Raw genomic sequence first — 144,179 nt, 5'->3', positions numbered from 1 at the left:
AGCCCACAGGCAACAAGATTGGTAAGATAGAAAAACAACTGAAAATTTTTGACAAGGAAAGTAAGTATCCTCATAACGCATATGTAGAAAATAAGTAATTTGATCAAGGTTGGAAACCAGAACTGCCTGAAGCTCAAACCTATCCCTTTTGTCCTATGCCAAGACCAGGGCCAAACTCTCTGCTTGGCTGTCTATGGGAAAGAGAATCATCAACAAATCTATTAGGTGAATTTCTTTGGAACTCCATACTCATAAGAAAGATCATCATAAAATTACTGCCAGTAATATTTAGCTAAATCAGATTTATACTTTATTAATTTGCTCTCACTATTGCTATTAAAATTGAAATTTCAGCCCTTGTATCTTATTCAGAATGACAGATGTAGAGTAATTTAATGCTGCGTAAAAAAAGGAAAATTGAAGCTCATCCGTCCTCAATGTGAGCTGTCAGAAACCACAAAGACGCACTTTGAGTAACAGGATGGGGCAGGCTGAGTGGGTCAGCCAGCGCTTCTGTGTCTGTGCTTGTTATTGTCCAGCGAGCATGTCAATACGGGGCTATTAATTTGTACGTGTCAACTTGATTTGACAACATTGGTGCTAATCTGCTAAGACAGCGTGTACCTTCCCGTCCCTCCAAAGACCCCTGACCATAAAGATTCCTCATATTTTCAGAGTTTTATGTGATTTTCCCTCCTTTGCTCATTCAGTTCCACAAACAACTTTAAGAGGTAGGCAGGGTAAAGATTTTTATCCCCGTTTTATACATGAGGAGACAGCTTCAAAGACACAAAATGACTCACTTGAGTTCACATGGCAAGGAAACCACACCACCCTCCACGATCCCTGGGAAAGAAAGAGAGGAAAACCAGCATCTTAGAGCATTTAGAAAAATCTTTTGAAAATTGAATAAAACTTGGACTGGAATGTCTTGCTTATGACAAGAGACCGAGGAACGTGGAAGAACGTGGCCCTCTGCTTCGTTTTTAACTAGAGGACTAAGATTTACAAAATCTGCCCAGACCAATGCACTCCCTATTACTTAAAATACTAATTTCTTATGAGGTCATTGAGAACCAGTTTTGGGGAGGCTGGGCATGTCTGCCTGCTTGTTATCCTTTAAATGCCATTAAGTTCATGTCTGAATTGTTCTAAGGCCACGTGTATTTTCAGACCCTCTTACTTCTCGGGCCAAGTTGGAGGTGTGGCAAGTACAAACTTAGTCACTAATGAGGTCCCCTGTGGTTGGCCATGAACGGTGGGAAGAAGAAGAAAAATTTACCCTTTTCCATAGGCTGAAATGAAATTAAACCTAACCCGAAGACAGCCAGCCCAAAGATATGCAAAAGTCTATCTTATTTCATCTTATTCCCGTATCAATATCCTTTTATTTCCCTCTGGTTATGTCCTGATGATTATTAGCATTTGCACGGCACTTTACAACTTAGACTGCTTTCAGAGCCACAATTTCAGTCAACACACTTCTCACGTGACAGAGGACCTGACCTCTGAGTGGAATCAGGAAAGACCTCTCTGAAGCAGCAACTTTTGAGTTTGGCTCTGAAAACTAAAACCAAGATATTAGCAAAATTCTCTGCTTGGCTGCCTATGAGAGAAGAATCATCAAGGGCACTCCCAAGTGAATGTGTTTAGAACACGTATTCATAAGATTGATCATTATAAAATCTGCCAGTAATGCTCACTTAAATTAGGTTTGTTTACTATTCGTTTGCTCTCCTCTCTCGATTGGAACTGAAGTCACAGCCTTTATATCTTCTTCAGAATGACAGGCGTAGGCTAATCTACGGCAATAGGAAAAACAAGATAAAGAAAGTAAGAGCTAAAATAAATAAGCAAAAATATAAAAAAGTGCGTGTTTGGGGGAAGTAAGAATGGAGTACTAGGGGGCTCAGGATGAGGAAGGGAGATGCCAGAGGGAGATAAGCCCCATTTTGAGGGCATAATAGGTATAGTAAATGATTTGGGAATATATATATATTTTTGCATATGCAGACATCAATTCATTTTGGATTCAATTGAATATATATTCATATATATTAAATCATATTCATGTAATTATATATTAATTCAATATATATTGAATTGAATTGAGTTACAGCTCTATTATCTATTTTATTTTATCTACTTCTTTCATGCCCCTTTGTTCCCAATGCTTGGTGCCATTGTACTTCACAAATATTTGTTGAAATAAATTAAAATACTTCTCCCTCATTTTCTGCTCCACATAATCAGCCACCTCCATACTGAACACAGATGTCAGCATATAGTATTTCGATAAGAACTTGATCAACTGAACTGAATTGACCCCTTCAAACTTTGTTTCCTGAGTTCAAAGGGCTTCATTGTCAACACGACTTAGACAATCCAGGAGCTCACCCTCCCATTGCCAAAAGGGAGAAGGTAACATGATGCAGAAAAGTCCCCACTCTGACAAATCTATGGGAGGGTTTGGTTTCATGGTCGGAGACCTAGCAATCAATTAGGGAAAGGGAAACGGTCGCCATTGGAAACCTCGAGGCCCCGTAGCTGTCACAGGGAGTGAAAGGCTGGAAGCTAATCAGGCATAATGAGCTTACAGTACCATAGATCATGTCAGCTAGCATTCTTATTAATTTCCTGCCCAACGGCCATGCACAGAAGACTGATTCATCCCTCGGTCCTTCCCCAGCCTGGACGCCAAATCCCCTGTCAAATCAGGAATGCAGTCATGAAAATTAAGGAGTGACATAGTGGCCGGAATATTGTCCATCATCCCCTTTACCCCACCTTTGGAGAGCATCTTATCTACACTTCCTTTTGAATGGGAGGAACTAGACTCTGAGAATGTGAAACTGTCAAGGACCAGAAAGAACATCTAGCCCAAAGAATGGCAATCAGATTCATTGGTAGAAAGCGTTGGACTAGATCAGAGTTCACACAAATATTGCACCTGTGCTGGCACTCTGCCTTTTCTGTATCCTTGACAGACACTGAAAATCAATCACTCCATTCCAACCTGGAAACAATTGCAAAATCCTTCTCACTATAGCATACTGTGAACCTACTACCAATGAATCTGAAAGATGGGGTATCAGGGGATGATATTTCCTTATTGGTGAAGGGCAACCAAAGGAAATTTTATTTTTTTGCTGAGGAAGATTTACCCTGAGCTAACATCTGTTGCCAATTTTCCTGTATTTTGTATGTCAGCTGCCGCCACAGCATGGCTGCTGACAAGTGGTGTAAGTTCACTCCCAGCAATCAAACCCGGGCTGCTGAAGTGGAGCACACCAAACTTAACCACTAGGCCACTAGGGCTGGCCCAAGGAAAATTTTAATGTGCCCCATTTGGCTCCTTTTTAAAATTTCTGATTAAAGTATTTGCTACCATTTTATTTTAATACACATTTTCTGGCCTCTGGGGTCTGTCTTGTCATCTACAGCAGTTTTCTTCTTCCAAAATCTAGGGAAAACCCACTAGGTTAGGGTGAGCCAGAAATGAGTGCCTCACAGAGGGACCAAGCCCAAGTATGAGGATTTGAGGTAGAGTTTAGCCTGAGAGGGGGAACCTGAGGGAGCCAAAGACACTTTCACGGTCAGAGAGATGCAAGTTTAACTGAGGGATAATTATCATGCACAGAAATAAATGCCGGGATGGTAAAGAGAAACAGGATGAGCACCCAGGTGTGTGCAGGGGAAACCACTCAGTGTGTAGCTTATGAAGGGGAAGTATGTATCTCAGTGCACCTTTTTTGTTGTATCCAGACAAAAGGGAGATCTGAGGGGTACAGTATGTCACCTAAGGAGGCCACAGGCAAGCGGGTGATACATAAGCAGAGTTCTGAGAGATTAGTAGGGGTTTGCCAATAAAGAGGAAGCAGAGACCAGGAGGGGCATCGCAGACAAGCAGAACACCTACTGCAAAGGTTCAGAAGCTCCAGAGTTCCTGAGCGATCTCGTGTAGGTTACCCCATTTGGAGCCCAAGATGCCTTTGGTTCACAGTTGTGATGATCCTTCCTTCAGAGTGAGGGAAATGGGGCCCACTAAGGTTAAGCAGCTCACCCAGAGTCACACATCTAGCTGCACACATAGGTAACTGACCCAGGTGCCTTGATCAAGAGCCCAGGTCCTTTCCACTAGATCCACCACCTCCAACAGAAGGGCTGACAGCACACCTTTTGTTTCCATCTTTGGGCAGAAAAGTTCTTAATAAGTGAAGAATCACTGGAGAAAACAACACTATAGCAAGCTAATGGTAAGGAAATAGTAAGGATAGGAGACCAGAGTTGGCAGGCAGCCTCTGAAGTGGGGGGAAGCGTTTATGTTAAGTTCAAACACGTCAACAATTTAATCCGAGTTGATCCGACCTTGCTATTGCATGACCTGCGTAGCCTGCTATGAACGTCAAGAGATAATTTCCTTTTTGCTGGTTGAAGCTGGTGCCCAAAAGAAGGACTGAGGCAAATTGGTAGAAACTTAAGCATGGTTTGTCTTTCTTCCATTCATTCATGCCTTTAACAAAGATGAACCGAGTTTCCCCCTTGCACCAGTCACTGCTCTCAGCATTGAGGAGATGGAGACAAATCAGACTCTTTCCTTACTCTCAAGAGCTCACAATCTAATGTGAAGATAGAAACCAACAGGTACAACCCGACGAGACACATGTGTGAGGAGAAGAAAATACTTAATCCAGAGGCACTCAAGGAAGCAAGCTACTGACTCGGCCTGGGTGGACTGGACCAGGCTTCTGAAAGAAGCAGTTTCTGAAATGGACTTGGAAAGGCACTAGAGGTGGCAGATGGTACAATTTGAGCATCAAAACAAATAAATATAATAAAGATTACAATCTATTAAATAAAAAAAGAGCACAAACATGAGTCCATATGGATCTAAGTAAGCAAATGGTAGGGAAGGAGAAGTTCTTCCTTACAGTAGAAAGCCAACTAATGAAAGTAAAAAGGAATATTGGATTCAGAAAATCACTATTTGGCAACCATACAATAATAATTGATTCAGGCAAGAATCATCAATGGATGCTAAAACAAGTAGGTAAAAGTTTGAGGAGTAATAGGATATTTGCATAGTTTCAAAGTATCTCCCCAAAAGTCACTTATTAATTGAAAAGAGGAAAATAGAATCTTTTTGGTACAGAAATCTGGCAGACATCACCTTAAATCAAGAGATCAAAGTTAACATCATCAGTATGGGACTGTTTGACACCATGTGCCCCTGACATGAAGCACTGAGAAGAGCACAACATCACTCTGTGATATTTTTGCCAAAAATGCATAATCTGAGGAAATATCAGATAAAGCCAAATTGAGGCATATTCTACAAAATAACTGACCGGTACACTTAAAAAATGTTGATGCCGTGAAAGACATAGAGAGACTGAGTCAAACTGCTCCAGATTAAGACTGAAGAGATACGACAACTGAATGTTACGCCATGATTTTTTGTGATAAAGGGCATTATTGGGACAGTTGGTGAATTTTGAATAAGATCTATAGACTAGATAATAGCATTGTATCAATGCTAATTTCCTGATTTTGAACATCGTACTGTGGTTATGTAAAAGAATGTCCTTGTTTTTAGGAAAAACACACTGAAGCATTTAGGCGTAAAGACATATCATTACTGCAACTTATTCAAGTGTTTCAGAAAGTAGTGGAGAGAAGAAGAGAAAAGAATAAAGTAAATGTAGTAAGACGTTAACATTTGGGGAATCTGGGAAAAAGGTATAAAAGATGTTATGGACTGAATGTGCACTCCCAACAATCCGTGTGTTGAAAACCCACCCCCAGAGTGATAGTATTAGCAGGTGGGGCCTTTGGAAGGCAATTAGGATTAGATGAGGTCAGGAGGGTGGAGCCCTCATAATTGGGATTAGTGCCCTTATCAGAGTCCTAAATACTCTTTCTTTCAACAATGGGAGCAAACAAGGAGAAGTCTGCAATCTGGAAGAGGGCCCTCCTGAAACCCAGTCATGTTGGCACTATGATCTTGGACTTCTCAGTCTCCAGAAATGTAAGAAATAATTAATTGTAATTAAATGTAAGAAATAATCTACTGCTTATAAGTCCCCCCCAATCTATGGTATTTTGTTATAGTAGCCTAAACTAAGACATGAGAATTCTTTACAATATTCTTGCAACTTTCCTGTAAATCTGAAATTATGTTAAAATAAAAAGTTAAAAGAAAAAATAAATAACTTAATGCAGTATGATTATAATCAGGTAAAGTTTGTGAGAACTTGGGGAAAAGAGAGCATTATGTAGCATTTACTATGTGCTATACACCTGTTCTCAGTACTTTGCTCATATTGGCACATCCAACATCACAAGAACCGTATGTCATAAGTACTATTATGACCATCCCCATTCCATAGATGAGAAAACTGGGGCACAGAGAAATGAAAAAACTTACTTAAATCACATGGTTAATAAATGGCAGAGTGAGGATTTGAACCCAGGCAGTTTGGACGTAGAAGTCTGTGCCTGTAATCATTATCTTATTATTAACTTTTAGGTTTGCAAAGCGCATTATGGGAGGAAATGGCCAGATTCTCTACAGTCATTTCCTGCCCCGCTTTTTACAACAAAAAGGAACCGATTATAAAAAATTTGCAAAGAGATCCAGAGGGCTGGACAATATACTTCTTGAGGACAAAGACTATTCAAGCATTTATGTACCCTAGTGTTGAGGAGGAAGATATTTCCTCTACCCACTCTAGGTCCTTCTGGCCAGACTACGAATTAAATTGACATGAGATGGAATAAGAGGAGAAAATTAAGCAAAGCTTTATAACATGAATAAGTGGGAGAGACCCAGAAAAACTGAGAAACTCACCAAAATGGTGGAGGCTCTCATCTTAAATACCATCTTCAACTACAGACAAAGGAGGATGTTGGGAGCCGGGGGAGTCAGTTATGGGAGGTTACCAGAAAAGTACAGTAAACAAGAGTAAGGTTATTATGCAGATTCAAGTCCTTGCCTTCCATATTGATAGTTTTTAGAGATAAGGTCATCCCCCCTTCTTCCTGGCACAGAGAGGGAGACACATTTACAGATGGAGATTTCCCTTAAAAATGTAAATGTCTCTTACAAAGGGTAACTTCTGCTTTTCAGAGTTTCTCTCCTGTCTGCAGTTTTTAAAAGTAATCAGCCCAAAATAATCCTCATGTCAAAAAGACACATCTTGGGGTGGCCAATTCCAGTCCCCCGCACTAGTACCTAACAAAATATCAATGCCCATTGTTGGAACCATAAGGTGGATTGATCAAGACAGCAGAAGGGAGGCAGTATTGTCTGAGTACTCACTGTGTCCCACACATGTTATGAACACTCTATGTTTTAACTTACTGAACTTTCTCAACAACTGCAGGAGGTAAATACTGTTACCCACACATTACACATGAGATGTAGCATGTAGCAGAGCTGGACCCTGAACCCTGCAACCTCATCCTAGGGCTCAGACACTCAACTGCCAGGCTAGCCTATAAGGAAGGCGATGTGGGGAGACGTGAGAGCTGGGCTTCTGCTAATTACTGTGTGACCTGACACAAACCACTTCCCTCCTATGACCTATTTCCTTGTGGAAAATTGAGATGGTAGACTGTGTGATCTTTGGGTCCTCTCCAGCCCTTTGTTCCTGTGCCCCTGACAGAGGTGGAGGTCCACTATCACATTAATGTGAAAACTTCAGGATAAAGCAAGTCTATCTTGAACACCTTGCAAGAGAGAATAGATACTGAATAACCAAAGCACCCTCCTCAGAAGATGGCAGCGGCACAGAGCCTGATGCCTGATATAATCAAGACCATAGAACTATAGAGGCTCAGAGCTACAGTGATCATGCAACCAAGTGATCTGAAGACAGGAATATTTGAGAGTGAAAGAGAACACTGTTAATAATTAAGTGTAGGGGAGGAAGACATTTCCTCTACCCACTCTGGGTCCTTCTGGCCAGACAACAAATTAAATTCACATGAGACAGAATAACAGGAGAAAATTAAGCAAAGCTTTATAACATGTGTACATGGGAGAGGCTCAGAAAAACTGAGCAACTCGCCAAAATGGCAGAAGCTCTTATCTTAAATACCACCCTCAGCTAAAGACAAAGGAGGATGTTGGGGGTGGGGAGAGTCAGTTATGAGAGATTACTGGAAAAGCATAGTAAACAAGAGTAAGGTTATTATGCAGATTTAAGTCCTTGCCTTCTGCATTGCTAAGAGTTTCTAGAGATAAGGTCATCCCCCCTTCTTCCTGGTACAGAGCAGGAGACATTTATAGATGGAGATTTCCTTTACAAATGTAAATGTCTCTTTACAAAGCATTAAACTCTACTTTTCAGAGTTCCTCTCATGTCTGCAGTTTTTAAAAGTAACCAGCCCAAAATAATCCTCATGCCAAAGAGAGGTATCTTGGGGTGGCCAATTCGAGTCCCCCACAGATGTAAGAACCAGGAGAAACTGGGACCATTCAGGGCAAACTGAACACATGGTCATGATACTTAGTGTTGAGAGGCGCCTAACGCTCAGGGCACCAAGCACCCATGTGCCACACACTGCTTGAAGCGCAGCAGACACAATGTGTCATTTGATCTTCACAGCAACTCTGTGAGGTAGTATTTTTCATTTCTGTCTTAGAAGTAAGGAAACTAAGGTTCAGAGAGGTCAAAGGGCTTACTGTCTGCTTCTGATGAGCATGTTCTTTCTAATACGCCCCCCTGGAAGGGCCTCTAGGAGGCATTAGGCCAGTGATATCCAAACATGGCACACTGAATACAAACAGGAGCTGAAGCAGTAACAAGTATCTAAGTTTTATACAAGAGTTTAAAAATCCTAACAGAAATTATATCCTTAAGTGGAATGAAACTATCCTCTTGTGACTACTGCTACTGAAATGATCACCTTACTTTGGCTCTGGCAGGAATGCGATCAAGTTTAATGTAGTCACACAACTTTCTTCATTCTTGTTACAGGCTCTGAGTGACAGATGTACATTTGTGTGGTTATTAAAAATGATAAAATTGATTGATTATGACTTAATTTATTGACTTCGTCAGGACAGGCTGCATGCCCACTGAGTCAGCCGAGGGCTCTGCTCTGCATTGTTGTCCTCACTCCAGGACCCAGGCTGACCAAGAAGCCCATCTGTAGAACATGACCCTCTTCCTGTGGAGGGAAATGAGAACTCTTGAGGATCTTTCACAGAGAAGAAATGCTTAGACTTCCTCTCACAGGTCATTGGCCAGAACTAGTCCAGTGGCCCAGCACAACCATGAGGCTACTTGGCCATGCCGTCCAACATGTGCCTGGAAGGGGAGAGCATTTGAAATATTTGGTGAAGAACACTGTGACCACCAAGCTTGCGAAGTTTTGTAAACTCAAATCCCTTCAGCAAATGCCTAGTAAACACCAGTTTTGTTCCAGGCATTGTGTTAGGCACTGAAGGGAAGACATGGTCCTTTCCTTCACAAAGCCCAAGGGTGCTTGAGATCAGTGATTATACAAAAGTGTCTTTGGTGATAGAAAGTTTTAACAACCCAGCTCTAGACCAGCCTTTTCTTTTGCAGAGGGAGAAACTAAAGCCCAGAGATGTGCCCAAGATGACTCAGCTAAAAGAAGGCTGATTTCCAAACTCCAGCACTCCGTAAAGCAAACGGGAGAAAGGAGGTTCACAGACATCTCTACGTTTAGAGAGCTCTCTCAAAAGTTGCATAAGTGGGCTAGAGTGTCCTGTTTATACAGAAAGATCAAGGGATATAGACAAGGCAGCTTCTCTGAGGTGTATGACCAAGGCCAGGAAAGCCATGAACCCTAAAAAGGGCTGGGACAGCTGTGCTCAGCTGCTCCCATCTGGCACCAGGCCACCTGCTAGGCTCTTTACAGAGTCACCCATGTTAATACTTAGCCATGTGAATTGGGTGATTCTTCAGTCTGTAGGACTGGAGACTTCTCATGAAACAGTCTCAAGTCTATGTGGGTTAAAGGAAAAAAAAAAAAAGTTGTCATTCAAAGTATCTGAAGACAGGACGGATATATATCAACTTATATGATGCTTTCTTTGCCCCCATTAAGCTTCTATGGAATAGAGCAGTTGACTGGACACCTCCCCATGAGCAGCAGAGGCAGGCAAAAGAGCTTTGGACCACATCAGGTCTGCCTTTGAAACTCAGTTCTCTCACTCACTTGCTGTGCAATTCAAATCACCTGTCTCTGTTTCAGGTCCCTCGTCTGTCTAACAGGGATCATAATACCTAGTACTGTGGGCTTCCAAGACAAATTATATGGGAGGAATTACACAATGCACCTGCCACTTGCCAAGTATTACTTCTGGCACTTAGTGAGCACAAAAAGAATGTTAGTTTCCATTATCTGTCACTTTAGTAGCTCAGCTAAACTAGTGATCATATTTTTCTGGACAAAAGATTTAATTTGTTTATGTGTCCAGTGCTGTATTAGGCTAGGCTGTGGTCACAAATAGACAAAAGTTCTGTGGCTTAACACAATAGAAATGTATTTCTTGCTCACCTAACAGTGCCGGGTGCACGTCGGCAAGGTCACTCTCCTCTGTACTTGAAATACTTACTTCGTGGCTTCCAAGTTTGCTCTACGTGTTGACCTCTCAGTGGCCTAGAGGAGAGAAGGAGCATGGAAAATCATGTGGGCGGCTGTGGGCGGCTGATGCGGGCCAGGCCTGGAGGTGGAGCCATCATTGTGCTCACACTTCCTTGGAGGAACTTAGTTACACAGTCACAGCCACACCTAATGTAAGGGAGACTGGAAAGTTGCATCTCGCTGCATGCTAAAAGAGAAAGTAGATTTTCATGGACAGTCATCAGTCTTGATTATTAATCAAGAGCAAACTGTGCTTGCCTTATAGCTTTTTTCCTCGTCCAGGCACAGAGAGAAAGGTGAGATATTTTTCCCTGGAAGAACCTAGGAAGGCTGTAGCAAGGCAAAGGCAGATTGGATCTGTGCCTTGAATTTTAAGAGAAAGGAGTAAACTCTGATTCTAATTATCCTTTTAACCAACACTTATTTAGCTTGTATTAGGTATCACATGCTGGGGATACAAAGATGGAAAAGAAGATAAGCCATGTGAGCTGGAAGGATCAGAAAATAAATATAGCTTAGCTAAAAGAGCATGATGAAATGTGAGTATTTTATTAAATCGTGGTTAGTAACAAATCAAACCAGACTTGTCTAACAAATTTTCCATCAACAAATATTGTTATGTGCAGAAGTATTGCCTGAGTTGATTTTTCACATTTCTGCATTTGCTAGAACTGCCTGAAGGAGTGTACATGTGATTTTAAATCCAACATGATTTTTTTCTTTCACTTAAAAGGAGTACTTCTTAATGAAACCAGTTCTTAGAATTTTGTTTTCCACCAGCTAAAAATGTTTTATATATTACTCTAAGTTGTTGTCCTCCACATTCTATTGTCCTAGTTGGACCATTTTCTGATTCGTATTTATGTCTTGAAGTAGTAACTTTTTGAAAAAAAAAATTAGAAACCCTACAGTTGAAAGAAAGAAAGAAAAAAGGAAAGGAAGAAAGAAGGTAAGCAGGGCTGAGAGCATGACTAAAGAAAAGAAAGTACTTTACCTTAAATCCTCTATGAAGTAGGATTATCGTCACTCATTTTACAGGTCAAGAATTTAATGATGATGATTATAGTGATAGCAGACTCTTACTTAACGTTATCTATCCACTGGGCATTTTTGTAAGTGCTATATGTGTTTATATATTTATATAATATAAATGTATATATAATAAAGTCATAAATATAAGTGTATATATGTATATATATTTATACTTATCTATTTAATTTATATGTATAAATGTGCATGTGTATGTTTGTGTATATATGTACATGCATACATTTATCACTTCTTATAACTAGCAATGGGAGAGGTGTTGTTATTATCCCCATCCTAAGCATGAGGAAACTGAGAGAGAGCAAGGTCAGTAACATGTTCAAGGTCAGAGTTAAGCAGTAGAGTGGGGATTTGAAGGCAGAAGCTCTGGTTCCTTCTCCCACGCTCTAACCATCATGCACACTGCCTCAAAGATCAAAATATTTAAATATATGCCCAAAGTCACATTGAGAGACTAGCAGAAGCAGGATTGAGTGCAGCTGCATTTGACCTTGAAGCACTGCTTTCTCTTCTGCTCCATACTGTCTCACAGCAGGTTTGAGGTACAGAGTGAAGAGAGGAGAGGGCATTTTCAGTGAGGGATCGCCACAAGCAAGCACCAAGAGAAGACTGAAAAAGCCCCAAAAACACACACTTTTGCCTTTTCTGACCTCCAGTGCCCAAATGCCAGTGGCTAACTTTGTGACTCAGTGGAAATTCTTGCTTGGTTACACAGGCCACAACTCCTGGTCCAAGAAACATACATATAGTCAATGTGCTTATTAATGTGGAGAAGGGCTTCCCTCCACTTGCTGCCTGAGTTGTCACAGCAACAAGAAAAGACAAAGAAAGGCTTGAGAAACACCCAGAGGCCAAGAGAAGGGCAGCTGTCTGTGAAAGCAGGCAACCTGGAGCAACAATCCTGATACCACTGTGGATCCCCGGAGTGTTGAGCCAGAAGGGGTCCTATAGCTCACACGTAGACGTGGGAACTAAGATACAGGAAAGTGCCAGACACTGGGCTAAATGCAGTAATTAGCTTACGTCATTAATTTCTAACAAGAGCCCAATAAGAAATGATTCGTATTTATAGATGAGGAAACTGAAGCTCACAGACAGGACGTGACTTGCCCCAAATGGAGCTACAATTCAAGCCCAGAACTAATTCCAAGGCCTATGTTCTTAGCTGCAAAGCCATATTCCCTCAGGAGTGTGACTGCCCAACAGCCACACAGCTATCCAAATGACAGAGCCAGAGCCAGGGTCCTGTCCCCTCTGCCCTCCAGGGACCTTGGATTCCCCTGGCTCTCCAATAGCGAGACCATCACCCACATAGAGATCAGCCATGTATTTCATCAGCACCTCTTAACATTCTGCCCTTCATTGCCCTGGAATGAGTCTTATTTAAACTTCCTTTCCACAGCTCAACAAATAAGCAAACAAAAATAAAAAGCTTACCTTTCCGCAAAAAGACAGTGTAAACATCTGGTAGGCTTCCTGGTCTCAGCTTCCGCCGGCTGGGTCAAAGTGCACAACGTGAGTGTATTTGGGTTTCAACAGAGAGGGCCTTGCTAGACATCACTCACCCTCCTGTAAAAGCACACCAGCCCCAAAACTGAACGATGGAAATACAAGTGCTCTTGTTTGTTGACCAAAAACTAAATAAATCATTTGAGGTTTGGGGTTCAAAAATCTTTCAAAAATGCAGTTCCCACATATTCAGTTGGGATATATGTGAGAATATGTGTGTGTTTGCTTAAATCTTGTCTGCAATAAGATGGAGTATAAATATAAATACGTGCAAATAACTTAAAATAAACACATTCCAAGAGAAAAACAGTCTTTTTTTTAGTTTTATGAAATGAAATTGGCCAGACTGGGTGTCAAATACAGATCAGCCTTTGACAAAATCATGGAGTTGTTCAAGTTTTCTGCAGCATCCGGGTCATTTTGAGAGTTACTCAAGCTCTGTGGGCTCTCATTCCTCGTCTGTAAAATGGAGCTAGTATTAGGATAGTGGAAAATTACCTGAGATGAGGATGGATTTAGAAAATGATGTGAAAGCTTTATAAACTGTAGAGTACTACACACAGGTGAGAAGTTGTGTTTACGGCTATTTTTTTATGGCAGACACAGCTCCTCAAAAGAGAGAAAAATGTATACTACATCTAAAATTAATAGGAGCTTGCAGATACAGGAAAGAGAGAAGACTAGTGAGACGGGGGAATATGGAGACCAGTTAGTGAAATGGCTTGAGATTAGGCCACAGTACAGAATGGAGAGAACAGTGGGAACTCCTCGGGCCATGGTTGCCAAAACACACTTAAGAACAATGAAGCTCTGTATCAGTCATGTATTGCTGCATAAAAAAATGACCCCAAAACTCAAAATAACAATAAGCAATTACTTCTTGCTCACACATCTGCGAGTTAGCTGAAAGTCTAGGCCAAGTGTGGCTCTAGGCCATTTGTTCCAGGTGCGGATGACACTCGCTCTCATTCTTCTGGGACCCGGCGATACCTGTGCACATTTTTCTCTCGGCAATAGCAGAAGTACAAGGTCAGATCCCTCCTCTCAAGTGCATTTCGAGCCTCTGTTTGTGTTACCTCGGATGACATTCCGTTGGCTGAAGCACGATACATGACCCAGTCTGGTATCAATGGGGTATTGGAGGTAAACTCCTCTGAGGGAGAAGGGGGTGGCAATAGGAAGTAGATATTTCTAATCTACAAAAGCCTCCTGCTAAATTTGAAATTGCTAGCACTCCTGCAATGTAAATTCCTTCTCGGACCCCTCTGGAAATCTTCAGTGAATGAATGTACCACAAGTACATATCGTTTGAGCTGATTTTGCAGAGAAATCAAGACAAAGGAGCAACATGACGCAAAGCAGAGAAGGTAGATGGAAACAGTGAGGAGATTCAGAGAGAGGAGGCAGAGGCGAAGGGAGAGACAGCTGGGAGGAAGGCATCAACGAGGCCAAGACAGGAAAGGAGAGGGGCCCAAAGGTTCTCTTTGAGTGCAAGGAGAAGATGTTTCCTTAAGAATAAGATAAAAAGACCACATCTTTAGGAAAGTGGTATACAGATATTGCAGAATTATCAGGTAGGTTAACATGAAGCCTAGTCACCACACAATCTTAGCTAAGGTGCTTCAGATCACCCCTGAAGTGGACAGCATTGAGGATGGAACCTCAGGGTAAGTGTGATGGAGAAGGCAGGAATTGGGGCCGGCTCCGTGGCCGAGTGGTTAAGTTCGTGCGCTCCGCTGCCGCGGCTCAGGGTTCGGATCCTGGGCGCGGACATGGCACTGCTCGTCAGGCCACGTTGAGGTAGCGTCCCCCATCCCACAACTAGAAGGACCTGCAACTAAGATGGGGGGTTTGGGGAGATAAAACAGAAAAAGAAAAAAAAAAAGATTGGCAACAGTTGTTAGCTCAGGTGCCAATCTTAAAAAAAAAAAAAAAAAGAAGGCAGGAATTACAGTGTTGAAAACTTGCTCAATATCAGAAACTAGAGCCACTGCTTTATTATCTGATTTCATCTTCACAAGCCCTCTTCTCCTCAAAAGTAGGAATGGTTATTCCCACTTTATGGACAAGAAAATAGGATCAGAGTGGATGGCCTCTGTCCAATGTGAAAGGCAAGATTAAACGTGTAAGGTGGTAGTGAAGTCACTCAGCGATAGTGAGAGAGGGACATTGGAGGAAAGGAGTCAGCAGATTGCTACATACAATTCTTCTGTTAGTGAATTTGTAAGGATTCTTGTCATGCTATTAGATCTTGAAAGGAAAGAAAAATCCTGGATGCGCTTTCGTGGCTATGAGTCATGTGATAGTCTATGACTTCAAAGGCTTTACAGTTGCAAAGCAGATAAAGTTTGGTCTCTTTGGCCTGAATGAAGAAAACATACCTAAAGTTATGCCTTAATCTCATCAGCCTCCATCTGGTTCTACTCTATCTGCACAGCCAGAAAAGGAAAAAAGAGCTGGGGTGGGGGAGAGTACTAACCTGTAATGAATGCTATTTGGTGCCATGTATGAATAGTCAATAGATTTTAAAATGCTGAATGATAAAGGTTGTGTAAGAATCTCTGTGGCATGACACTACCACAGGCCAGTAAATTTAGGAAGAAAGTTAAAGTCACAGAAAATTATTTTGTTGGCTTTAATACACTTACCTGTGCTTGGGGCCCCTAAATACGCGTCTTCCGTAAGTTAAATGAATATTTGTTGACACCAAAACGCAAAACAAATGAACAAACAAAAACCCCCAAATGGTCTTAATGTGACTGCCTGCTTTTATAGTCTTTGTTCACCTTCAATATGGCCTATAATTAATACAATCAATGATGGCATATAGAAATATCAAAAAAAACCCAACTTTCTCAATATTATGAAAGAGCATCTTTCTGTGCATAGGGCTGGATCTCAAGCTTCATGGTCTTTCTCATAAGTTTATTTCAAAGTTGCCTGGAGAAAGACAGTTACTGAACATTTTTAAAGAAGATGGGATGTGCAATTTGCTTTACATTCACTACACAGAAATTGCTACACGCTAACCATGAGCTTTTTGGAAGCCTTCAAATATGCATCCAAATTTCTGTGGCAAACCTTTCTGGTCTCAGTTTTTAGAGCTTGAAATAAGTTCTGTACTCAGTAACACTGGGACTTCGTAGATGCCAAAAACAATGTGCAGTTAAAACAAACAAACAAAAACAACTAATGGAATCCTGCAGAGTGGAGAGAATGTCCCTCGAAAGGTAGAGCCGACGCTCTCCTTTGCTGTGACTCTCTCCTTCACCTGCTCTTTTCCCAGCTCCCCTACGTCTAGAGAACTCACTGGCGTTAAGTTTATCGAGATAACAGGGAAGGCTGGGCAGGGAGATCATGCTCAAACTTGCTGGAGATGAAATGCATTTATTTCCAAAACAAGGCTTCCATTTTTTTCTCCTGGAAATTCTGACACTCAAGTGCCAATGGAACTGATAGCTGGCTGCTTGCGTGTGACACAGTCTAACAGAAACTATCAGTGTTTTGTTTGTTTGTTTGTTTAACAGCAGTATTTTGGTCTTATCCTGCTCTGTTACTTGCCAAGAGTTATTCACCCAGACTTATCAAGCTTAACTTCAAGAAAAATGCCTGCCTAATAAAAGAATTGGGGATATTATCAAGGCAAAGTTGTAAGAGTTCCTCATTCCACTCTAACAAGCCCTCACTAATGCTCCTATTAATTCAGAAAAAAAAATTATAGATATTCAATGGTTTTCCTCCCTTGGGCAAATACTCTGAGTCTTTATAAGTCTTAAATATCTCGATGGATAAATAACATGTCCACTTTCAAATGTGTGTTTTCAGCTCCCATTTTTAGAAGCTTCTTACAGTTTACTAACGCGGGGATATAAGACCTTTCTTCTCCTCCTCTAGTAAGGGTCTGAATTCTCCTATTCCCTTGCCGCACACTGGAGCCGCACTCCCACGAGCACAAGGAGGAGATCTTAGGTTGTACTTGTATATCCTGAAAGCCTGCGGTTTTGATATGTGAAGGAACTGGGTGAGAATGGCTGGGCCATTAACTGTGAACGGCCCCTTCCTCTTTTCTGCACTGTAGTTTTTGAAATAAGGAAGTCATGTTGACTTGTGAGTCTGTGTGGGACTTTCTAGTGCCCCAGCACTCTGACAGGCAGAAGGCAGAAGCTCCCAGTTCCCATCCTTCATGCCTCCCCTTAGCTCTGCCTTCGTTACTGGTTTGACAAACCTAAGACAGAATCACCCAATGAGATAAAACATATGAAAGCAAAGAGCACACAGGAAAATCTCAACCAAACCATGTTTAATTGAATCACTCCCAAAGCTGACCACAGTAGGAGAAGTTTGATTTATGTTTATGTTTATTTGTCTGTGTCTTTGTTTTCCTATCAAGGAGCATATATGATTGATCAGATTTTCCTAGGAAAGTCTATCTTTTTAGAGTCTGAATTCCCTGGTGCCCTAAATTATCCTTGCTTTATCTCTCAATTTCACTTTTAAAAAGAAACACTTGAGGGCGGAGGGACCCATGGGCTGAGACCATGTTTTTGAAGCAGGATGGAGGATGGTGATGGGATTGGGTAATGGAAGCTATTTATTTACCACCAGCTGCCTCCAGCTGTGACACCCTGCTAGGTTATGGAATAAAGCACAGTAAATAAACACCCCAAGGAGACACGCTGAAGCGCAGCACACATGGAAATCCATCTCCTCACAAATCCTGGAAAAATATGTACCCAGTGATGAGCACGTCCAAAATAAACCATCCTAAGCCAACGATTTGGAATGATTTCCATGTTACTGCCCTAAGAGTGATTTGGAGGAATGAACCCGGATTGCAAGGGTCATTCCTCTGAGTGGGTACACTGTCCTTCACCTTCCCTCACAAGACTGACTCCTATTCATCCTTTAAGACTCATCAGAGGCATCACCTCCTTGGGGACATCTTCTCTGACATCTGCTACCAGGTTGCTTCCTCAGAGTTTCCATGGCCCCTGGGCTTCCCCTGTCCCAGCACATCATATTGAAGCTATGTACATGGTCTCCGTCTCTCCCACTAGACTGTAGGATCACCAGTCATGGGCAACGTTCTAGTCATCTTCAATCCCCAGCGTTTAGTACAACAGCTGCTTGTAGCTGCTCAGTAAATGTTTGCTTAGCTACGTCCGTTTTCTTTGGAAGCTTCATTATTCGTTGGTCCTTAATTTTAAAAAAAAGGAAGGATAAGCGCTGAAAGAGACTTTAACCGTTAGCTGCAGTCCAAGAACCAAAGACACAAAATATCACTACATTGGGACCAACCCCCTGTCATAGCAGTTAAATTCTCATGTTCCACTTTGGGCAGCCTGGGGTTCTCTGGTTCAGATCCCAGGCACTGACATATGCACCGCCTGTCAAGTCATGCTGTGGCAGGCGTCCTACACATAAAATAGAGGAAGATGGGCACAGATGCTAGCTCAGGGCCAATCTTCCTCAGCAAGAAGAGGAGGATTGGTGATGGATGTTAGCTCAGGGCTAATCTTCCTCAAAAAAAAACAAAAACAAAAACCACTACATACATCCTGCCCATTCCTGCTCCTTAGCACAGTGATTATATTCAGTTCCTTCCTTCTCTAGCTTTCCTTTCATCCACCCTTTCCTTAGATCCCATGAAGAAAATGTAAACAATTTGGTAGTCCACAGTTAGGAAACACTAATCTCATCCCACCTGTTTATTTTACAAATGAAGAAACCGAGACTCAGGACACCCTTAACCCCATTTCTGCCTTAATTTCTCATTTTCTCTGCCCTTTTGATACTTATGTCTATGAGAGCTCACTCTTAATCTTCACTCCATGGATGGCTCACCCCACCCTTCACTCTATCTCATTCCCAGTGAGGGATGTGGATGTAGATGTTGACATTGTAAGATATTGGGTTGGCCCGTCCTCATAAGGCATAAAGCTTTCAGAGAGGTTAACATGTAAAATGAACAGGATTCTGATACTTTATGGATTATCTCTCTTCTCCCTTGTGGCTTGAAAGTCAGGTCTAAAGGGAGCTGCCCCTCCCACCCCACTCTGAGGTGAAGGTCAACGTAGAGGAAAGACATACTTTCCAATAATGATAAAAGATTTGCAATAGAGTCACCTTTGTTAAATACCTACTAAGAACTCTGCATTCTGCTAGATGTTTTGCATCCATGATCTCATTTAATTACCACAAAAACTCTGCAAGGCAGATATTATCCCCATTTTATAGATGAGAAAGCTGAGCTCAAAGAGGTTAAATAGTGTGCCTCAAGTCATACAGCCAATGGGTGGATGAGCCAAGACTGAAAACCAGCTCTACGGTTCCAAAGCACATGTTTTTCTACCACTCAACAATAAAGACATTGAAGTGAAGGGAAAGTTCTGTTTAGATGCAACATCTCATTTTGGTACCCCTTTCTGGAAGCTATCTCCTTCTCTCCTCTACCCCTCTTAGATGTCTCTGGGAAAAGCTGACTACTGAATGGGTAAGGTGCCCCAAACCACAGGAAGCATAGAGCCAAAGCCAGGGATCAGAAATTGGACATTTGCTCAAAGAATAAAACCCAGTACTATGGGAAGGAGTTGCAAAGACAGTCGGTCCTGCTCATTCTGTGAACCCGGAAAGCGTGATTCCCTCCTAGTCAGAAAAGCTTTTAATGGGCTTCCACCCAACACTTCAGCTCTTTAAAAGCACCACTAAACACCTGCTATAGTGTCTCATCTAGCCTTGCGGAATTGTCCTGTGGGCTACGCAATTGTTATTGAAACCATGGGAACTCAGTAACTTCCTGGAAATTGTAGGTTCAGCTATAATGAAGTGGCCATTTTAGCTAAACCAAATTAACTTTCCAAACAGTATTCCCACTAACCCCAAACAGTACTCCCACTAACCCAAAACTCTCCAGACTTTAAAGCAGAGAATAAAAACCCTGAAAAGCCACTTTATCCTTTCTCAAACATTTTCTTTTTCTGACGTCCAAATTCATGGTCAACTTTTATTCTTTGATTTTACTTTTTCAAAGCAATAACTTAGAGTCAAATTGGTGGTTGATTCTGAGACCAGAAGCCAAAGTTCAGCAATGATTCAGCAAACAGGATTATTCCAAGAACTTAGCGCAAGGAGGATTGTGCCAGGTGACTTTCATCCATTCCTTCTTTCATCCTCACAACAGCTCTGTTGGGGACAATTTTACCCCCACATTGTAGACGTGAGATTAAGTACACTGCCCAATGTCACACAACTGAGAAGATGCTGAGCAGAACTCAAACCCAGGATTGGTTGGTTGGTTTTACTCATTTCACTATTTCACAGCCATCTCCCAACCTAAGAAGCAGAGCTACACAACAATGAGTCATTTCAGGAAATAGCAAGATGCCCATCATGAGCATTGAAACATGCAACAGCAGACGACGTGTGATTCAGTGCACTTTAAATAAGAAATTCGTGGCGAGTAACAGGAGGGAGGTCTGCACAGGACGTCAGGGCCAGATCATCGAAAGCCATGTGAAGGCACTTGGGCACTGGGCAATGTGGAATGTTTGAATAGCTTTAAGTAATTAATTCATCATTCTTTCAACAAATATTTTATATAGTACCAACTATGCGTTAAGCCCTGGGGACAAAACTGTAAACAGAACAGATGTTTCCTGTCCTCATTGGACCCACAGGCCAGCAGGGATGATGGGTCATTTCCATACAGAGGGGATGAATAGGGAGCTAGAAAGATTTTAGGAGGATCAATGAAGGGAAGCCTTCCCGGGGGAATTGATGCCTAAGTCAAGACTTGATGGAGGTGAGGTGTGGGGAAGGAGGTGGTCAAGGAGATTGTTAGTCAGTGGAAAGAGCGTGAGCAAGGCTAGAGATGAGAGAAAGGATGGCACATCGGAATAACTGGAAGACAGTAGAGTGGCTAATGAGATGGCCAGAGACGAGGCTAGAAGGGTTGTAGATGAGGCTGGAGGGGGCAAGATCAAGAAGCCAGGGAGTCTTATGGGTGATTTTTGTTTTAGAAAACCACTCTGAGTGTGGTAACAGCTGGACAATAAAGCCATTCAACATAGATTTGAGATTCTGTCTTTAAGAACACTATGAGAATGTGGTTCAACAAACTGATGGGACCTCGGGAAGCAAATTTTGTCACCTTTCCCAATCAGGATGCTTTCAGCTGCAAGCAACAGAAACTCAAATTGGCTTAAATAATAAGGAAGTGCAATATTTACACAAAAGGAAATCCGAGGATAGAGAAAGCATAGCACAATAAGAGGCTCAATGATATAATCAAGTGCCTTGGTTTTTTCCATCTCTCCATTCAGCCATCCTCAACATTGGCCTCATCCTAAACCTGGTCCCCCTTGAGATTGTTAAATGGATGCCAACAGCAGTTGCGGCTAGATGCCTCTTTGATATCATCCATCAAGAGAAAGAGGGAAAGCCCTTTTCCTCAAGCATGAAACCTAAATCCTTTCCTTCCTCTGATTATATTCACAAGTCACTCCTGGATCACTGGTCTTGTGGGGGGAGTGCCATGTGTTTATTGGCTTAGATTAATTTAGATCTACCCTTGAAACTGGGAATGGTGTCAACTTTCCCTATGTCTCAGGGTAGTGGAGAATATTGATACCTGAAAAAAACCATGGTTGTGTCAGGAAGGAAGAAGTTGAGGAGTGGGGGCTGAGTCTACGACGCTCCACTGTTACAAATGGAGCGCTTTTGCTTTTGAACAAAGGATCACAGCTCTGATAGCTCGTATGATCTGCTGGAGCCCATAAGCCTCAGGTCAATCCCTCACCAATTATCCATTCAACAACAACAACAAAAATGGTAACTCTTATCCCCTAACCTGTTAAGTTTAATTATATGGAAGTAATTGTGTGACTAAAGAAGCCACACATTAGACATAAGCAATTCTGGATAAAATACAAGTTTACTAAATAGTCTTCATAGTCACATAAATTTTTGAAAAAATGATACTATCTAGGCCAAGACCTTTTTTCTTTTTTCCTTCACAGAATAATATTGAGGATCAATTTCTCCAGCTTAACATCACCAGCCTTGGCAGCAGCTCCTATTTGGAATATAAATGATGTCATCTGGTTGGCCTTTTCCCATCACAAACAGTAAATCTCTGAATCTGGAGAGATCTTTTATTTGGTTACACATATTGTAAAGCATCAAGGGGTTAGAACACATGTGCTGGAGATTATTAAAATCATCTGGAGGAGAATGGCTTATTATTGGAAAGCCCAGAACTTACAACCCTTTTATGCCTGGTATCTCCATCAACTCTTCTGTTGCTCCTGCCTTTTCAAAGCAACAATTGTGGCCTATTGGCTCCTGATCCTTTGCAGACTAAAGTTGTGTTGGTGTAGCATGTTTATTCTCCAGAAAAAGATATCCCTAACAGTGTGGAGCAAGGAGGACAGGATTTGGGGTCAGAAAGCCAACCTCAGCTCAGTAACATGCCAAATATATGGCTTTGGGCAAGCCATTTAAACTCTCAAAGCTTAAGTTCCTCATCTGTAAAACAGAGATGATGATAAGCAGCCTCACAGGATTGTTTGAGAGGAATAGTAAACAATTACTGTATATTTGCTTACCACTTTATAATTTGCTAAAATCTTTCAATTACTTTAGCATTAGACTTATCTTGTACAGGGAAGACACTCAACAGATGTTTGTTGAGTCACATGTAACTAGGTGGTAATTTGGTTTGATGGATTCTGAACCATCAAGTTAACTCACATGTTGAACTTAGTTTTCTACAATTATAATACGCATTCAATTTTATCTTCCTTTTAGAGTTGTTATGAGGAACAAGCAAAACAAAACACGCGAAGGATTAGCACTGTGTCTGGCACATCGGTGTGCTCAAGAAATAGAGGTTTCCTTTCCTTAACTCACACCCTCTTTAAGTGTCTCATGTTTCTCATCCACAGAGTTGGTAATAATAACTGACATTCCAGCTGTTGAAGGACCTGGCTGTGGAGCAGGGAGACCGGCAAGCCCAGGCTTCAGTCCTCGCTTTCTAGCTTGTGTCAACTTTGGCCATTTTCTCAGGGTCTCTGTCCCCCGATCTGAAAACGAAGGAGCTGTTCCAGATCTGAAGTTCTCAACTTTTCAAATTCATAGATGAAACAAACAAGCAAAACAACCACAAACCAGAAGCCTAACACAGAATGGTCAACTTTTTGATTTGATAAATAGCTATTTTTCAGATAACTGCCACTTACTATTACAATCATTTCAAATAAAATGATAAAGAACACCAGAAAAGAAGGAAGAGCAAAATTTCAGAATACAAGCTATCTCTTTAAATGGAATACATTAATTTTATGAAAAAAAAAAGGCTGAATTGTCATATTGTCCCCCTTTTTTTGTTCTCATTTTTCCACAGACTGGTGAAAATTTGTCAGGACCAGCGTGTGTCTTCAAAGTAGCATTTGGAAACCACTGGGCTGTATCACCTGGAAGGTTCCTTCTAGCATCAGTGTCTTGTGATTCTATCATGATTCTACCATGGTGAGAAGCTTTGGTGCTAAGACAACAGTATAGTGGGTAAAATTAGTAAAACAGAGAGCCAATTCAGAGAAAAATCAATAACTAGTTTTGCTGAATGGAGTGATTCTGGGTTTAAATAGGAAGTTTAGTTCAGTCAAAGGACTCTCAGATATTCTCTATGGATCAACACATGGGAATGCCCTAACAGGTCCTCAAGACACTTGTTCGTCCCTAGTGTTAATCCTTGTGACTCAGATGTCGTTCACTGCCGACTGTGAAATGATGATGCTCACACGTGCACGTACCTACACCAAAATGTGAGAGCGATGTGAGCAGAACAAATATATCCAGCATATTCCTAACTCAGACACCACATGTTCACCCTGAGGTCAGTTTTTCTAACACCTTCCACTCTCTAATCTCAAGCCAAAAAGAGATCTTTGAGTTCTACCATGGTGCTCTCAAAGCCCCTGCATGAACGCCATACGTTTTACTACCAAGATTCTAAAGAGAGACTTGCGGGTTCATAGTTAGCACTCACTTCTAACAAGCTTGGTTATCTGGTTTTGACCAAATTAGAAATACACAAGCAGAAAAGAGGTAGGAGAAGCTATTAAAACAAGTCAGTGGTTGAGGCTATAGTTGACCTCCCAGAAGGAGAGAAAATCAAAAACAAACACGCCAACAGAACTGATCCTACTGCTACTCAGAGCAATAGCAGGTGTTCATACCTTTGATTCTAAGTCAAGTTTAAGAAAGTCTTAAGTCTAAGAGAAGTCTAAACGGTATTTTTTAAAGGAAGTGAATGGTTATAGATTTTAGCCAAATCAGTTGAAATGGATGTGCAGAGGGGCACACTTCTGCTCTCAGGAAATTCACCTGAAGTGGGTGGGCGTGAGTTCTCCTATGATCCTAGATAAATGAAGTAGTGACAGCAATAGAAACAACAAATATAATGACTGCCTGTTGTATTGTACTTTGCCTTTTATGAAGCACACTTTACATCCATTTTCTTGTTTAAAATTCACATCAACCCTGTGAGGAAGAAGTAAAAATTATTATCCGTTCATTTCTCCAAATGAGGAAACTGGTAGACTTGGCGTGGTTAAGCAGCTTGCCCAGGATAGCAGAGTTAGTAAGTGACAGGGTATGCAAACCCAAGGCTTCTGACTTTAAGCCCAGTGCTTTTCCCACCCTCTGCTCTTCTCTCATCCTTATAAATAGCTATAAGACTAAGAGGTTCAAAGAACTTCCCTCTGGTTCTCAGGCCCATTATAAATGCCACTTGCCCTGGGGAGGAAAATACAGTCCACGCTCTTTGCTGGCCTATGTGCTAAGTCATTGGCGCCCAGAAATAACCTCCTGGAGACTACAGGCCTTGTGTTTACCACAAAGCAGTGGGTAAATAACTAGTTGGTGTTTTAGTGTTTTGTGGTCACTTAATCTGTTGTGTTTCTTCCCAAGACTCTGAAGGTTTCCTTTTTCAGTTAATTTTTATTTACGTTTCTGAGGTCTGTGTTGTTTGGGGTTTGGTTCATTGGATGTTTTTCTTGGAATGCGTTGCCATTGGCTTCAGGATGTTCCTGCTCTGCTATTTCATGGAATTTTCCCCGAGTGTGGATTGCTATGTATTTCTTCGGGGCAGTGAGCCAACACAGTGCTGGTATGTAATCTGTTCCTCTGGCCAGAGGACTTCTTGTCACCCATCCACATGGTGCTTGATTGTATTTCTCCACTGATAATTCCCCTCCCGTCTGTTAATGTGCAGTGACCTTGGAGTTCAGCCATGTTGTGTGTTGTGCGTTATTGGCTCGGGATAAGACGAGCCGAGTTGCTTCTGATAGAGATTGTGTCAACTGATTCTAGTAGTTTGTTCTATCAGCCCAGGACTGGGGAAGGAGATGCATGCCAAATGTTTTGGAAGGAGTGGAGAAGGCTCATAGGGTTAATGCCACAGACAAAGAGAGCGTGTGATTGAAAACGTCCAGCCCACCCCACAGCTCTGTGCCCCAGTAGGAGACAGACCCAGGAATGCCAGGGGCATTGCGAGCACCACACGCTCCCATGACTCTCAGCAAGCCTTTCTTTCTTTGTCTTTGACAAGCCCATAAATGATGTGCCAGAGAAAAATAAGAATTTGTTCCATATCAGAAAGTTTTGTCCTTTAGATATTTTCTTTGTGGGTAGAAAAAGAAATGAGAAAGGTCAAGTAGTATTTGGTCATAAAAATGGTATGTTTCTCTCAAGGCTTTCAGCCCAATTGAAATGCAAAGCACACATTGAGGCAGAAAGTTGCCCTAGATAAATCCTTTCTTTGGCTGTTTTATTTTTTGTACTTCATTTCGTTGTTTTGTTTATGTATTCTATACCCCTACTCTTTCCACAGAGAGTTTGGGATAGCTCACAAAACTACGTCAATACAAAATAAAATAGCCTTAAATTATTGGAAGAAGCAGGGTGAATAGATAACATTCAAGACATGCATAAGATTAGTGTTTAGAATTTCATGACAAATATCCTTGTAAAATTGTTAAAAGTGATTCACAAAATTGACTCCAAAAGCCTACTGTTTCTCATTTAAAGAGTGCCGTGACTCTATGATCTGTAGTCTGAATGGGGTGCATTTAAGACTCTGCACCCCTCCCCTCCCAAAGAAAAACAAACAAAAAAAGAATCTGCTCCCAATTTCATTTTAATTTGGAGGTGGATGAGGCCAACTTCAGGTGCTCTGGCACACCTCTGAAGGCCAATAGTTTTCTTATTTGAAAAGAGATAAAAGAACTATTATTCAGTAGGTGCCTAATATATACTAGGCATTGCTTTAATAACTTGACATTGAATGATTCTCTGAGTTCTCTCAGCCATTCTATGAGATAGGAATTACCTCCATGGGACAGATGACATAACCAGAGCTGAGTTACTTGCCTAAGTTCACCCAACTAGCAGGGACAAAATCAAGAATGTTTGACCTCAAAGCCAATGTTCTTCTCATTTCAATAAACTGTCTACCTGAGAGGCAAGGTAAGAAATTGTGGAATATGCTTCCCCCAGTTGGTGAGTATTAAAACATCAAAGGTGGTTCGTTTAAAGGTTGCTCTCAAGCCGGAGGTTGACCGGGAAATAACCATAAGTTCAAAGAAGATTATAGTATCTGGTGGTTAAGGTCAGAAAAAGGGCTATCTGTGGTTATCTGTGGACACTGGGACTGCCATGCAAATGCCCTCCAACCAGTCCAGAGAGAACATATCCCTAATTCCCTCAAATTAGAGACCATAACAAAACAGAAAGATTAAGAAGCTACAGTCCTGATACAGAGGCAGCAATTCCACTAATCAGGGAGAGAATAGCCATTGGTGTTTGTTGAGTTGGTAAAGTTCTTTCAAGAGCCGCAAAAGAGACTGGAAAAATAACACTGTCGTTTGTAATAATAGCAGCCACTTATTGGGGGTCTACTAGGGGCCAGGTACACTCCATGTTTTATTGCGAATCTTCATAATCTGTACCCTGTTGATTCTTAGCCCCTTTTTTCAAAAGAAGAAACAGAGGATCAGAGAGGCTTTATAGACGGCTATGCCAAGACCACTGAGAAGGTGCAGAGCTGAGGTCTCAAACGGAAGGCTGTCTAATTCAGGAACCCATGCAGTCTCTACTGTGTTTTGCTACTGCTCTTGTACCTGCCAGGCAAACCCAAAGCGCTAAGGCAAATTGAATAACACTGACGCCTAAGATCAACTTCTAAAGGAACATCAGCTTGTATTGCTGGAGTCTTCTAGGCAGCAGAGAGGTGTCTCCAACAGCAGTAAACAGTGCCGGCCTCTGGGGAGGACGTGACCTCCAGCCCACTGCCAGGGAAAAGGAAGAGCTTTGAAGGGAGAGAGCTGGGACCTTCGAGATTCTCATGAAGGGAGGCGCAGGTGTTTTCCTCTCCTTTAATTTGCTGAGAACTTCTTAGGCTGGTGAGGCTTGGGAAGCAAATGATTTTACCAAGCTATCTATAATATAAAGAAAAAAATATATAATTAAAAGTTGTGTCCCTTTCTATCAGGTCTGTTTGTGCTACCGTAACAAAACACTACAAATTGGGTGGCTTAAACAGCACATATTTATTTTCTCAGAGTTCTGGGGTCTGGGAAGTCCAAAATCAAGGTGCTGACAAATTCTGTTACTGGTGAAAGCTCTCTTCTGGCTTGTAGACGGCTGCCTGCTCCCTATGTTGTCCCATGGCCTTTTGTTGGTGCCTGGCCAGAGAGAGTGAGCCGTCTGACATGTCAGAGGACACTAATCCTATTGGAGCAGGACCCTACCCTTATGACCTCATTTAACCTTAATTTCCTCCTTAGAGGTCCACCTCCAAATATATCCACCTTGGGGTTAGGACCAACATGTGAACTTTGTGGGGACACAGCATTCATTCCATAACACCCTTCTAGACCAGGCCGCTAAGTCATCCTGTCGCCTTCTCCAAAGGCAGTCACTGTCACCAGTTTCTGTGGATCCTGCCAAAAACGTTCTATGCATAAACTGTACTTACACAAATGAAGGAACACTACATGCTGTATCCTCCAACTTCCTTTTATTCTCCTGTAAGTAGAAGGTGGAGACTGTCCCTTTCTGATCATTCTTGCTCTTGATTGCACAGTATTCTGTTAAATTCTCGTAATTCAATTTAATCATTTCCATACTTATGCATATGATGCTTATGCTTTGTATTTGGCTGTTACAAACAATGCTTTAGTGAACATCTTTGATCAAATACGTTTATAAATATGTTAATATAGCTGCATATCTAGAAAAGAATGTAAAGATCAAAGTGTGTGTGTGCTTTTCAGAATGTACAGATATTGCCAAGTTGCCTTCAAAAAAGGTTGCTGCCGTTTACATTTTAACATTAAAGTATAATTAACAGTGTGAGTAAGAGCTCCAAAATCACTTTATGAATATTAATTCAAGAAGTCGTTATTATTAATCACCTCAGGAGACAGAAGAGAAGGTTTGGAAATGTCTTTCTTAGACTCCTGACTCCTCACCTTGAAATCATTTCCTCAAAGATGCCGGAATGTGAATCCGGCCTTGTCCCTCCCTGCTGCTTAGTGTCCACAGGTTGAAATCCCTGCTGGCACACGGAGTCGAGCAGAGCTGGTTGGTTCTGCCCACTTCTCTGTGGCATCTCTGACCACCCACTCCTTCCCGCAGATTTTAGACTTCAGTCAGAGTGAGTCAGGAACGTTAGAAACCCTCATGGTCCCGGGCGTCTCACACCTCCGGGTCCTCTCCAGTGCCATCCTCTCCATCTTTCCATATTCGTCTTCCCGTACAAGCTCTGATTCATTCTACAGTCCCTCAAATGTCTCTTCTTCTGCAAAGACTTCTCTCTTTCTCCCACACGGCCTTAGGAACTCTGTCTTCTATGAAACTACTAAAGTTATGTATATCTACAGCATAAAACCTCATTACTGTAATTTATGTATGCTTCTCTGACTTCCCATTGGAGAGTGGCAAATATACGGAAAAACGTTTTTCATCTTCTTATTTCTAATGAACTCATTTATTCTTCAGAACAACCTTTTGAAGTAGATACTTTTACTATTCTTATTTTACAGAAAATGAGGCATAAAGGTGGAAAGTAACTTGCTCAGTCATAGAGCAAGTAAGCAGCAGAGCTGGGGTTTATACCAAGCATGGTGGTTCCAGAATCCTTACTATATAAAAATCTTCATTATACATGTCTGAACCCCAAAGTCTCCTCTTCTGACTCTTCTTCCAGAAAGGGTTCTTCTTGTCCTCTTCTCCCCAAGCCTCCCTGTCTCTTCTCTCATTACAACTTGATTTCTTCCTCCCCACAAACTATATTGATGCCCCCTTAATTATGGAGATTAGTTCAGCCCTCTCCTGGCTCCCTCTCAAAACCCTCCTCTTACAACCATCAGGGTATTCAGTATTCCAAGGACGCTCCAGCTACTAGGGCCTACCCATAATTGGAAGGAGTAGAGGGTTATAAATAATAATTATAATATTAATAAAGCCTCTGCTTCAGATTCAGTTCACCAGAAACCAGACTCTTAAGTGAAGCTTAGCATCCAGGACCTTATTCAGGAGGGCTTTGGGGATGATATTTGTGGAAGGGGAGAGGTAAGACAAAGGTTGGGGAGCTGAGCTGTGTTATACTCCCAACAAGGCCTCAGCTTACTCCACGAAGACTTCTGGAGTTGAGACAGCCTTTCAGAGCTGGACTAGGTTGCGATAAGGTATCCAGACCATTAGTCAGTCATTGGAAGCAGGCTGCCCCTTGAGAGGAGGTGTGACATTGGACAAAGCAGTTTTCTTCTTTCTCCGAGGAGGACTGACAGTGAGGGCCATCTTCAGCAGCACTCCCTGTGGATGAAGAAGTCAGTCCATCCCTGAAGCGGGGTTTCCATGGTCCATCGAAGCATTCACCCAACATCTCATCCTTTACATGCTTAGCATCATAATATTCTGAGCGCTGTGCCTTCATTTTCCGGATGATACAATTAAAGCTTAGCAAGGTAAGGCAACTTGGAAGACACCACATAGATAGTAGCGACTGAGCTGGTATTGGGACCCAGCCTGGCTGGGTATAAAGCCCATGTTTTTTCTCTACAATAAGCTGAACCCCTCAGGCACGTTATAAGTTGTATGACAGCACACATGTGGCAATTTTTGAAGGCTGGCAATACACACTCATAGAAGTGAACTCCTTCCAGAACTGCACTCTCCCATCATCCTCCAAACAAGCAATTCCCTCCGAGCCCGCACGCCCGCTTGCTCTCATTTTCCACATGTTTACTTGGATGTAGTCACCAATTACATACTAGGCAGATGTCATCTGGAAAAGAAGCCATGGTCATTGTCAAAGAAAAATGAGAACTGCTTCCAAATCATGCTTGATGACTAGTCCACAGTGGAGGCAAGCTCACCTTTCAAAACAAAAAATATTAACAGTGTTTCTTAAAACGTGGTCCATGGACCCTGGGAATACCCAAGAGTCTTTCAGGGAGTCTGTGAAGTAAAAACTATTTTCACGGTAATAGAAAGAAGTAATTGCTCTTTTCACTGTGTTGACATTTGTGCTGATACTGTGTTGACTGGTGGCACAAAAGCCATGGTGAGTGAAACTGCTGATGCTGTAGCCCGAGTCAAGGTGTGACATCAAACTGTATCAGTAGTTGTTGTATTGTTTAACACTATGACTCACAGTTAAAAAACAAAAATAAAACTAAAAGCCAATTTCACTTAAAAATGTTCTTGATGAAGCAGTAAAAATTACTTTTATTACTTGTAAGAGTGACAAACTATGGTTATTCAGACTTGAGAGTATGTCATACATTTTCTCAAAAGTGAATGAAGAGAGCCTACCACTTCAAAGAAAACAACTCATGACATTTGTTGCCAAAGATTGAATTCAAGCTTTCAAGCAAAAACTTAAATTTTGAAAAACTTGTATCTGCCATCATGAGCTTGACAACATCCTAACACTCAGATTTTCTGAGGATACTGGTGGTGATAATAAGAAATGTGATTTTTTGACATTGTATAATGAAATGGGTCAACATTTCAAAGATCTGCATAACTCTATGAACTGATATTTTCCCCATGACCAGTGCATGATGTTACCAAATTATGCATGGGCAAAAAAATATATTCAAAGGGAAAGATAGACCAGTGGATTTCAATGTAGTAAAATGTAGAAAGCTCATTGATATGGTTTCAGATTTCACATTGCAGCTAAACTTTAAGAAATTACTGCTTGTCAAGTTTTGGTGTAATATCAAAGAAGAATATCCATGATTATCTTAAAAGGTTATCAAAATTAATTTTATAGCCATATCTGGATTTTCTGGACCATATATATCTGGATTCTCTTCACAGACTTCAACGAAATATTGCACAGATTCTGACTTCAGAGCAGATATGAGAATCCAGCTATCTTCTATTAAATAGACATTAAAGAGATTTATAAAAATATAAAACAATGCCACACTTTTCAATAATTATTTTTATTTTAGAAAATAGAGTTATTTTTCATAAAATGTCATTTCCAAAAACATGTAGTGGATTTATTATTGTTATTTTAAAATAAATTAATAAATATTCTTATAATTTCTCAGATTTAATTTCTAATATTAATAGATATATCCCACATAAACAAAAGGGCTTTGAGTTCCTCACTGATTTTCAAGAGTGTAATGGGTTCTTGAGACCAAAAATTTTGAGGACCGCTAGTCTAGCATCACTTAGCCAACACTGAAAGAGCAGAGGTAGGATTTTTCCAAATGAATTCTTTAGCTTAAAATACCGAATGAATAAATAGAATAAATATTTTTTACATGAATGAATGAGGAAAGGGAAAAGGGATGAAGTATTTGAATAACTGTACGAGGAGAGTTAAAGAGAGTGTTGACTGAGACCGACTGTGTGGAGGTATAAATCTAGAATACGAAATAGAGAACTGGAAGATCCCTTTCGCTAGAGAGGCAGAGTGTGATTTGTTTGGTATCTACCAAATGACAGGCATTTTTTTTTAGTTGCCCACATATTCTCACAATGGCTTGAAGAGCCAGGTATCATCATTCCCTTTTTACACAGGAGGCAATGAGAATCAGGAAGCCACATGACAAAGAGGACATGTGACAAGGCTGGAATGTCATTCCAGGTATGTCTGATTCCACATTGTTCCTGTCTGTTTCCCCACTCTATGCTACCTCTCATCTAGTCCCCAACCCCTTCTCACCTTCTTTTTTACAGAGGAGGTGAGACTCAGAGAGGGTCAATAACTTATGGAGGCCACAAAATGAGTCAGCGGCAGACTCTTTACTGTATAAAAATGCTCATTGGACGTATCTGAACTCTCTCCTGGGACTCCTGGCTGGCTGTCCTTCCTTTGCCCCATGCAGTATCAGGCCAAGTGTGCCTGGAGTGGAAGATATTTTGCAGAATGAGTTATGTGGTCCCCCACCTCTGAGAACGAGGGTCCCAAGAGAAAATTCAAGAAGAAATCTGTTCTGGGAAAGGAAGTTTGAGCATCCATTGAGGGAAGTGGCTGATTCTTCCGCAGTAGCTGAAAGAAAAAGAAGACATAAAAAAGGCAGAAATAAATTTTTTAGTCACAATGAAGCACTCTTGCTTTTTCTCTGGCCATAACTTCATTAAACAAATGTTTATAAAGCAACTCTTGTGAGCTGGACATTTTGTTAGGTGGGACATCATGCTGGATGCTGGAGCTTCAAGGATGAATCCCAGATCGTCCCAGTGCTGGAGGGTCCCACAGTCTTGTAGTGGACACCAATGGAAACAGAGTTTCAACGCAGTGTGAGTGATCAAGGTTTGGACAGGGAAAGCACAAACTAGAGTGGGAATCCAGAAGAGAAACAACCTAGACTGGGCCTGACAACATGGCACCTGCGCCAAGTCTTAAAGGACTTCTTAGAGTTAGCTAATAGAGGAAGGAGGGAAGGCAGAAGAAATATAACATGTCACACACCCAGAGTGTGACTGCTCAGAGAAACGAAAGTATTTCAGTATGGCCAGAGGGGGCGTGGCCCCCTGGAAGTTCGGCAATAGCCGTCCTCACCCTTCACTTCCTACTAGGTCACCCTGAAATACCTTCACTTCAGCTTTAAATATTTTAAAAATCCCATGGATTCATCGTTACTACATTCTGGGACCTCTAAAGGTCTAGGGATCCCAGGCTGGGAATCAGTGGGCCAGACACTGTGTGATTTTCTGTCTGCACGATGGCCATTTCCCCACTTACGTGGCTGCAAGTCTTTTCACCCAGTGCTCAGCCCCTAACAGGTACCTTATAAATGGTGAATGAAGGAGGGGACATTGCTCCTCACTTTTTCTTCTTTCTTTTTTCTGTTCTTTTTATTTCAGCTGCTGTAGAAGAATCAGCTACCTCAACCTATTCATCCTTAGACTTCCTTCCCTGAAACAGAGTTGGCTTTTTACTTGCCTTGGGCCCCTCAGTTCTCAGGCCTGGGGGTCACATAACCCATCTGCCAATCTGCTTCCACTCCCGGGTCTTGGTCCATATTTTTCACATCTCTAGCTCACTATCCCAAGAGCTCCTTGAGTACAGGGAACTCGATTGTTTCATCTCTGAGTTTCCACCTTAGAGCAAAGAAAGTTTATTTAATGAGGAACGAAAAAAGGAAGAAAAGAAACAAAGATTTTAGCTCTAATGAAGCTCCCTTGCTCTGTCTCTGCTGTGACTGCTACCCAGATGCTGCATCTGGACATCTTTTCTGCAGCGACATCTTTTCTTTCCCACACAGACAAGTTTGTCATGATTCTTGTGTTTATATTTCCCAACCCACTCTGATTCAGAGGAAAGTAAAGACGATTCCATAGGAAAGTGCAAAACCCAAACACAAGAAGTCGGGTGTGGGGAAGATGTTGAGTGTGTGAGTCAGCTCCCAGACGCAAGCAGATGCCGCATGGCTCTCACCACACTCTGCCTCAATGTCCTTTCTTCCCCACTCCAGCCAGGACACTTCCTGAGCCAGGGAGCTGATGGAAACCTGGCACAGAAATCCATGGGAAGCCTGAAAAGGCAGCGAATCCTGAGCCGGGTCTTTCCAAAGTCCACAAGGCAAGTGCTGTGAGAGCCCCTCAGCTGCCACTCAAAGGATCAAGCTACAACCGTTCCCCCCAGTGTCCAGTTGAGTCTTCTCTGCAGTCTTGCTCCATCAATCATGAAATCATGTCCTCTTTGAGATGCAACGTGCCCTTTCTCCTGCAGCATATAACCCTGATCAAATCTCTTTCATCCAAAGTAGATATTTTTTTTAAGTACTAGGACCAACAATAAGACAATGAAAAATTAAAATCTGCTTCTGGATCTTTTTTCTTTTATCTAATTCCTTTTCTTTCTTTCTCATCCAATTTTTTTAAGAGGGTTGTCTACACTCTCTAGTTCCATTTCCTCCTACCCAATCAGTTTGAAATCCACTGCAGTCTGACTCTTCCTCTCTCCTCATGGCCAGTTCCACTGTGCATATTCCTGCCTTTAACTTATTTGACATCTTGGCAACATTTACCCTCTTGGCTCTTTCTTTCTTTCCACTGTCCTACTGTGACTTTTACAGCATTAGCCTCTGTTTATCTTTTTCTGTCTCTCTTTCTCAGAGCTTCTCACTGCTTCCTTTGCTCTCCTCTTGAATATTGGTGTTTCCTATATTTCATTCATTTTCTTCTTGGTCAATTTATTCCTTTCCCACCTGTCATTTAAAAAACATTTTTGAGCACTTTCTATGTACCAAGCATTGTTTCAGGTAACTAGGGATTAGCAGATAAGTTTTCTGTCCTGTGGCATTTAGAGTACGGAGAGGGACACGAGAAATTCACACTCTGCTCACTGCTGTGAAAAGATTTCATTCTCATCCATCCTTTCTCTGCCCCCAACATGCTCCTAACTTTATAATCTATGGCTTCAATCCTGAACTTTAGCCTATGTTCCAGACTCATACCTCTACCTCAAACTCCTTTTAAAAATACTAACCCAGGGGCTGGCCCCGTGGCCGAGTGGTTAAGTTAGCGCGCTCCGCTGCAGGCGGCCCAGTGTTTCGTTGGTTCGAATCCTGGGCGCGGACATGGCACTGCTCATCAGACCACGCTGAGGCAGCATCCCACATGCCACAACTAGAAGAACCCACAACGAAGAATATACAACTATGTACTGGGGGGCTTTGGGGAGAAAAAGGGGAAAAAAATAAAAAAAAATCTAAAAAAAAAAAAAAAAAAAAAAATACTAACCCAAACTGTATAAGACATTATTTTCATCATACGTAAGAATTGAATCAATTGTGTTTATTTGAATTAAGTTAAAAGTATTTCCCCCACAAAACCTATTTCTTCTCTTTTATTCCCTGTCTATAAATGGCATCATCACCCAACCAGCCATTTGAGTCCTAACCTTAAGAGATACTTAAGTCTGCCCCTTTTCATTCACCTTTTATCCAATCAGTTTCCAAGTCATAAGGATATCATCTCCTAAACATCTCTTGCTTCTGTGTCTCCCTTTTTCAAGAACCTTGAAAATATCCTAAATAGGTCGCCATCAATTTTTCCTTCCATTTGGGTTAAGCTCCTATTTGCCCTGTATCAATCAATTCCTCTACAGAATGTGCTAACACACAATATTGATAATGTCACCACCCTGCTTAAAACCCTTCTGTGATTTCCTGCTGCTGAGTAAAGGCAAAGCCACTTACCAGCCTGCAAGGTCTTCTATGATCTAGACCTTCTTTATCAAGGTGTTCCTAAGTCAGGCACACGTCTCCAGCTCCTTCCTGTATAGTCCTATAATGCAATGGCGTAACTTAACTGACATTTTCTAAGTCATTAGAGTGAGAAGTAGCTCATGGTTATGCCTCGGTGACATTTCTTCCTAAAATACCATACTTTCCCTTATCTTCTTCTAGACTGCCTTGTCATTTTGAATATCAAATCCTTGGCTAAAATCTTCCCTTACTCCACGAGGAAAAATCAATTTTGTTCCTGTAACACTTTGCGCGTATCTCATTTGCTACAATTATCACAGTTTTAGAAACTGTTTGCTTTGATATTTTAGTTTCTAGAAGGTAGAAATTGTAAAGTTTTCCTTTTTGTATCCTTTGCCCTGCAAACAGCCCCTGGCATATAGTTGATGTTAAGAAAATGTGTTGAAATAATAAGCCCTACAAACCAAACCGTTTTTTACCTCGGCTCATTTAAATTTGCTATGATTTTAATTCCACAGTGTCATTGTTATTTTTCCACCTACACAGTAATATTTTTAGATTGGACATCCTCTCTGTGATATAAAATGCTTTGACTAAAATCTAATCTGTCACTGGTGCATGCTCAACCTGACAACAGCAGAGGCCATTGCTGCACTCCTGATATGGCACTAATTCTGGGAGATTAGCAGTCACCCAGTAGCAGGTAGGTTACCTTAAACCCAGCTCATCATGAAGGGAGAAGTATTTCTTCAACCAAGGATAAACACAAATTCTAGGTAAAGATTTTCCTTCCACGCCTACACACTTAAGATAGCTGTACCTTTTGTGGCCTTACAGAAGGCCTTACCCATTGCTATAACGTCCTACATAGATTTGCTTCCAATTAGTGAAAACATTTTATAATAAAGGAAGTGTGACAGTGGATTCCCACCCACAGAATTCACTAGTCTTACCAGGTGCCCCATTACTCATGTACAGTTGGCTTGATAGAATGGTGGAACGGCCTAATAAGGGCTCATTTTGGGCACCAGGTGGGAGACAACATCCTATGGAGAAATTTTTACCTGCCACACCATCACCTTGGCTCAACGGGTTTGGGGTTGTTATTGCCCCAAAGGAGAAATGTTTTCACCAGAGAATAAGTTCTATTACTGTTGAATGAGATGCTGAGACTGCTGCTCTTTCATATTTCCCGGGCTTCCCATGCTGCTGAACCAACAGGTAGAGAAGGATGTCATTGTCCCAGCAAGGTTATTTGATTCCAATTACCAGAGGGAAATTGAGACGCTACTACACAATGGTGATAAATAGAACTGTGTCTATAACCTGGAGGATTCACTGGGACACATCTTGTTCTCCAACAGTCCTGTTCACTGGAAAATGAGGGGGACCCAAACAGGATCTTCAAGGACTTAGATCTCATAAGAATACAGATATGGGTCACTTCAACGGATAAAGAACGCCATCAGGTTGAGGGGCTGGCAGAGGCAATGGAAATACAAATGAGTAGTAGAAGGCAGCTATAGTTATCTACATAGGCCTCATGATATGTTATATGGAAGCTGAGGGTATATCTGCATATTTTATTTAATTAATTTTTTCTTATACACCCTCATTTCTACCCATAGCCTTTCGTTAAGAACCTGATGATGGCTAGGGTTCTTTCAAGTTTCAGATGGGAATATAGTCAAATTGAGATCCACTTGTGATGTTGTAGTTTCTGATGGGATTTTTGCATCATCTGTGTTGAGGACATCAATCATTTTTCTTTCTTTTCTTTCTTTTTTTTTTTTTTTTTTTTGCTGAGGAAGATTCACCCTGAGCTAACATCCACTGCCAATCTTTCTCTTTTCGTATGTGACCCGCCACCACAGTATGGCTACTGATAGATGAGTGGTATAGGCCCACGCCCAGGAACCGAACCTTGGCCACCAAAACGGAGCATGCTGGACTTAACCACCAAGCCACCAAGGCTGGCCCAAGGACATCAATCTTTTACCTGAACAAAGACAAGAGAGGATACTGACAGGCAAAAGTGTGGACATTGCCAAATATCTTCCAACAGGACCTTCATGTCCGCTCTCCACCATTCTCCCAGCTGCTCTGTTCTCCTGGACACTGGCCTTCATGAACCACATCAATATGCTCCCATGATCATTGCTTTCCTTGGGTTCAGTCAAAGGGAGGAGGAGATCAGAGGATAGAAAGGAAGTGAGATTTGGTATATACTGTCTCTGCTGTTTCCATGGCAAATCACCTCATGTTGGCTGTGTCCGTCATTTGAAGGCCACAGGTCTTATCAGATGCCCTGTCCTAAAATCAGGCTCTCTGGGTTCTGGTAACTACCTTTCTCGTTAAGCTTCCTAGCATGAGCCTATAATCGCTTCTTATGGTGCTCGCCCCAGACTACCTCAGCATCCTTGTTTCCCTAATCCATTATACCAATGTGAATGGTCCTTTTCAAAGCAATCCTCAGGTCATCCAGTTTGACTGCCGTCTGTTTCTAGCTGGGATGTTGACTGACACAGCTGGTGCCCCTTGCATCGTGGAAGGATGGTTTTGATTGACTGATGGTCTTAAAATGACTGCTGTTACAGATTTATACTCCTGTGGAGGTCCCAGATTTCTGGATGAAATGGCTCTTGGGGAGACTTAAGAAAAAAAGTCTTTTTTTCTTTTTGATGGAGCTGTTAATAGGGTTTCCACCCCTCCAACTCCTCTCGAAAGAAAGATACGCTAGGACATACTAAATGGAGGTTTGGATTCATTTATATTTGCTGTGACAGTGAATTCCATAGCTATGGGCCTTGAACTAGCATGGTTGTCACGTAGCTGAGCAGTGACAGTTAGCAGCTGTTCTTGGCTGGCTCAAAAGGACATACGTGAACAGCTGGCCACAGCGTCAGGCTAAAACACAGCAAAAAGAAGAGGTTGTGATCTTCTCTAAAACTTCTAAGAACATTTCCAATAAAATTATTTTTCTCCAAATACAGTCATGCATTACTTTATGACGGGGACATGTTCTGAGAAATGTGTTGTTAGGTAATTCCGTTGTTGTGCAAACGTCATAACGGACCTACACAAACCTCGATGGTATAGACTAATACACACCTAGGCTCTATGGTATAGCCCACTGCTCCTAGGCTACAAACCTGTACAGCATGATACTGTACTGAATATTGTAGGCTGTTGTAACACAATGATAAGCAGTTGTATATCTAAGCATAGAAAAGGTACAGTAAACATACAGTATAAAAGATGAAAAACAGCACACCTGTATAGGGCACTTACCACGAATGGAGCTTGCAGGACTGGAAGCTGCTCTGGGTGTGTGAGTGAGTGAGTAGTGAGTGAATGTGAAGGCTAGGGCGTTGCTGCACGCTGCTGCAGACTCTGTAAACACTGCACACTTAGGTACACGAATCTTAGGAAAAGATATTTTTTCTTTAGCAATAAATTAACCTTAGCTTACCGTGACGTTTTACTTTAGAAACTTTCTAATTTTCTTAACTTTCTGACTCTTTTGTAAGAACACTTAGCTTAAAACAGAAATACATTGTACAGCTGTATAAAATATTTTATTTCTTCATATCCTTATTCTATAAGCTTCTATTTTAAATTTAAACATTTTTTTTTTTTTACTTTTTAAACTCTTTTGTTAAAAACTAAGGCACACACACATCAGCCCAGGCCCACACAGGGTCAAGATCATCATTATCACCATCTTCCACCCCCACATCTTGTCCCACTGGAAGGTCTTCAGGGGCAATAACACATGGAGCTGTCGTCTCCTGTGATAACAATGCCTTCTTCTGGAATGCCTCCTGAAGGACCTGCCTGAGGCTCTTCCTGGGGAGGGGTCACTCTTTTCAGAAAGATGTCCATGGTAGTTTGCTTGGTTTGTCTCTTCTTTTCATCATAGATTTGCTTGTAAGCAGATAATGCACCATGAACATTCCACTCTATTAATGAAAACCTTTCAGTGTTGGGTCCATGTTTTCAAACTTTTTAAGGAGCCTGTTGAGGTCTGCAAAAGCTTCTTCTAAATCCTTCATTGTGAATTTTCATGGGGGTTCCTCTTTTTTTTCTCCTGCAGTTTCCTTTTCTCCTGCCTCTTCTTCAGCTAGCGTCCCTCTTCCAGTCCCAACAACTCCTCATCAGTCGGTTCCTCAGGAATCACCTCTGGGAGCCCCTCAGTGTCATCTTTATTTACACCCAGGTTAGAGTTGTCCGCCGTCTCCGCCACAGCCTTGTTGATTTTTACAACCTCCTCATCCTTGGCAAATCCTTTGAAGTCATGGACAAACCTCCTGAGTGTTTTCTTTCAGCTGTCCTTCATACACTCCTTGGTGACACCATCCCAAGCCCAATCAAGGTTCTTGATGCAGTCAATTGTTGTAATCCTTCCAGAACTGCAACAGTGTCTTCTCGGTGTCTTCCTCAGTTGCAGCAATAACCTGGGCAAAGGTCCTCCCTAGGTAGTAGGCCTTAAAGGCTGCTATAACTCCTTGATCTATTGGTTGGATCAAGCAGGTGGTGTTTGGAGGGAGAAACGCTGCTGTGATGTTGGGATGAAGACCACCAATAAAGGGAGGATTGGGGCTGGGCTGGCGGTGTAGTGGTTAAGTTTGCATGCTCCACTTCAGCCGCCTGGGGTTTGCCTGTTTGGATCCTGGGTATGGACCTACACACTACTCATCGAGTCATGCTGTGACAGCATCTCACATACAAAATAGAGGAAAGATGGGTACAAATATTAGCTTAGGGACAACCTTCCTCAAGAAAAAAAAAGAGGATGATTGGCAACAGATGTTAGCTCAGGGCTAGTCTTCCTCACCAAAAAAAAAAGGATGTCCAGGAGCATTATGAACAATAATCAAAATCTTGAAAGGCATGTTATTCTCCAAACAGTACTTTTCCATTTCACTGGCATAGCAATTCAGGAGGGCATCTTGGCAGAGGAGCTGGGAAATCCATGACTTCTTGCTCCTGTAGTACACTGGCAGTGTGTGCTTATTGACATCCTTGAAGGCCCTGGAGTTCTCACTGTGCCAGATCACAGAGGATTTCAATTTGTAGCCTGTAACATTGCTCCCAAACAAGATGTTATCCTGTCCTCAAAAGCTTTGAAACCTAGCATTGACCTGGCCTCCTTATGGATGAAAGTCCTTTTAGGCATCTGTTTCCAGAATAGAGAGACTTCATCCATATTGAATATTTGCTCTGGCAAGTAATTTTCCTCCACAATCAGCTTATCTAGAGTTTCCAAAAATTCTTCAGCTGCCTTCACTTCAGCACTCACACACTTACCACTCACTTTCACATTATGCAAGGAATAATAATTCTGGAATTGTTTAAGCCACCCAGAGCTAGCAGTAAATTCAACATTGTAGTCAAGTCCAGCCTTTTCTTTCAACATCACAAACAAATTTTTGCTCTGGCCGTGATTGTCATGGTGCTGCGAGGGATCAGCTTCTGTACCTCGTCTTCAATCCAAGTCATTAGAAGTTTCTCCATGTCTCACATAGGCCCCTTCTTGATTTTTTGTTAGTCTCGTTGCTTTCAATGAAACAGATCCTTTAACAGCTCTGTCTCTTTGTTCTTGTTCTTGAAGATCACAGCTATGGTGGGACGGGACATGCCTGACTGGCAAACAATAACCATCACTGATTTTCTACCTTTGTAGTCCTTAATCACTTTTAATTTTATTTCCAGGTCAATCACTCTACGTGGCCTCTTACTAGCAATGTTAGCAGTGGATTTTGTATGCCTAGGGGCCATGATGAACAAAACAACATGAAAGTAAGTCAAGCACAAGAGAAAATGATGTGATCAAGAGACACAGTAAGCAAGAGCTGTATGAGGTTGCTGCTGGTGTAACACGGCATACTGTTTTACAGTAAACTTTCTTTTTTTAAGTAAAAAGTGTATACCTTAAAATAATGATAAAAAGTATACTATAGTAAATACACAAACCAGCAATATAGCTGTTTATTGTCACCATCAAGTATTACGTACTATTCGTAATTGTATGTGCTATACTTTTATACAACTGGCAGTGCAGTAAGTTTGTTTACCCCATCATCACCACAAACAGGTGAGCAACTCGTTGCACTATGACACTCTGACAGCTATAATGTCACTAGGTGATACAAATTTTTTAGCTCCATCATAATTTTATGGGACCACCATCATATATGTAGTTCATCATCTCCTGAAATATCATTATGTGGCACACCACTGTATTAACAAAGAGAATTTAATTGTCCGTGAACTAGACCATGAGGGAGAAACAGTTCTCAACTTCAAGAATCAAACTCATTTACCCCAGCCCCTCCACACGCCTTTCATGACCTTCTCCATCCTGTGAACAACGTCCCAGTGCACTCCACTGTTTAGACTAGTAATTCAGGGGCTTTCTTTGCTTCTTGCTCTACTCACCTCAAGTTCTGAGTGAGGCTGCCATAGTGGAACAATCCAGACACACTGGGTTCAAACTGCAGCTCCAATACTTCAGAGAGCTCTGACTTTGGCCAGCGTACATTCCATTCCTTCATTTCAATTTCTTTGTCCGTAAAACGGAAATAATGATATCTAATAATCTTTGATTAGAGACAATAAGAGCAATTAATATGTTGAATGAGTATGACTTGCAGACTAATTAAAACAGAACTTTGTTTTCCACCATCCTTTTAGAAAATTCTAAGTGGAAGTGATCTTATTGTTCTCCTGGATGAAAAGAACGTGTGCAGATCCCACAATTTTTCTCCTATTGGTTGTCTTAGTCTTAGGTACTAGATAGCCCCACGGTGCTCTAAGGAACAGAACACGGTTCCTTAGAGATATCAGACAAAGGGAAGAAACAAAAATAATTACGTCTAGGGGGAATAAAGAAAAATAATGATCACATTTGAAAACTATATAACTATATTATATAAGAAGTTTAAAAGAACCTAGGTACCGATTGTTAGAAATAAGAAAATAATTTTTAAATGTGACTGCTTATAAGATCAATATATGAAAATGAATTTCTATTCCTATAAACCTCCAGAATATATAAAGAACTCCTGTAAAACAATAAAAAAAAGACTAAACATCTAGAAAATATAATTTAAATGAAGACGAGTTAATGGAGAGATATATCACTTATGAAAAAAGACAATGCTAAAAGAGTGACTACATGAATATGTTCATTCTCTCCAATTGACTTGTAGATTTAATACAATTCCAATTAAAATCCCATTAAGGATGTTCTAAGGAAACTGAGTCCTTGATTCTAAAATGTGCATGGAAGAGCAAAGACCAATTCTTAGCCAACGTACTTCCAAAGCGGGAGGATATCCTCTGTCAGTCATCAAGGCTTATCACAAAGCTGGTTAACTTAGACAGTATGATACTGGTGCAGGTGCAGACAAATCAACCCTAGAATTAGAATAGAGATTCTTGAAATAGACCTCCACATATATGAAAAATTGTTATCTGACAAAAGGGCATCACAGACTATTTGAGAAAAGAGGATTTACTCATAAGCAGTGCTAGGAGAATACGACAGCCAAATGAACCGAAATGAAATGGATCCTTCCTACATACCATATGCAAAAACCAGTCCCAAATGTATTAAAGATACATATGACAGGCAAAACTTTAAAATTTACACAAAATCATGTAGGAGACTATCTGACAATGTGGTAAAAATGCTTTCTCAAATAAGTCACCAAAAATGCTAACACAGAAGGAAAAAGTGATACATTCACCTGCACTAAAATTAGAGATACCATTCAGGAGGTGAGAAAACAGGCCACAAACTGAGAGAACATGTTTGTAACACTTTATGTGACAAAGGATTAGTGTACAGAATGTCAAAAGAACTGCTATAAATAATGAGAAAAGTCAAAGAACCCAAAAGAAAAGTGGGCAAAAGATATGAATTGGCATTTCACAAAAAACAGTCACACACACATGGCAAATAAACATTTTAAAAGATATTCAACTTTTTAGAAGTTTGGGAAATGCAAATTGTGGTAGGATTTTTACTCACCATACTAACCAAAAAAAATCATCAAGTCTGACATTTGTTGGCAAGGATTAAATATTTGCATACCCTATGGTCCAGAAGAAGTTTCATTCCTGGAGATTTCTCCCTAGAGAAATCATACAAATGTGTACCAGGAGACAAGTGAAAGAAATATCATAGCAACATTGCTTGTAATAGCAAAATAAATAAACAAATAAAACTGGAAATAATACAATATTAATCTACAGGAAAGTGACATTTAAATTGTGGCATAGTTATACACAAATATTATAGAACAATGAAAATTAGTTAACTGTAGCTATAGATTATGACATCATGGATGAATCTTAGATATTACGCTACAAAGCAAGTTTCAAATGATTAAATCCAGTATTATAACAAAAATAATTTTGAAATAAATTATTTGGAGAAAAAATACATATGCGATAAAACTATGGAAAAACGGAATGATAGATACAAAAATCAGGAGAGGTTAGCTCTGAGAAGGAGGTGTGACAATGGGAGAGGTGTAGCTAGTGGACTGACATTGTCCTACTTCTTACATTCGGTTATGGGTTCCTAGGTGTTTCTTTTGTTATTTTGCTCCATAACTACATTACACATATTCTTTGTGTCCCACAGTTTCCTGAGGTTCTTTGAATTTTTTTCCAATCTTTTTCTCTTCCCTTTGTTCCTTCCATTCTGGTGTTGAGACTATAGAGTGAATCATCTATTTTAGTTATTGAATATTTCAGTTCTAACGTTTCAATTTGATTCTTTATCCTTTATATTTGTCTGCTAAAAGCTTCTATCTTACCATTTACTTAAAAAGTATTCACTTTTTTACCTCAAGGAGAATCGTTCTAATGGCTCCTTTAAAATCTGGTAACTCCAACATTCGGGTTAGCTCGGAGTTGATATGTATCGATCGTCTTTTCCCTTAAGAGTGGGCCAGAGTTTCCTGGTCCTTGTCTGTAAAGTAACTTTAGTATATCCTGAACATTTTGAGTCTTTTGTTATGAGACTCTAGGTCTCATTAAAATCCTCTGATGCATGTTGATTGGTTGTTGCTCTTGCTGTTTTAGCAGGTAATCAGTTCAGTTAGGTTCAGAACAAAGTCTCTCTCACCTTCGGTGGGTGGCGGTTCCAATGTCAGTTCTGTTTTCAAAGTCTTATGTCTGCCCTACTCCCTAGATAATAAGCCACATGAAAGCTGGTCCATATCTGTCTGGTTCTCCCTGTGCTACCCCACACAGTAGGCGGTCAAGATATGTTTGTTGACAGATTACACAGTATGTGGCACTTAGTTGCTATAGCAGGTGCTGTCAGGGCTCTGCCCACATCCTCTTGCCCTGTAGTTCAGTGCACTCGAGCCCAGCCTCCAATTACTAGCTCCTGAATTTCGCTGCCTGACGTCTTCCTGAGGCTTCTATAGCATGTTTTGTCCAGCTGCATGGCAGGTAGTCAGTGCCAGGAAATTAACAGCTGCTAGGAGACTTCAACCAATGACTGACAGTTGGTTTATAAATGCCCCAGCCCCTTCCGCCTTGGCTGGGCTAACTCTGTGCCCTGTGTCCTACACTAGCTCTCAGAATTTCCCCAGGATTTAGCTCCAGTTGCCCACAGCTGTAGCTGACTTGCTAACGCACGATTTGTTGGTTGCCTTCCCTTCTCTGACTTGCTTTACCATCCTCTTTTGGTGTTTCCTTATCCTCTTAAAATAAACTACTTTCACCTAAATCCTTGTTTCGGAGGGTGCTTCTGGGGTGACCCAAACTAAAATAGTTGCACACTCTACATACACAGTCATAGGTCTTTTATCAAGAACTTTCCTTGTGCTGATGGAATGGCAGAACACTGGACTGTAAGTCAGAAGGTCCTAGTTCATCCACTCAACCAGCTAGGTAAATTTGAACAAGTCACGTGATTACTTTGAGGCTCACTTCCCTCATTTGGAATGTGGAGTTAATAAAATCTACCTCATACTGTTCTTGTGAATATTAAACGTAACAAAATAAAATACATGAAAGAACCCACCGTGGAGACAGCACACAGTGAGTACTTGGTGCGTTAGTGTGTGCTGGTTAAACATAAGCATAAAGAATTCTTTCTTGTGCTGTGAACCATAACGACTGTTTTATTTTTTCCCTGATGGCAAGTGGGGGTTGTTTTAACGTGTCCAGTCAACATTGGGAATTGCTAATGGTGGGGAAATGTGGAGAGCTTGTATTGTTTCATCTTGAGGAGCATGCTTCTAATTATCAAAGTCTGTTTTATTTCAACATAAATGGGCAATCGCTCAGCAGATGGCCCCACTATTCCTGAGTCCATATTCCAATGTGTTCCGGAGGAAATGTACAACAAACACTTCAGAGAGAACACATTGTCTTTCAACTTATATGGATTTCTCTTTTATTTGAGATTTGCTCCATGAAGTTTTCAAGGCTTCATAGACTTTTAGGTCATAAAGAGACCCTAGTGATCCACATTAGTCAGGTCCCATTGTTTCACAGTTGGAGAATCAGAGACTCTGATACCCTCCTTCTCCAACGATATTTCAGGAACAATGACAACTGTCTTCAAATATTTAAAGGATTAATAAATGAGAGAGTAGGAAGTCTTATTAAAGTGACTTCACAAATTAAAGGTGGTGGGAGCATTTTGAATTCCACTTAAGAGGGCATATTCTATCAGTTAGAGCTAACAACCAAGGAGATGACAGAAGTGAGAAGCCCCCCATCACTGGAGGTATGTAAGAGGATACTGTAGAATACTATTTGAGGTAGTCTACAAGGGATTCCTGCTCACGAGAGGGAGACTTAAACCAGGCATTCAAGTCCCTTCCAATTTTATGATTCTATGGTTGGGGATTTCCTACAGCAAATACCTTGCACAGTACAAAGCATATAGTATACGCTCGGTGAAAACATGATGATTGATTGTTATCAACCACCCCTGGGTCCCCTAAGGTTACCCTAGAGATCATTAATTTTGTCTCACTTCTATGAGTCTCTTCTTCTTTCATATTGACACTCCATTCGGGGTCGATCAGATCCCTGTTGCCATGCAAGATGAAAGCACAGGTCTTTGACACAGGTTGGGGATCGGGAGGCCAGGCCTGGCTGTGGGAATGAAGATGGCTGTGGCAGCCATGGAAGTACGCTGCTCAGGCCTCTCTTCAAGAAGAAACCGCCATTCAGCTGCAAGGAGAAGTGAGCTGATAGCCCCCAGCCATCAGCGTCTTTGGATCCATTTCAGCTTTTAAGCTGAAGCCCCAAGATTCCCAGGGAGCCCTCACTAATGCCTGAACATGGCAAGTACTACAGCCTGGCCATGGCAGCTTGAATTAAGGCTCCTCTTTCAGATCTTTGTTCTGAAGCTCACTGTTGGATCAGTGACCTTTCCAGCATGCATTGTGATCTGAGGCTACCCTGACCCAGTCTTGCTTCTTCCTTCCTTTCCTTCCCCAGGTGTCAGATCTGCATCACAGTCTGAAGCTTTCCCTTCACAATGTTGCTTCTCTTCCTATTACCTTTCACACACATTACCCTCAATAAAGCTCTCATACTCCTAACTCCATCTCAACCTCTGCTTCTAGAAAAACCAGTTGACTCAATGGTTGGCCCTGCAACTACAAAGCCCAAGGTAAAAGGAAACAAAAGTCCATGTCCCAAAGAAAGAGAATCTGAATCCCCAACACATCCAAGAAGACTGAGATAGCAAAAAAGAGACCTGAAGAATAGGATGTACAACGAAGACCCAGGGCGGCAGTGAGGCTGGAGAGGCAGAGCCTCTAACAGTGTTTTGTCTTTATGGGGGTCAGAGAAAAGAAGAGAAATTGTCCATGCTCAATCCGTTGACACTGACTATGCCGTAGAGCAATGTAGTGACATTGGCAATGAGCTTTACAGATGTGGGAGTGCCAGCTGTTAGAGGGCAGATGATAAAGACAGCTAATATTCTACTGAATGCTCAGTATGCATCAGGCAGTGCTCACTGTTGGAAAGTCATTGATTATCAGTTTCTGAGGGTCAGGAATCTGGGAGCAGCTTGCTGGATCGTTTTGGCTCAGGGTCTTCCGTGAGGTTGCAGACAAGCTGACAGTCAGGGTAGCAGTCATTTCACAACTTACCTGGGCTGGGGGAACCACACCCAAGATCATTCCTGCGGTTTTGGCAGGCCTCAGTTCCTCACCATGCGGGCATTTCCATAGAGCCGCTTGACGCAGCAGCTGGCTTCCTCTGCAATGAGGGGCCTAAGGCAGAGAGATCACCCAAGGTGGAAGCCACAGTCTTCCATAACCTAATCTCAGAAGTGAAATGCCTTCATTTATGCCTTATCCTGTTGGCACACAGACCAATGCTCGTACAGTATAGAAGAGTACCACACACGGGTGTGAACACTGGGAGACAGGGGGCACTGGGACCATTTGCAGGCTGGCCACCACAACCTCTAGAGGAACAGTATGCAGTAGATATTTTACCAATGAGGAAACTGAGGAACAGAGAAGCTACAGGTCAAGGGTCAAGTGGCTGAGTCAAGAATTGAACTAGGAGTCTATGTTCGTAGCTATTATGCTATAGTATCTCCCCAATTGGAGAATAGATGGCAGAGAAGAAAGAAAATGGATGTGTTTAAACTTGATCATTGTGGGTGGTAAAGAAAAGAATGGCATAGGTGGTGATAATTGCTATACAAGAACAGAGCTTAACGGCAATTCCTCATTATCAAGGGTAATCTTTCCACCAAATGAATAAATAAGGAATAATTTTTCCATTTTACAGATGACAAAAGAAAATTCAGAAAGATTAAGTGTTTTGCCGATAGCTGCACAATTAATACACAGTGGTGTTAAACTCAGATCTTCCTTTCTAAGCACAGGGCTCTAGTCTATACCTCAGCTGCTCTTTCCGCTAAGCCAAAGGACAAATTGATGTTTCAGATTCTCTGGAATACTGAATTAGGTAACTAACATGGAGAGGAGCATCTGGAAACCTGTTCATTGGTGAGGTGTGAGGTAGAGAAGGCCTGCACTAAAGGAAGAGAATTTGCTGGGGGGGTTTCGGTGTTTCGTTTTTTTTGTGTGTGAGGAAGATTGGCCCTGAGCTAACATCTGTTGACAGTCCTTCTCCTTTTTGCTTGAAGAAGATTGTCACTGAGCTAATATTTGTGGCAATCTTCCCCTATTTTTTTTTTTTGTATGTGGGATGCTGACACAGTATGTCTTGATGAGCAGTGCACAAGTCCACACCTGGGATCTGAGCGTGTGAACCCTGGGCTGCCCAAGCAGAGCACGCAAACTTAACCACTATGCCACTGGGCTGGCCCCCTTCAGCGTTTCTTAAAGTATAAAGTAAATAGAGAGAAGTGCACATAAGTGTATAGCTTGTTGAATTTTATAAACTAAATGAAGAAACAGACTGCCATGCACCCCAGAATCCCCATTTCTTTGACTTTCTGTCACTAACCTCCATGCAGGAATGACTATGCTGACATAGAATCATAGATTGATTTTTCCCACTTTTGTAATTTATATAAATGTAACCTTATACATTTTGCACCTGGCTTCTTTCGCTTGCTGTTATGTTCACGAGGTTCACCCATACTGTTGTGTATTCTCGTGGTTTTTTTCCTTTTGTTGCTGTATACTATTCCACTGTGTGAATGTGTAATTTATTGATCCACTATACCAGGGGTTGGCAAACTACATCCAAATCTGGCCCACCTCCTATTTCTGTACAGCCTGAAAGCGAAGAATGATTTGTACATTTTTGAACGCCTAAAATAATCAAAAGAGTACTATTTCATGGCACAATTTAAATTACGTGAAATTTAAATTTGTGTCCACAAATAACATTTTATTGGAACACAGCACACTGATTCTTGTTCATATCATCTATGGCTCCTTTCACGTTATGATGACAGTTAAGTACTTGCACCAGAGACCTTACATAGCACTCTATTGCTCTACACTGTTGCTGGGCACTATAAAGAGAAGAGCCACAATCATAAATTGACTTTGCCTCTTGGCCTGTAGAGTCTAAATATTTACTATCCGGCCTTTTACGGAAAACTTTTGCTGAGCTCTGTACTGCAGTATTGGTGGGCGTTTGAGTAGCTTCCAGTTGGATGCCATAATGAATAGGGCTGATTTGAACATTCTAGTTCATGTTTTTGGTGAACATATGTAAGCATTCATTTTGGGCACATACTTAGGAGAGGAATTGCTGAGGACTGGGATGTGTTCAGCTTGGTAGGTACTGCCAAATTGAGCTGTGCTAATTTCACATCTGCCCGGTGGTGTGTGAGAACTCTAGTTGCTCCATATTCTCATCAATAATTTGCATTTTCTGTCTATGCTGTTTAACCATCTGGTGAATGTGTAGTGGTAAGAGGAGAATGGTTTTGTAATAATTCCAGAACCTTTTTTTTAGGCTATGCCGAACGCTGTGCTAGTAATTTCACCTACACTATCACTTTATAGACAAGCCTATTTTACTGACGTGGAAATTGTGCTCAGCAAGGCTAAGAAATTGTAAGGTCACACAGATATTAAATGGCAAAACCAAGAATCAAACTCAGGTCTGATTGACTTCTTAACCACCAAGTTGTCTCTTCACGTGGCAATTTAATAAGATGTTACACCCCTGAAGTGTATCAGCAATAGGAGCGTCTTTAACTAGCATTCAAACATTTCTTAGGAAAAGGGGTGCAGTGGGGCTGTGAAAAGTAGGTATGGGGGACATAGGGCCAAATACACCCTCATTTCTGCTACCTCCTGTTACCGTGGTTAACTGTATGCTCTCTGCCTCCTTCCAGCCCTCTGGCTGGTTATGTTTATTACACGTTCTGACAGTTGAGGCCCATGGTGAAAAATGATAACAGATTTGTATTCTCAAGATCATCTCCAGATGCTGGCCAGAAGCACCTCTGGATTCATGAAATATTTGTCTTTAGTATTTCTTGAAGATGGATGATTGGGGAAAAAAATAGTTCTAGGAACATTTCAGTATAAATCATGGGGAATTCCTTTCTTTGGCAATCTGGAATGCATTTCTCTGTTGCCTTAAGAAGAATAATGTATGTATTAATAACTTGGTTGGAATGGGGTCTGGGCCAAGATGAGCTGATCACGGAAATTATTATTGATGGTTTCTTGTAGCCAAACAATCTGTTTCCCCAAACCTGGAGTTTGTCATCTGTAGGTGAGTGACTGCTGAAAGGCCACATCTGAGTCACTTGTATGAATCCACCCCTCTCCATCCCAACTGCCACTTTCTCTACCAAGTTTTCAGAGGCTTTTTGTTTTTTGGTCTGAATTGTAAAATGCTCATATCAGGTTTATTAAATTTCTCTCCTGCTTCCTCACAAACAACCATTCGAACTGACATTAGAGTTATCCTGCTAATTTGATTATGCCATTGCTTTGATGGAATACTTCTGGGGACTCGTTATTACCTATAGCAGTACTCTTCCATCTTTTTCGATTCTGCATTACTACACATGAAAATTGCACTTATTTATGATATATATTTTTACATTTATGTATGAGATGTTTATTTATGAATTTATATATTTCATATATAAGTTTTGAAAATCTATATTTTTGGAAGGACGAGATAATATATGCCAGGGATCAGCAAACCTTTTCTGAAAAGAATCAGATAGTAAATATTTTAGGATCTGCACGCCACGAGGCCTCTGTCACAGCCTCTCAGCTCTGCCATCGTAGCACAATAACAGCCGTATGGAGACAAGTGGGTTTGGCTGTGTTCCAGTAAAACTTTATTTACAGAAACAGGCAGCAGGCCAAATGTGGCCCATGGTCCATAGTTTGTAGATGCTTGATGTATACGTTTGGCTACTTCAGACATAACCAAGGTAAAACTGGATCCAGTTCCTTCTTCCATCTTGGCTGTGCATCTCCTTTGTTCTCCTTCCCACTGCGGACTGGCTTCTCCTGCTCTGCAGACTACTGCACATAACAATAATATTATGATGAACACTGGCCCGCAGTAAGGCCCAAGCACGACGCATGTAGGCACTCTTAGAGAGCCCTATTCATCTCTCTGGGTTCCATAAGGAATTCTGCAGAAGGAATTCACTGGCCCAACCTTGTATCCCCTGCTATTTCAGTAACATTGTTTGAAATGGCAACTTGCACCACAGCCACTCGAATGGAGACAAAAGGAGGAGGCCCCCCAAATGTCATGATAGGCAAACAGCCTTCTCACGTATCTTCCACCAGAAGAGTAGCACAAAGAAGGAAGTGGTTATCGCAATAGTCAGGAACATTTTCAGAAAGGAGTAGCTGTAGTTATACAATGACTATGAGAGAGAAATTGTCGTACGTTGCTAAGCACCTATTCTACACATGATACAGGTAGTTTTTAAGGTAGTAGTTTTCAAACCTCTTTTAGTACCTTTGTCAGAATGAATGAGTTACATTATGCTGTGATAGCAAACAACTCTAAAATCTCAGTGGTTTAAGGAAATAAAGATTAATTTCTTGCTCACACTATGTGTTTTTCAAGAGTGGTCCAAGGGCTCTGCTTTACCTTTTCCATCAGGGACACAGGTGTACTGAGCATCCCCAACTTTCTCCCATAGCAAAGAGAAAGGAAAGTGGTGAATCATGCGGTCTTTAAAGTTTTTCATCCTGGAAGTGACTTGCACACAGCATTCACTCACATTTAATTTGCCTAAGCGGTAAACTTCAAATGGGGTAAAGATGTGCAATCAAGCTATGTGCTTGAATTGTATTGGTGGTACCAATTACATGTTGCCCTCCTGTAAGAGGATTATACATCTCCATCCATTGTCTTCTGACTGTGGGACACGTGTACTTGCCCACTTCACTGATATCAAGCTTGGCCATATGACTTGCTTTGGCCAATTAAATGTAAGCAGAAGTGATATGTGTCACATTTTAGTAGAAAATTCAGAGCCATTTAAAATTGGTTTTTGTTGTTGTTTTCCATTTGTCAGAAGAATGATATGTCCCAAATAGGAATTCTTTCTGCAGCCTGAGTCCTGCAATGAGAAAGACTCACAGATCGGAGCCACGTCCTACCTACAGCCAACTTGTAACATGCATGAGAAATAAACTTTTGTTGTTATAAACCGCTAATGGTTTAGAGTCATTTGTTACAGCAGCATAATCTAGAAAGGATGACTAACATGAAGAAGAACCAGACACAACAATGACTAATGACTAACACAGACAGCCCTTCTGCTGACAAGTTTTTACTTTACTTTCCTTAGTACACACATCATACACACATACCCCTCTTCAGGGAGTCACCCCAGAAGTCTGTCTAACCACTGCAGCAAGCACCAAGTTCAGTATATCTGGAAGTATTGGTTTGCTAGGGCTGCCATAATAAATGCCAGAGACTGGGTGGTTTAAACAATAGAAATCCATTTTTGCACAGTTCTGGAGACTAAAAGTCTGAGATCAAGGTGTGTACAGGATTGGTTTCTTCCAAGGCCTCTTTTCTTGCCTTGTAGATGGCTGTCTTTCCCCCTGTGTCTTCACCAGGTCTTCTCTCTGTGCTTATCTGTGCCTAAATCTTTTCTTATAAGGACATCAGTCATACTGGATTCGGGCCCACCTATATGACCTAATTTTACCTTCATTATCTCTTTAAAGGCACTGTCTCCAAATACAGTCACATTCTAAGGTATTGGAGGTTAAGATTTCAACATACGAATTTTAAAGGGACACAGTTCAGCCTGTAATACTGGGTGATCTGCAGCAATCTCTTCATCAGAGCACTATGTAAGGTAGTCTCTTTATTAGGTCCAGATGTGGATTCTCTTGATCTGGAGATCTTTGTACTAAAAAGACAAATCATCTGTTCTCCACACACCCAATATACAACAGAATAGAAAAACCACAGTAAATAATCCCGTTTAGAAAGGGAAACTATAGGAGACACATAGCAGACGCTGTCCCATAGCAAATCTGAAATCCTGCTGGGTAGAAATCTGAAAGGTCCCAGCTTAAGAGTGGGAATGTGCCTGAATCATTCCCTGACTCCACACCTGAGGAGTAGCTCCACTGTACTTTGCTCTCCATTGTCCGTGGTTCTGTCCTCTGGAGATTATTCCTTTTCCATGATTCCTTTTGGCCACATCTGAAGTAGGTATTGGGCAATATGTTCTGAAGTTGTGGGGACTGAGCAGTTTTATCAATCTACTATCTGCCCATAGAATTTAGTGGTCTCAGGGATTATTTTAAATTTCAAATAGAATCTTTTCTAATATGGGCAAATCTGGGTTTTGGTTTTGTGTGTGTGTGTGTGTGTCAGTACAACTACCCAAAAAGCTTTGTCAGGCTCCTATTTATTTGATGGCAGTCAACTATAAGTGCAGAAATCCACAATCATCACACGTTGGGAGAATGTGCTTTGCATTACAAGGAGGACATGAATTTGAGAAGGACTCCAAAGAGAGGAGAGTATGACATGAACGTCTCCCCAAAATTTATAGGTTGAATTCCTAAATGCCTTATAAAAGGAGATTAAGACACAGAGAGGAGACTAAGTGAAGACATTGGAGGAAGATGGCCATCTACAAGCCAAGGAGAGCCCTTGCCAACATCTTGATCTTGGACTTCTAGTCTCCAGAACTGTGAAAAACATATCTGTTTTTAAAGCCACCAAGCCTGTGGTACTTTGATACGGCAGCCCCAGCAAACTAATACACCCAATAAAATGTCAGTAGAAGAGCTGAAGAGACATTTCACAGAGAAAGAGAAAAGAATGGTCAATATGTGCTTTAAAAGGTACTCAATATCGTTATTAATCACAAGGGGAATGTCAATTACAAATTCAGTGAGATACCACTATTTACTCATTGAATGGATAAAATTATAAAGACTGACAATGCCAAGTGTTGGTGAGGAGATGGAGCAAGTAGAACTCTCTAACATTGCTGACAAAAATGTAAAATTGTACGTCCACTTTGGAAAAGTGTTTAGTGGTTTCTTAAATGTTTAATACCTTCAATAATCCCCAGCCATTCCACTCTCAAGTATTTACTCAAGTAAACAAAAAAGAATGGGTTACTGATGCACACCACAACACGGATGAATCTCAAAATCAGTATGCTGAGTGAATGAAGTTAGATACAACAGAATGCATACTGTATGATCACATTTGTATAAAATTCAAATCAATCCATAGTGAAAAAATTATATCAAGGGCCGCCTCAGCTTGAGGGGTAGAGGGAGGGATGAGCTACAAAGAAGAATGAGGAATCTTTTGGAGATAAAGTAAATCTTCTGTATATTGATAGCTGTGGTGGTTTCATAGGTATACACAATTTTCAGTATTAATTAGATTATATAATTTAGATGGATGCAGTTTAATACATGTAAATTATTCCTGAATAAAGTTAATAAGGAAAACACTGAAATTCTACATAAGATTTGCCTAACTCAAGGTCATGAAGATTTATTCCTAAAATTTTGTCTAACAGTTTTGTAGTTTTAGCTCTTACATTTAGGTCCATGACCCATTTTGAGTTACTTTTTGTGTATAGTGTGAAGAAGTTGTCCAACTTCCTTCTTTGCATATAGATACCCAGCTCTCCCAGCATTATTTGTTGAAGAGACTCCTTTTGCCATTGAATGGCCTTAGTCTTGGCACTCTTGTTAAAAATCAGTTGTTCATAAATGAAAGTTTATTTATGCACACTCGGTTCTATTCCATTGATCTATGTGTCTATCCTTATGTCAGTAACACATTCTCCATTTTCTTGCCTAATTGTCCTGGCCAGAACCTCCAGCACAATGATGAATAGAAGTAGCAAGGGTGAACATCCTTGTCTTGTTCTTGATCTTAGGGGCAAAGCATTTAGTCTTTCACCGTTAAGTATGATGTTACATGTAGGTTTTTGTAGATGTCCTTTATCAAGTCAATGAAGATTCTTTCCATTCCTAGTTTTCTGTGAGTTTTTACTATAAATGGGCATTGGATTTTGTTAAATCCATTTTTTTCTGTCTACTGGAATTATTGTACTTTTTTAAAAATACTTTATTCTGTTAATATGGTGAGTTGTATTGATTGCTTTTCAAATGTTCAACCAAACTTGCATTACTGAAATAAACCCCATTTGGTAAGGAGGCACTGTCCTCTTAATTATATGCCTGGATTAAATTTTCTAAATTTTCTTAAGGAGTTTTATCTCTAAGAGCATAAGAAATAATGCAGCTTCCTTTCTCTTCAGTGTCTTTCCCTTGTTTTTTCAATGATAATGGTGGACTCATAACATAATTTAAGAAATGTTTCCTCTTCTATTTTGTGAAAGAATTTATGTCAAATTAGTATTACTCTTGCCATAAATGTTTGGTAGGATTTACCAGTGATTCCATCAGAAACTGGAGTTTTGTTTGTGGGAAGGTTTTTAACAAACAATTCAATTTCTTTAATAGATATAGAGATATTCGGGTTATCTATTTCTTCATGAATGAGAGTTGATATTTTGTGCATTTTGAGAAATTAATTCATTTGATCTCAGTTGTCAAATTTGTTGGCATCAAGCTGTTTATGATATTGTCTCAGTGTCCATTCATGCTCTCTGATACTTGCAGTGTTGCTCTTTCTCTAATTCCTGTATTGCTTATTTGTTTTTGTTCATTATTCAGCTCAGCTAGAGGTTTATCAATTGTATCCATCTTTCCAAAGAATGTCTTTTAGTTTCTTTGATTTTCTCTGTTTGATCTTTCTCAATTTCACTTGTTTCTCTTCTTTTCTTTTCCTCCTTCTACTTTGCATTTCTTTTTCTTGCTTCTTGAGGTGAATTTTGAGGTTACTAATAAAAAAGACTTCTCTTTTTCTCTAATATAATCATTTAAATCTACAAATTTTCCTCTTAGCACTGCTTTAGCTGTATCTCATGATTTGATACGTTGTATTTTCACTCTCAGCCAGTGAAAAATAATTTCTATTTGCCCTTGTGATTTCTTCTTTGCCCTATGTTTTATTTAGGAGTCTTTTGCTTAATTATAAATATACTGGGTTTTCACAGATATTTTATTGTTATTGATTTCTAATTTAATTGAGTTGAGATCAGAGAACATATCCTGTATGATTTCAATCCTTCTAAACTTATCGAGATTTTCTTTATGACTCATCCTGTAGTCTATCTTTTGTAACATACCACGTGCCCTTAAAGAGAAGGTGTATTCTGCAGTTGTGGCATGTAACATGTTATATATATATATGTATATATATATTTATACACACAAATTTATACATTTGTATATTTAATGTTTGTATAATTTGTGTATACAAATTAGATCAAGGTAGTTGGTCATGTAGTTCAGATCCTCCATGTCTTCATTCAGTTTCTTGGTCTAGTTGTTTTACCTATTGGTGAATGAACAGCTTTTGTTTGTTTGTTTGTTTTTTGCTCAAGAAGATTCACCCTGAGCTAACGTCTGCTGCTAATCTTCCTCTGTTTTGTATGTGGGTCACCACCACAGCATGGCCACTGATGAGTGGTTTAGGTCCCAGGAACCAAACCCAGGCTGCCGAAGGGGAGCATGCTGAACTTAACTACTAGGTCATGGGGCCAGCCCCGAATGGTTTTTAAATTACCTAATATAATTTTAGAGTTATCTATTTCTCCCTTTAATTCTGTCCATTATTGCTTCATGTATTTTGAAGTTCTACTGTTCAGTAAATACCTATTTATGATTATTATGTGTTCCTAATGAATTGGTGCTTTTATCACTATAAAATATCTCTGCCTATGGTATGTTGCTTGTGTTGTATTGCTTTATCTAACAATAATATAGCGAATCTAGTCTTCTTATAATTACTGTTTGCATGGCATATTGTTTTTATCCGTTAGTTGAAGTATTGGTAGACAGCATATAGTTGGGTCTTATTTTTTTCCCTATTTTTTAAAGTTCTACCTTTTAGTTGAAATGTTTAATTTATTAAGATTTAATGTGATTTTTATATATATGGATTTATTATTTGTTGTCTGTTTGTCCCCTCTGTGTTTTGTTCCTCTCTATTCCCTTCTTGTCTTTCTTTAAATTGTCTGCATATTTTTTAAATTCCATTTTAATTAATTTATTGGTTATTTAGCCATAGTTCTTTGCTTTATTTTTTTAGTGGGTTTTCTAGGGATTACAATATATGTATACATCATTAACTTCTCTCTGTACCTAGAGTTGATATTGTACTACTTAATGTATAATATAAAATCTAACAACCATTTAAGCCCATTGAACTCCCTGTTATCTTTTATGCTTTAGCTGCTGCATATATTGATATATATTATAAACCTTTCAAGACAACATTATAATCTTTGTTTCACATATTTATATGTATTTTAAGGATATTAAAAGAAAAAATAGACTTTTATATCCACTATATATTTACCAATGTTATTCCTTCCTTCATAAGGAACTGAGCTCCATCTGGCTCCATGTCCTTTCACGCTGAAGAGCGTCCATTATCAAGTCTGGCAGTGCACTTCAGGAGGCAACACATTCCCTTAGTTTTTCTTTATCTGAAAAATGTCTTTATTCCACCTTCAGGCTTGAAAAATACTTTAACTGGCTGTGGAATTCTAACTTGATTCTTTTTTCCTTCTACCACTTTAACATATTTTTCCATGGTCTTCTAGCCTCTTTTGTTATAAGGAAAAGTTATTCAAACCTTTGTTCTCCTTTATGTATTGTGTTATTTTTCTTTTGACTGTTTTCAAGATTTTCTCTTTATCTTGGCTTTCAGCAATTTGATTATAATGTGTCTAAGTATCATTATCAAATTTATACGATTTGGAGTTCACTGAGCTTTTTGAATCTGTTTCCTTCTCACACTGAGAATCTTTCAGCCATTCTTTCTTTAAATACTTCTTCTATCCCATTCTCTCTCTCCTTTCCTTTTTGGATTCCAACGACCTGTATATTAGAGCTTTTGAAATTTTGTACTGGTCCTGGAGGCTCTATTAATGTTTTAAATTTTTTCTCTCTTTTTCACTTTAAAAATTTCCATTTGGTTATTTGTTTACATTTTGTATTTCTCTGCTGAGAATTCCTATCTTTATGTTTATTAAAGCATATTAACTTTATCTTTATATAAATATCTTTATATATATCTTTATATATATCTATATATTTATATTAAATATTATTATATTATATAGCATATATTATATAAATATTTTTATATATATCTTTAGATAAAGCACATTAACTTTATATTACTCAGCTAGTATATCTTCTTTAAAGTCCTTATCTCATAATTTGAGTATCTCAGTTAATTTGATATTTGTTGATTCCTTTGAAGAGAGGTTCATGTTTTTTTGACTCAATATGTTGAGTAATTTTGGATTATATTCTGGGAATTGTAAATGTTCTGTTTTAGAGATTCTGAATTTTGTTGTATTGCTCCAAAGAGTAGGTTTTTGTTTTGTTTTGTTTTGTTTTAGCAGGCATTTAACTTGGTTGTACTGAAATCACACGCTGTCCTACACGGGTTGGGTGGAGCCTCACCTCTCTGGCCAGGTATTTAAGACTTTGCTGTAAGCTGTTTTCAATTGCTTCACATATACATGGCTCAGGGTTCATCTAGAAATGGACTGAGTTTAAACACTGAAGGAGGGTCCCCCTTCTCTGATGCTCCTTTTCAGAGTCTTCCCCTGGCTCTCTGATGGCTCCGTTTGCCCCTGCACTCCTTCCCCTTGTTGATTTGGCCCAAACAATGGCAGAGTTTTCTATCAAAATTTTAGTCACCTGGTGCCACCTACACCATGATTGAGGGTATCCTCAAACCAAAGCCACAGAAAACAAGGAACTCACCCCATTTGGTTCCCTCATCTCACGTTTCAACACCCCTCCGAAATCTGCTGCTTCGGTTCAGTCTCCAGAGCCCTCTGTGCATGTTTGGTACACCTTTTAGAGCTCTGTTATCTGCAGTAGTTCACTATTCCACACTAGAGGCAAAATTTTAATTCCATTTTTAAATTGAACAATTTTCATATATATGACGTCCAAGTGTATAACTTTAAACTTTTATGAAGACATTAACTGAGAACAATAAGGATGTTTTCCTAAACGCACGAAGTCTGAAATTACAGTTTATGATTCCCAGGTTGCCATTTTATTTCATCCTCAGCATCCAATTTAATTTCCTATTCTGTTTGGATTGAATAGTATTAAGAAATCCTGATTTATACGGGTATATAGTTGCATAAGATAGAACTTTTTTATAAAAACAATTTATCTTAGGATATCAATCAATAAAATAGAAGCTTTATCTTGAGGTCTGCATAAAGAGAAGTTAAACTGGCAATATGATCCTCTAATCCAAGATTTTATAAACATTCCATGAAAAGCTGACATCTGCTGTCAAATATATTTGGGAAATTTTGGCTGGTATATTCCACTAGAGAAGCGTAACATATTGAAGATTCTGAGGAGAAATCTTTTAAATTTAACTTAACCCCAGTGTTTCCCTAAATTATTTAACACAGAATTCTTATTTCAAACATGCCCATTAATAAATTGTAGAATCAGTGTTGCAAACTATGGAAACAGAACTATACGTAATATGAAAAGAAAGGAGAAAAAGAACTAGCTTCTATTAGATACCTACTATATGGTATGCACTGTACGGGTGCACATAATTTTATTTAATTCTTACAACACTGAAACATGGAAGATTTTCTTTTCACGCACAGATGAGGAAACTCAGGCACAAGGAGGTTTTTCTTTCCAATTTTACTGAGATATAATTGACAAATAACATTGTAAGGTGTACAACATAATAATTTGATATATGTATATATTGCAAAATAATTATCATGATAAGTTTAGTTAACATTCATCACCTCACATATTTACTATTCTCTTTCTTGTGAGGAGAACTTCTGAGGTCTACGCTCGTAGCAACTTCCAAATATACGACGCCATCTTGTGAACCACGGTCACCATGCTGTGCATGCATCCCCAGGACTTACTTATTTTCTAACCAAAGTTCTTACCTTTTGACCACCTTACCCACTTCCCCAACCCCCTGCCTCTAGAAACCACCAATCTGTTCTCTGTTTCTAGGAGTTCAGTCTTTTTAGATTCTGCATATCGGTGAGATCATGCAGTATTTGTCTTTCTCTGTATGACTTATTTCACTTAAAATAATGCCCTCAAAATCCATCCACGTTGTCACAAATGGCAAGATTTCCTTCTTTTCTGGCTGAATAACATTCCCGTGTGTGCGCACATGTGTGTGTGTATCACATTTCCTTTATCCATTCATCTATCAATGGACACTTAGGTTGTTTCCATATCCTGGCTATTGCAAATAATGCTGCAATAAACATGGGAATGCAGTTATCTTTTTGATATCCTGTGGGTGGTTTTTTGGTTTTGCTTTTTTTTTTATGTAAAACATAGTCTCCTATCTCAAGGGTTGCAGTATTTTTGCTTAGCCAAGGCCTATTGCTTCAGTCCCACCCAAGCACCATAGTGGACTCAGTGGGAATGGAGCAAAACAGGGGTTGGGAGTCCACGAATTCTCAGCCTAGTAACCAGAGAAGTCAACCGGTGTTACTGTGGAGTCTAGCCCAGGCAGCAGCCAGGAAAATGGTGCTAAGCAACAGAAACAAGAGTTGATAAATTAAAGAGGGAAATTCAGCTGCAATATGAATACGTGGGGAGGTCAGGAATAAGATAGACTTCGGAAGGACAAAAGTGAGAGGGAAAGCAATCCAAAATTAAGGTTATTTTACAAGAGGATTAGAATCTTGTATAGCAATGAGTGTAACTATTTTAAAGAATTGCTTGAGAAAATAGATAGCTTAATAAAAGAGATAACGACTTTTCAAATGAGTGTTAGGGAACGGAACGCTAAAGGCTGTCACAGGAGGAGGTGAAGGTTGTAGGTTAGAAGAGTGATGGAGGACCCCTCGAAGAAGCGGGACGTGAATCAAGTCTTGAGGTCAGGAGGGGATTCGAATGGCCAAAGAGAGGAGGGAAAAATATTTGTATAATAATGCTTGTATAACTGTCAAGAATTTTACCCTTCTATCATTCTCAGCATAAAATTTCCAGGAGGATAATTTGTGAATTTCAAATTTTATTGAGGACCTCTTATGTGAAAATTCTCAAAAAATGTAATTGATGTGTGCGTATTTTAAAGCGTAATGACTCATTTTCCTTTCATAATTCAAGTAATTTTAGCAAATTTGTCATTGTTCGTTCCTTAAGGTCTGTTTATATAAAGTAGACTTTGCAGGGTGGAGATGAAATGAGACACTTGGTATAACCCAGTGTACAAGTTCCTGGCTTTAGAATGACTTTCCGCTCTAAAAGGATCTTTGCAAAACAAGTGACAATCTATCTTACTATAATTTTTAAAGTGGAAACTCGATTTTTCCAAAGTATTTTGATTTCTAGTGAAATGTTTTCCCAGCCCGGACTTCTACAATACCACAATCTACTTTTTTTTTTTTTAAAGATTTTATTTTTTCCTTTTTCTCCCCAAAGCCCCCCGGTGCATAGTTGTGTATTCTTCGTTGTGGGTCCTTCTAGTTGTGGCATGTGGGACGCTGCCTCAGCGTGGTCTGATGAGCAGCGCCATGTCCGCGCCCAGGATTCGAACCAACGAAACACTGGGCCGCCTGCAGCCGAGCGCGCGAACTTAACCACTCGGCCACGGGGCCAGCCCCCCACAATCTACTTTTAATCATCAACTTTGTGCTAGGAATCTTTGCAAGCTCCTCAAGGGGAAGGACCATGTCCTATATATTTTTATTTCCCTTTAACCAAAGATCATTTCCATTATGAAAGTGATTAAATTTTAAAAAATAAAGAAAATGTCATGTGGTCTTAATATTCAGGAATACCCTCTGTTAAAAGTTTGCTATATTTCTTTCCAGTCCGTTTCTATAGCATTCATTTTTTTACATAATCATGATCAAATACTACATACAAAATATAATATGCAGATTTAAAAATATTATGTCTATGTTTTCCGATTATAAAACTACTATAATACTAATTTTAAGGAATTTAGATTTTTGGGGTTTTTTTCTTTTTTGAGGAAGATTAGCCCTGAGCTAACATCTGCCACCAATCCTCCTCCTTTTGCTGAGGAAGACTGGCCCTGAGCTAACATCTGTTCCCATCTTCTTCTATTTTATATGTGGGACACCCGCCACAACATGGCTTGATAAGCAGTGTGTTGGTCCACGCCCAGGATCCTAACTGGCAAACCCTAGGCCGCGGAAGCAGAGCACGTGAACTTAACCACTACGCCACTGGGCCAGACCCAGGAATTTAGAATTTTTGAAGAGTACAAAAAGAAAACAGAAATAATGTGAAATCCATTTACCAAAAGACAAAATACATATGTTAGTATATTACTTTAGGATTTTTTCCCTAAACCTAGTTAAATTTATACTGTGTTATAGAGATTTTTAAGCATAATTAACCCTGAGACATTTTTTAGAGAGAACTTGTATGTGTGATTATTTAGAAAGGGATTGAAAAATGATGCCATCTGTGACTGGCTGGTTTCTCAGTATTTTCCAACGACAATTTTAAAAAAGACTTGAGTCATTTTATGTGAGTTTTAAAATTACGGAAAAAAAGTGTAAAATGTTCATGACAATGAAAAGGCTTGCATGCTTATATGAAGCAGCATTAAACCATTTAGTTGGTATTCTCCTTGCTTATGTGGAGGAGGGAAATACTTTTCTTCCACAGTAATTTGCACATGTCAAGATTGCTAACGTGCAATAGCCGATCTGCTATTAGTATTAAAAAACAAAATTCAACTGAGTAAATTTTAAAGATCTTATTGGCTTTATTCAGTAATTCATAAGTCAGCCAGCATCCAATCTGGCAGACAGAAAGGGAGCTCTGAGGAGCTGTACAAAATGAAACACTTTTCTAAGCAAAAGGCAGCAGGAACAAGGAAGCTACAGTACGCAAAAAAGCAGACTGTTGATTGCAAGGTCACTTTCTTTTAGGAGATGGCAGGGTCTGTCAGGCAGAGGACCTAACCAGTGCTATCAGGTGAGGCTGATTGGCTGGTTTAAGATTCCAGTTCTGAGAGAGCTGAAATTGCAATTAAGTTAAGTCTGGGTTTGGTGACGTGGGGCTTAGCGTAAGCAACTCCATTCGGGGCCTGTTGTCTTGTTTTTAACATCAGCGAATGCAGAGTTGCTTTGTGCTCAATGATTGTAGGAAATTTCACTGAATTGTAGAGTGAAGGTGAAGGATATAATATGAAAACCACATTTCGAGTACTAGGGATTTATAACAACAAAAACAGGAATATGTTAATAATCCCTACCATTCTGGAGTGCTCACAGGGGCTGTGCTGACCACTTCATACCGTTATCACTTGTGTCTGCTCATGCGTTCAACATATGTGGGCTACCTTCTAATTGCTGGAAATGCAAGAATGAGGAAAGAACCAATCTGAGGAGGGTTTTGATTTGCTCTCACAGAAATTAGAGATTAGAGGGGAAGATAGACTTGATCAAATGATCATGCTAACTACTAAATAATTACAAGCTGGTTGAGGACTCTGAAGGAAAGGCCCACTGCTTTGGAAGCATCTCTAGCAGATAAACCTTCCCAAGACTAGGGGTATATAGAAGGCTCCCCAAGGAATAAACCTCTCCTAAGGTCTGCATGTGAGAGGCAGTTAATTCAGCCAAGGAGAAGAGAGTATGACTGGAGGAGAAACATGTGTGGTATGAAATTAGGCGCTGATGTAGGGAGAATCTAGACCCAGAAAGGTCTTACAAGCTCTGCAAGGATTCCTGTCTTTTTCAGAGAAGCAATGGAAATTCACTGGGGAACTTTTAAACATGGAGGTAATATATATTGATCTACATGCTTAAAGATGCCATTGGCTGCAATGTCGTGATGAGACTGAAAAGGCCGGAGTAGATACGGGAATGCCTGGACTAGGATGATAGCAGCAGAGATCTAAGTGCACGGGTTCAGGGCAAACTCAGGGGGTAAGCTGGACAGTTGTTGGGCTCTGTTATGGGTTGGACACTGAGGGGATGGCAGACAGGTGAAGAAGTAGGAGAGCAGTGGAATCCAAGGAAGTGGAGGGACTGGCCTCCAACAGGAGAGAGAACATGGCCTCCAACAGGAGAGAGAACATGCACTCCAGTCTTCCTTGGAGGAAGTTTTCCCTTTTGCATATGCAGCTCCAGGTTTGGGTGCTGATTAGTTTAAGCCAATCAGTGGATCCCATGCCCAGACCACAGTGAATGAAACTATAAGCTAATCAGAACCAGTGAGACACGAGCAGACATTGACAGGTGCTTTGGGGGAAAGAGAAGCTTCCGAGGAGCCCTGCTGTTCCCTACAGGGGTGATATGAGAGTATGAGGCTGGGAAACTCTGAGGCAGCTATAACAGTGGGAGCAGCTAGAGATGTCAGAGTCACTGTAAAGCTGAGGATGGGAGTGTCACCAGGAAGACAGAGGCTAGGGAGAATGAAAGAAAACAAATATATGAGGATATTGGTGACATCATTTGAACCTTTACATTACACACTTTGTGAAGCCAGCCCTACTTCTGGGCTTTAAAGTTACATCAGTTAATAATTCTCTCTTTTGTTTGAGTCAGTTTGAGTTGGATTTGCTATCATTTCCCTATGTCTTAGTTAGTTGCTTTAACAAAATAGCGTAGAGTGGGTGGTTTAAACAACAGAAATTTATTTCTCACAGTTCTGAAAGCTGGGAAGTCCAAGACCAAGGTGCAGGCCAATTCAGTTCCTGGGGAGAGCCCTCTTCCTGGCTTGCAGATAGCCATCTCACGTGGCGGGTGTGTGAGGGAGAGAGAGCTCCCACAGGTCTTTTCTTATAAAGGCACTAATCCCATCATGAGGGCTCCACCTTCTTGACCTAATTACCTCCCCAAGGCCTCACTCTAGAAACCTTCACAATGGGGATGAAGGTTTCAGCAGAGGAATTTGCGGGAGACAGAAACATTCAATCCGTAATACCCTACAAAGGCCTGATAGAGATACAGCTCTTCCCTATCAATTGACTCATTCCAGCAGCTTCAGCTGCTCTGACGCAGATGAAGGGAGAGAAGATGGGGGCGTTAATTGAGGGTTGGAATTTGGCCAAGTGGTATAACACAAGAGAAAGGAAGAGGATATTCGGGTTATTGTCAAGAGAGTCATGGAGATGATGGACCGTTTGGTCTAAACCAGATAAGAAGTGAAGTGAAAAAAATATAGAGGGCCGACGGAGGGGAAGTGATGAGGAACCAGTTCACTGGAGCCTCCAAAGAGGTTAAAGAATTATTGCGCTAATAGTAATTTAACAAACTGGAAGGACACAAGGTGTGGAGAGAAAGTAGGATGCTTGCACTAGTTATCCTGGAGTTGGGGATATTTTGAATGGCGACAAGGTACAGAATAGGACTGACAGACTGGATAGTTGAAACAGAATGAAGAAGAAGGGAGTGGAACCATTGAGACACCAGCATATTGGCTCTGTCACCATGAAATGGTGGGATCTCTTGGGATAAGGGAAGGGCTTGGGATGCAGAGGACTCTGATTCAGCCTGCGATGTTCAGTGAGCGAGAGAGACTGAGAGAGCAGGGATGCTAGTAATGAGGGAGGGTGGTTAGCTAATGGGCACGGGCCTAATGGGCACAGGCCTAATGGGCACAGGCCTAATGGGCACAGGCCTCCTACAGGACGCTGGGAGAAACAGAAATCTGGAAGCAGAAATAGGACACAAGGAACTCAATAAACCCGGTCCCATCCCCAGGTTCATGGGAGAGAATGTGCTTGCAGACTCCGCCTGAGAGGACTGTCTGGGAAGTCCAACAGGGGAAAGCCAGACCTCAGTTGAGGGAGGGAGTGAATTGAATCCTCTGAGAAGAAACTGGGAAGAGAGAGGACTTTGTGGATTCTGGAGTGGCATTTCCACAGGATAGAAAGGAAGGACTCAGAAGGTTTCAGAGAAGTAGAAATCTGGGTAAGGGATGAGGGCATCACCTAGCCTTATGGTGACGCTAGTATAAATGAAAGCCCTAGGGCCGTGAGGACAGCTTATACTGTGAATGCTGTAGCACTGCTAAAAACAGGGATGAGAGACTTAGTGGGAGATCTGCTTGGCAGGGTGGGCACTGGGCCTCATGCAGAGGGCATGACTCACTTGAGCCAGGGTAGTGGGAACCCCAGTAGCTTCAGCGTCTGAACCTCTTGGCCTAGTTGCTGTGTTGAGGGAATAAACTGTTCCCACAGGAGGACCGGGACTCGAGGGGGCTGTGCACAGTCCCTGAGGCTGGGGAGCAGGGAGACCAGGAAGCACATGCACGTGGAGCTGCTGGGAGCCTTGTTAGGCGCAGCCAGTGCCAGCACAGAAGGAGTCCTCAGGAGACGCCTGGTCTTTGATGTTGATATCTCGAATCCACCATCCCTTATCTGCAACTGTGAAACTCAAAAAGCTTTGAAAAACTGAAGTGGTTGTGTTGTTGGCAAGTCTGTCGCAACCTCAGTAAAACCCACGCGAAATTTATGGGAGGCAATTTGTTGTTTTTATGTCTCCCGCTTAGAGTACAATTCAAACATCTTGCTTCAGGAAGAAAAAAAAAAGGCATGTATATCATTGTGGAGTGTTTCCTAGACTCTGCTGAGGGTATTTCGTAATATTGCAACTCCAGAAATGTTTGAATTATAAAACACACCTGGCCCTAAGGCTTCCAGGTAAAAGATTGTAGACTTGCATTACGATTGTTACTCTCACATTTAATATTCCTGACCCCAATGAGGCTAGTGCTGCTGTTATTCTTTCCATGTTACAGATGAGAATTACCACAATGCTACTGTTATTCCTTCCACATTACAAAAACTAAGACTTAGAAAGCTAAGTGGCAGAATCCGAATATGGACACACGTCTGTGTGCTTCCAAAGCCCGAGCAGAATTTCTGTTGGTATTGGCCAACAAGAAAATAGATTGACCTTGTGGCCTTTCTCTGACCTCTTAGATGCTGGTGGAATTACCTTCTCACCACTATTATCTAAAGAGCAAATTGATAATTCACGGCTCCCCAGGCCAAGCGTAGTATAAAGAAAGCTGAAATGGGGCCTCCTCCTACTCCCACACTCTGATTCTGGCAGAGGAGACAGAGAGAGAACTCAAGAAGTTATAGCCCCAAAGGGCACTGCTACTGGTGCTCATTGCCTCTAACTTTGCGGGAGGATGCACTATGCCACCATTTGCAATCATCCCTTCGTTCCTCCCCCGGCAACCACTCAAGGAGCTGTGGTCTCGAAAACAGATAGAAAAGACCTATTCCTAGGGTTGTGCGTTGATTTGTTTCCTTGTTTCCAAGTTTCTAGCCAAAGATAACTGTCAATCAGAGTTTCAATACAGTCACAAGTCACCTAACGATGGGGATATGTTCCAAGAAAAGTGTCGTTAAGTGATTTCGTTGTTGTGAGAACATCACAGAGTGTACTTACACACACCTAGATCATACAGCCTACTACACATCCATGCTATATGCTACCAGTCTTATGAGACCACAACCGTATATGTGGCCCATCGCTTACCAAAACGTCATTATGCAGCACATGACTGTATTGTAATTTTCACCTTTCTCTGTGTTTCTCCCATTTATTTCATACTGAGATATTGAGAAAAACTGTGTCAGTGGATAACCAGATGGTGTTTTAAAACAATAATCTTGTCCTCTGCTTTTTGATACCCTCCTTTCCCTTCAGCACAGTGCCCGGGATAGTGTATCTAATTAAGCGGTAGCCTTTTCTGAGAGGGAAAGTTTTTATCTGCCCCAATTCCTGTTTGCAATGTTCCTTAGCCACTACATTCATGGGTTCTAAGCAAAAGCAAAACAAGAAAGCAAACAAAACAAACAATGAACTGGACAGTTTACCTAGAGAGTTTGCACCATGGAAACAACGCGTCCACCTCAGGGCTTCAGTGCGGGGTCATGGGGGAAGCATTGAGAGAGTGACTGATGTGATGGAGATGGGAGGACTAAGGCAGAGTGGTTGAGAGGGTTGACCTAGGAACACATGCCAATATTTCAGCCCTATCCAATCACTAGCCCTGTGACCTTGGACAGCTCATTTGAATTCCCTGTACCTTGGCTTCCTCATCAATAATATGGGAGTAATAATAATATCACCCGTCTCATTGGGTTAAGGATTGAATGGAGCTATGCACATAAAGCAGTTGACTCCCAACACACCCAAACTTAGCTACATGTGTTTGTTTCACACCCTCAGTACTGAAGGTTCAGATGTTTTCAGCAGGTCCTTCACTCTTGTTTCTGGTTCTACAGTGTCAATACCTTATGTGTATTCAAGGTTCAATACCATAGCTGCTCAACCAAATATGCTGCTGTTACATATTAATTATGTGACTCACATAAAACAGGATAGAGTTGCTTGGCAATTCAAAATACGGCATTTGCAAAGTATGATCAGGATGGGGAGGCAGCTCCGCATGAATAAGGCATGTGTTGTGCTGCCACGTTGATGTTCTAGTCCCTCTTTCTGATCTTAAGTGCCCCATTTGGGGAGTCTCAGAGCCTCCCCACAGCCCCAGGTCCTTCCGTTTCTAGGCCTTCCATTTAGGGAGCTTTGACTTTCAAAATTAGAGCAGAAAAAGAAAAATTTTACATATTCGTCTTTTAAAAGCTGAGTAAAATTCTCTTTACTTTCTTTGAGATTTGATTAAAGATGATTGAGTCGTTTTTTCCAACTCTAAGATGACTGTGGTTCCGTGAAAAGAAGGATGAATATATTTGTTATAATTAGTATTCTAATTGCAACTTCTGCGTGATTCCCTCCTTATTAGTAACAAAATGTCTTTACTTACATTTTATTCAGTCTTCACGCACACCGGCATGAGCACAACCCCCTGTTGTTAAGACACTGGTGTTAGCCTGTCACACGTGAGGCCACAGAGCCTCCGAGAGCAGAAGTTCCCCGGACCCGGTCAGACAGGCTCTTGGGTCGGTGCTCGGTGCCCCACAGTGCCCTGTGCTTCCCTGCTACGATCCGTTTGAGTGAGGTGCCCCCACGGGGCTGGAAGCAAGGCGAGGGTATAGTTAATATCCTACTCTCCTTTATTTCCCCAGTCAGTACACATAGTAACTTCTCAGAAAACATCTGCCAAAGAGTGGGAGAAAAGTCTGCTTTTACCAATAATTTTTACGAATAACATTTCTTTTGATCAACACGTCAGTTCCTTCTTCAATACCACTATATGATCCTCTTGTAGCAATGGAGAAATGGAAGTGCAGGGAGCTAAACAATCACTTCAAAGTCCCACAGCTAGAAAGACGTCATGAAAGGACTTGAACACAAGTCTTCTGGAACTTCTGAGTTCTTTCCAATAAGCCATATTGAATTTTTCAAGCGTAGCTGTCCCTTAGAGATAAACAAGTACCCTGGCTACACCACAGACAGGAGTTCAGAACTCCCCCTTACTCAAGTGAGGAGACACAGAGGTCCTGAGAAGGCTGTATGGTCCCAGGGAAAGGACGAAGAGGCCACAGAGAGCTTGACCTTAGCACCCAGAAGGGAAAGGACCAGGACAACGGGCTCTACAGCAGGGTCTGAATGATGCTCCAAAGAGCCAGGCTAAAGAAGTTACATCTGAGTGACCACCATTCCAGAGGCCAGGCCAGACCAGCCACTAAACCTCAGGGACGAGCAAGGGGTCCGTTCCCAACCAGAGTAGAATCACAAGCCACCTCTTTGCCTAGAGTGCCATCTGAGAGAGGAGGAGCACAGAGAAAGCTCTGGAAGACTATCAACATTATGAGAAAGGGACCAAGTCACTCAAAAGAGCTGCAACAGAGAGACCTTTCACTAAGTCCCTCCCTCCCACTCCTCACTGCTAAGGAGAAGGGAGAGGCTCATGAGCAAGATTAGAGTCACTGTAGGAATAAAGAAGCGGCACTTACTTCCCCAGCTGGGTCTGGATGCGCTGAGTAATATAGGGTGATACAGAGTTTAGTCCTTCTGCACACAGAAAGATGACATTTTCTAAAGCTTATTTGGAATTTCTTTGTTAATCTCTACACACTGAGGGGGCAACAAGAGAAAATAATTTCTGTAGGAGATCTGAAGGTTTGTCTATTACAAATACTTGCATATTCATTCAAAGAGTATTTTTCACTGCCTGCTTACTACAATGTGTTGGGCAGAGGGAATAGCAAACAAAACAGAAAAGGCCGTGAATTCACTATAGAAAAGGAAGCTGAGGAGTGTGGCAACTGGTCCAAGGTTGAAGAGATAGTAAATTGAAGAGCCAGGATTTAAACTAAAGCCCATCCTCTTTTTATCTCACCATACTAGTTAAAGATGAACTAGAAAAACACAGAATTTTGTGCTTGTAGCTTCGCTGCTCTTTCTATTAAAGACCAGATGTACAACTTGTTCTATTTAATGAATCTCTAACCTCCCTTGAAGAAGTCTGGGGCCCTGTGTCCGTGCATTTGTGTCAACTAGCTAGTGATGAGGCTTGCATTCTTTGAAGAAAAGCAAACCGAGCCATAGGGAATTAAATACTACAGCAGTGGTTTTAAAGTGTGCTCCCTGGACCAAAGCATCGGCTTCACCCGGGGACTTGCTAAAAATACAAATTCTTGGGACGTGCCTTGGACCCACTGAATCAGAAACTCTGGGTGTAGGGCCCAGCACTTTGTGTTTTAATAAGCTCTCTAGGTAACTAAGACGCACACTACAGTTTGAGAATCACTATTTTAAAGGCAAGGGAAAGTGCTACTTCTGAACCTCAGCACACCTCAGAATCCTTCTCAACACAGAGAACCAAGAACCTACTAGCAGTGGTCCTGAGGTAGGGCCTATAAAGGGACCTGTTTTCCATTATGGGTAGTCTAACCAACTAATTCCATAGATGAGAAAATGAGGTCAAAAGAAAGAAAGCGACATATATAAGGTCACAGAGCAAAATAGTGGCAGAAATAAAGTAAAATCCAGTTTCGTCCATGCAAACACCACAGCGGCCTGGCTGAAGCAGCAGTTCCCGAGGAACAGAACTTGAAAAGGTGGGGTGGGGATTGGAGGGGAGTTAATAACTTTTATAAGCCAAGATCTGGGATCTGGTTGAGGAACCAGCACACAACCAGGGGTTGAGATGCAACCTGACACCTAGCTTGGGACTGGAATAGGCCAGCATGAAGCAGAGGAGGCGAAGGAGAAATCTGAGCTGGAAATGCAGGCATCTCTCCCCCTTACCCTGTTTGGGCAGCCTCCCCCTCCCAGAGAACCCACCTCTGTTTTGCCATTTGGATGAATTACCTCGCTCAGCGCCTGCTTCCTGGACCCTCCTCCACCCACAGCTGCTGGATCTGACCTCCATCCATCCTCACTCAGGCCAAGAGCCCCGGGAGCTCTGGGGAGGCTCCGGCCCACAGGAGGGTTGAGAAGCAGGGCTTCCGGGAGGACCGCTCTTGATTTGGAGGGTCAGGGAACACGATCGCCCAATCCTGCTGAGATTACCAGGTGTGCCTGAGCAGGTGAAGGATGTTTTGTTTAGGGGAAAAAACCCTCCACGACACTGAATCCACCTACTTTTCCAAAGGAGAACTTGGTGCTGTGTTGTTTTTTGTCAAATCAATCTCATCTAGAATATTTTTTCAGTGTATATATAGAGTACTAAAGCATCTGAATTGGTGAAAATACCAGGATTTTTTTTACCTTGAATCCAGATGTTAGTGATTTCATCCCAGTTGGAATTTCCATCACTTAACCAGCCTGGTAAGATATTTAATGTCTTTAAGCCTCAATTGTTTCATGTGTAACATTAAGATAATAATTTAGATAATTCCTGCCCTAGCCATCTCATAGGATGAGATCAAGTGAGAGAATGGTTGTGAAAGTGCTTCACAATCTGAAAAGACTACACAGATGTGAACTATATTTTATTATCACTTCGAATTTCCTTGACAAACTTCTTTGGCCCCAATTTATTGTAATTTATGGCTACATCTTGAAGCTTATCATTAAATGTTCCCCTTGACATCTTAAATTCTAATCTACAAATATCTGACTTTAACTTCCTATCAATCCAGTTTTCCCTTCCTTATGCCTACTTAGACAAACTTTTGTGTGTGTGTGAGGAAGATTGTCCCTGAGCTAACATCCGTGCCAATCTTCCTCTGTTTTTTTGTATGTGGGATGCCACCACAGCGTGATTTGATGAGCGGTGTTTAGGTCTGCACCTGGGATCTGAACCCACAAACCTCAGGCAGCCAGGAGTGTGCAATCTTAACCACTGCACCACCACACTGGCCCCAACGTACACATATTTTTTGACCTCATCACAACCCTCTAGTTCTTTGACCTATTTTTTCTCTATCAGCCTCCCCCTGCCTTCGCTTTCTTCCCTAGCCACTAGAACTACATGGTCCATCGCTGTAGTCATTTTGTAAATGCCCTGATCCCCCCAGTCCCTTGCTCTTCCACCATACTGGCACACAACCCCTCAGCCTTGTGTCAGAGTAACTATCTGCCTCCACCTGTTCTCTTCCCCTAGTTGCTGAGCACTATTGGAAAAAATGGCACAATTGGATGGATGGGTGCCACTCCAAATTTATGGTCTCCAAATTCACTGGGCCTTATTGCTGGAGCAAATATTCCACACCTTACTCTGGTCAAGCCGCCTTCCAATTGCTGCTCCCCTTCTCTTAGCGATAAACTGGTTGACTTTACAGAGAGAAAATAGAGGCTATCAGACAAGCACTTGAAAATTCTCTTTCCAGAACCACAAACTTAGACATCTATATCTAAATCCAACCTTACTTCCTGGGATCCTTTGCCAGACCAATAGCCATCCTTCTCCTAGTCAATGCAAATTTCTCTATCTCTTCTCCCAGTCAATTCTTACCTAACTCCTCTAGAGATTTCCTCTTTCCTGAAGATTTAATCTCTAAAAAGTTAAAGGAAAGCTACCCTATGTCTTCCAGCACATGAGCTCATTTCCCTTTCTCTTCACAAACAAATTCTCCCCAATAATCTATAATCACTGCCTTCACCTCCCCAGTTCCAACTCAGTCTCAATCCATGACAATCTGCTGCCTTCCACCACTCTACTGAATGTATTTTGGTTGAAGTTACCAATCACTTCCTAATTGCAAATTACCTGATTGCCATGACTCTCAGTCATCGACCCTGTTTAGCACATTGCAGCATGTCACTGACACTCTGACTTCTTCGACCTCTAACCCTCTCTTTCACTGGCTCCTGAGGTGTGACTCTTTACTGAGTTCCCTGACCCACTCTGATATTTCCTTCTTGGTTTTATATAGATATATATAAACACATTTGTGTATATATACACACACACACATATTTCCTTCTTAGAGATATATATATGAAGAATATATGAAGATATGAAGAAGCCTGTGGTGTGTGTGTATGTATCCATGTGTGATCCTTTATATCTTCCTCTCCCAAAATGCTGGGCTTCCCAAGGCTAATTAGACTTTTTTTTAGCTATTAATATTACCTTGGTGATTGCACTGCTCAGGGGTTTCATGCTGATGATTGTTTCACTGACGATGACGTCCAATTATGAAACTCCAACCTGAAGTGTGCAGTCAACTGACTACTGGACATTTCTACTTAATCAATGTGTCCAAAAAGGAATTTTAATACCTTCACCCCAAACCTGGCTTTCCTCCTGTGCTCCTTAATTTGCTACGTGGTATCACTAGTGACGTAAAATTCTGGAGGTAATTTTTATCCCTCTCTGTCCCTCGCTGTAACATCACATTAGCCCGCAAGTGCCATCCACATCTCTTTTCCCCATCTTCTCTGCCTCTGCTTGAGTTCAGACTTTCACTGTGTCTCCCATGGATTACTGCCATCATTTCGTAATTAGTTTTCCTGCCTCCAGTATTAGATTCTTCTAATATATTCATCACATCGAAGTAATCTTTCTAAAACAAAAATCTATCAGTGCATTTCTACCATTTATTAAGCACTCACTATGTGTCAGTTATCATGCTAAATTCTTTACATTGTCTTTTTTGAGCTTCACTACAACTCTGTGAAGGAAATATTGATATTCATATTTTCAGAAGGAAAAACTACCATGAAACTAACAAATGGGAAAATCAGCAATTAAACCCAAGCTGTGTGCTTTATGTCCATTCACTGATACGCTTCTCCATAACCCAGAAGATCAATCCAAACTCCTGAGCGACGCGGGCTCGGCGAGCCGAGTCGTCGAAAGAAAGATTTCTTGGACTCTCAGGGTCTGGTAGTAGTGCTCCTTTATTCAGAGAATAGCATGGGGACAGGACCCACGGGCAGTAAGAGCTGCAATGTGTTGAGGGTTAGAGCTAAATTTATAAGGCATAGGTATATGAGTTATCTCTTTACTGGACAAAGGAAAGGTGATGTAAAAAAAAACGTTGTGAAAGTGGTATCAGTGTGGGTGGGGCCTAGTTATTGGGTGGTCCTATAACTTTAGATAAGAATCAGATCAGATCAGGTCAGGACGTCTAGGCTTCCTGGAGGATGATATAGATCGGTATGTAGGGCAGGAGGCCTTGGGCTTCTCTCCCTGGGGCAGCCTGGATCCTCATCACTTAGCATGCCACCTCCCCAGAAACCCATCTCTTATCTTAGTTTCTCACTGCCTTTATATGAAATCTTTACCCTTCCCTCTCCCTCCCCAACCTTCACACCTGGAGAATTAACCATTCTTTCTTCTACACTCCCACTAAACTCTGTAGAGACTTCTCTCAGAGCACACCAGTCCAATTCTGTCACGTGTAATTTCCTTCCTACAAGACTGTGTGTGAGCTTCTTGGGGTCGTCTTTGTCTCCAAGTGCTTTTCAAGCACTCCCAATGACCTAACACCACCTTTGACATATAGTACATCGGTTGGCAAACGATAGCAAACCATGGGCTAAATATGGCTTTTCAATTGTTTTTGTAAATAAAGTTTTATTGGAACAATGCCACTTCTAGTCATTTACATATTATCTATGGCTACTTGCATGCTGCAGTGCCAGAGTGGAGTAGTTGCAACCAAGACTGTATGACTCACATCCTAAAATGTTTACTGTCTGGCCCTTTACAGAAAAACTTTATCAGCTTCTGACATAGTAGATGCGTAATTAATGTTGGGGAAATCAAAGAATGCATGTAAGATTGGCCGAATGAATCTACGAGTGATTGAATCATTATTAAGTACATTTTGGCAATGGAACGTAAGAAATAAGAAAACTTGGATTTAAGCAAGCATTTCCTAGCGATTACCAATGATCTTGTTTTAACCGTAGTCCCCTGAGATGAACAGAATAAGTGGTATTTCCCACTCCTTTTCTAGAATGAAGTAGAGGCTCATGGAAGTAAAGTCATGAGCTAATGGTCAAATGACTAGCTCAGGCTGGAATCAGGATTTAAACTCAGTCATTTATGGGAAGCCAGAAGACATGGGAGCCCACTGGGTCTTAAAGATGAGTCTTCTGGGGCACAGAGCAGGGTATCAAAGGATGGGAGCAGATCCAGAGGGGCCAGGGAAAATACCTGACATTAATAATGATGACTCCACCTAACTTCTCAGAGTTGCTATGAATGGGTACGTCATTTATAAATTACTTAGAAAACAAAGCATTGAGTGTTTCAGAGATAACAAAGGACTCTTCTTATCTTGCTTATTTCACTATTTCATCAACCTATAAGATAAGAATTCTTCACAAAGAAATACATAATTAAGCTCAGAAAGGTTAAGTTTCACTCAATTGACGGCGTTCAAACTCTGATCTCTCCAGCTCTAAAATCCTTGCTCTTTTCACTGTTCCAGGTGAACACTTTACACATGAACACATTGGCTGTAGTTTGAAGGAAGGCCTTATTTCCAGAGACTTTAGCACTTTCTGTACATCTTTTTGTGCCCTACTATCCTGGCAGCACATTTATATGCAGGCAAGTTTTATCAGGCACTTTTGACAAGATTTGAGTTTTATATTTACCCCCGCTGACCTCCCTGGGACAGATCTGGATTTGTTTGGAAGCCCTCCCAATGACTAGAGCTGGCCCGTCTATTTGGACAGAGGGTGTGGAGGCTTCCTAGCCACATCACACCCGCCTTGATAAGGAGACCGGATGCCACAGGACCTTCCAACATTTGCCAAAGGACAGACTACCAGGAGGATCAAGAGAGGGTGGGTGTGCCTCGTTAATCGCGCAGAGCAGACTAAACAAGCCTACACATTCTGACCTTTTCCTTCCTCTGGGTTTTTAATGAAAGCTCTTTCTACTCAAGAGCAAAAAGAGTCATGTGTTCATTCATTTGACATTCACTGAGCACCTACCCCAGGACAGGCCATGTGCTGGGCACAAGAGATGAAGAAGATAAAGGAAACACAGTTCTTCCTGCAAGGAGCCTGCAGTCTGATGAGCAAAACAAACATGTAAATAGACAAGAAAAATACAAGCTGATGAGCACTCTAATAACTTGGAACAAAGCCTCTCTCTGGGACTTGGAGAAGCCTCACAGAAAAGGAAACAGTGGAGCTGGGTTTTAAAAGGCTAAGTAGGAATTTACCAAAAGAACGATAGTACTTATAATAAAAATTCGGGTAATTAATTGACTACCTATCTTGAACCAAAAACTAGGCTAGGAACTTTCTATCCTTTGTCACTAATCCTCCTTTCCATCACATTTTAGAAACAATGAAACTGGAGTTCCGAGAAGCAATACGGTGTGTCCAAATTCACACCGGCAGTAAATGGCAGAGCTTGGTCTGGGCCCAGGATTTCCTGGCTCTAAAAACTGCATTATTTTGATATTTCTATTTCAAGTAAGGGTCAGAGAGGCAGAATGATACATTCAGGGAAAAGTGATGTGTTCAGAGTAGTTGAATACAACCATGGAAAAAAGGAGCAATGAGCTCAGATTTTGAGAGGCCTCATATGTGTCATCCACTTAGATTTTTTTCCTTGTGATTACTGAGAAGAAGCCATAATCAAATTTGTAATTTAGAAATGTCATTCTAGCGGAAGTGAAGAGAAAATTTGGAGGCAGATGGAAGGCAAAGAGACCAATGGAAAAGCTGTTGCCTTCATCCAGACCAGAGACATTTGAGACCTGAATGAAGAATGTATTTAATGAGATTAGAGTTTGCAAAATCATTGTGAACGGGAGCAACGTTCTGAAATGGGTCCCCCAATAAAACATGACTGTGCTTTCGTAGAAAAGCCCTTTGAGGTCATCTGCATTTTGCAGTTGGAATTGAGGCCCAGAGAGAGGACAAGGAAGGGCACAGAGGGTGTCAGCCCAGAGCTCAAGCCCATCTCCTGACCTAGACAGAGTCCAGTGCCTTTCTGCCCTTCCTGTCAGCCTTTCACAGATGCTATAACCCAGGCCCTCACCACCACATCACTGGACGTTCCCTCTTGTGGGTTGCCGCTATTTCTATTTCCTCCCAAGTTATCCTGGAGTATCTCCCAGCACATGGACAAGATCCAGCCAACTAGGAATGCTGGCAGGAGGAAGCCCCTGACAATGCGCAAATATCAGGGAAATCCCCCAGTGATCCCCCTAATGAGCTGGGGGAAAGCACACCTTCCCAGAGTTCACACTTCACTGAGCAGGCGGAGTGTCTAAGCAGGATCAGGTGATGAGGAAAAGCAGGATGCTGGGGCCTGCAATTCCCCTGGCAGGCTTCAAAGCGGAAGCCCAAGTGCAGTCATTATTAGGAATATCACCTACCTTCCTCCGCGTGCCAACAGCGGGTGAGGGGAAGAAGGAACACTTTGCAGAGACACTCCCTTACCAGAGGCTGTGGCTGTTCAAGCTCCTGCTCTGTGTTATACAATGACCACACAGACTCCAACATCCAGCACAGACCTCTGCTGACCTCCCACAGCTGCCTGTCCCGCCTCCCAGGAGCCTCTGTCGGCTGGCTTGCATTTCTTCTAGCCGACCCATGAACTCTCCAACCCTCAGCACACAGAGGGCCGACATTATCCCTAATCCTGCCTAGCCCCCTCTTCTGAAAGGGACACCAGCAGCAGGGAGAGCACAGCCTACAGACCAATAATGGGTGCCCTTCCCCAACTGGCAATGATCCCAAGAGCTGTGTTCTCACAGGAGAGAGACTGTGTCTACACTGGGTGGCCAAGTGAGTGGGCCTGGTGAAGAACAGAGGAAGAAGGATAAAGGTACAATTAAAAGGGACCAGACAACAGGGAAGTCTGGAGAACTTTAAGGAACAGGGTATAAGCCTATAACGGATTTATATGTCTTCTCAGTGCCAGCTTATTTGAGTGAGGCAGCTTCTTCTCAAGAGGCCAAGGAAGGGAACAAAGCTCCCTTTCTGGTGTTCTCTATCACAGCTTACCACCAAGAACCTTCCATGAGAGCCAGGCGAAAATGTTCTAGCCAGTTCCACCTCCCTGCCTTTGGTCATTTCCCTTTCCTGCCTGGCATCCTTTCTGAGCATTCCCTTAACTCCTACCCATGGCTAATGTTCCAGCTCATTTCACACCTTCTCTCCCATAAAGCTTTGCTGCCTTAGCTTGGATTCGCCAGAAAACAAGAGCCTGAGTCAGAGAGCTGAATGTCAGTAGTTTATTTGAGATTGACCCCAGGGAGCAGCAGTGAGGAGGGTGATGAGTGAAAAAGGGAGGGAAAAAGCAACATAAGGTGCATTGTCAAGGTCAGCATTGCCGGACCTCCTGAAAAGTGTACCGCATGCCTCCCAGAATTATCCATCAGCTAGGTAGAAGACTGGGGTGCTTTTCCACCAGCTTCCCCCCTACCTCCTCGTCCTCATCCCTATCCCTGGATGAGGGTTGCCCCGGAGCATTGTCTTAGTCTAATCAACTTCCCTTAGAAGCAGGCCCTGAGACAAGGAGTCAAGTGAAAGTCATGTGATGTGAGATGACGCGAGGAAGTACCTGTAGGACTGTGGGAAACTAGTACTGGGAGGGAAGGAAGCCAATGAAAGAGTGTTAGCAAGCAAGCTGTCTCTGTGGGCAACTGCAGCTTAGTCCCGTTGGGGAATTCTGGGAGCCAGTGTGGAAACATGCCTTAGAGTTATCCCTGCAGAGAGGAGAGAGCTCTGGAGGGTCTTTCTCCACACCTTCCTTCCTTCAGTCATTTTTTTGAGGTTTGAAGTCTGTCCCTGGGTTGGGGTGAGAGTTGACAACCCTGGCACTTCCAGCATTCCCAGCACACAGAATGGGGTCTGGCCGTCAGAGAAAACCCACAAGCAAAGAATCATAGCTACTGGCTGTTGGAATTCAGGTCCCTACCAGCTAGGGGACATGGCTGTGGCCTCACCTCCAGGCTGTGCTTGCCAGCAGGCTGAAAGAGCTCCCAGAGGCTAGAAGGCCCTGAGGTCAGAAGCTGAAAGACAGGAATCCTGTCATAGGGAGGTGAGACTGAGCTGTCCACCATAACTCTGGTTGAAGCTGGAGGTGGGCCAATGGCAAATGGAGCACCAGTGGTGTGTCTCACAGTGTCACTTACTATGCCAAGCCACATGCACTTTCTTTTTCCTTCTTTTGAACGCCTGTCATCTTAGTAATCATTAGACACACATAGGCTGCCCTGTGCATATGTGTCAGTTGCATTCTTGAAAGTAGATTGCAAACTTTTGGGGGTCAGGTTCTGCAACATAGTCTCTTTATCTCCTTTAGTACTTAGCACAAAGCTTTGTACCTGAGTGTGACTTTGTTTCCTTTTAAAAAAGAATTGAGGCCTTCATGAACAAGCCCTCTCCCTTCCCTAGCTTTAAAGTTATCTTCTTATATATATATACCAGGCCTTACATCTGTGATATCCGTCTTGAAAATAACAAGAAGGAGATTTCTCCTTTCCCTAATTAAGGTAAACTCATCTGCCCATGCTCTTGACACTGCTGATTTTCCAAACCTTCTGGAAGCCTCACTCCTTCAGCCATCCTTTCTCTCATCCTTTCTGTTTGTATAGCAGATATTTGGGCTAAGTGGTGGTCCTGAAATCTGGGTCACTCTCCTGTACTTATACTCTGCCTGAAGCCTCAGAGGAGCTCTCCTAAAGAAGACCTTAGGATAAAGTACGGGATCTGGAATGAGCCATCAGTTCTGGCTCACGCAGGGCAGCCCAAAGACTGGCATCCCGTGTGGCTTGGCAAAGGACTCCATTCTGCATGATCAATTGTGTAACATTAGCCGTGGAAATGGGGCACCTGCTTTCTCCTCCCCTTCAGTCCTGACAGGGTGAGGACAAACAAGAGGAGCTTGTGACACTGGAATGAGGCGTGGAAATGCCCTAGTCATGCCTGATACACGTACCGTCCTCAGCTTCCCCCCCTAATTCCAAGGTCTGCCATTTCCTAAGACTCAGCTTAGCCTTCAGAAAATGAATTGCTCCTTGTCAAAATCATGTGGATTCCTTCACACTATAGAACGCTCCTGTTGCCCTCCTTGGAATCGAAAGAATCAAGTGGTTCCAAAACTGGTATATGGATCTGAGAAGTACAGAAGTCTTTCTGACCCTCAAATCCTTTTGGAAACAAGATTGGAAATGAATGAATAACTGTACATAACTTTACAAAATTAATTCATGCATGCTACTTTTCTTGCCCCACTCCATCTTTATCCCTAATTCAATTCCTATTTCCTTTCTTGCCACAGGTCCCACGTAAATGAGCTTGAAATATGTCCTTAAATACTCTTGTATACAAACTTGTGAAATAGGTAGTGTTGATTTGGATGCATATATGTCTTTAATTTACATAAATTATACGATATAAGTCTCATTCTGTTTCTCACTTTTGTCACTCAACAATAGGATTTTGGGGAGATGAGAAGACAGCGTTTGTTTTGTTTTGTTTTGTTTAACCTTTTTTTCTTTTGAAGCGTGTCATGCATAAGAAAGAGGACATGGAGTTTGAAAGTGTGCTATGTGGCATTCCCGGGTATCCCTCCCTCCCCCACTAACGGAATCCTGGGAGCTAAACTTTATGTTCGTCATTTTCTTTCTGTTGTTGTTTTATTTCTGTGCAACATTCTGCTTATTTGCTTGGTTTTACCCTTTATATAAATGAATCATACAGAATATATTCCCTGTGACTTGCTCTTTTAGTTCAACATTATTTTTTTGTGGTTTGTTCATGTTGACGGTGTAGCTGTGGTTTATTCTTTCCATTGCTGAATATAATGTTGTATGACTATACAATAATTTTATCTATTATAATGTTTATAGATAATGTGCATCTATCTACCATAAGTGGTCCTTTGGATTTGCTGTTGCTGGTGGTGGTGCTCTTCTGAAAAATGCTGTTATGAACATTCTAACCATGTTTCCATGTGCAATTGGGCAGGAGTTCCTCTGTGGAATGTGTCTAGGACTGAAGTTGCTGAATCGCAGGGTACAGACACACTCCTGTTCTAAGTAATGCCAAACTGCTTTCCAAGATTATTACAGTCTCATAGTCTCTTCCACAGGTATGATAGTTCCCTTTCTCCACGTCCTAGGCAACACTTACATTGTCAAACTTCTTATCGTTATCAATCTGGAGGGCATGAAAACATACCCACTTTACTCTTCTTGTGCCTTCCATAATTGCCAATAAGCTTGAGCATCTTTTTATAACTTTACGGGACATTCATCTTTTCTCCTGTGTAAAATCCCTATTTTCATTTTTGCCCATTTGCCCCTTACATTGTTCATCTTTCTCTTACGAATTTACAGGAGTTTTAAAATATGCATATTCTGGATACTAATCCTTTGCCATGTATATGCATTCCAAATATCTTCTCCCAGTTTTAAGCTTTAATTTTACCTCTGTTTATGGCATCTTTTGGTAAATATAAGTATCCTTTTTTTTTTTTCTGGTAAGGAAGATTGGCCCTGAGCTAACATCTGTTGCCAGTCTTCCTCTTTTCACTTGAGGAAGAGTGTCCCTGAGCTAACATCCATGCCAATCTTCCTCTATTTTGTATGTGGGATGCCACCATAGCATGGCTTGGTGAGCAGTGTGTATGTCCTTGCCTGAGATCCGAACCTGTGAATCCCAGGCTGCTGAAGCACAGTGCGTGAACTTAACCACTATGCCACCAGGCCAGCCCTGTAGAAGTATCTAATTTTAATGAGGCAGAATTTATCAATTGTGCAAGTGAGGCAACTTACATAAAAAATTCTTTTTTTCCTTGTGGTCATTATGATATTCTTCTACGTAAATCAAATTTTGAAATGGTACACCATCATGGCCTTATTCGGGTCATTTGCCTTCTCTGAACTTTCATTTGAAAAATGCTTGTGTCTTGGGAATGTATGAGGGTTACATGTGATAAGTTTGTACGAAAGATTTTAGCAAAGTACTTCACATGTATTTGGGACTCAAAATGTGTAAGTTCATCCATTGGAATAGTCTTAGTTCTATATTTCACAGATGCCGGGTTTTTGCAAATTATTTCGTTTTTATACAGTGAATATTTAGTATGTGTTAGTTATATACTGGACATTTTGTTAAATGTTTTATTGTTTACAAAAACCCTGTGAAATAACAATATTATCATCACCATTGGACAGATGAGGTTACTGGGGCTCAGAGAATAAGTGATTTGCCTTGGGCACAGCCACTAAGTGGCAGAGCCGTTATTATATTTCCTATCTGCCTTTCTACCTAGACCGTGAAATACTTTATGGAAGGATTCGTGTTCAGAGAATGGCAAGAACCCTGTAGCGTTGGAAAACAAGTTATATCTGTAAGTGGGTATTTAGGGGTGTGGCAGAGGTGAAAAAGTAAAGGTGGTCTACATACTCTATCACTTTTCACTTAGCACAACACATGACACGATTTGCCTGTCTCCTTCTTCCATTCCCCGAGACCCGACTCAGAGTCTCTTAAAATCACCCATTCCCCTAAGTGACTGCTTTGAGCCTGCAACCCTCCTGATTTGCATCATAAAGACAGTGCCCATAATTTAACCAACCATATCACTCTTCTCCGAGGAATTCCACATCAAGCGGAACATGGCTTCAGCCGCAATGTAACCGGACTCTAGTGGTTATCTTCCTGTCAGAATCTTGAGTTGCCCAGGACACACGTGTCTACGGGGTCTAAAGCTCTGTTTGTTTGCCTCTCAGACAGATGTTGAAACAGGATCTCCCACCACCAGTCAAACTGCCCAGACGACCAAGCAACTCAGTAACCACTTGCTAATGCTAACACTCTTGGCATTCAGTTTCCCACCAGATGAATTATAGCATGGTGTACAGTGGGTTCATTCAAGTCACTGAATGTTAGACCTGGAAGGACCTTAGCAATCATCTAGACACTTCCCATATTATAGCAGGAAGAGAACAACATTCAAAGACTGAATTCATAGGAGTATATGCCTTTATATTAAATGTGCATTCTTAGCTGAAGGACATTATGTGACTGATCCTTATCTATAAAAGGAAGATTAAAAAACAGTACCCACCCTTCCTACATTATAGGGCTGTTGTGAGAATCAAATCAAATAACACACGTTTCTATGATGGTCTGCTCTAATCCAAGGATAAAGTTACGTATGTTGAAGAAAACCAAATACAAACATTTGTTGGGTTAGTTAAAGCTTTTTAAAATTCAATTTTAAGTAAATTATCTTGTAAAATACATAACTAAATATTAGAGATTTGGACCTTTTATTTTCTTTGTGCTCAGAGAAACACTATAAAGCAAGTATACAAAGCATGCAGCAGATTCCACAAAGAAAAGGTCAGTTACTCTCATTTTTAGGTTGTGTCTACACAGAGCATAGACGCTATTATTCTGCTCCACCCATGCCTGTGGAAAACACTACTAATTAACAATAGTTCTCTTTCGAATGAGCATCTACATGACTTCAGAATCTTACTCAGCAAAGCATTTCAGGAAGTCACCAGCAATTATTTCTTGAAATTAGGTTTTTGATATTGTTGAGAAACTGAGTTCCAAGCTATCCTCTATGATACATTCCTGTAACACAGTTTGTTTCAGGGATCCTTGCTACCTGACTTACAACCTCGAAACAGTGGCAGCTGATTTTGTGGGTTGGCTTGAGGGATCCTCAGATGGCTTTGCCTAGACTTGCTCGTGCAACTTCATTCAGCTAGAGATCTGGCTGGGCTGGAAGGTCCAAGGGGGCCTCATTTACAAGACTGGCAGCTGTGTTGCTACAGGTTGGAGTGCCTCAGTTCTTCATGTGGCCTCTCAACCTCTAGAAGACTAGACTGCCTTTCCCTAGATGACATCTCAGGGCAGCATTCTAAAAGGGCAAAGGCAGAAGCAGCAAGGGCTTGTAAGGCTTAGCTTCAGAAGTCTCATAACCACTTCTGCCATATTTTCTATTGGTAAAAGCAAGTCACTAGGGTACCCAGATTCAACAGCACACACACACACACACACGCACACACACCTATATACATATATATGCAAATATAAACCCGCCTCTAGATGGGAGGAGCAGCAAAGCCACATTGCAAAACGGACATACATACTGAGATGGGAGAAATTGGTGGCCATTAAACTATAAGAGTCTGCCTTCTTGCCATAAATCATTCATGTTCCTCCTACATGTAAAACGTGGTCTCCTCCAAACTAAGATCTCCAAAAGTCTCATCCTAATTGTTTTAGTTATCTATTGCTTCATAATAAATTATCCCAAAACTTAGGTGCCTAAAACAACAATACGCATTTATAATCTCACATAATTGCATGGTCAAAAATTGAGGAGGTTAATTGGATACTTCTCTCTCAGGGTCTTTCATATGGTATCAGTCAAAATGTCAGCCAGCGTTGTAGTCATTTAAAGGCTTGGATGGGATCGGAGGATCTGTTTTCAAGATGGTCCACTCAGATACCTGTGGACAAGAGGCTTCAGTTCCTCGCGACATAGACCTCTCCATAAGGCTGCTTAAGTGATCTCACAATATGGAAGTCGGCTTTCCCCAGTGTGAGTGATAAAAGAGAAAATAATGAAAAACCTTAGTGTCATTTGTGACCTTGCCTTGGAAGATATACATGGTTATTTCTGTATTGTCTTATTTATTACCCAGACCAGCCCCGTTCAGTATGGGAGGCGACCATGCAGGGTCATCAGGGGCCATTTTGGAGGCTACCATGCCAATTATGGCATAAAACTTGAAGTCCAGAATTCCATGAGCTGCCTCAGTTTGGATGTGAATGAGTCTCCTTAGGTGTGGTTTTCAGATGGAGCAACTCTTGGACAGCAGCGACTTCAGAGACCTGTGAACTAAAAAAACAACATACCTTCCCCGGACATGCTCAGCATGCAACACTGAGATGTGGGAAAATGATGGACAATAGGCAATCTCATTCATGACAGGATAGTAGGAATTATGTATTTGGCTTTCGGGGGTATGAAGTGAATGCTGAGAAGATTATTGGGAAACATACAAAGATTTTAAGAGAATTATATTGCCAATAGCATTGGTAACTTGAACTGAGAGAGGATAATAGGATAATGGTAGACACATTGGTCAAGGGGCCCGCCCGGTGGTGCAGTGGTTAATTTCTCACTTTCAACTTCGGTGGCCCGGGGTTCGCGAGTTCAGATCCCAGGTGTGGACATGGCACCGCTTGGCAAGCCATGCTGTGGTAGGCGTCCCACATATAAAGTAGAGGAAGATGGGCACGATGTTAGCTCAGGGCTAGCCTTCCTCAGCAAAAAGACGAAGATTGGCAGCAGATGTTAGCTCAGGGCTAATCATCCTCCAAAAAAAAAAAAGAAAAAAAGAAGTTGGTGGTCAATTGCAATTCTGAAACCCAGATGTCGCATGCTGCCAGGCTCCCTACTCTAGGGATGGGAAATGTTCCTTGATTAGGGACAGATTCTTCTCCCTGGAAGTGGTCTCACTGGTCTCCTCAGCTCTTCATTCTACCTTCTGAGCTCTTGGTCTAGCTTTCTAAAAGCTTCTTTTTATAGAAGAAATGGCTCATATTTGTATCTGAGTAGCTTTCTCCAGAAGCTTGTGCTTCCTGCTTCCCACAAGCCTCTTTTTATTTGAGCTATCTCCATCTCTCTCAATTCAAGTTACCAATGCTATTGGCAATATAATTCTCTTAAAATCTTTGTATGTTTCCCAATAATCTTCTCAGCATTCACTTCATACCCCCAAAAGCCAAATCCATAATTCCTTTCCATGTAGACTGCTTTATACTTTAGAAAAATGAGGCTTCTTTGAGACAATGCCATTGAGATCATTTGAAGCCCCTTTTTCTAGCAAAGAGGACTAACTGAGCACTTTAAATCTTATGAGATCTTTACAGAAGTTATTACAGCCATACCCTTGATTTGATCTTTGTTCTGAAGCTGCCTTTTCACTTTTGTAATCTTTTGCTAGCTACAGAGACAGAAAATATAAAGCAGTTTAATTTTCCAACCCGTCAAGTTCTTGTTCTTTTATATTTTCTCCAAATTCTGCTTGCAAATGCTACAGTTCTCTCATTAGCTCATCTCTCGTCTCACTCTTTATTATATGCAGTTAAAGACACCATTTGGTATTTTATCCTTCTGCTTTAATCTCTCCTTAGCCAGATCCAACAAATTCATTGGGTACATTTTTATCTTCCAAGTTACTACAATTCTGCCACAACACTCCAAGGATTGCCCTTTGTTTCTTTGTCTCCAAACACTATTTCCCCTCTGCTCCTCTAGCCTCTCTTCTGTCTTCTCTTTCTAACCTCTACCCACCGACTAGTTCCAAAGCCAGTGCCACATAGTTGAGGTTTTTGTTACGGCAGCATCATGTTTGTAGTTACTGATTTGTTTCAGTTTTCTGTTGCTGCATGACAAACTGTCCAAAATTTAGTGGCTTAAAACAACGGTGATTTCTGATATCTCACAATTTCGTTTTATTGGGGTGGTTCCTTTGGTGGTTTTTGGAGAACTCCCTGTTTTGTCTGTTTTCACATTTTTTAATGTCACAACTTGGTGGGGGTTGCTTGCATCTAGTGGGTAGAGACCAGGGATGTTGGTAAACATGGTACAGTGCACAGGACAGCCCCCACAAAAACAAATTAGCCCAAAGTGTCTATAGCGCTGAGGTTGAAAATCCTACAGTAAGTATTTTTATATGCATTATCTTCTTTAATCTTCACAATAACCCTATTAGGTAGGTAAGATCATCATTATTTACAAAAGAGAAAAGTGAGGCTCAGTGAACAAGATCACACAATTCATAAAGGGCAGAGTTAGGGCTTAAACACGTGTGTCTGAGCTCTTAACCACTATACTATATAATCTGTATTGCACCTGGATTGTTGGTCTTCGTAAAGTGTCAGGTTTTCCAAATATAAAAACCACACCAGGCAATAGCCTACACTCTCCACCAATGACTTCTTTCACTTTTTCCTTTCTATCTTAGCTGCTTTTCCTAGAAAGTGAGCCTGAGACAAGGATTAAGTGCTAACACTTTATTTAGATGGTACAATACTATGGCTGTAAAAGTGAGCAAAAGGGAAATGAGGCAGAAAAGGAAGGGAAATAACGCAAAGTGGTGGATTCCAGAAAGGCGTCTATATGAGGCAACTATATGAGATGTCTCCAAATGGGCTATTCAGGGGGGACATATTCCTTAGTTCAGTCTATTGGGGCAAGAAAGAGAGAGGAACTGTATTTGCCAGATCGCTCACATCTCCTGAGTTTCAGGGCTCTAAGTTTGTCTTCCAGGGACTTAACTCCCCCACACTCCCAGGGTCACCTTACTCAGCCCTTGCAGCAGCTGCTCAGGCAGTCAGATCTCATGCCTGAAGCTTGGGCTTCATCTGAGTTCAGAAGTGCTGTGAGACACAAATGCTTCTGGGTATGCTGTTGGCCGGCCTCAGGTAGCTTAACCCTGTGAGTCAGCACGGAGACGGACACCTGCGGCAGCTGGGATGGAGCACGTAAGCAGAGGTTCAAGAGACAAGTGAAGCCAAGGGAAACTGAGGCAGGACATAAGGTGTGTCTGATATAGTCTTCAACATGCTTCTCCATCACTGAAAGGAAACCTTCCCAGCTTGGATGAGCTAATGTATCAGTTGGGATTCATTCGGCTTTAGGAAGCAGACAACCCAAATCGAACTGACTAAAATACCAGGGAAAGAGGCAAAGTTATTGGCTCTCGTATCTTAAAGTTCAGAAGGTCAACAAGTTTCAGATTTGACTCAGTTCTGTGACTGCAGCTCCATTACCCCAAGTTTGACTCAGCCTTCCTCCATGAGCCAACTTTACACTCAGGCTATTAGTGAAATGACTGTAGTAACCCAAGGCCTCTCATCCACGAGTGACCACATCCTAAGGAATAAATATCCAGAAGAAGAAATAAACTGTCTCTCCATTTGGTTTTCTCTTATAAATGAAGAAACTTTTCCTAAAGAGCCCTTCAGAAAACACCCCCTTGCAGTTCTCATTGCCCAAGTTGGGTGATGTGTCCATTCCTCAAAAGTCCCCATTACAGGGGCCTTATGCACATTGACGGTTGAGGCCAGGGTTCCTGGACCAATCCCTGTCAGAAAAGAGGCATCACTATGACCACTTGAACCAACCAGGGCCCACCTCCGGCGTTGGGATAACCCCCAACTGCATGGCTACCACAGAAAGGAGGTGAGTGAAGAGGCAAACGTGATGTTAAAAGAAACTCACAATGTGTGCAAGAGACAGCCTGCAAAAGTCCGGAAAGAAACAAAGACCGAGCCACTTGCAGTTCTTACCAGACAATTGTCCTGAGGGCCTGACGCACTTCAGACAGAGTGTGTTCCGGACAAACGGTCCAGTTCTCCGTGGCTCTTTCTATTCCTCCCACCAGGGCCATCTCTCCCCATCCAAGCCCTGTCCCATGTTATCTCAAGCTAATCTCAAAATGAGACCTTCCCTGATGTTTCACGGCCAGAAAACATAGGCTACGGGAAAAGAAGGCTTTAGAATTAGTAGGGATCTTAGAAACTTAGATCAGAGCTTTTCACACTGCATACCGTGGGGTCCCAGAGGCTCTGGGGAGCGCTCTCAGATGGGAGGACAGAAGGGAGGAGCTAACGGTCGAGCTCTGGACACTCTGTCCTTCCCCGACCTGAGCACTGATTTGATTGAGTTTATTTTATTTTAATAATCAGATTTGAATTCATTTGTTTTACATAGGTACCTAGCTTGTTTCAAGATTAATTTTCCTTTGTAGAAACGATTTCTTGGGGTGAGGAGGTTACACATAAAACCTGCTTAGTATAAAAGTGAAAAAACTGAAGTTCAGCGAGGGGTCTGAGGCGTGTAGTCAAGGCCATGGTGGTGATCTGACCCTCCTCCTCAGGACGGCTGTGCCATATTTGACAAGACCTATCCTGTGCCTGCGGAGCCTCTCTTCTCTAGAATCAATGGCCTGAGCTCTTGCAAATCTCACTCACAGAGAGACATTCCAAGTCATCTCACCAATCCATTGCTCAAATCCTTGTTAAAAACCACACTCAGAGTGTAGAGCCGAAAATGAACAGGGTGATTCCGACGCATCCGAGCAGCAGAGAGAACAGGCCCACTCGCCCCCATCAGAACGCTGCACGCCTAGTAATGCAGCCAGGGGTCACTTAGCCAGTTGGCAGGCACAAAACACCATTGCTTCATGCTGTCCGTTAACACTCTTAAGACTCTTTGTCATAAGCTACTGCAAGGACTTTTCTCCCTGTTCTCATCCACTTGTTTACTTAGACCTTATTGCAAGACTTAACATTTTTTTCATTTATTCTAAGAATCCACAATTCTAAGTGGCCAACCCTGTCCATTTCTAGGTATTCCATGAGTGGACTGAGGATTTTAGGACAGGAGTAGCAAACTCAACTATCTATAGGGACTAGAAAAGGAGGGAGGGAGGTCACAGAAATAAGTGGGAGTGGCCAGGTACAATTCAGACCTGTGAGAGGGGGGAACCTCTGCAGAACTGGAAAACTCCACCCCCTCTAAAGGGACAGACTCTACTCAGCTCCAGCTCACCGTTACTATGCAAAAATCAAGCCCAGTGTCACTTGGTTGTCTGATTTTTCAAGAGAAGACAGAAATGTGAATGTTTACTGGAAATATCCAGTCTTTTAAAGTTGGCTGCTAATTCACAAAGTCCTAATGCACTCTATAGGCCAAACAAAACACGTCTGCAGGCTGGCTTCAGCCCAGGGAGTGCAAGTTTGCAAACGTTGCCCTGTGGAGGTGAGGGAGTTGGGCAGCCCTGGTTATTGAGACAAAAATATAAAATGATTTGTATTATCTTGGATTTAATAGCATAATATTTATTTTTAATATTCCCCTGTTAATCATAGGCTTGAGCATTTTAAAGCTGGAAAGAATCTCAGAGATTACAGGGTTTAATTCTCTTGTTTTACAAAAGAAGGATCTGTGATCCAGAGAAGTGCCTTGGATTTTAATTAAATATATTCCACTGAAATAAATAAAAAAGCAGATTCTTAGAAATGGAAGAAAGTGCATTGATCCCCCAGTCCAGAGTTTCTCAATCTCAGCAGTGTTGACATTTTGGATTGGGTAATTGCTCTTGGGGGGCTGTCCTGTGCATTGTAAGATGTTTAACAGCATCCCTGGCCTTTATCCACTAGATGCCAGTATCACCCCCATCAGTCATGTGGGACAAAATGGAGGCAAAAATGCATCCAGATATTGTCAGGTGTCCCTGGTTCACAAAATCACCACTGCCCTTGAAGACCACCCATTCTACAACCCCTTTGTCTTACGGAAGAAGAAACTAAAACTCCAAAAACTTATGCATTTTGCCAAGGTTACATGAGGAGTTTTGGCACGGGTTGTACCAAGACTCAGGTGTTGTAATTCCCAGAAAAGTGCTCTCTCCACCAAAGCCTGCAAAGCTGAGCCACCATTTTATCAGTAAGAGAGCTGCCTGAAACTGCATATTTTAAATTAACAGGCAACATGGCATAATGGTGAGGAGTACGGCTCTAAGATGAACAGATCCAGGCTTCCTTCTCAGCTCTTCTACTTGCTAACTTTGTGACGCTGACCAAATTAACCTCCCTGAGTGTTTGTTTCCTCATTTGAAAAATGGGTAGTTCTAAAAAATAAAGGTTATTTCAAAAAATGGTTGGTGAAATGTATATAGTGCTTGCCACATAATAGGGATTCAGTGAATGGAAGTTATTACTATTATTATTAATAATAATAATTGGACCTGGGGTCAGCACACTACAGCCCCTAAACCAAATCTGGCCTGCCTGTTTTTATATAGCCTGAGGGATGGGAATAATAATAATAATAATTATTATTATTATTATTATTATTATTATTATTTGGTGAGGAAAATTGTCTCTGAGCTAACATCCATTGCCAATCATCCTCTTTTTGCTTGAGGAAGACTGTCGCTGGGCTGACATCTGTGCCACTGCATCTACTTTGCATGTGGCATAGTCATGGCATAGTTTGATGAGAGGTGTGTAGGTCCATGCCAGGATCCGAACCCACAAACCCTGGGCCGCCAAAGCAGAGCATGTGAACTTAACTGCTATGCCCCTGGGCTGGCCCTGAGAGGGAATTATTTTGAGAGAGTTTAGAAGATGGCAGCATAGAAGGATCCTAAGCTTGCCTCCTCCCGTGGACACAACAAACCTACAACCTCCTGTGGAACAATTTTTTCTAAGAGAGATTTGGAAACTGGTTGAAAAACAACCTTCACAATGAGGGACAGCACAGGAAGGGGTGGGAGAGGCAGAGCACTGCTGAGGAAGAGTCCGCAGCCTAGCCACAGTGCTTATGGTCAGGAGCAACCTCAAAGGCACGGAGCTGTTTCTGGAGGAGTCTGGGATTTGAGCTCCATATCAGGCACCCTTGTCCTTAGATCTAGCACAAGAGAGACCAGCCCCCAAAATACCTGGCTTTGAAAACTAACAAGGATTATACTCAGGAAAACTATAGAACTTCAGTGAAAGGAAAACCTGCTCTTAAAGGGCCCATACACACTCACTCAATCCAAAAACCAGCACAAAAATATCAGATAGAAAAGTGCGTTGTCTACTGGTAAGAGAGACTTACTAAGCTCAGAGTGCATCCTGGAGAGGCAGAAGGTGGTTAGGAGGTGGTTGCCCCCTCTCCCCGGGGACTGAGACACTGGTGGCAGCCATTTTTGTGACCTAGTTCAGTTGTACTGACGCAGGCACTGGCACATGCCATTTTGGAATCCTTCCCATAGCCTGTTAGCTTGGGGGCCTGGCCAGCCCACTAGAGCACCCAAGGCAATCAAGCACAGCCATGCAATGCAGGTAGCTTTACTCAGCATTCCACCCTGCCCGCCAGTGAGCCCTCAGCAAATTTGGACCATTGGGCCTTGAACCAGCCACACAAGTGACCTGCCCCACCCACCAACACACCCACTGCTGTTGAGTCCCCCCAGGCCCAGGCCGTACAGCCAGCTTGCACCAGAGGCCAGCCCCACATAAGAGCAAGCAAGCAATAGCCAGTTACCATTCACCCCGCCATACTGTGAGCCTGCAGCAGTTGCACATCCACAGGCACAGCAACCAGCCACACCAGGGGCCTGTCCCACCCCCCAGTGAGCTCATAGCAGTAGTGCGCCACTGGATCCTGCAGCCAGCGAACCTCCAGTAGTTGTGCACTGTCAGGCCTCACAGCCAGCCATGCTGCAGGCTTGCCCCACCCAATAAGATGCCAGTGGCAGCCACATGTGGCCAGGCCTTGTAACCAGTTGGACAGGGGCCAGCTCAGCCTATCCATGCACCTGCTGTAATAACAGTCCTCCCACAACAGAAGGCCACATGCAGCCCACACAAGGGATACTCCTGGAGCATTTGGCACAGGTAACAACAGGGGGAAATGTCGCTGGGCCCCGTAAGACATCTCCTACATAAGGTCACATTTCCAAGATCAGGAGACATAGCACATCTACCTAATACATAGAAATAAGCACAAAGAAGTAGGCAAAATGAGGAGACAAAGGAATGTGTTCCAAATAAAAGAATAAGACAAATCCTCAGAAAAAGAACTAAACAAAACAGAGATAAACAATCTGGCTGTTAAAGAATACAAAGTAGTGGTCATCAAGCTGATCACTGAACTCAGGAAAAGAAAAGATGAACACAATGAGAACTTCAACAGAGAATTAAAAAATATATAAAAGAGCCAATCAAAGCTGAAGAATACAATAATGGAAATAAAAAATTTACTGAGGGAATCAACAACAAAGTAAACTTTTCAGCAGAAATCTTACAGGCCAGAAGGGAGTGGCACATTATATTTGAAGTTCTGAAAGGAAAAAAACCTATAACCAAGAATACTCTACCCAGCAAGTTTATCATTCAGAATAGAAAGAGAGATAAAGAGTTTTCCAGACAGGAAAAAACTAAAGATGTTCATCGCCACTAAACCAGTCTTTCAAGAAATGTTGAAGAGACTTCTTTAAGTGGAAAAGAAAAGACCACAAATAGAAATAAGAAAATTATCCAAGAAAAAAACATCACTGGTAAAGGTAAACATATAGTAAAGGTAGTGTATCAATCACCTATAAAGCTACTATGATGGTCAAAAGACAAAAGTACTAAAATCATCTGTATCTATAGTAAGAGGTTAAAGGATACACAAAATTAAAAGTAAAAAATGATGTCAAAAACATTAAAACGGGGGGGGGGTAGTAAAAGTGTAGGGCTTTTAGTATGAGGTTAAACTTAAGAGACCATCAACTTAATATACACTATTATATACACAGGTTGTTATATATGAACCTCACGGTAACCACAAACCAAAATCTATAATAAATACAAAAAGAGTAAAGAGAAAGAAACTCAAACATAACACTAAATAAAGTAATCAAATCACAAGGGAAGAAAGAAGAAGAATTACAAGAAGAAAGGAACAGAGAACTACTAAAACACCCAGAAAAAAATAATAAAATGGCAATAAGTATAAACCTATCAATAATTACTTTGAATGTGAACAGACTAAACGCTTCAATAAAAGACATGGGTGTGGCTGAATGGATAAAAAACCATACCCATATATATATATTTGTTCCATACAAGAGACACACTTCAGATCTAAAGACACTCAGAGACTGAAAGAATGGAAAAAGGTATTCCATGCAAAGAAAAATGAAAAGAAAGCTGGGGTAGCAATACTTATATCAGACTAAATAGACTTTAAAACAAAGACTGCAACAAGAGACAAAGAAGGGCACTACATGATGACAGAAGGAACAATCCAACAAGAGGATATAATACTTGTAAATATCTGTGGATTGAACATAGGAGCACCTAAATACACAAAGCAAATATTAAGAGACATAAAAGGAGAAATTGGCAGTAATACAATAATAGTAGGGGACGTTAACATTCCACTTAACATCAATGGGTAGACATCCAGACAGAAGATCAATAAGGAAACATTGGCCTTAAATGACACATTATACCAGATTAGATGTATACAGAACATTCCATGAAAACACTGCAGAGTACACGTTCTTTTCGAATGCATATGGAACAGGTTCCAGAATAGATCACATATTAGGCCACAGAACAAGTCTCAATAAATTTAAGAGGATTGAAATAATACCAAGCATCTCTTCTGACTGCATGGTATGAAAATAAAAATCAACTGCAGGAAGAAAAGGGGAAAAGTCACAAATATGTGGAGATTAAACAAAATACCACTAAACAACTATTAGGTCAACAAAGAAATCAAAGGAAAAATAAAAAAAATACCTTGAGACAAATTAAAATGAAAAAATGATAGACCAAAATTTATGAAATACAGCAAAAGCAGTACTCAGAGGGAAGTTTATAGTAATACAGGCCTACCTCAAGAGACAAGAAAAATCTCAAATAAACCATCTAACATTGCACGTAAAGGAACTAGAAAAAGAACAAATGAAACCTAAAATCAGTACAAGGAAGAAAATAATAAAAATCAGAGTTGAAATAAATGAAATAGAGACTAAAAAGACAACAGAAAATATCAATGAAACTAGGAGCTGGTTCTTTGAAAAGATAAACAAAATTGTCGACCCTTCAGCTAGACTCATTCAGAAAAAAAGAGAGAAGTCACAAATTAATAAAATCAGAAATGAAAGAGGAGAAATTACAGCAGATACCACAGAAATACAAAGGATTATAAGAAAATACTATGAAAACCTAGGTACCAACAAATTGGATAACATAGAAGAAATGGATAAATTCTTAGAATCATATATCCTTCCAAAACTGAATCAAGAAGAAATAGAGAATGTGAATAGATGAATCACTAGTAAGGAGATTGAAACAGTTATCAAAAAACAAAAGTCCAGGACCAGACAGCCTCCCCAGCAAATTCTACCAAGCATTCAAAGAAGATTTAATATCTATCCTTCTCAAACTCTTCCAAAAAACTGAAGAGGAGGAGACACTTCCTAACTCATTTTATGAGGCCAACATTACCCTGATAGCAAAACAAGGGGACAACGCAAAAAAAGAAAATTACAAGCCAATATTGCTGATGAACACAGATGAAAAATGCTCAACAAAATACTAGCAAATTAAATACACCAATACATTAAAAAGATCATACACTACAATGAAGTGGGATTTATTCCAGAGATGCAAGAATGGTTTAATATCCACAAATCAATCAATGTGATACACAACATTAACAAAACGAAGAATAAAAATCACATGATCATCTCAATAGATGCAGAGAAACATTCAACAAGATTCAGCATCCACTTATATAAAAACTCTAAATAAAATGGGTATAGAAGGAAATTACCTCTACATAATAAAGGCCATATATGACAAACCCACAGCTAATATCATACTGAATGGTGAAAAACTGAAGGCTATCCCTCTAAGAATAGGAACAAGATAGACGCCCACTTTCACCACTCTTATTCAACATAGTATTGGAAGTCCCAGCCAGAGCAATGAGGCAAGAAAAAGAAATCCAAATTGGAAAGGAAGAAGTAAAACTGTCACTATTTGCAGATGACATAATTTTATATACAGAAAACCCTAAAGAATCCACCAAAAAACCTTTAGAAATAAGAAACAAATACAGTACAGTTGAAGGGCCTAAAATCAACAGACAAAAATCAGTTTTGTTTCTATACACTGGCAATGAAATAGCAGAAATAGGAATCAAGAATATAATCCCATTTAAAATCAGAGCAAAAAGAATAAAATACCTAGGAATAAATCTAATCAATGAGGTGAAAGACCTATACACCGAAAACTATAAAACATTGTTGAAAGAAACTGAAAAGACACAAAGAAATGGAAAGATATTCTGTGCTCATGGATTAGAATAATTAACATAGTTAATTAACAGTTGAAATGTTCGTATTATCTAAAGCCATCTACAGATTCAAGGCAATCCCAATCAGAATCCTAATGACATTTTTCATGGAAATAGAACAAAGAATACTAAATTTTATATGGAACAACAAAAGACCCCAAATAGCCAAAGCAATCCTGAGAAAAAAGAACAAAGCTGGAAGCATCACACTTCCTGATTTCAAAGTGTACTACAAAGCTATAGTAATCAAAACAGCATGGTACTAGCAGAAAAACAGACAGACAGATCAATGAAACAGAATTGAGAGCCCAGAAATCAACCCACACATCTACGGGCAGCTAATTTTTGACAGAGGAGCCAAGAGCATACAATGGAGAAAGGAAAATCTCTTCAATAAATGGTGTTGGGAAAACTGGACAGCCACATGGAAAAGAAAGAAAGTAGTCCGTTATCTTACACCATAGACAAAAACTGACTCAAAATGAATTAAAGACTCAAATTTAGGACCTGAAACTACATGCAGTATGCTCTTTGACATCAGTCTTAGCAGTATCTTTTTGAATCTGTTTATTCAGGCAAGGGAAACAATAGAAAAAATAAACAAATGGGACTACATCAAACTAAAAGCTTCTGCCTGGCAAAAGAAACCATCCACAAAATGAAAAGACAACCTACTAATTGGGAAAAGATATTTGCCAATCATATCTAATAAGAGGAGAATATCCAAAATATATAAAGAACTCATAGAATTCAACAACAACAACAAAAAACCTGATTTAAAAAATGGGCAGAAGATCCGAAGAGACACTTTTCCAAAGACGGTATACAGATGGCCAACAGATATACAGATTCAAAGATGTTTAACATCACTAATTACTAGGGAAACTACAAATCAAAACCACAATGAGATATCACCTCATGCCCATCAGAATGGCTATTATTAAATAGACAAGAAATAAGAAGTGTTGGAGAGGATGTGGAGAAAAAAGAACCCTCCTACACTGCCGGTAGATGTAAAATGGTGCAGACACTATGGAAACAAAATGGATATTCCTCAAAAATTAAAAAGAAATACCATATAACTCAGCTATTCCATATCTGAACATTCGTCCAAGAACACAAAACCACTAATTTGAAGAGATATATGCACTCCTATGTTCATTGCAGCATTATTCATAATAGCCAAGACTTGGAAGCAACCTAAGTGCCCAATGATGCATGAATGGTTAAAGAAGATGGGGTGCATACATATGTGATGGAATACTTCTCAGCCATAAAAATGATCCCATTTTGCCATTTGCAACATGGATGGACCTTGAAGGTATTATGCTAAGCGAAACAAGTCAGACAGAGAAAAACAAATCCCATATGATTTCACTCACATGTGGAAGATGAAACCACCACAAAAACAAGCACATAGATTCAGAGAATAGATTGGTGGTTCCCACAGGGGAAGGGGGTTGGGTGGAGGGCAAAAGGGTAAATGAGTATATTTGTATGGTGACAAATGTCAACTAGACTTTTGGTGGTGAACACAATGTAGTCTACACAGAAGTCGAAACATAATGATGTATATCTGAAATTTATATAATGGTATAAACCAATGTTATCTCAATAAAAAATTTAAAAAATAAAAGTTAAAAAACTGATTAAAGTGCATAACTATGTACTAAGAATGACTATTCTGTTAATGTTTAGATTATATCTTTAATATTTAGATAATCATTGTAAAGAAAATTTTTTAATGTTTAATGTCACAAATATGTTTTTTAGGAAAACATGTTTCGAAATAGTTTTTGAATAGAAATATGTTATAGATCTACCAAAACAGAATAATTTGCCAATCAATAAATAATTCAAAAAATAATTAGAAAAGAATTATTTTTATATTTTTAAATAGTTTTTAAAAGATCAAAAAACAATTGCTGTTTTGCAATACATGAAATAGTGTCCATAAATAAAGTTTTATTGGAAAACAACCATGCTTATTCATTTACAGACAGTCTATGGCTGTTTTCACACTACAACAGCAGAGCTGAGTAGTTGCAACATAGATCATACGGCTGGCAGAGGCTAAAATATTTACTGGCCCTTGACAGAAGAACATTGCTGATCTCTTAACTGGACCTTTGATCTGCAAGGAGAAAACAGGCAGCCATAATTTGCACAGAGCCCTCTGGTGTACAGGAGGAAACATAGCAAACTAACTCGTTCCTTTGGATGCCCCCTGGCAGTTCCAGCACCTCTAACCATTGTATTTTTTCTTCTTCTTCTTATCCCCAAGGCACCTCCCCGAAATAGTTGTATATTCTAGTTGTGAGTGCCTCTGGTTGTGCTAACCATTGTATTTCAGTCTGCTCACTTAAGACGTTTCTCAACATCCGTGTGCGCCTAGTATTTTCAGAAATAGTCATCCAGGGGATGCGAAAAACCTTTACTTTTTATAGACGTCCTCTCTTGAATAAATCTCATTGTAGACTTGGTACTTGAAGATGTTTTTCAAAATCTGGGATATTTATCAAAAAGAAAGGAAATGGTTTGCTCAGTATTAAGCCAACCACATATTTTAAGCATTGCATGATTTGGACAAGACAATAAAGAGGGATATCCGGGAAAAAGGAAAAATAGATAAGAACTGTCTGCCAAGACTAAAATTTAAGAGATGTTGTCCTATCACTTTTTTTTTTTTTGTAATGCCTTGAGCATCTTGGTTGTGATTTAATCTGACTATAGGCTAAGATTGTAAAAGTCAGGATACCTGTGCAGCCCTAGCCTTGCCACTAACTAGATTTGTGGTCTCCCAAATTGTTTTTCAACTCAATACAATATGTGTATCGATTGTCCATCGGAAGTGCAAAGATAAGTCAGGCATGGTCTTTCCCCTAAAAATTTCACCGAGGGTCTAGTTAAGTCACTGAACTTCTTTGAGGGGCAATTTTCTCGTCTGTAAGAATGGGGCATGGAACTAAATATTTCATCCCCTCGAGAAACTTACTGAGTTCCTTTGTCTTACCAAACTCTGGTAGATAACAAGGAATGAAAATAAGGCTGTATCACTATAATCATTCAATTATAAAGTATGCCTAGTCACTGCCCTGTGAAATAGTTCACAGGTAACTGTAATACAATATAATAAATGCAATATAGATGTATGAAGCATGTGAAAGGAAGCTGCTGATTTTTCCTGAATGAGGAAAGAGACTTCTCAGGATAAGTAACATTAGGGTAAGTCTTAAATGATGAGTTAAATTGAAGACATGGTATGTTGTGAGCTCCCATCACTGAGAAGGGATAAAGCCAGACCAAAACAAAGTTAGGATCTGGGGAAGAGGACTGAGGCCAACATAGTCAGCCCTTGCCCCATTAGAACTAGTGGTTCCAAGCCAAGTCCCAGGGAGATAGGCAAGATTCAGTATAATCCAGTCCAAGACCAGGGAGAAACTGACACAAAGAAATGAGGCAAAGCATGTTATTTAGGCTTCAGGGCATTTACTGTTCTTGGTTGCACATGTAGACTAAAAAGATTCATCCTAAGGAGGTGATAGAAGTCAGGCACAAGGTATCCCAGGGGAAGGGGCTGATGAGTACCAGGATGGAGTCAGGCCAACAGCCAACTGCTCAGTTTTTAGGATTTCACTCTGGACCAATAGGACAGAAATGAGCATTCTGGTTCAGAATCAAGAGGCAGCAACACCATGCTCATGGGTGTCTGGAATAAGGGATGCACCTGAAAGCTACAGATTATTCCCAGACCTCATGTGCACATGGCCAGGGAGCTTTTCATGGCTTGTCAGTCCTGGGGGATCACGGTCTTGCCAGCGTGCTCAGGGAAGGCAGGACTGGTCTCAAAGACAGAGAAGGATGAGATGGCTTTGTAAATGGAAGTACAACACGTACAAAGGCACAAAGATGCACTTCTAACTCTCAGACAATCCAAACACTCTTTCTTACCCTCCAAGTTGCCATCTGCAAATGTATCTGCGATGCCAATGAGAAAAGTCCCACAGTGACTCTCCATGTAATGAGTCCTGAGTAATTTGGCGAGAGATGTAGGATTCATACACATTGCTTAATGCTGTTCTGATTAAACTTAATTAAATTCCAAACTTTCAATCTCATTACACAAGGCACAGCATAGATTCAGACCTGTCTTCCTCAGGAAGGACCCCAAGGACCCCTCGATATTCAGACCCTTGAGGACTCCAGAAATTTTGGATGCTTCTGCCTGGCTTCATGACCACATCTTCCCCCTGTTTCCCATTACAACATCACTCCACTTACTCCTCCATTTCCAAGGGTCCCCCGTAAAGGCCTGTCCCACTGTGGCCTGTGCAGAGCACACCTGGCCACAGCTAGTTGTTGACCCCTGCCCCCACCCAACCACTTCTCATGAGACCCAGCTTTGACTAAGTTCTCCAGTGTGCTGTGCCAAAGCCTTCCTCTCTACCTGCCCCCACACCCAGCCTCCAATCCATTCCTAGGCCACAGTGCGCTCAGGGGAAATTCAATCCATATGTTTCCTTTTCTTCCTACAGAACGCATCCAGCCATTGTTTAAAGAGGGAGGCAACAGCCAAGAAGAGCCATGTGAGGCCTCTCTTGGCCTTCCAATCCTTCATCAGGGATCAGGGAAACAAGGACTTTGCCAAGAGCAAACCTGAAACATCCCTTTGGGTTTGATTCAAAGCCTGCAAGTCACGTTTCCACACGCACTTCCCTAGGACCGAGGATGCAAGCGACAGTTGAGGGGGTCTCTTGGACGTGAAGAGACACTAACAGCTGCCACCGCCACTGACCCAGCTCTGGCGTGTGTGTGAGGGGAAGCAGTTTGCAGGGGGTTGTTTTACGTTATTTCCTTCCAAAGCTGACATTTGCCCTCTCTGAGAGTGTAAACTCTGCCTAATTATAAGCACAACTACCACAGAATCAATGATTTTAGAGTTCAAAGGAAACTGAGGTATCTGTCAGGTGTCTTAATCATCTTTTTTTAAAATAAGAGAAAGCTTAGGCTCAGAGAGGGCAAGGGACTTGTCTAAGGTCAAACAGTTGGTCAGTGTTTGATGAAGAAACCAGAACTTCTGATTCAGACCTTTGGACTCAGTGCTTTGTGCCTGACCTCAGACGGATGCTAAGTGCCCCATATGGAGAGGACACATCTCCATGCTTTAATCTTCCTGGCTTATTCTGGACCAGTCCTTTTTAGAGTTTTCTCTACTCACTTTATCTATTTTTCTTGTTTGTCTTTGGGGGGAGGGCAATTCTTTGAACCCACAAGCTAGGGACTTGGAAGTTTGCAGTAGAAACCCCTTTGCTAGGCTCCCTAACAGATCTCTAGGTGGACTCTCCTGAAATAACTTTGAAACAGCATGCGCACTGCTCTCTCTGTTGGCCCATTGCATCTTTGGGCAGCTCTAGCTGCTGGAAAGCTCTTTCTCAGAATAAGCAGAAGTTCCCTTCTTTATCACTTTTCCCGCAAGCCCGCTTGCTTATGGGGACCTCCCAGAGCTGCGTCCAGTGGTTCCTGTGCAAGTTCCCATGCTCCACAGTTCCTATGAGTGAGCGCTGCCCTCTGCCAGTGCAAGAGCACCTTTACCACCTTTATCTCTGGGGCTGCTCCCCTTGCCCACTCATATCATGGAGGGGCTTTTTTAAAAATTGAGATATCATTGACATATAACATTACATTAGTTTCAGGTAACAATATAATGATTCAATACATGTATATATTGTGAAATGATCACCACAATTGTCACCATAGTTACAACTTTTTTTCTTGTGATAAGAACTTTTTTTTTTTTGAGGAAGATTAGCCCTGAGCTAACATCTACTGCCAATTCTCCTCTTTTTTGCTGAGGAAGACTGACGCTGAGCTAACATCCATGCTCATCTTCCTCTATTTTATGTGGGACACCTGCCACAGCATGGCTTGCCAAGCGGTGCGTAGGTCCACACCCTGGATCCGAACCGGTGGACCCTGGGCCGCCAAAGCGGAATGTGCAAACTTTACCTCTGTGCCACCATGCTGGCCCATGATAATAACTTTTAAGATATACTCTCCTAGGAACTTTCAAATATACGATACAGTATTAACTATAGTCACCATGCTGTACGTTACATCCCCAGGACTTATTTATTTTATAACTGGAAGTTTGTACCTTTTGACCCCCTTTACCCCTTTCATCCACCATCAACCTCTACTCTGGTAACCACCAATCTGTTCTCTGTATCTATGAGTTGTTTTTTAATTAGTTTTTTGAGGGGTTTTTTAGATTCCACATATAAGTGAGGTCTCATGGTATTTGTCTTTCTCTGTCTGACTTTTTTCACTTAGCACATGCCCTCAAGGTCCATCCACGTTGTCACAGATGGCAGGGTTTTCTTCTCTTTATGGCTGAATAATATTCCATTGTATAGATATACACCACATTTTCATTATCCACTCATCTGTCAAGGGACACTTAGGTGGTTTCCATGTCTTGGTTATTATGAACAATGCTGCAATGATCATGAGGTGCAGGTATCTTCTAGTGTTAGTATTTTGGTTTCTTTTAGATAAATACCCAAAAGTGGAATTGCTAGATCATATGGTAGTTCTATTTCACATTTTTTATTGTCTTTTTTTAATAAACACTGTGACAGTTGAAGACCCAAGATTCTGTTAACTAAATGCAACTGGTAAATCTTAAGAGTAATATATCACACTGGGATCTGAGAAAAATACTAACAAGAATTATAGTAAAAAAATTAATTTATGATATCAATATAATAATTCATTAAATAAAATTTTAAAAATCAAGGCCCTTGTGCGTGTTTTTTAAAAAATGTGTTTATTTAACACAGTTATTTGGCATCCTTTTATGTACCAAGAGCTCTTCTTGAGTGCCAGGGACATTAGAAAAACCAGTAAAATTCATGGAAGCCTTAAACTTCCATGGCTCTAAGAAAGAATCTCAGACAAGGGAGGCCACTGCCGAGAGAGGCAGAGGATAGGACAAGAGAACCAGGCAGTTGAGAGCAGGAGAGTGGAGGGGAGGTCGGAAGTTTAGAAAGTTGATAGGAGATGGAAGTGAGGGGAAGAGGGAGAAGCTGGACTCTAAGGAGGCCTGCAGAGAATACTGGTTATGGAGCAGGATGTCATAGAAAGACCACGGACCTTAGCTTCAAGCAATGAAGTTCCGAATCCCAAATTCCATGCTACTAGTTAGAAAAAGCCTTTTAACCTTCAGCCATAAACCATTCTAAACCGCTATCTCTTCATCTATAGAATGAGGAAAATCACACATACTTCCAAGGATAAAATGAGATCACAACAAATTTAAAGTATCTGACACACATTGACCAACAAACATAGAATCCCCATCCCTACATACGAGATGAAGCCTAGAAAGCAGACCATTGCTCTGACCTTCACTAGTCTATTCTGACACCTGATGGCCCTTTTCCTCTTGCCGAGGGAGTCCTGGAGATTGGAACCTCAACATAATCAAATCCCATGGGCTCAAGCTCCAGTGCGGCTTCATGAAATGATAGGTCCCTTCCCCTCTCCGCTAGTGAGCCTGGCTTCATTCTTCCAATGCACACCTTGCCTTGGGCAAAAGTGAAACAAACACAGATATCCAGGGGGTGCGATGGGGGCACCAGGCTGGGCTATTTGCACAGCTGCAGCCAATTAAGTGAAACCATAATTGTTTTATAATTTTGCTCAATGTTTAATCCTGGAGAAAAAAAGAATGAACTGCTGGTCTTCCTTTTTCATCTTTCAGGATTTTTGTTTTGCTTTTATTTCTCATCATAATATTTAGATAGTACTTGGGTAGGGAAGGCAGTCATAATAAAACAGTCAGAGTGCTCCTAGGTGTTATTACAAAAGCCTTCAGCTCAGAAACGCTCACTTACCCAGAGAGCGGGCAGTGGAGGGCAGGGGAAGTCTGTTTCCAGGGACTGGGAAGTGATTCATGCCAATCAGCTTGAGAGTCTCTCTTTCAAACTGCTCCGTGTGTAAGGTGTAGCCTAATAAATCACGTCAATGAACCAACAGCAGGCACCCACGTCTTCCAGGTGCTGACCCCATGCTAAGGACTGGAGGGGCCACAATGATCAGAGATGAGCCTCAGGGCCAGGATTATGGTGACGCGAGGGAGACACTTGACTTGGGAGCAAAATTTAAGGGGATGCCAATGAACCCACTTATCAAGATAAAAATTATTGTAAGGCAATATTTTAAAAAATCAAAATTAATGTTAAAAAAACCTATGGTGCACAAAATATCAAAACTTAGACATGCTTTTACTTTTGATAATTAGTTAAATATGCATTTAGACTACAAAATAACTTTAAGAAAGCCACTATTGGAGCAAAAACAAGAATGTTTATCTTACAAATCATAAAAGCAAGCTTAGCACTGAATCTAGAAAACAGAAGATGGAGAAAACAGTAAGAAAAAAATACATAGAAAGCAAAAACCATATGGGACAAAATGATTATGGAAATAACCATAAATGTTTTAAATCTCCCCTTTAAAGAATGAGACTGGTAGTAACTTCTAAAATAACATGCATTGATTTGAAATTTGAGAATAAGATTGAAAGTCAAAAAATATTCATTTCCTTTGACCCAAAAATCATACTTCAGGGAACGTATCATAAGTACAACTGAAATATGGAAAAAGCATCATTTGTACCAAAAAGAAAATTAAAAGAACTCTCAACAGAAAATTATCCAGTCATTAAAATAAATGGTCATTAAAAATAATGGTCATGAAGACCAAGCAATGTTGAAACATGATTGGACAACTTAAGAAAGTAAAAAAAGTAGGAAGCCTAAACACGTATACCACAGTAGCAACTGCATAACAATTTCACAGAAAACAAAAACTGAAGTTAAACACACTAAGATTATAATAGTGATTTTATTTTGGTGGAGAAATCTGAGTTTATTTCCCTTCTTCCCTTCCTTTCATCCTTCTTTCCTTCCTTCTTTTTCTTCTTTCTTCCTTCGTTCCTGTCTTTAGGAATTGTGTATTGTATTTTGTATTGTATGTTATATATATATTGCATCATTCAGGGTCTAGGCAGGAAACAGGTGGCCTACTTAAAGAGATAATTGAAAAGTATTTATCACAGGACTACTCTCAGATGCATGAGCAGGGTTAAGGGAAGCAAGAAGAGATGAAAAAGTACCTGATGTCTAGCAACATCTGTGAGCTATTACTATTCCCAGGTCAGAAGAAGAAAGAGAAGGGAGAAGTTTCTGGAACCAGGAGAGAACTGTACCTGTCGGAGAAAGCTGTCCTAAAAGAACAGTCTCAACAAATCTGTAGTATGGGATGCGAATAAATATTCCAATCTTTCTCTCCTCCCGCATTCCAGTCTTCTGCTAATCTCTTTCATTGGCCGAACTCAGCTGAATGCTAGAGGATAAGGGAACCTAGGTGAGACAGTCTATTGAGGTCAGCCTCTTGGGGTACCGAGCCGATGAGGAGAAGCGTGAAAAGTGAATCTAGAGGGACAAAGAGAATATACCCCACAAAATCATTGTATCATTTTATTTCTAAAATAGAAAAATGTATAAATTAAGAAATTGATGGCATTTGAAATTCACTTTTCTCATCCATCAAATGCAGACAAAAATAATTCCTACCTCATAATCTTGAAAATCAGCAATCCCTGTTAATATTATTGTAGATATGTTCTTGGTGATGATGCTGGTGGAGCTGTGGTGATAGAGGTGGCCATGGTGGTGGTGACAATGATAGTAGTGATGGTGATGATAGTGCATATATGGTAATAGTTGTGGTGACGGAGATGGAGGTGGTAATACTGGTGGTGACAATGGTGGTGGCATACATGATGGTGATGGCAAAGATGGTGTTAGCAATAGTCGTGATGGCAGTGACAGTGGCAGTGTACATGGTAGTCATGGTGGTGATAGCTATGGCCATGGTGGTGGTGGTGGTTGAGTGATTGGTACATTATCCTCTTATATGAACTGTGAGTTTCACGTGTTATCAAATGCTATCTTTAAAGGGCATATGACTCTATTCACAAGTAAGTGAGGGCATTAAGCACATATCTTCTGAGAGCGGGGATGATCAAATGGTAAAGTACAGATCCTTCAGGGCCCGTCTCTATGCTACTTCTTTAATCCATAGAAAAATTTAACTCAATCCAGAGTACATTCACGGAGAAACTACTTGTGGGGTCTTCAGAAAGGAATGAAAGTTTCTCGCTTCATAGTTTTTACAGCCTGAGAGCAAGGACAGGAGGCTATTATACAATGCCGTAGATACAGCATCCTAGGCTGTGAGCGCCTTCTTCTCAGCGCCTAGCAGATTGCCTAGCACATAGTAACCTTGGAAAATATTTATATAAGGAGTGAATGAAAGTTCTATGAATTATTATGGAAGTCAAAACCAGCTTGATTATGCGGAGAGGATGATATTGAGCACTTAAATATTCTAACTACTTTAATATATATACATTATATTATTCATATATATACAATAATATATATACATTAATATTATTCTCATTTTACAGATATGGCAACTGAGACATAAATTAAGCAAATATTTCTATGTTGTACAGCTAGCAAATGAATAACTCACGATTCAAACCTAGAAATCCCAGTGCTAGAGCATGGGCTTTTACCCCTAATATCCTCAGAGAAGGCTCTGTGGTGGAGAAGGTGGAATTAGAATAGAGCCTAGAGGAATGGATAATGACAGCAAAACCCTAGGGAAGGCCATTCAAGTCAAAGGAAATAGCATTTCCCTCTCCATTTTCTGAGGGAAACCACAGAAGTAGTTTGAATGATATTTTCAGAGAGAACCTTCAGGAAGATGATCTGGAACCCAAGACACAGGTGGACTGCATGAACTCATTCTTGGAACAATGAAAGAAACAGAAAACAAGCTGAATAAATTCTCCCAGATTCTTTAGGACCAACGAAGGATGCTCTGTTTGTCTTCAGAAGGAGCTCTCCCCTGGGTTATTTGCAGACGGGAGCAAACAATGGTGGAGATGGGGAGGACACACCTTTGTGAATTAGATGCTGTTTTTGTCAGAAGCCTAACCAGAGCAGCAGCATGCGAGGCAAGAAGCAGGAAGGGGCTGGGTGACAGCCCTGTCCTACACACGGGAGGTGGTGCTCAGCGTGGGCAAAGGGGGACTGCACCAGGGAGCAAGGAAGTTCCAACATCTCCAGCCCAGGAAGGAAACGGGCAGGAAGGAAAAGCCTGGCTAGCTGTCACAGGACAGCATGACCAGGCGACAGCATAGGACAACTTGGGAGCTTTCTCGCCAGTTTCCAGTTTCCCAGCTGTGTTTTATTCGCCCAGCCCACCTGCTCCGACTCTGCCCTCTCCGCCAGCACCCAAAGGCACAGCAGTACCTCTGATTATTTCTGCTACGTTAGGACTGGCTGGAAAATGTGAAAATCCACTCCACTCCAGGACAGGAAGATGAATGAGTTACAGGGAAATTATTTTAAAATCTCCTCGAAATGAAAACTATGTCAGGGTGGTCAGGAATATAAAAGAAAAAATGTACATACTCACCAGCAAGGAGACGCAGGAGAAGAAAACACTGTGTGTGCTTTCATTTGGCTGGGTTTCTTTCAAATAAAAATGCTGTCTGGGAAATATTCTGAGTGAGAATTTCTTTTTTGGCACCAAGTTGGCTGTGTTTGGGCTCCCTCCTCAGAACACCAGGGCACTTCACACCCAGTGCAGGAGGTAAGCGTGGTTACCTGCAGTAAGCCTTGCTGCCAGCCTGGACCAGCATGTGGTTTGACTTCCTCCCCACCCTCCCTGCCTGCTTCATCCATCTTCATGACGGGCAGCCTGGGGACCGAGCTCCAGCTCAGCCAGGCCACTTCATCCCTTACTTGCCTCAGTCTCCTCATTACGAAACGGGGCTACAACGGCTTGCCGAACAGCCCCCTCATCACGGTGAAGAGACCCGTCCTCCCCTGGGGTGTAGGGTGTGGGCGAGTGCAGGGAGGGGCCACCCACAGGTGCATGGGCGGGCGACAGGACAATTTCAGGCAGGTGCTTCTCACAAACGGGGCGATTAGCATCTTCCAAATGCTGTTTGGTGAGGGGAAGGTGGGTCAAAGGAAATCTACATCCAATGGAAATTAAAAAAACATACTTCAGTTACCTTGACTGGGAAGAAACATACTAACAGAAGTAAGGGGCTCATTCAATAGTACTGGTGTGATAGTCACATTTGAAGATTTTACTTTTTATCCATTCATTTATTTAAATTTTTATAAATATTTAGTTAATTCCCGCTGTACACTCAGGCACTAACTTAGTACTGGATAGATAATAGTGAAAAAAATGGATATATCTTTTCTCCCAAAAGTCTTGCATTCCAGTGGAGGAGACAGACATTAAGCAAACACATACATGCAGACATGCATACATGCATACATACATACATACAAGTTCTGATGGATGCTGTAAAGAAAAAGAATACACTCCTCTGAAGAGGATCCCACGGGCTCAGTAAACCCATTCTGTGAAAACAACATTTGAACTAAATTGAGCTGGCGTTAGCTTGGCAAAGAGTGACAGAAAGGGCATTTGAGGCAGAGAGAACAGCATGAGGTGGAAAAGTATTTGGCAGAGAAGGGGCCAAACTATTTGGAGAGCAGTGAGCGAAGGTGTAAGACAGGACTGGAGAGGTGGGGAAGAGGCAGACCCCACAGGAGCCTGTGTGCGATGTTAAGGTCTCTGGGTTTTATTTTAGCTGCTATGGGAATTGACTGAACAGTTTTTAAAAGGGAAATGACATGACTCACAGGAGAGGGAGCAATGAGACTAGTTAGGAGGCTGTCACCATAGTTGGAAGAGACATGAGTTTGATGACAGCTAGAGCGATGACAGTGCGGGTGAGAGGAGCTGGAAGCCTCAAATTATTCAGGGGTAAAATGTGAAGATTTGGTGACTCTTTGGATGTGGAATGGAGAGGTAGAGAAGGTGTCAAGAAAAGCTCCTGAGTTTCAAGTTGAGTGACTTGGATGGGTAGAAGAGCCATTTCTGTGATGGGAAGTGGTGGCGAGCTACTCTGAGGAGCTCCGAGTCGAACAAGCAGAAAGCACTTTCTTCGCCATACAATTGCTTGAGTGCCCTGCTCCAGGACTACACGAAGCCTTACGGAAGCAGAAGCGAAGGAGCCTGTGGATCTGGCTGGGATTAGAGGAAAGGGAATCATGATGGGGCTGTCATTGGAGTTGGCTCCTGAAAGACAAGTGCTGAATAGCTTGAAAATGGAAGAACGATCTAGGAAGAAAAATAGCTTTCAAAAACATATGAGTAATAATGCCAGTTCTACAAACACTGGGGGAATTAAATAAGATAATTTACATGGAAATACCTAAAACCATGTCTTGGAATTTGTTGAGAGTGTTTGCCATCACCAACCCACCCGATGGCCAGTGTTGTATGTGTAAATCTCATTCTTTACCAGCCGAAAGGAGAATAAAACAGACTGGCTTCCTTGCCTCTTTCTGATACACTTGAGATATGTACATAAAATGATCAACAATTGTGACCCACAGGGCTCGTTACTGAGGGTTGCATAAAAGGAATTAACTTGTAAGGCTAGCTGTTTTTATGGTTTGCCTTTTTAAATTATATGCCTTTAAGTTTCATAGTACAGTTCATTCTGAAGATTCCCACTCTCTCCAACTGTCTCTATACCTACTTCAGCAGCTAGCACAGGACCCAACATAAGGAGGTGCTCGACAAAGGGTAACTGAACAATGTGAATCATGGGAGCATTTATGGGCTGCCTCGTATTTCCCAGAGGCTATATTAGGTCTGGGGTACAGAGATACTTAAAGCAAAGGTGTCGTCCTCAAGAAAGTCATAGACGTAAATCTAAAGGAATAAAAACATACGCATACACACTTATGTACCATATGATAAATGTGTCCAAACAAATATATATAGTCTCTCACCCACTCCCCCCAAATTCAGAAGTTAGCAGAATACAGCCAAATCAAAATATTTTTCAATCCATAAGCATTAGTAGGCTTGAAATCTCCAAAGCAGAAACTTGAGGGTACAAAAGCAGACTAAAATACAGTCAGTGGAATTCCTTGAAGTTACCCATAAATATTCGCCAAGCTTTCCCCAGTCCTATACCTGGTCATAAATCCCCCTGCTTCTTTTCAAGAACTTTTACATTTGATCAACGATTCGGGGTGATGTTTAAACCAGGCCATTTGGAATATTCGATTTTCATACATAGTTTTAAGATTTTAATTTCCACTCTGCAAGTCGGCTCGGATTTTCCCTGTCCTGAAATAAATCAGGATTTCCAAGACATGAAAGCAGACTCCAAGTACAGAAGGGCTTTCTGAATGTTCAGCCTGGTTGCGTTGCTCAGTCAAGTCATACTTACAAACAACTTACCTCTCACCTCATCTCAGTCCTGGGGGGAGAGCCTGGAAAACTGGCAGCTAACGTGATGAGAGAAAAATACCCAGCACTCAAGATTAATCTGTCAAAAAGAAGCAAGAGCCATTCATCAAAGGAGAGAGGGACAAAACTCAAAGATGTTGTGAAACATTTATCCAACCAATCTGAAACTAATTGGCCCCTTGACTTAATCTCCTTCTCTCCTCCATGTCGAGCCAGTGGCCGCAGAGCTATAAAGGGATAGCTAGCTCTTGGCAGTAGAACAGATGATGTATACAGGATACTGTGAATATATCACAGAAGCAGGACACGTGAGAACTGAAAGGGTCTTTGGAGTTCTTTTTGCCTGGTTTGCAGACATAGCACTAGGGGAGCAGAAAGAGTCCTGGACTTGGGTTAGCCACTCTTGTGATTTTCAAGCTGTGTAAACTCAGGCAAGTCACTTTAACCTGTCTGAAAACTATATTCCTCACCTGTCAAAAGGGAAAAATGTCTTCTCATAGGGATGCCATGAGAGTATGATAATATAAGTAAATGCACCTTGGAAGTGCCACTGAGTATATAGATGGGTGAGAAATTATTATTGCAAAGAACCCAATAAATGCTACCTGAATCCAATCAGTAGCAGAGTCGACTTAACTGAAACTTCACCGAACTGATCTGATAGAATCAATAGCTTTCTTTTATTTCGTAAAAAGTAGTGTTGTGCCCATGGCACAGAGCACACCCAATGCTAGTAGAGTGGTCTCTAGCGTGCCAGGAATTTATCTCCCTACGAGTTCAGTGATATGCTGATCAAAAGTCGGTTATAGGGGCCAGCCCCGAGGGGTAGTGGTTAAATGCACACACTCCACTTCAGCATCCTGGGGTTTGTGGATTCAGGTCCCAGATGCAGACGTATACACTGCTCATCAGGCCATACTGTGGTGGCATCCCACATACAAAATAGAGAAGATTGGCACAGATGTTAGCTCAGCAACAATCTTCCTCACCAAAAAAAAAAAAAAAGTCAATTATATTTGTTCTCATAGTCTTTATTCTAGTTGTACATCTGAAAGAATTATAAAATTTAATTAAATATTATGTAAATTAACAAAATATAAATTTTTGTTAAAAGATTTGTTGTTTATATGAAAATACAGATGAATGCTGTGTAACAACTATTTGAAGTCAACTCGGTAAAAGACACTATTCTCAAATTAGTAGTGAGCAAGATCATAGCAAAAGACTAGAAGAAAATCATAAAAATTTAGGAGGCCTATACATATAACTTTCTTCCAAATGTCTTTTCTATCTTACTTCACTTTAAAGAAACTGAAGATTGTAGAGCTTATGAGTACAACCATTCAAGAGAGTCAACAGCGCCCTCTAATCAGTGGATCCCTCGGCAAAGCAAGGGCCTCAGTCCTACACTGCAAGATTGCAAGATTGTTACATGAATTTTGCATTAATATGACTTCCTGTCTAACAAAATCTAATAACTAGCCAACTACCAACCTGCAGGTAATTATTTGCTGTCACTTATATACCTGACCCTCTGCTGATCTACAGGAGCACTGAATGCAAATCATCTTCAATGCAAGTTCCTTGCCATTGAGGAACCCACAATCTAGCTAGACACTAAATGAAAAGTGAAATACTTATAGCTCAATTATTGGCATACAATTTAACTTAAAATCATCCTCCAAGTGCAATGGTACCAAAGAGAAAAAAATTAGGTTTTTCAAAATAGTTGGAGCCTTATCGTTTCTATTTGCCATAACCATAAACTCCCTGGCTTTGTCTATTATCTCATCAACTGTTTTAGGGAGCATGTTTCCTATTGCCAATTCACCTTCCATGCTTAGAACTGAGTAGGTTCTCAATTGGTATGAGGAACTGGCGGGAAAGTTATGCAAGAAGAGAAACATATACATGACCTTGACGGTGGGATTACATAAAAGGGGAAAATCCAGCAGGCTGGAAGAGATTGGGCAAAGGCTTCGAGGGGAAATGAGTCCAGATTCATTTGTTCTCATAAACGTTTCTTGAGCACCTTCTCAGACATCATAACCTCTCTACCTGTGCGTCAGATCTGACCAGCAGGCTTGTTTAGCCCAAAGAGTGGGGATTTTTAAATTTGAACTAGATTCCACTGACAGATGAGCAGTTTCTCCTGAAATACCAGAAGGTCCAGCAACAGCAGCACCCCCACATGGAAGCAATGAGCAGGCACTTTCCTACACAGTGACTCTTCCTTGTAGACAACATGTGACCTCTCCAATATGTCATGGTCCCCTCGCTCCCTGGGTGGCTTCACTCTTTTACCTTCCTGTGTGCCTCCTCGGCAGTGAAAGCTTTGACCCCTTGCTGACTATGTGACTTGCACTGTGGTGATGCTGAGTCCCTGCTTCGGAGGAGCTACAGAAGAACAGGAAGTGATCCAGGGGGCAGGTGACACAAACCTCCACAAAGAAGTGGCAGTGGGGAAGGAGATAGAAATGTATGCACCCTAGACATGTTTCAAAGACTAAAATCATGGGAATCAGTGAACGATCATGTCTAAGAAAAGGAGAGGCAGAATTTAAAGTAATTTCAGAGGCTGTAGCCCAGAACATCAAGAGAAACTTGACTGAAATAGGATAGTTAGGGAGGAAAGCAGAAAAGGAAGGAGAGAAGGAGAAAGGAAGGAGGAAAGGGGGCAGGAAGGGAGGGAGAGAAGGAAGAAGAAAATACTGAAGTGGCTGCTCCACCAAGCATTCACACATGAGCTGGTTTTAGGGGAAATATTGTGATAAAATTAGGAGACACCGAATTTCGGAGCTGGCGTAACTTCCAGGGATCATGTCTGAGGGGAAAAAGGGAAGAAAACAGGAGATTCATCTCTTCAACAATCTTTAATAATAAAAGTAATAATTATAAAAACATCTAATCTGTATCGAACATGTAATCTACACCAGTTACTATGCTAAACACTTCCTATGTATGAGCAATCTTTTGTAATCTCTGCAACAATTGTAAGCGGTAGCAATCATAATAAAAACGATAAATAATAATAGCTAACGGAGAGCACAGAGTTGCCGCGCCAGGCGCTGTTCTAAAAGCTTTACATATATTAGCTCGTTTGTTTTACAACATTCTTGTGAGATAGGTATTTTTTTATTGTCTGCATTTTACAGATAAAATAGCTAAAATCAAGAGGAATTAGGTGATTTTCCCAAGATTACACGTAATGACGGACTTCCCACCCAGGTCTGTCTGAACCCATAGTTTAAGTGTTGAACCATTACAATCTACTAACGCTCTGTGCCAGGAGATATATTTGGCACTAATGACTCAAACAATAAAATAACACAGGCAGTCTCTACGCTCAAGGAACTCACGGTCTAGGGGAGAGGCAGACATGCACAAACATTGCGAGCTAACACTCAAGCGAAAACTTAGAGATGCACGAGCCCAGGTGCAGTGAAAGAGGAAGGGGAGCTGAACCTGCCTTGGTGGGCGGGGGCAAGTAAGTCTTCAAAAAGAACACAGCGCAAAGAAGCTGATTCTGGAAAGACGGATACCATGCCAGGTAGAGGAGAGAGAAAAAAATGAAAAAAAGCATGGAAGTTTAAAATTTCTTTGGAGAGCATCAAGACTTCCTGGATGGCTGGGAAGTTGTAAAGGTGGAAGAGGGTGGAGGAAGAGGAAAACGTAAGAGCTGACGGAGATGGACTGTGAAGATCTTAAGTGCCACGCCAAGCAAGGCATGTTGAAGGAGAAGTGGGAGGCTAATGCTTCTTGTGAGCCCTGTTATGCAGAAGCGTGCATTTTGTCCTGTAGGTAATGGGGAGAAATTGAAAGAGTAACAGGCTCCGATCTATATCTGAAAAATGTCCCTCTGGCAACAAAGTGGACACTGGATTGTAAAGAGGATAGGCAACTTGAGAGGGTGCATTTAAGAGGCTGTGGTGACTGCCTGCGTGAAAAAGGATGAGAACCCGAACCCAGAGGGTAAAGAAACAAGGGTAGATTACAGAGAGATTTCAAATTCTAAGAGTACCAGGTTATGCAACATGCCTTTGCGAGAGGAACATATCCTCTGGCTGTATATTAATCATTTAAAAGATAGTATAGTGGGATAACTCCCATAAATTCAGTTAATCTTGGCTATGCTGAATAACTTGTATCCAGTTGAAAGGAAAGTTGCTATTTTTGTCTCTTTATATTTACTTCCATGATCTACCTCTTTCCATAAAGGATTTGAGGTGCCTGGAAAATCACCAGATGTAATGAAGCATCTGACCAGTGGCTTCTCACTGAAAGAATTGATCCCACAGCATGAATCAGCCTCTCCTGTCAAATGAGACAAGGTCAAGTTGAAGACAGCAAGAGACATCCTCCACGTCAGCTCAAGACTCCGAGCTGCTGTCCCTTCCTTTCTCAGGAGAAACAAATGGTGAGAAAGTGTCCGGTCTGCTCTGCTGCTAAATTGAGCGTTTCTCTGAGAGAAGGAGGAAATATTGCAACCGGCAGTGAGTTTCAAACAGAGCTTCACACCCTTTCCTGGAGACACTTAGAGTTATAATAAGGAGACGTGTAAATAAGTCAAAACTTTAAACGAGGCAACATCTTAATCTCAAACAGATGAACTCTAAGGAAAGTGAAGCTCTCAAAATACATGCATATATGTATCAAACAATGAACATTTATGTGCAGAGCATTTTTGCCTTCTTAATCTCACTTAATTCTTTTATAACAACCTGTCAAAGAGACTGGGAAAGAATTATTATCTCCATTTCACGGATGAAAAAATGAAGGTGAGAGATTCAAAGTGACTTCTGAAAGTAGCAAAACTTAGTTGTTAGTGACGGAATTAGGTCGAAACATCAATTGTACCAATTCTCACTTTAAGGAAAATGAGGTATTAAAAAAATAGTAGGAGCTGGCATTTAGAGTGTTTAAGTGTCCCATAGCGTTAGATATGATGCTATGTACATTACACGCCTTAGCACATTTAACTCCCAAACCACCCTATGACTGAGGCAGGATCACTGTTCCCATCTTACGGATGAGGAAACTGACACTAGAGATGGTGATTACATCGAGGTCACACAGATAATTATTGGCGGAACTGGGATCAAACCCAGGCACTCTGTGTCAAATCTAGCTTTCAACCAAGCATTTAAATCTTGCCTCTGCTAGCTATTCACCGTCTAGCCATGACCAAATTATTGCATTTTTGGAGCCTCTGTTAAACAAAATTGTCTGTGTGTGTACTGCCTGGTTTGGCATCTCACGCTTTATAGGCCACCAAGAAACATTAATTCCCCCTTTTTCAACCACAAGGCATTGTCACTAGTCGTTTTTATAACAGAAATAACCGTGTTAGTTAATTTAACATCATAAAATGGTAGCACTTGTATTGACAGTAGAATAAACACCAGGGAGTATCTCTTAGCTCATCTTAGAGTCATATGTCACTGCTATTCTCAAAGATTTCTCCCTGGGTTCTTAGGGTAGAATTAAAATTTCCTTTTGAGAAGGAAACAAAAAATACGCTTTTCATAAAATTAATTATCTTGCCAACAAAAGCCCATTTGTTGTGGAATTCCCAAATGACCTAAGTATATTAAATCTGAGTTACTTAGTAATACTATAGCTTAAATGAGTAAAATCTTGTTAATCAAAGCCAGGGCCAGGAAAGTGAGCTTCCAGACGCTGCAGGCTTCAGACCTTCAGACTTGAGTGTGCCACTGTGCCAGGCTTGAAAGTCAGAGCTCCGGTTTTGTGGTTTCCAACCCTTTCAGGTAAAAGTGCCCCCTTTGAAACAGAAAAGAATTTGCGGATCTACTCCTTGTCATAATAAGAAAAGCAGTGTTATTAGTTTATGTTGATTTTTAAAACTGCAATTCTAAAAGTAGCAGTGTATTCATTAATGCATAAATTCATTTGTGTTTTACTAATCCTAAGAGTATCTCATACACTTATGTAAAAAAACGATAATACTTTGAGACACTAGACAATTTTATCAGCGTACAAATTCTTGTGCCCAAGTGGATTTATGGATCCCTTTCAAAAAAAGATCTACAGCACCTCACTGTGATCCACAGGGCGGAAACCAATGCTCTAAAATATTAGGAGTATAAGGCACATTTAAGGTCACATTAACCATCTCAATACCTAATAAATGCACCCCAGTTTTAACATTTTGAATGCTAGCGTGTGTCACCTGTGAACACACTCAGAGACCTGGGGGGGGGGGGGGAGGCTGGAGGAGAGGAGGCGTGGCCAAAGAGATGGGTGTGCTCAGTACCTCCCAGTTGGTCTATCCAGCTTGGGATTGATTCGGGAACTTTTTAGAAGGAGCTTAACTCTGCTTCAATCTCTCACGTTTCCTCCATCCGTCAGTCTAGTCAGGGAAATCAAAACCACACTAGTGATTTCAAATGGGGGAGAAGGTGGAGGGGCTTACTCCAGGCACCTAGTTCTAAAAGCATTTGAAGGCAAAGGAAGCCAAAAGGGGATGGTAAATAATCCCAGAGATCAATAACCGCGGGAAGCTGCTACCACCCATAGAGCTGGAGGCACGAAAGGAAGGAGGTGGTGTGAGCAGAGCCTAGGAGCGCCCTGAGTGAGTGGCGGGCGGCAGCTACCGCTCCTGCTGCCCTGGCCGCGACTGCCCCGCCCCCTGACACCACGGAGGCCCCCAACCCCTGGCAGTCACCGGCAGTCGCCCCCGGGCCGCTGAGGCAGCCGCAGCACACAGCCGCTCGTCTCTGCCGAGAACGCGAGAAGGAGAAACACAAGAGCAATGACCTTCCGCCACCTATCCTCTTTACCCGTTTCTACCCCTGCTCTCCAGGCTGCTGCTAATGCCTCCCGCTGGGTAGACAGACGGGAAGCCAGCCCTCAAGGGGATTTGGGCAGTGTTTGCAGAAGTCTAGCCTGTTGTGATGCAGACCTGAGCACGAAAACTTGAAAGGGAGCTGACAGCAAAAGGCAATCAGCTTAATTCAACCCTTTAGCAACCCAGATCCACTCTCATCCTTTTAGCCATATTTAACTTCCACCAATAACGGAATCATGATTCTACGTAACGCCATATACTTCTTCCTAACGCAAGATCCTCTCATTTTTTTCAAAAACTAGGAGACAATAAAGCCCCACTAACTAGCATAGCTGAGCCAATTCCACCTGGGAATTCTATAACCCAAAAATTAAGTAGAAAAGCAACTACCACCAATACTCATATGAAATATTAAGAGTAAGGGAAAGAGAAAAAGAAAGAAAGAATTGGTCAATATATATATACATAAAATACAAGAAAGAACATAGATATGGTTGCTCCCATCTTTGTTTCTGTGGTGGGTCATTTATTCCACGTTTGATGAGTATCTCCGTCCCCTTGTTCTTGGGCAGAACTCACATGGAGAGACCCACAGCTGACCTATGGTTAGTTCCCATCTCCATTAGCCCTCCTAAATCTTGGTGCAGCACCTTCCAGAACTAGCCCTGAAAAATGGGACGAATTTGGTGAACACTATCCTAAATTTAGATCAGTGTGACTTTGACATTCAATGGATATACGATTTCATGAAGTATGTTAGTGATTTCAGTTATTTTCTTTTTGAGTATGGGTATATTTTTACCATTTACATTTGAAGTACTTATCAATATGGTTGTGCTTAAGGTTACCATCTTGTTATTTGTTTTCTGTTTGTCCCACCCATGATTGGTCTCTTTGATCCTTTTTTCCTAATTCCTCTTGGATTAATTGCATAATTTCTAGTGTTACATTTTCTTTTCTGTTGGTTTATTAACAATAGCGTTTTGTTTTATTTATTTAGTAATTGCTTTAGAATTTATAGTATGCGTCTTCAACTTAGCACAGCCCACCTTCAAATAAGATTGAATTCCTTCACATGTAATGTAAGAAGCTGACGGCAATACATTCTCATTTCTCACTTCCCTTATTTTTCAATACTCATCATACATTTTACCTCTGCATATGTTATAAACTCCACAATACACTGTTATTATTTTTTAAGAATCAGTGTTCTCTTAAAGGTAATTGTCTAAAATGAGAAGAAAGCGTTTTATACTCACCCGTACGTTTCCCATTTCCACTGTTGTTCTTTCATCGTGTCGATCGCACTTTCCATCTGGTGTCATTTGCCCTCAGCCTGAAGAACTTCCTCTAACATTTCTCATCACTCAGATCTGCTGGTGACATATTCTGTCATCTTTGGCTTGTTTTGCATATTGTCCACTTTCTCCGTTAGAGCCCTTAGCGTTTTAATTGTAGGTATTTTTAATTTCCAGGTCTGATGAGTCCATACCCTTTGCCATATCTGAGCCTGGTTCTGATGTTTGCTTTCTCTCTGCAGACTGTGTTTTTGCCTGTTCATGTGTCTTCTAATTTTTTGTTGATAGCCAGACATGATGTATCAAGTAAAAGGAAATGAGGGAAATTGGCCTTTCGTGTGAGGTTTAGTGTTTATCCCGCCAGGAGTTAGGCTGTGTTTACTATTTGCTATAGCTGTGGATGTCAGAGTCTAAACTTCCTTCTGATGACTTTATTTTTGTCTGCTGCATTGTCTCAGCTTTCCTAAGAGACTCCTTCTTAAATAGGGTCTGAGCCTTGCAGTGCTTCTGACTGTAATCCTGTATTACACAGTAGCCCGGTCGACGTAGCGGTAAGTCACATGGGCTCCAGCAGCGGGCTTCTGCTCCTGGACTGTTTCCCCAGAAACTGTGATTCTTTGTATTCACCTGTCTCTCCAATTTTCAGGATGGTGGCTTGCCCTGTGACCTCAGATCTCTCATCAGGCTAAGGGGAGTTGTTGATTTTCATTCTGTTCAGCTTTTTTTGTTTCTTTCTTCTTTTTTTTAAAGATTGGCACCTGAGCTAACATCTGTTGCCAATCTTCCTTCCCCCTCCTGTTTTTTCTTTCTCCCCAAAGCGCCCCCAGTACGTAGTTGTATATTCTAGCTATAGGTCCTTCTGGTTCTGCTATGTGGGATGCCACCTCAGCATGGCCTGATGAGCAGTGCCATGTCCGCGCCCAGGATCTGAACCAGTGAAACCCTGGGCTGCTAAGTGGAGCGTGGGAACTTAACCACTTGGCCACATGGTTGGCCCCTGTTCAGCTTTTTTCTTGCTGTGAAATGGGAGTGACGACTTCCAAGGTCTTTACATGTCAGATCAGAAACCGAAAGTCTCATTGCTCTCCATTTATGGAGGATATTTTTCTGGATACAGACATTTAGTTTGACAATGTTTTTTCCTTTAGCACATTGAAGATGTTCCATCATCTTCTGTCCTGCACGTTTCTGATGAGAATTCAATCAATAGTCACTCTAGGGGCTGGCTCAGTGGCACAGCCGTTAAGTTTGCACATTCTGCTTCTCTGTAGCCCAGGGTTCGCCAGTTCAGATCCCAGGTGTGGACATGGCACCACATGGCATGCCATGCTATGGCAGGTGTCCCACATAGAAAGTAGAGGAAAATGGGCATGGATGTTAGCTCAGCGCCAGCCTTCTCCAGAAAAAAGAGGAGGATTGGCAGTAGTTAGCTCAGGGCTAATCTTCCTCAAAAAAAGAAAAAAAGAAAAAAAAATTGTCACGGTAATTTTTTTCTCTTTTGTATGTGATGTGTCTTTTTCCCCAACTGCTTTTAAGATTTTCTCCTTATTGACAGTGTTCAGCAATCTGGCTATGATGTGCCTTGGTGGTTTTTTCTTTTGTGTGTGTTTATCCTGTTGAGATTCTTGGAAAAATTTTGGCAATTATTTCTTTAAACAATTTTTCTCCCTCCACCCACCACCCTTTTTGGGTCTCTAACTACATGAATATTAGACTATTTTGTATTTTCTCAAGGTCACTGAGCCTTTGTTTCTTTTCTTATGGCTTTTTTCCCCTGTGTGCTCTCACTTGGAGAGTTTGAAGCTTGCTAATCTTTTGTTCTGTTACTAAGATCATTTCATTTAAGATATTGAATTTTTCATCTCCAGGATTTCCATTTGGTTCTCTTTATATCTTTTATTTATTGACCCATATGTTTCTCTTATTCTTTAAATCCTTGAAAATATTTATAATAACAGTTCTGGAGTCCTTGTCTATTAATTCCATTATCTCTGTAACTTCTGGGCTTATTTCTACTGATTGATTTTCTGCCAGTAATGGGTGACATTATTCTGAGGCTTTTTTCGCATGTCTAGTAAATTTTTATTGAATGCTGGACACTATACATTTTACATTATTGAATATCTGGGTTTTATTGTCTTCCTTTAAAGAGTGTGAAAGCGTGTTTTGTCAGGCATTTAATTTGCTTATGAAACCAGCTTGATGCTTTCAAGGGTTGTTTTTAAACTTTGCTAGGGTTAGTCTAGAGTAAGACTATCCTTTACTCTGCTAGAATGGCATGAACTTTCTTGGGTTTCTACAGAATCCCCCAAATGTTCAACAGGGACTCTGCACTCTGGCTATTTAGAACTTCCAGACCTTTGTGGGCTATGGGGTTTGTTTGGCTTACACCTCCTTGGTACATATTGTTTGCCAGATACTTGTTTTTGGCTGACCTCAGAAAGTCCCGCTTTGCACATTCACAGGATAGTATTCAGCCAGACTCAAGGGAACCCCTATGCATATTTCTGGATCTCTTTCTGGGCTTACCTCGCTCCTCTATAGTACACTATCCTGCAATTCAAGTCATTTAGGCCTCCCCAAATGCTTATTTCTGTTTCTTCAACTCAATAGAACTGTGACCCTTTACTTGGGGTCCCCCTCCCTGTCCCACCTTATTGTAGGGCTCACCTTATTTGTCTACCCTCTCACATGGAGCATAATTCCATGTGTTCCAATGTCTGAAAACAGATGAATCATGTATATTGTTCAGTTTTTCTAGTGGCTTATGGCCACTGAGCAAGTCTATCACCAGTGACCAATTATAGATACTTTTAGCATTTCACTATAGCAATAAGTATTTAGGACATTCCACATGTTCATTTATGCATTAATTTAGCAGACAGCTATTAAATAGCTAACAAGTTCCTGGCACTGTTCTTCAAGAAAAAGCAAAATGGTAACCTGGGAAAAGTCTAACATTTGGAGTCAAGAGATCTGACTTTCAGTCTAGGTTTTCTCTTTGTTCATTTTGTGACAAGTTACTTAACCTCTCTGAGTCTCATTTCCTTACTGTTAGACCAGGATAATAATATGCTGACTTTGCAGGATTATTGGTAGGCTAAATATATTGTATGTAAAACAACTAGCCAATTCTTGGCACACAGCTTGAGCCTGATTGATTGGAATTATTATTTTTATCAAATGTGCTGTGGAAAGAATTGAAAGGACAATAAATCAGCAGATTAGGGTGGAAAATGCCTCCATTGGAGACTAGTAATAACCCTATGCCTGGAAGTAAAGGCATAAACTGGGAGACATCCAAGAGAAAGAAAGAACAATGAAAACCAAGAGTTTAAAGAAATAAACTTCCCCTCTCTGGGTAAGTAAGGGAGGGTCTTGCAGTATGCAATCTGAGAATTTCATAATAAGTAATACAGGCACACTCGGGCACTGAAAGGCAGACCAGCAGCTACTGATAAAGCAATTGGATTCCTTAAAGACAGAAGACGGAGCACCAGGAGTGATGGGATTTCCACATCAAAAAAAGTTACTGTAGCACAGATGGAGAGAGATGGAAGGAGGCCCCTCAGTATCCATCTCCATAAATTGGTTAGAGAGCTACAACTAAATCTAAGATTTCATGACATGCGGAAAGAAGACTTTGCCAACTTTGTGGGTCAGACATGAAAATAATAGTGTTTCCAGTTAATTAAACTTAGTAGCAAAACTCTTTGATTTGAGTATATGTTTTATTTTTCAGAAATACTCATGAGAGCTGCAAGAAGATTGAAGGTGGAGGAAGAGGCGTAAATGGTAACTCATAAATAACCCGTGCTACCAATTAGCCAGGGATTCAAAGGAAAGAACGAATGATGTAGGTGTTAAGCTTTACATCAGACTATTTCCCAACTCACACCAAATTTATTTTTTTGTGCTTTCCACTCCAACACCGTTTTCCAAAGTAACCCTAACAGAAATGTGTTTGAGTAAATTAACGTGGTGTTAATTTCCTTGTGTTCAGATTTATCTCCTCTATCAGAATGTAAGCACTTTGAATTCAGTCGATGATGACTGAGTTTTCTTTATATCATATTAGTATCAGATGCTAATATGTGGACCGTGGTAGGTGCCCAACAAGTAGTTTAAGCATAAAAATTTGAATGAATTAATTAATGGAAAGAAAATCAAAATTTCTGACATAATTTTCAAGAAAAATTTATGAAAGGGTGGCTTTTTCAAGTGGAGCTGACCACTGACTAATCATAACTCTGATGCCTGTTAAAGTTGAGGCACATTTTTGTATAAAGCTTTCAGACAAATCGTCTCACTCTCCCTGCCCTCCCCGAGTCTAGCTCAGAACATACAAACAGTCATGGCTGCTTTGAGAAGAACTCTTAGAGGTACCAGCAGCAGGAAATAACCCAGGGCGATTTGTGGGATGAGAACTTGATGAAATCTGTGAAAGTTTATATAGTATTGTCGTTTTGGTTGGTTTCCACTTCGTTAAATTAAAATTCTTTAAAGCGCATGGCAATACTAATTAATAAATTCAGGCAGAAATAGGACTTGTTAAATGACATTATGTAAGCGGAGCTGTTTATATGATGTGTCTTCTATCTTTCTTAGAATAATCAAATAGGATTTATTTATCAGTGACATTCCTGGGATTATTCATTAGAGTGGACTCTTTGAGAGTGACCAGACCACGCTACTGAATAGAACTAAATATTGTTTCCTATGTGGTTAATTCAAGAACAATGACATATGACATACTACAAAAAATAGTAATAATTGAATTGGTCTAAAAAAACTGCATGATTTTGAGTCAAAAAGAGTTTATTGTGCAGCCTGTTCTGAATTCCTTCATATGCATTGTCCAAGTTCTATGGCACTCTATCACACCAAGGTGTCACTTTTGGTATCAAGGCTTTATTACTATTTAAGCAGACTTCTAATTTCCATGGCCATCTATAATTGCTCAAAGTTTAAGCACCAAATTTGTATTCATTGTATTTTAGGAGATTAGATGCCAGGCAGAAACATCCTCTGAAATGTCTGCCACTGGTTATGTGTTATCCTGGGGGTGGCATCCTTCTCTATTTTCTCAGTCCTGCAATATCCTCTCTTTTGGTCCATGTGCCCTATCCTCTCTGTAGTCAATTATTTCCTTTTATCTGAAGCCCATAGCCTCTCTGTGTTGCCCGTGCTCTAGTAGTGGGAGAAATTCTTGAAATCCTTTTCATGTGAATAGTAACTTCTTGACTGAATCCTAAGCCTTAAAAATTTGTGTTTTCCCAATCAGACAAAAATAAATGAGGGGTTTTCTTAGGTTAGATTTATGTTTAGTAAAATGTACAATACTAAGTGTATAATGGGATGAGTTTTGACAAATGTTTCTACCTGTATAATCGACATTTCTATCAAAAGATAGAACACTCCCATTTTCCAGAAAGTGCCCTCATGGCCTTTTACCAGGGAATCTCCTATATCAGAGATAATCATTCTAAAACTTGTTTTCTATGATAAAGTAGTTTTTTGTCTGTTTTAGAACCTCATATAAATTAAATCATAAAGAACGTGCTATTTTTTATCCACCTTTTTTAGCTCAGCAGAGTGTTTCAGAGACTTATCTATGAAATTCTTTCATTGTTGAGTAGCATATGAACACACCACAATTTGTTTCTTCATTTACCTGTTGCTGTACACAAGGGTTGTTTCCAATTTGGAAGTGCTATGGATATTCTTGTGAAAGTATTTTTATGGATATTTGCTTTCATTTCTCTTGGAAATATACCTAAGAATGGACTCACAGTGTCACAGGGTAGGTGCCAACACTTTTCCGCAGTGGTTTAGTGGCTGCTCTGGTGTGCTGGTTGGACTCCTCCTTCCAGGAATAAAGCGTGTGTTCCCTCATCTGCTAGAAATGTTGGCAGCTGACAGCTCTGAGCTAACTCCCCCTCTGGGACTTGCCCTCAGCTGAAGAAAGACTCCTCACCCAAGAAAACACACAGGGCTGGGACAAGGGTGAGGCAAGCGATGTGCTGAGGGTGCAAAATGTAGGGAGGTCCTTGCTCTGAGGTTCATGCAAGGACAGTACCTTGTTCCTCCTGCCAACATATATCCACACACAGCTTCAGAATCTACTCTCTACCACCCGTCAGAGCAGGTCTATTATCAAATGAAAGGTAGCAAGTTTTAGTTTTTACCATCAATAATAACCTTTCAATCTGTAGAACATAATACAGTTTACCAAGCATTGTCGTGTGTATCCTCTTGTTATCCGTGCATGAAGCTTAGTAGGTGGAGGGCTTTACAGGTCACGAGGTCGGCTCAAGACATTAAGTAGCATTGCCAGTCACGAAGCCAAATGGGGTCCAGGTCCTAACATATCACAAGCACCAACCTTTTCCAAAATTGCCTTCCCGATACGCTGTAGGTTACTTCCCAGCAATACGTTTTTTTTAAAAAAAGAGGGAGAATGAGTGGCAAATGAATGGGCACCAATAGTATAAACTTTCCTTCAGCCAAACTACAAGACAATGACAAAGCACATTGGCTTTGAATCAGTGAAGCATTTCTGGAAGCTGGGAATTCTTTCATATGCAAAAATTACTTTTCTCATTATATGTAATTCTATTTCCTCACTTGGCACTAAGCTATTAATAGGTAGACCTGAGGTTGATTTCTGTACTTTAAGTAATAGATTGTGTCACTTTAGGGAAATCATATCACTTCTCAGAGTTTCATTTTCCCCATCTGCAGAACTGGTTCTCAGAATCTGTGATTTCAGAGATTATATTTGTGTGTGTATGTGTGTGATACTTTTATCACTATCAACCCGTCGTTTCCTAAAAGAACAGGATGAAGGATAATTCTTTCACATGAATATATTCAGCTGACGAGACTGATATAAATGCCATTGTGACCAACCCTGAGCTGAGGTCCAGCCTTTGGGAATCAGAGTCCTGGATAATCACTAAGACAGTTTAATTTCTGAAGTTATCAGCCTCTATGAAGGCAACACGAGACTGTAAAACAGCATTGTCCCATGGCAGCAGGTAGCAGTTCACAACATTTCTGTTTTTCTGAGGGAATTTCAGTAAGAGGCTTGCCCCTGAGAGCTGGACACCAGAGAAGAGGCCTGACCCACAGAAATCTGGTGATGACAGACAATGTTTGACTGCCAGCTTATTTGGTTCAGGGACCATCCACATCCAGCAGAGTGCCTGAGGTTTGAAGAGCGCCACACACAGCGCGCTGCCCAGCAGCACTGTGAGCCCAGCAAGGCCACCTTGATCCGTGGCAGGTGACAGACCTTGCACTTGGTGGTGGAAGTAGGAAGCAGGCCTCTCATTCACAACAATTATTTTTAATGACAGCAAACCTGAAAAGCTCCCGCTGACATAGTCCCTCTGATAGGGGAAGAGTGACAACTGGCAGTTTTCAAACCCCATTTGACTGCAAAACAATTCAACTTCACCCTTTACATTTGCTCTTTTACCAATTTACCTTTTTAAAAATATGGGGTGTAAACTACTACAGTAATAAGTAATTCTTATGCTATCCTTCAGAGTTTGTAAACAATATTTTTAGATGATTCCTCATTTAATCCTCAGAGCCATCCATGGAAATGTATACTTTTTTCTCATGGAAACACTGAGGCACAGACTAGGGAAATGACCTTCATAAAACCACACAGCCAGAGACCAGTGACATCAGAGTATTTGTCTGGATTACGATCATACTAGATTAAAATCTCTATGGGTAGACACCAAATCTGCATCCACAGAAACAATCCCAGTGCCTGGTATGTGAAAGGCACTAAATAACTATTTTTTAAGAGAGGGAATGAATGATGAATATACTAAGGAACTAGAGCGTAAAATCCTGCTTTTTGCCATCTTTCATGAGATGTCATGAACTTCTTGAGAGCTTCTGGAATGATAAACATGGAGAAGTCTGTGGACATGGTCAGCTTCCTATTTTTATTTATTCAACACATAAACATTGAACAACTACCACATGAAAGGCAAGGCATTAAATACAGTGAAAATTTTACAAGAATATGCAGAAATCTTATTCATCTAAGTCTGGAAAGCAATGTTAGTGAGTAGAAAAATCATGATTTCCCTACCCTTTCTATATTTTCCTCCCACCTCTTTTACTGCCTGCTTCCCACGTCACTAAGGCTGGCAAATGCAAGAATTAGCCTATAGAGACAAAGTTGATGTTAAGGTTTCCTGTTACTCATCCCAGATTTCCATGACAGTCAAATAAACAGGGAAATAATAGAGAAGTACACCAGCTTTTCCATCATGGCCATGTTTCTGGTAAATTAAGTATGTCTTATAAATCAAATGCTTTGTTCTATTGACTTCCAGTAAAATTGGAGAATTTCATTTTCATTTATAGTCATCTTCAGTTGGTAATAGTTCCTAGCACAAAAACTTAAATTAATAGTTCTCAGTCCTGAACACACTCACCAAGGGAGTCTTAAAAACATATAATGTAATTTCCTAACTTCACCCAAGATCCACTAAAGCTGAATACCTTGGTTTCCTTTTCAAATTGCTTTTCCAAAAGAGAAAAAGCTACGAGTGAGTATATTGTTTTGCTATAGAGAGAACAGAGAAATGAGGAGATAGCTGGAGGGGGATGTGGGGTGAAGGGAGGTTTATTTTTGAAGATGAAACATCTAATACCATGTTTATAGCCAGATGAGAAAGATCCAATGGAGAGAGAGAGTCAGATATATTAATGATTCAGAAGAGAATACAATTGCTAGAGGCAAGTCATTGAGCAGATAAAAGGGGATGGACCCGGTGCACAAGGAGAAGGGCTGGCCTTTGATAAAATCCTTAGTGTCCATCACTATTAAAGGGAGAAGAGCAGAGTATGGTCTGTTGGGAGATGCCGTGGTGAGAGTATGTAGAAGTTCTACTTTCTCAATGAAGTTGGAAGCAAGGTCACAAAAAAAAGAAGGGGGGAGATGGGAGAGGTATATTGGAGGTTTGAGAAGAGAAGGAAAGATATAAAATTGTTACCTAGGAAAGAAGCATAGTGATTAAACTAGGAAATTATGGGGCATGCAAAAGCCACATCAACAAAACAGACAAAGACCTACCCTTATGGCATTTACATTCCCACGACAGAGAAAATAAACAAAGAAACAAATAATCAATCTAATGGCAGATAAATGCTATGAAGAAAATAAATCAGTATGAGGGCATAATGGGGGCAGGATGACCTCACTACGGAGGTCAAGGAAGACCTCTTGATTAGACAACACTTGGAGGTCTGAATAACCTGAGGGAGGAACACTGAGTGTAGCGGGAGTGATTATTCCAAAGAAAGAGAACCCCAAGTGCCACGTTCATAAGGGAACATGCTCGATGTATTCAAGAAACAATAAGTAGGTGAGTGTGGCTGGAAAGGAGTGACCAAGGGGAAAAGGGAGGGCATGTAAATGCAGAGAAGAGGCCAAGGGACAGACTGAGATGGGCCTCGTAGAGCATGGTAAGGATTTGGAGTTTATTCTACATATTTAGGGAAGCCACTGGAGAGGTTTAATCAAGGAATGAGTGATCTGACTTCTCTTTTAAAAGAATCCCTCTGCTGGTCTACCGAGAATAAACTTTAATGGCAAGTATGGAATCAGGAAGACCGATTACCAGACGGTTTCAATGGTTCGGGGGAGAGATGATGGTTGCTTGGGAGTGGTAGTAGTAGAGTGGCAGGAAGTGGTCGGGTTTGGAATATATTCTGAAGCTAGAACATAATAGGATTTGTTGATGGATGAATGCAAAGTGTGAAAGAGAGAGTTCAAGAGGAGACTCAAAGATGACGTCAAGTATTTTGGCCTGCACAGTAGAACAAATGGCAATGCCCTTCACAGCCATGTAGAGCTTTAGAAGAAGAGGGACTCGAGAATTCAGTTTCAGAATTTTTCACGTAATATTGCCATTATTAATATACATGGCTATCATTCCAGTAGATGATCAGCAATCAGGGTAAGAGCTACAAATTCCCAAAAGACCCTGCACATGACCCAATTTTTAACATATGGTAGTGTGATATTGTGATATAATGAGAAATGTATGTTTGATCTTTGTCCTGGTTCCTGGCACAAGGACTTCCCTTCTGGGACCCTTGGAATTTCCTGAGTGATAGGGATGAGAGGGGCATCTTCTGTTATTCATGATAAGCCTCTTTCAGCCAAGCCTGGCTTTCTGCTGAGGAGATGACTGGTTGCTAAGGGCCCCTAGATGGCTTCAGGATGTGGCTCACAGCCAGAAAGACTGAGGCATGCCTGGAGGGTTGGAGATTTAGGCCCCACTCCCCAGCCTCTGGGGAGGTGAGAGGGGCTAGAGATTGAGTTAATCACCAATGGTCAATAACACCTATGTAATGAAACTGCCGTAGAGATTCCTAAATGGCAGGGTTCAGAGAGCTTCCAGGTTGGTGAACATATTGAGGCGCTGGGAGGGTGGCATGCCTAGAGAGAGCAAGGAAGCTCCATGCGCCCCCTCCACCTCTGTACCTTGTTCTATGCATCTCTTCCATTTGACTTTTCCTGAGTTGTGTCTTGTATAATAACTGGTAATAGTGAGTAAAGCACTTCCCTGAGTTCTGTGAGCTGTTCTAGCAAATTATCAAACCTGAGAAGGAGGGATCTGTGAGAAGCCCCCACTTTGTAGCCAAGTCAGAGAGAAGTGTGAGTGACCTGAGGACCCAATACTTGTAACTGACATCTGAAGTGGATGCTGGCACTAACTCTGGGGAGTTAGTGTCAGAACTGAATTGAATTGTAGGACATCCAGTTAGTATCTGAAGAATTGGATCCAAATTGGTTGGTGTGAAAAAAACCCATACACATTTGGTGTCAGAAGTGTGAGTAAAAACACATCAGAGGTAGATAGCCCTGAAAATTCATTGAACAATCTTTAGAATATAGTCTATGGAAAGATTAACTATACACCAAGAATTTATTCTTGATATATGCTCTCTAAATCATGGGACCAAAATGTAACTGTACGTCCTGTATAAGAGGTATTTTAAAAACGCAACCAAAAGTTCCTTTTTAAAGACAAAAAATAGACAAACTTCTGGCAAGTTTTATTTAAAAAGAGAGAGAACACATTAAAAAACAATATTAGGAATAAAAGTAAAAGTATCTGTAATACAGATTCTGAAATCATAACAGAGTATTACCAATAATTTACGTCAAGACATTTTCAAACTTAAACAGATTGGAAAATTTCTTCAAAAAATGTAATAGACAAAAACTGACTGAGAAAAAAGAGCAATGTTTCTTTTAAAGTAATTGAATACAATAGATTTAAAAAACTGTTTACAATAAACTAAACAAACAAGCTGGATCTATTTTACAGGTAAACTTTCAAAAAACAGATAAGCTATATCTCATAAACTATTCCAGAGAATAATGAAAGATCAAAAGAACCCCTAATTCATTTTTTAAAATACAAACCTTAATACAAAATCTAAGTAAGTACTTATTAAAAAAAAACAAATTACAGCTCATTCTTAATTGTGAAGGGAGACAAAGAAATATTAAATATACAAAATATTAGAAAATGAGTTCTAGAGAAGCATAAAAAATATAGCACAGTGAATGAGTTTTGGTTAAGACATAGTAAATACATGTATATAAAAAGCATATGTTAACTCCCATTCATAATTTTAATAAAATAGAAGGGTATTATTAAGAATAACTATAAAGCAAAAACTAAAGCAAACCTCATTTGTAATGGTGAATCATTAAAAGCAATCCTTTTAAAAGCAAGAACTGGACAAAAAAATGCTCTAATCCCATTCTCCTCGATATTGTGCTGGAGGTCCTAGGAAAAGCTACAGGACAGTACAAAAGGTGTACAGGGGTAATCAGGAAGAGATAAACCAATCTGTATTCACACTGATGTGCTTTTCTACGTAGAAAACCAAGAAGAATCTTCAGGCAAACTCCCAGAACCGCTATTCAGTAAATGTTCTGAATACTCAGTCAAGATATGAAAAACATTATTCTTCCTAAATTTCAGCCAAAAACTGTTAGAAAATATATATTTTTAAAAATGCTATTCCAATAACAATGGAAAATATAAAGATCTAGAAATAAACTGCAAGATGTATATAATGCCTCTTGCAAAAAATTTATTAAACTTTATTGAAGGACACATAAGAATGCCCAGATAAATTAAGAAATTCCATGTCCATGAGTTGAAAAATTTCTATATAAAAATAGCAGTTTTCATTCTAAGTAACATATAAATTCAATCATAAACCTCACGACTATCAAAATCCAAATAGGAATTTTTAAAGAACTTAACAAGCTGATCATGAAATTCATACAGAGGAATAAATGGCTAAAAATAGTGAAAGCAAAATGGAAGGAGAGAAATAATGCAGGGGGATTCAGTTTGCTGCATATAAAGATTGGATAATATCTTGATGAACTATGGTAGGAAAAGATTTCTTTAGACAAGATTTAGAAGCTTGAAAAGATTTAGAAATTTCCCTGCACTTAAATTAAAACTGCAGAATGTGACTGTGTTTGGACATAGGGCCTTTTAAAAGGTGGGTAAGTTAAAATGAGGCCATTAGGTTGGGCCTTAATCTAATCTGACTGGTGTCCTCATAAGAAAAGGAAATTTGGACACACAGAGAGACACCAAGGAAGCATGCACACAGAGAAGAGACCATGTGAGGACGCAGCCAGAAGACAGCCTTTTACCTTAGAAGAAACCAAAGCTGCAGGCACCTTGATCTTGGACTTGCAGTCTCCGTAATTGTGAGAAAATAAACTTCTGCTGTTTAAACCGCCCAGTCCATGGTGTTTTGTTACGGGAGCCCTAGCAAACTGTTACACCATCCTACACGCTCTAACTGCATTACCTTATTAATCTTACAACAACTCAATGATGTTTGTATTATTATTCCCATATTGCGTATGAGAAAATCAAGACTCAAAGAGATTATGTAAATTGCCCGACTTCATGTGCTTAGTTAATAGTTGACTCAGACTTTAAACCCAGAATATCTGATGACAGAGTTCAGTTCCTAACATGATGTTAAATCACTAAAATGAATAGCCTAGATCAAAATATGTCATCAGAGAAAAATACTTAAAATGTAATGTTGAATATAAAAAGCACCTAACGAAAGAATGCTTCTAATATGATATCATTTATGATAATTTTTAAAATACACAAACTAGAAGTTACACCTTTGACAAAGGGAGAGAGTTGGAGTTAATGATGTTTCTTTCCTTTTTCCTTTTTATTTAGAGAGGGCTGAAGCAAATATTGCAAAAGGTTAATATCTGTTTAATCTTTGTCATAGACAATAGGTGTCAGCTAGATGATTTTCTATGCATGAAGTGTTTCATAATTTTTGAAATATTTTATTTTTTAAAAGCATAATATATTGCTTTAAATGTCTTTCTTTGTGATTAAGTTGGGCTGTAAATCCTTTGTCATAAAAGGGAAGTTCATTCTTTCTGTCTTGAGTATAGACAACAAAGAAAACTTTTCTTGTATGTTTGTTTGTTTGTTTTGCAATTGGAATAGTAAACAGGTAATTTTCTTTAACGTATGCTGGTTTTCTTACAAAACAGTCTGGATCCCTTTACGAGTCAGGTTGCTGAGTTGATCATACAGTGAAAGACTAAAGGAAGTGATTAGAAACAGATGTGACATTTAACGAGCTTCCACTGTGAAAAACAGAAAGAGACAAGGGGGGAGCCTGAGCACAGCAGATGGCCCCGTGTGCTTCCACAGGGCCCCTCCACCCTTACTGCAACGAAAGCTCATCGCCACCCGCCATCCCACATGTAGAGAGAAGATCGTTCTCCACGTGGACAAGAAAGAACACTGACTCAGAAACTGGTTGCTCTGAGACACCATTCAGGACCAGTCCAGAATCAGTGGTTGGAATCTCATGTTGCCGAGTTAGAAGGAAAAAAGCATTAATGTAGGATTTATATACTGGCAAGTTCTACAGAAGCTGAAATACAGTGGCAAAAGAAATAAGGAGACTTAAGAAACCAGGGATTTTTATGAAATTAACTAAGTAGACTCATTTCTGTCAATTTCTAGAATCTGGTAAAAATCCCTCTAGTCCAATTTGCTCTTTTTCAAGGTAAGTATCAAATATCACCCAGTGTTTTGGAGAGACAATTCTCCATGAATCTCTCCCGTTTGTGCACTTCTGAGCAGAGGCACTGACATCTTTTGTTCTGGACTAACTTATCAATGATATTTATGTAGTAAATAACCTGGAAAAATAGGGAGAATGTCTCCCTCTGGAGCAGGGAGCGCATTTGCTTGCTGTCCAGTATAAAAGAGAAAGGTTTCCTGAGTTTAGGATTCCTCAGCTGTGCAGCAACCCCCTCCTGTGTGCAGCATCCTCCTGGGTCACACCACATTGCCCCCAAGGGATTTGGAAGTCAAAGGGAGCAAATAAGAACAAAAAGTTCAGGCTGCTTGCTGTATTGTGAGTAATCAAGTCCTTTGTCTCTGATCCAGGAGTCTCGGGACTTCTGTCAGCATCCAAGAAGCCGTGGCAGAATAACCTGTATTAGCTTGCAAGCAGAGCAAAATCTCAGACTCTGCACGATTCTTAACACGTGTTACTTCTAAGGTTAATTGTTAAACATATCAAGTTCAGATTAACAAATATGTGTTGATCACTCACTCTGTGCCAGGCACTGTGCTAAGCAAGCATTTGACATCTACTGTTTCAGGAATCCTCATGTTGGCTTTATGAGGCATAGCCAGGTTACATAACCTAACAAAAGCCACGCAGTTCGTGAGTGACAGCTTCAGACTTCTAGTTCAGCCAGTCTGACTGGAGCATCTACTCTTCACGACTTTCCATCCACGCAGCAACACTTTGAAATTGCAATTGTTGTCCCTATTAACAAGGAAACCGAGATTCTGAACAGCGCTTGCTCAAAGTCACGAAATTCACTCATATGAAGTTAGGATACCAACTCCATTATAAAATCAAAAGGCAACATTGATTACTAAGTAAAAAGTAGCTTCAAACATTTTGCATTAAAATCTTGATTCTTGCTGTAATCTTCCAGTATTTTCGATTTATTTTGTAATTCTTTTACTAAAAGCAAAAGAAGCACATTGTTGCAGATAAGATCAACTAAAAGATGCTAAAAATTAGTGGACAAAAGTTTGAGGAGAAATAGGATTTGCATAATTTCAAATTACCCACCCCCCAAAAACTTATCAAGTGCAAAGGAAAAAAAGTAGTAACTTCACAGTAGAGAAACCCAGCATATGTCAACTTAGCCCAGTAATGAAGGAGCAATCCCAGCAACAAGAAAATCTACACCTAAACTCCTTGATATGCTACACCGAGAAGGATGCATCATTTTCTTGGTATTCTTGCAAAAATAATGCATATCTCATTCCAATCATGAAAAATCAGACATATCCAAATTGAATGACATTTTACAAAATAGATAACCAGTAGTCCTCAAAAGTGTCAGGATCCTGAAAGCCAAGGAAAGACTACAGAACTGTTATATAAGACAAAGGAGAATTAACGAGGAGATGCAAAGTGAGTTCACGGATAGGGTCTTGGAACAGACAGGGAAAAACATTCGCGTTAAAACCGGTAAAACTAGAAAAAGATCTGCAGTTTAGCTAGTAGTGTTCATTTCCTGTACTCCATCATTGAACTGTGATTATTTAAGATGTTAACATTAGGGGGAACAGGGTGAAGGATTTAAGGGTATTCTTTGTATTTTTTTTCAACTTCTCTGTAAGTTTAAAATTAGTTCAAAATAAAAAGCTTTAAAAAGCCTAAGTTATTACATCACTTATATAAAACAATGTTTTATGAAATGTAGCGCAGTGGTTAAGAGCATCTTCTCTGTATTCAAATCCTAATTCTTCTACTTATTAACCGTATCATTTTGGGCAGTTCTACTGATCATTCTGTGCTCCAATTTCCTCATTTCAAAAATGAGGGGCATAATAATTCGTGCTTTGTAAGATTGTTATGAAGATTAAATAAGGGTATCTCTGCTAAACGCTAAAAACAGAGGTTGACGCAGAATAAACAGTCAATAAAAATTGTCCTTTTTGTTACTATGCAGTGGTTCACCCAAGCCAAGTGCCTTGGGTTTTGCCTGGCAAATATGGCCAAATCAAAGACAGCAATGAGCCCTTGGAAGTGAAAGCAGGCGAGTGCAAGGAGCAAAGGTGGCCTCATTAGGGCGTGCTCTGAACCAGGGGCGGCCAGTTCAAATACCAGCAAGGGCCACGCCTGCGACACCAGTAAGTGAGTCAATCTGGGCAGGAATGTGATCAACTGGAGAGCCGCTGCCTCGTCCAAGGTAACAGCTGCACTCCTGCTGTCGCCATGACAAACTGTGGCCTAATATTGCCAGATCTTCCAATTTTTCAACAGAAGTAAGAATCTTGGCTTTTTATAAGAAAACTCCCAACTTCTAAATGTTGGGAAATAATTCAAAAATGGGCCGATACTACAACGGCCAAACCAAGCTCTGGCAGTGAGCCAGATGCTGCCTGTGGCGTCCTTTGTGAATGGCCGACTTCTTATCAGGCACCAGTGGAATGGCCAGAGAGTGGGGCTTTGAGGCCAAAATATCTTGGTACAAAATCACTTCTGCCATTAATTAATACTACCAACACACGCGTGCTTACACATACACAAATCACCTAGTCATATAAACTTGAGAAATTCAATTAAACACAGTTTTTTGAATTGCAAGTCTCAGAACCTTGCATATGCTCAGGTACATAGTGAATCCAGATTAGAAGATAAACTAGGCCTTTTTTTTCCAGTTTCATCTGCCACTGGGCCTTTTTCTGAGGAGTTACTCATGGGACAAGCGTTGTGTGAAAACACTTGGAGGACACTGCATTATTTGGTCTCTGACGCTCCTCCCACCCCACCCCGACCCGCGGTGATTCTGAGCTCAGCATCAAGCCCGCCTTCCCACATTTTCCCTGCAGTGCTTGGGGCAAGTGGACTCTTGGTCGATGCTTAGAGAACGAATTGCTTCTTGCAGAGGACTTGGGGCTCACAACGCAGCCTGTACTTCATCTTAGAAAAAATTTAAAAAGAAAGGAAATAAAGCCAGATGGCACATTGGAGTGAACAAGCTAGAACTAAATAAGCTTGCGGGCTCTGCCAGTTGGCTTTGATTGTTTACAAAGGAAAAGCCAAACAAAGAAGGAGGTGGAATTTATTTCAGTAAACAGCATCTTTCAAAGAGAAAGAACTCAATCTCCTCCAGAAGAGGCAGCCTCACTGCTGTTACAATCAGAAAACATTTGCAAACAACCACTTGGTTAAAGAAAATAATATGTTCAAACAACAGAACTGTGGATTTCCTCCGGGTCTTTGGTGTGTCTGTGTGTTTTGGAAGAAAGGCAGGGGGAGATGCACTTGCATGCATTTCATCCGTCTGTCTAAGAGCATCTGATATCTCGGGAGTGGAAGGTAAAACATTTATACATGTGGTATATTTACGCACTAAGGGATTTTACACCCTATCTTGCCAAACACTCCTCAATCGGCAGAGGAGAGAAAGAAGTCCTAGATAGGGTGAGCGGCTTTCCTAAGAAATAGATTCCAGCCCTGTTCCCTTCCTGCCCTACTCTCTTCTGCCTAATGTTCTTTCTCTATACGCTGCCCCGTAAGGCATAGGAGCATTCTAAGAAACAGTCTGCAAAGCTACAACTCTAAATAGATACTACCAGCAACGGGAAAGAGAAGAAACGTGGGAGACGGCAGAAGTCCAACAGAAGAGTGGAGTGTTGTCAAGATAAGGAGTTAAATTCTAAAGCTACAGAATTGCACATGCAAATCCAAGGAGAATCTAATCATATTGCTGGGAGATACTGAGATATACTACGATAACAATAGCTCTGCCTAACAACGAACATTTCCTGAGAGCTCTCTGTGCACCGAGCACTGTCCTGAATGCTTTCTGTCCTCCATCTTGTTCCATCCTCAGTTACTTTCTTTGCAGGAAAGGCAGCACCATCACCATTTTCACAGGAGAACTGAGGCCGGGTAGGAGGCCTAAGTCAGTAATACCCAAGGTTACACTTAATGAGTAAACATGCTGGCATTTGGATCCAGGTTTATCTGGTTCCAAAGCCCTGAATTATTCTTCTACACCAAAAGGAATGATGGGGAGCCACTTACGCATTATGATGTGTAAGTCAATTTTTGCACATCTAAAGAAAACGCTCGTTCCACATCTGCTGTGCCCAGCACGTGTCAGTCGCTGTGGTCAGTGCTGAGGATGAAGCAATGAATCAGACCCTACCTGGGGACTCAAAGTGGGTCCAGGGAGGGTGAGGAAAACAAGGTAAGTATTATGATCTGGGCTATAAGAGAGCACTGTGGGGGCCTATTACTCAGTTGGGGTTTCTGGAAGGCCACTAGGAATTGACAGCATTTGAGGCGGTCCTTTGAAAGAGGACAAAGTTTCTTAAAGGGGAGCAGGAAGAAAATGCTATTCTAGACACAGCTGAAGGATTGGAGAGCAATGGGGTTGTGATGGGGGAAAAGCATCCGCTGGAAGGCGGCTGGGGCACGCAGTGTATTGAGAGGTGGCGGGAGGTGAATTTGGAAAACCTGAGGATCTTGAACTTTAGGCTGAGCAGTTTGAACTTCATGTTGTTGGTAATGACGATGGGGTAAAGTAGGTTTAATTTAAGAAACGTGATCATAGAAATGCCCCCAAATTAAACAGGAATTCGCTTGTGGGGAACAAGGGTTAAAACAGGATAATCTTGGGCTGGCCCCGTGGCCGAGTGGTTAAGTTCGCGTGCTCCGCTGCAGGCGGCCCAGTGTTTCGTTAGTTCGAATCCTGGGCGCGGACATGGCACTGCTCATCAGACCACGCTGAGGCAGCGTCCCACATGCCACAACTAGAAGAACCCACAACGAAGAATACACAACTATGTACTGGGGGGCTTTGGGGAGAAAAAGGAAAAAATTAAATCTTTAAAAAAAAAAAACAGGATAATCTTTTCTAGTCAGATGTATGTTAGAATTCCAGCTCTGTTAGATTCTATGTTAGAATATAGCTCTGCTACCCACCGGCTGTATGACCTTCGATAAGCTACTCGCCTCTCTGAGCCTCAACTTCCTCATTTGTAAAATGGGAATAATGAGACTATCTAGCTCACCAGATTGTTGTGAGGGTTAAAGAAGGATCTGCACAAAGAGCTTTTGAAAGTGCCTTACACATGTGAGCTATTATTCACGTGGTGGGTCCTGATTTACATAATGTTTGGTTTGTCAGTGGTTTGGGGTAATCAATGCCAAGATCTTTTTTCCTTCAAAACTTGCCCCAAGGCTATTATACACAGAAAGTTGGTGGTGTGTTAGAAAGGAGCACTAGTTTCAAAGGGAGGCAGGCTGATTTTCTGATTCCAACTCCCCCAGTTGTTGGCAGAGACTGAACTGAACAACTTTAGGGCAATTTTGACCCTTCTCTGAGATTTCGGATTCTCTTTTAAGCACAGCGGTAGCACAGAGTTGATAATCAGCAAATATTGGTGCCTTTCTCTTCCTTTCTAGGCCTGGCATTGCCGTGTTTCTAGGAAGTCACTGAACTTCTCTGGGCCTCGGTTTTCTCCTTAGGAAAATGGGAATAATAATCCGCATTGGGTAATTTTTGAGATTATTCTGAAGATCAAACAGCAGACGGAATTACATGGACCAATGCTTTGTAAACTGGATCTCTTTACAAACATTTGTGAGCATTATTATAAACCCAGCCCATGTTCAAATGGTTCCGCTGAAATTCTGAATCCCGAAGGCAAAAAGGAGTTAATATTTGGAGTGGCCACATGAGCTCCAAGCTAGAATAACAATGAAACTTTCATCTCCTGGCCCAATAATAGTGAAAAATGGTTTACCTTTATGAGCCTAGTCATTGCTACCCTGTGAAAACAGGGCTAACTGCTATAAAATGGGGCCAACTGAACCTACACAATTCTGTTTCCTGCCTCCCATCAATTTCACCTCTTTCTTCCCCTCTCCCAAACAATAGCCTCTCCCCCCAACCCTTCTCATCATGGGGAAGTATTACATCTGTGAAGATCATAAAACATGCAACACACTTTGGAAAAAATCACCGTGATACACGCAGAGACACACACGCAACATGCACATGCGTGTACACACACAGCACATCAGCACATCCCTTCCCAGCAATGTCTCGAAGAAAGGAAACAATTGCAAACAGCTGATTTGGTGGAGTCACTGAGCAACCGTGGTGCCATGCCATGAGCATCTCTTAAATCCTTTCCACACGCCCTGTACACCAAGACACACAGGCTTAGCCTAGAATCAGCCTTGACGGGACACTTAGAACCCAAATGCCCTTTAATTAAAGCAACTATCAGAGCATTTGCACCAACGGTCTGCAAGAGTCACTGACTAGAGGGGACTTCCCTTGGGTTTCTTTTTCCATCATGGGGAGATGGAACTATCACCACCTAGATCACTCAAAGATGTGTAATGCCCTGATTTGGGAATATCACATTTCTGTTTTTATTTTGACTTTTGCTCCTTTGGGAAGAGTATGAAAGAGAAAGACCTGGGCTGTGGTGGAAAACCCTCTGGACTTGAAGTGAAAACACCAGAACTCAAATACTTATTGTGTTCCATACGAGCTCTGTCATGTTGTGGGAGTCACTTCTCACCTGTAATGTGGGGTCATGATGCCCACCTCCCAGGGGTGTTGGGAGGCTCAATGCAAGTATTCTGGAAATAGAAGAGCCTTTTATATTTTTAGTGTTGAATAAACATGAGTTGTCATCACTCTAAAGGCCAATGAATTTGAGTCAGGAGGCATAGGGCCTGAATCCTGGCTTTGCGACTAAGTAGCTGGGTGACCTTCACAAACGATTCGCCTCTTGAAGGTTCATTTTCCTCACGTCATACAAGAAACATTCACAAAATCTCTCTCATGTGGCAGATACTCTGAATCATTCTATAAAGTGTTAGTCAAATACAGGAGATAAACATATTATTGACTAATTACTACTGGTTAATTATGTGAATTATACAATTTCACAAAGGTGAAATTGCATAATCTGTGTGGTATCTGATCTGCAATTCTAGGTAATATTATTCTCTGAAGCCTTAACCTTCTATTCTAATTTATATTTTCCCAGCTTCTGAATAGTAAATATTTTAAATTTCTGCTTGACTATTTTAGTATGGTCATACTGAGTAAGCTGCTGCAAATACTTTGTAGGGTGAAATGTGATAATGATATATAAACCAACAAATAATAGCACAGGGAGATGCTCCAGGATTAAAACTCACTGATTTTGCCTAAGTAAATCTGATGTCATTCTCTGATTACCCAACCTCAAACCTATCCTAATGGGAGCATTAAAATAGAGATGGTTGTTTTTACAAGATTGGATAATGCTAAAAAAAAAAAGAAAAAAGAAAAAGAAAGATATCACTCGTGGAAAGTTGCTGTAATTCGTGCAGATTGTAAAGGAAAATATCAGCAGTTTTCCTGGTAACTAGTTTTGAAAATGGGAGAAAAGCATTGAAATCAAAGAGCGTTCCCTTTTGAAAACTATGGAACCGGTGGTAACTCCCATCAGGAAAGCGGTTTGTTTGGGAAGAAGAGCAAAGGGGCCCCGAGTTTTGGGAACACCTCCTACGCACGTATGTACAGACACACGGCTAAGTGTCTTACAGCTGTTAAGGCATTTACATCCTCACATGCCTGGGAGGGGGATGGCACCCTCCGTCTTCACAACTTGCCCAAGTCCACATGGCTATGGAATTCAGACCCCAATTTTTCTGACCAAATTTGTACCATCTTCCTCTCCACCATGCTGATTGCCTTTTACTCCTTCTGCCGAGTGTTAACACTGCCCCTGGCAACAACCTCTGCCACTGTCCTAGGATGCCCCTGAAATAGAGGCGAGCCCAGTGGGGGCACAGTACACCCAACCCATATTCTTCTCCCTTCTCGTCTGGACCCCTGGTCCGTAGCTGTTCCACAGGAGTCACATAAAGGACAGAGCAGGCTTCATAAAGAAGGAGCCTGAGTCTCAGTATGTGCGCTACCCAGGATGAGGAGGAGGAAGCTTCTAGCTGTGCTTAGGAGGAATTGTCTTCCATTTCAGGAGCTTGTATTGTGTGAGACAACTCAGGTAGGAACAGTGACAGGAGAACAGAACTTTGTCATAAAGATAGTAGTTGCAAGCCAGGCTCTATAGCAGCGTTGTACAATAGTACCTTCTATAGTGATGGAAATGGGCTGTATCTGTGCTGTCTGATATGGCAGGCACTAGCCACGTGTGGCAGCAGAGCACTTGAAATGTGGCTAGCGCAACTGAGCAACTCAGTTTTTAATTTTGTTTAGAATTAGCTAATTTAAATTTAAACAGCCACATGTGGCTAGTGGCTACTAGGTTGGACAGCACAGCTCTATTTCCATCTACCTATGTGACCTTGAACAAGTCACTTCATTCCTCTGAGCCTGAGATCACTCATCTGCTCATGATCCTGCCACCTCCCAACTTTGCTGGACCGACAAAGTGAGAAAAGAACCATGCGAGCGCCTAGGACGAAGCCTTGCGCTTAGGAGGTGCTCAAGAGATTTTGGTTGAATCTGAAAATGTGACTCTCATAACAGTCCAAGAGAGATGCACGTTAAAAGTCTAATCCTGGATTTTTCTCCAAAACTGATTCTTTACAATTGCTTTATTCATCCAAACCTCACTTGCCTGCCAACAATGACCTCTGAGAAAATGAGGGCTGAAGACAGCCGCGCTAGTTACAGGACTGTGGGTCCGATGCTTACCCCTGGCTGCCCTGCCTCCCCCGGAGCTCTGACGTACCCTCTTCTCCAGGTGGTAAATGACGGGAGCTGCTGAAAGCTGCGCAAAGTGCTGTTTATCAGATGTGGCCACAGATCTTTGAGAGTTTCGCCATAAAAACTTCTCTCCTTCTCCTCCACTTTTTAAACATGTTGTTTTCAGGAAAATTTGCCCATCTGGTTCTGATTCATTTGCACTTAACTCATCAGAGGGCGGTGGTGTTGTAATACCAGATTGACTTGCAAAAAGTTCCAGTTCACATAACTCGCAGCCTCTTTCCTTAGAAACAGGAGTGGGTTTGGCCAGCAGATGGACAGAGTGTGCTCGAGATGAGACAGAGGGCACGAGATGGCAGTTCCAGACCTGCTACAAACTCTCTGTGCACCCTGCTCATGTCCCTAAATTCTGGGGTCTGGGCCTCCCCTCCTGGGAAATGAGAATTTCAAGTGAGTGGCAACTCAGTTCCATACAAACTGACTAACAATAGCTCTCCAATGTGGAAAAGCCCAGTATTTTTACAAAGGGCATTGTTGTCGCTAAGAACTCACACAAAACTGGACAGTTTGATGAAAGAAGTCTAGTAGATGTTTTGTAATGACCAAAAAAAGAGGAAATGTGGTCACCAAAAGTTCACACAAGTTCAGGAAAATCAAATAACCCTAGATTCACCTCGTTTTCAGTTGATGAAAACACTAGATGACGAGACCAGCCCTGATATTTGAATAGCTCTACATTGAACAAAGTCTTCCGGGAGAGTCTGATGGATAAAAGACAGCAGTGAGGACTGGATGGGAGAATGATTTAACTGGCAAACCCAGGGACTAAATGTAGGGTAATCTGAAAACAGAAAGCTACTTTCTTTGTACTAAACTATATTGTCCAGCAGTGGTTACAAGATCTCCTACAACCGTTATTCAGTCTAAGACTGAGATGCTATGGGGCAGGCTTTTACGTTGAGCAGGAGTTGAGTTGGTGACCAAATGGTCCTTTTTGAGTCAAGAGCCAATGCCTATAAGCCAATGACTCATAATTACATAAAATGACCTGCAGGATCCCTTGAATAGCCATCTCAGCTGGAGTTCTGGTGATTCCATTCTCCTCAAGTGCTCAGGAGTCACCTACAAAACTCATTGACTACCCATATATCAACGGTTATGATGCTGTCATCAAAGTCCTGGGTTTCCAATAATCTCCTCCAGAATAACAGCTCCCAAATTATATCCCAAAGTATATTTTCTTCTGACTTCCTGTCACATATATACAACTGCCTCCTTAACATCCTCACTTGGATATCCTGCAGCCATCTCAAACTAAGTACTTTCAAAATAAAAACTTAATGTTCTTCTCCCACAACTCTTTCCCATCCAATGGTCTTCACTTCAGTAAAGAGCAATGTCATGTACACAGCAGATCAAGAGACACTGGTTCAAGAGACAGCAAGTTAGCCACCATAAGTCTCAGCTTTTTGTTGAACTCTCTTTGTGAACCCTGAGGCTTAGAACATTTTGGGCTAAATGGAATATAGATCTGTCTTCTTATATCTCCTACTCATTGGACCTGCCAACAGT

General features: G+C 41.1%; 1 long non-coding RNA gene across 2 annotated transcripts; it reads right to left on the bottom strand.

The window, feature by feature from the left end:
* Positions 1-24,449: 24,449 nt before the first annotated feature.
* Positions 24,450-142,760, bottom strand: LOC138920203 (uncharacterized). 2 transcript variants are annotated; one of them, XR_011430979.1, is made up of 5 exons: positions 142,596-142,760; positions 43,250-43,349; positions 42,369-42,529; positions 32,660-32,761; positions 24,450-27,677 (listed from the first exon to the last, which is right to left on the bottom strand). It is a non-coding gene; the product is annotated as an uncharacterized lncRNA (long non-coding RNA). The 2 variants fall into 2 exon arrangements; XR_011430980.1 differs by lacking the exon at positions 32,660-32,761.
* Between the last annotated feature and the right edge of the window lie 1,419 nt (positions 142,761-144,179).

Source organism: Equus caballus, chromosome 2 (genome assembly GCF_041296265.1).
Source record: "Equus caballus isolate H_3958 breed thoroughbred chromosome 2, TB-T2T, whole genome shotgun sequence".
Classification (NCBI taxonomy): domain Eukaryota; kingdom Metazoa; phylum Chordata; class Mammalia; order Perissodactyla; family Equidae; genus Equus; species Equus caballus.
The sequence above is the reverse complement of the archived record's forward strand: the minus strand, read 5'-3'. Positions and strand labels throughout refer to the sequence as shown.